Source organism: Tiliqua scincoides, chromosome 1 (genome assembly GCF_035046505.1).
Source record: "Tiliqua scincoides isolate rTilSci1 chromosome 1, rTilSci1.hap2, whole genome shotgun sequence".
Taxonomy (NCBI): Eukaryota; Metazoa; Chordata; class Lepidosauria; order Squamata; family Scincidae; genus Tiliqua; species Tiliqua scincoides.
The window spans coordinates 282,819,733-282,963,911 of record NC_089821.1 but is presented as its reverse complement, the minus strand read 5'-3'; the positions used below and the strand labels follow the sequence as shown (position 1 = coordinate 282,963,911).

Genomic DNA, 144,179 nt, shown 5'->3' with positions numbered 1-144,179 from the left:
ATTCTGAGGTAACCCACTTCTAAAATCAGGAAGATGCACATACACATTATTGCTTGTAACCCATGATGGACTTTTCCTCCAGAAATGTGTCCAATCCCCTCTTAAAGGCATCTAGGCCAGATGCAATCACCACTTCCTACAGTATTAACTACACCACCACAGACTAACTACACACTGAGTAAAGAAATATTTTCTTTGCTCTGTCATAACTCTCCCAACACTCAATTTTAGCAGATGTCTCCTGGTTCTGGTGTTATGTGAGAGGGGAAAGAGCATCTCTCTATCCATCCCCTGCATAATTTTGTATGTCTCAATCATGTTGCCCCTCAGGCACCTTTTTTCTAGACTGAAGAGCCCCAAATGCTGTAGCCTTTCCTCATAAGGAAGGTGCCCCAGCCCAGTCATCATTTCAGGGTGCAATCCTAGGTCACCCTTGGGCTAGCGCAAGTCCCTTGTGTTGGCCCAGGAGGGTCGCCAACATGCCATAAAGTATGTTTGCACCTCGTCTAGATTCAGCTGGGCTGGCGCAGAGACTCATGCTGGCCTGCAGAGGCTGAATCCAGCCTCCATGTAAGGGTCTGGGGAGGGCGGGGAGAAGGGTGTTCCAGGGCCGGGGAGAGGGCTGGGACCCAGCAGATATGCCAGATCCTAGCCCTCATTCCTAAGCAGTGCAGAGCAGCTGCAAGTCGCTCCGCTCTCCTTGGACTTATGCCACCTCCAGAGGTGATGCAAGTCCGAGGAGATCCATTGGGGCTGCAGTGGCTTACTCAGGGTAAGGAGAAGAGTTTCTCCTTGCCTTCAGCTGAACCACTTTGGGCTCCTATTTTGTGCTGGATACAGTACAGGCCTCCTGGCCTGCCTGTTCCAATGCAAGATAGGATTGCACTGTTGCTTTTTTTTTGCACCTTTTCCATTTCCACAGTATCCTTTTTGAGATGTGACAACCAGAACTGGATGCAATACTCCAGCTGTGGCCTTACCATTGATTTGTACAATGGCATTACAATACAATATGCCATTGTGATCCAGGTCTACAGAGCTTGCGTCCTGAGTCCACTTCTGTACTGCAGCGAGTCATGGACTCTTCACTCACAACAGGAGAGGAAACTGAACGCTTTCCACATGCGCTGCCTCCAACGCATTCTCGGCATCACCTGGCAGGACAAAGTTCCAAACAACACAGTCTTGGAACAAGCTGTAATCCCTAGCATGTATGCACTGCTGAGACGCCTGCGTTGGCTCAGTCATGTCGTGAGAATGGATGATGGCGGGATCCCAAAGGATCTCCTCTATGGAGAACTCGTGCAAGGAAAGCGCCCTACAGGTAGACCACAACTGTGATACAAGGACATCTGCAAGAGGGATCTGAAGGCCTTAGGAGTGGACCTCAACAAGTGGGAAACCCTGGCCTCTGAGTGGCCCACTTGGAGGCAGGCTGTGCAGCATGGCCTTTCCCACTTTGAAGAGACACTTTGCCAACAGTCTGAGGCAAAGAGGCAAAGAAGGAAGGCCCATAGCCAGGGAAACAGACCAAGGACAGACTGCACTTGCTCCCAGTGTGGAAGGGATTGTCACTCCCGAATTGGCCTTTTCAGCCACACTAGACGCTGTTCCAGAACCACCATTCAAAGCGCGATACCATAGTCTTTCGAGACTGAAGGTTGCCTACTACTGTGGTGTCCAAAGTGTGGTTGATAGAAAATAGATATTGGGAAGTCAAGGCAGTGACCACAGCAACAGTTCTGATAGGAACTGAGCCCATCATAAGAACATAAGAACAGCCCCACTGGATCAGGCCATAGGCCTATCTAGTCCAGCTTCCTGTATCTCACAGCGGCCCACCAAATGCCCCAGGGAGCACACCAGTTAACAAGAGACCTCATTCTGGTGCCCTCCCTTGCATCTGGCATTCTGACATAACCCATTTCTAAAATCAGGAGGTTGCACATGTACATCATGGCTTGTAACCCGTAATGGATTTTTCCTCCAGAAACTTGTCCAATCCCCTTTTAAAGGTGTCCAGGCCAGACGCCATCACCACATCCTGTGGCAAGGAGTTCCACAGACTGACCACACGCTGAGTAAAGAAATATTTTCTTTTGTCTCTCCCAACACTCAATTTTAGTGGATGTCCCCTGGTTCTGGTGTTACGTGAGAGTGTAAAGAGCATCTCTCTATCCACTCTGTCCATCCCCTGCATAATTTTGTATGTCTCAATCATGTCCCCCCTCAGGCATCTCTTTTCTAGGCTGAAGAGGCCCAAACACCGTAGCCTTTCCTCATAAGGAAGGTGCCCCAGCCCAGTAATCATCTTAGTCGCTCTCTTTTGCACTTTTTCCATTTCCACTATGTCTTTTTTGAGATGCGGCGACCAGAACTGGACACAATACTCCAGGTGTGGCCTTATCATCAGAACCCACCCACTTGCTCACAAAGCCAAACATCCTTTGATTCCATCCTCTGTGTCTCTTGAGGCAGCCTGCCAGTTCCCATCTCCCAACTAAAGTAGGGCAGGATGAACCAGTGCCTCTGAGAGGAATTTTATCAGGGGGTACTAAGTTTGTTTTGGGCCCCTTCCCTTCTCCATCGGATCATAATTTCATATGATCATTTCTACAAATTAAGATATATAAAATGTGAATGTCAGTCTTCACACAATATACATAAACATTTTCTGAGGTCCCAGGAAATTTCTTACTCCCCTCCTTTCGCTCCAGGGCCCCCTTTTTAACCCTAGGCCCAAATCCCCCCTCCCCCCACACCCTCCTCTCATGGGCCCTGGGATGCACTGAGAGGGCCCTGTCCTGCACAGTCCTGAAGAGCAGAGACATGCAATTCTGAGCTGATGACGGCTGGGCTAAGAAAAGGGAATACCGCTGCACCTTTTGAGTAGCATACTACAAAGTCCCAGATGATGGAACCGGACCACATTGTAACAGGCAGTGTCTGGATAAAAATACTTTTGACTGGAGCCCTCAGGCAACCTACAGGCATCAATCAGTCTTGGCTCAAATCATTAGCATGCCTGGGTCCAAGCTTGGTGACAATGTCTGCTGGGACTGTCTAGAACTATTGAACATAATCTGCTGTCTTTACCGATGCGCTTGTTTAGCTCGGTATCGAGAGAAAGAGTGTCGGAGATCGTTGAGCCAAGGTACACAAAGTCATGGACAACCTCCAGTTCATGCTCAGAGATTGTAATGCAGGGAGGTGAGTCCACATCCTGAACCATGACCAGAACGTTTTCCAGACTTACAAAGAGAGTCTGGTCCAACAAGAAGCTGACGGAACATACCAAGATCCAGGTCTACAGAGCTTGCGTCCTGAGTACACTTCTGTACTGCAGCGAGTCATCAATCAATCAATCAACAGTATTTATATACCGCTTTTCAACTAAAAGTTCACAAAGCGGTTTACAGAGAAAAATCAAATAACTAAATGGCTCCCTGTCCCAAAAGGGCTCACAATCTAAAAAGATGCAAATGAATACCAGCAGACAGCCACTAGAACAGACAGTGCTGGGGGTGAGGTGGGCCAGACTCTTCGCTCACAACAGGAGAGGAAACTGAGCGCTTTCCACATGCGCTGCCTCCGACGCATCCTCGGCATCACCTGGCAGGACAAAGTTCCAAACAACACAGTCCTGGAACGTGCTGGAATCCCTAGCATGTATTCACTGCTGAAACAGAGACGCCTGCGTTGGCTTGGTCATGTCGTGAGAATGGATGATGGCCGGATCCCAAAGGATCTCCTCTATGGAGAACTCGTGCAAGGAAAGCGCCCTACAGGTAGACCACAGCTGCGATACAAGGACATCTGCAAGAGGGATCTGAAGGCCTTAGGGATGGACCTTTGTGGGAAGTGGGACAACCCTGGCCTCAACAAGTGGGAAACCCTGGCCTCTGAGTGGCCCGCTTGGAGGCAGGCTGTGCAGCATGGCCTTTCCCAGTTTGAAGAGACACTTTGCCAACAGTCTGAGGCTAAGAGGCAAAGAAGGAAGGCCCATAGCCAGGGAGACATACCAGGGACAGACTGCACTTGCTCCCGGTGTGGAAGGGATTGTCACTCCCGGATTGGCCTTTTCAGCCACACTAGACGCTGTGCCAGAACCACCTTTCAGAGCACGATACCATAGTCTTTCGAGACTGAAGGTTGCCAATACTAATCTGCTGTCACAATCTGTGGTGGTATATTCTCCCTAAAGAGAGAGCAATAGATAGGTGCATGGAAATAAATGAACCCAGTATTTGTTCCTGCTCGAGCACCTGCCTAGCCAGGGAAGCTGCCTGCACATTTTACTGTAGGTAATGTCCACTATTAGAAAGAGTTGACTCTTATTCCAGAAAAGCGGGGTCCCATACAATATCATGGCTGCAATGTAATTCCACAGAGCATAACTCTGGTTTTAAACAGCAGAGCTCCAACCCGCCTGGCATTTTTGAAATGTTAAGCTGACAGTCTGACCAGAAGCAGACTACTATATAGACGGACTCAGTGACAGGATACTTCCTCACTCCCCACACAGTGAGAAGGTGTCCTTACACCAGTGATTTTCAATCTTTTTCAACTCACAGCACACTGACGAGGTGCTAAAATGGTCAAGGCACTCCATCAGTTTTGGAACAATTGACAAGGCACACCATTCTGTTGGTGGGGAAGCTCACATCCCCCAATGGCCCTGCTAATAAATGACCCTCATTCAAACTCTCATGGCACACCTGCAGACCATTCGCGGCACAGTGGTTGAAAATGGCTGCCTTATACCTTTATTCTGACAACAGCAGCAAACACCATGATGGCAGCAGACCCATGTGTTGGTAGATGGGCCACCACTACAGTTGCAGAAAGAAAGGCAAGGCAAGTACTGTATAGGAAGTTGCCTTATACAGATTCAGATCATTGGTCCATCTGTCTAGGCCAATACTGTCAATAGACTCACAGCAGGTCTTCAGTGACTCAGACAGGAATATTTCTCTGCCATAAGTAGAGGTTTATTTATTTTCATATGCCTTTCTCAATGAACTCAAGGCAGTTTACATAGGTAGGCTGAACATAAACTCATTTTAAATGAGATTCTGACAAAGATTATTCCATGACCCATTTCTCTGGATGTTTCCCTTCATGGTGCAATTGTCATCCTGGCTGCTGACTCTTGCACTTTCCAGGCTCTAGCAGGCAGTTGCAACTAAACTTCAGACCAGCTTCTCAAGGTTGTGATGCTTTTTTGGCAGCTGACTCCTCTGCACCACACAGACATGCTAGCGTCCTCAGTCTCCCATCCAAGCAATGGATCCTGCTTAGCTTTTTCAGGCAAGGCAATAGGTCAGTCTCCAGCCCACACATCCTGCCTATGACCTTCTAGATGTTATGACCTTCTACATGCAAAGCACATGCTTTACCACTGAGCCGCAGCTCTTCCCCTCAATTTAAACTGGAGGGACAGTGGGCAGAGGAATTGCTGAATACTTCCAGTTTTTATTCAACAAGCCATTATTCTCCTGGAAGAAAGCCCTGCCAGGAGAAAAGAGCAGTGGTTTTGAGAGATGAATATTCAGCCCTCCCTCACATTCAGTCAAACCACCAGAAGTTTGGTATGATCTGCGGTCAAACACATGGATCATAACACCATCACATGCAATTAGCCACTCAGTGTGAAATTAGGCTATCAAACGGCACTGTGTTTTTAGCTTCTTCTGGCTGACAGCACAAACATAAAAGGTTGATCGTTTCTATAGAAATAAAACTTAGGCCAGCAGAAATACCACCAACTTGGACATGCAGGCCAAGACCTTCTATTACAATGTGCCAAGAGATTATGTAGTGGTGATGGGGACATAATGCTCCTAGCCAAGATTGGTGTCAGGATGTCACAGAAAGCTTAAGCAGCAGCATAAAAAATTTTGGGAACAGCAACACCATATCCAGACTGGTGAAGGAAGGGAGTAAGTAAGTGAACTTGGATGGGCTTGGAGAAAGGTGAGGTGGGAAGGAGCATTTAGGAAGGATGGGCACAGGAAGTTGCAAAAACATAGGAAACAAGGGAGAAGTTGCACCAAGGGAAACAGAGCACCCAGGAAATTATAGAGGAAGAATCAGTGGTGCACACAGAAATAAGAGACAGAGGAGAAGGAGGTGTGAAGGGGACCAGTCAACTAGTATCATGGTCTGCAGTAAAGTATTAATGAATGGTTAAATAAATAATAGGGTAATGGAACAAAGCTTCCCCCAATTCCTCTCGGCCTCCCCCCACTTTGATCAGTGTTCACCATTTTGTTTTTATGTACTTTGGAAAGGTAATAAAGCTTTGTTGTTTGCAGTGTCTGCAAGCAGAGAGTGTCAGTCCAATTTGCATTTAGTCAAATGTCCTTCCAGTGGGAGTTATTTTTGATCAAGCAGACTTGCATCGGCAGCCTTCTCTTTGCAATCTTTACAACAATCCTGAAAGATAAGTATTATTCTTATATTGCAAACTGAGGGCTTGAAAGGGAATGGCTTGACTAAGGCCAAGTTAGTTCATGGCAGAGTCAAGATTCAAATAAGAAACCTCCCACTTCATAGCTCAGTCTCTTTAGCCACTTTACCACACCTGCTAATAAGTCCACACAGAACTCAAGAGCCTCTTTGCTTATCTCAGCTCCTGAGAAGATTGCTATCTGCCTCCTAGTGGGGGCAAGAAGCCAACTTGTACTGCTTTATGTTAAACCAATCTTTATGTTAAGCAATGAGAGTTGGCTCCAGAAGCTGACTAGCAGATCATCACAGAACAAAGAACAGTCACAGAATGAAGAGAAGTGGCCTGCTTTCAACTACTAGGTGGAGTCAAAATGGTATCAGAGCCACAGAGGACACATGTTCAGTCCACCTGTGACATCACCCTTTTTACAGTGGTGCTGGTGACAGAAAGTGTAAGGGCAGAAGCAGTTGCCTTAGGCTGCAATTCTAAACACACTTACTGGGAATAAGCCGTATTGGATAGATTGAATCTTACTAAACATGCTTAGGGCTGCACTGTTGTGTGAAATAGTAGTACCTTCCTATTTGAACTTTGACCTGGCACTTCCCCCACTGTACACAAGAATCATCTAAAGAAGAAAATGGGAATGGACCAAAGCTAGCAAGCCCTCTGAGAGACTGGACAGTGTGGGGCTCACTGGTAGTGCCAGGAAATTAATTCTCATGTGAGGACATTTTGGAACTAAACCACTCCTTTGCAGTAAGCTATGTAGCCAGAGGTCTTCCCCCTCCAAGCGTCACTACAACACTTCCTGCACTAAACCTTTTCCTTCCATATTAGAAAAGCCACAGAAACATAGAAAATAGTAGCAGGCACCACAGAGCGAGTTTCATTTTGCTGACTCAACTCTGGGCAGCTTTCACATCTCACCTTGGCCCCAGTTTTAATGGTGGCCCTGGACAAAGTTCCTCTTCTGTAAAATCTGAAATAATGCTGCCTTGCCTCAGAAGGCTAGAAAACATTTCAGTATTGACTGTCAATAATGTGGCAAATTCAGAACAGTCTTTTAAACACAAATTAATAATGCCCAGAGGGCCCAGGGCATGATTTGAAGCAGGGCTGGCACATCCATGAGGCCAACTGAAGCCACTGCTTCAGGCAGCAGATTGGTGCGGACGCCCATCTGGATCTGTCTACTTGCCTCCACTGCTCCTCATTTTCTAATCCAGGGAATGGAAGAAGGAGGGGGATAGAGAGGAAGAGGAAAGTAGAAGAGAGTGCTGAACAAGAACATTGGCTAGGGAAAGGAGAGAGGCTGGCACATTACTGAGTAATGGTGGCAGCATTTGGCATGACACTTCAGGCATCAGAAGGTCTTGGTCCAGCCCCAATTTGAAGGCACAGGATGCAAGAATGCTATGGAGATCTAGTAGGTCCGATACTGGTCAGTGGCTGATGGGAGAATGCCCAGGCCCCAACACATGCCATCTAGAATTCTAGGATGAAGCAAACAACATATTTCCAAAGCAAACAACATATTTCCAACTTTTCTGAGTGGTGAAGACCAGAAGTGATTGTGAGGAGCTCCAGAAGGATCTCTCCAAACTGGCAGAAAGGGCAGCAAAATGGCAGATGCATTTCAATTTAAGTAAGTGTAAAGTCATGCACATTGGGGCAAAAAATCAAAACTTCACATATAGGCTGATGGGTTCTGAGCTGTCTGTGACAGATCAGGAGAGAGATCTTGGGGTGGTGGTGTACAGGTCGATGAAAGTGTCGACCCAATGCGCGGCGGCAGTGAAGAAGACCAATTCTATGCTTGGGATCATTAGAAAAAGCATTGAGAACAAAACAGCTAATATTATAATGCCGTTGTACAAATTGATGATAAGGCCACACCTAGAGTATTGTGTCCAGTTCTGGTCGCCACATCTCAAAAAAGACATAGTGGAAATGGAAAAGGTGCAAAAGAGAGCTACTAAGATGATTACTGGGCTGGGGCATCTTTCTTATGAGGAAAGGCTACGGTGTTTGGGCCTCTTCAGCCTAGAAGAGAGATGCCTGAGGGGGGACATTATTGAGACATACAAAATTATGCAGGGGATTGACAGAGTGGATAGAGAGATGCTCTTTACACTCTCACATGATATCCACACAGGTGACATCCACTACAATTGAGTGTTGGGAGAGTTAGAACAGACAAAAGAAAATATTTCCTTACTCCGTGTGTGGTTGGTCTGTGGAACTCCTTGCCACAGGATATGGTGATGGCATCTGTCCTGGACACCTTTAAAAGGGAATTGGACAAGTTTCTGGAGGAAAAATCCATTACGGGTTACAAGCCATGATGTGTATGTGCAACCTCCTGATTTTAGAAATGGGGTATGTCAGAATGCCAGATTCAAGGGAGGGCACCAGGATGCAGGTCTCTTGTTATCTGGTGTGCTCCCTGGGGCATTTGATGGGCTGCTGTGAGATACAGGAAGCTGGACTAGATGGGCCTACGGCCTGATCCAGTGGGGCTGTTCTTATATTAAGGAGTAAGAGAAAAGGACAGGCAAGAATGATAAGCAATTTGAAACATTGTGCAGGACAGAATATACAATAAATCTTCCAATAGTTGGTCATGTAATATCTGCTGAATGAAGCAGATTTTTATAAAAAAGGACACACAGTCTTGTTCCCAGTCAAGGTAGTTTATAATTATCCCCCATGGGATTTCTTGCAACTTCCTCTGAATATCAGATCACTGTAAGTGGAGGCTATGGAACAAGGTGGCACGTGTGACATCTTTGCATCTCTAGTGTGCAGTATAAATAGCTGAGCCCCATAGGAGCCTAAAGACTAATCCCCGTAATCCTTTTTGTATGCCAAGGTATGAGTCACTAGATGGCATGGCAAAGGTGACCTTCATGGCAAATGGTGAGGTTCAATGGCTTCTTCATGTGCTTAGGTGACAGCTCACTTTCCCACCACAACGCATGTGAAAGTGGGTTGCACAAGAGTGTATTGAGCCAAACACTGAAGTATAGATGATCACACTACCCCAAGCTTTTCTCATTTTCACAACAGAGTGGCTTGGTCATATGTACCATTCAGCCAAGGGTACCTATGCTTACATTTTCAGCTTACATCAGATGCAGAAGTATGGTAAAATGTGTAGGAAATTGGTAATCTATATTCACCCCAGACGTGTGGTGAAGCAATCAGATTATCATTTCACCATAAATGCATAAGTGCCAGTCATACCTGCAGACAAGTTGGTATAGTGCAATGATGAGAATATTGACTAGGACCAGGGAAACCCAAATTCAGATCCCCGTTCAGAAAGGAAGTTAATTGGGGAAATTCGACTATTTGGCTGCCCAAGATAGCACATAGCTCCACCACCACTTACCTGGCACCTTCTTCTGCACAGACTCCTAAATCAAAGCAGGAAACATGAAGCATGCCAGAATCACTCCCAGCACCCTTATATTTCCTCCATTGTTTTAAGAGCCTACACAGAGAAAAGAACGATCTTGCTCCTTCCCCCACTAAACTTTTAAAACACCTGGTGGAGAAAGGTGAGGGAGGTCAGATCACTGCGTTCCAAGGAACTGAACTCAGCAACCTCACTCCTTCCTCTACCTGCACTCTTACACAATGCATTGCCTGCTTTATGTAAAGAGCCACACGGAGGAAGGGGCTGGTAAGGAAGCCGTCTCCCATCACCATGGTGGAAGGAGGCTTAGATGACCACCCATTCTTCACCACCCCATTCTTAGGCCCCAATCGACATCATGCCTGGGCCAGTCCTGGACTTTCTTGTAGCCTAACATATGTCACAAAGCTGTTGTGAGGGTAAAGGAAAGAACTGGGTATGCTGCCAGAGTCTTTAGAGGTAATAAACTCAGGGCAAATTTTTATGAACACCATACTAAGGCTACATTTTTATGGATCCTCTTTTAAGTGCAAGTCCCATTGAATACACTGAAACTTACTTTTGAGTAAAGGCACAGGACTGCACTGCAGAGTCTCCATACATTAGAGGAGAAACAGACAAGCATCCTTGAACAACCAGGGACCTGCCCCAATTTACAACATACATCAAAGACCAGTGTGCCAAACATTTTTTGTTCACACAGTAGTACAGTCAGTTCTCATTATCCACTAGCGTTCCTGGAAAACTTAGTGGATACTGAATTAGCAGATATTGAATCATTGAGCCTATGGGGAAAATGGGGTTAGGTTCCAGGGAACTCTCTTCAACACTCTATTAACTTTATAAACCTGAATCTTAACTTGAAAACTAGGGGTTGGGTGATAGAGAGGACTCATCAACATCTCCAACCTCTGATAATTCCTCCTCCACACTGGTATCCTTCAATGCATTGAAGGTTACTGACCCAACAACAGAGCCTCAGAGTTCAGCAGTGGGGAGGGGGTTGCTTCACCCATCCTCCTCCTCCACTTGTCTCCTGGCTCCATCCCTGGGCTTGCCCCAGCTTCAGAACAACCCTCAGGTAGCCTTCCAGAGACTTCTCATCACTGGCCTCTGATCACTGTCAGGATTGCAAAGGTTCAGCTGGAGTGCCCAAGATGGTGGGGCAAGTCTGGAAGCAGACACAAATGTGTCTGACGATTCTCTGTGGGCCAATACCAATGCCCATTTGATGCTGCACAGGCACAGTATTTTTACTTATTTATTTTTTTCAAAAAATATAAACAAATACACATAACACAACACACTTCACTACACAAAAAACACAAAGGGTGCAGGAAATCATATCATTATCATATATCACTAAAACAAATCATTACATGTCTTGATCAATTTCTCTTCTAAATTTACCTCTTAATATTCTTTTTTCATTCATCATACATGTATCATATCAAAGATAATATATGTGTAATACAATCATCTAAATGCCCTATCATATATTTCTAAAACTCCATTTTCAACCAAGCAGGGTTTTTTCTCTTGTTCAATTTCTGTCGGTTTTTGTTGTTAATCCAAAACTTCTAAAAGTCTGTCCGTTTCAGTCACATTCATTATTTTCTCTATCAATTCATTTTTCATTAATATTTTAGAATCCTTCCAATATCTAACATATAAGATCTTCACTACAGTTAAAATCATAATAACTAGGTATACATCATTTTCTTTTTCTATAATGTCTAAAATAATACAAAATTTATTGCTCGAATAAGTTGTTGTTTTTTTTTAATTATACTTCCAGATCTATTCCCATTGATCTATTGTGATATCATGGCCTATATTTTATGCCCAATTTTATCTTGCATTGTTTTACTGTTTCTTCTTACATCTCAAAGTCCAATAGTCCATCTTATAATGCATATATTAATTTGATCTCAATCTTTCTTTAACATAAATGGCAACATCTTTTTTTTTTTTTATCTGAAACCACAAAAACTCCTAATTTTTTATTCCCCAACAATGCCCTATTCATTAGTCATCACGTTTCTTTTTACTGGTCTTCCTCTCTTTTAGTCTTTTTCTTGCTGCTATTGGCGAGCGCCTCTTACTTCTAAGCTCTTCCCTCTCTGATTCATCTGTTGTTCCTAAATCATCTGATTTCTTTTCATCCAACTCCGTTTCTGGTCTATATTCTTCTAATTATTTTCTTCTTGATTTTTCTTCCTCCTTATCTTTCATCACTTTACTCAAGAAGTTTTCTGCTTTCATTGTTGAATTTATATTATATCTCTGTGTCTGATACTTAAAAAACATACCTTCCGGAGAAAGCTATCTGTATGGTATTTGCCTTTCTCTTAAAAATTTTGTCAGGTTTTCATATTCGTTTCTCTTCTTCCTTACTCTCCATGGAACATCTCTCAAAATGTTGACTTTGTTATCATCCACTGTCCATTCCTTTTCCTGTGAGGATTTCAGTAATTTATCTCTGTAAAAGGTTCTGATAAATTTCACATGGATTTCTCTTGGTAATTCTTGTTTTCTCAGATAAGAAGTACTCACTCTTCTCACTGAGTCCAATTTTTTAGATTTCTCCTCCACTGGTGTATCAATCCATTCTGATATTAATCTGACAATTCGTCGCGATGTATCTTCTCCTTTCTCCTCTGGTATATTTTGTATCCTCACCACTCCAGCTGCACTATCCATCTGAATTTCCATGAACATTGTCTCTGCATCGTGCTGATTTTCTTCTATCTCCAATATTTTAGCTTGATCTTTTCTTATCTTTTGTCCCAATCACTCAATCTTTTGTTTATTTTCTTCTGATGTAATTTTCACCTCCATCAGTTGTCCAGTAAGATCATCTAGTCGTTTTGTTAAAGCATCCACACTAGCTTGAGTTTGTACAGATTGGTGTTAGTTACTGTACCATCACCAACAGTTTTTCTATGTTGTCTTGCACAGTCTGTTTCCAGTCTTTCCCTTTTGGTTCCTCTTGTAATAATTTTCCAAGTCCTATCTCCAACACTGGTGAGCCTCGAACTTTCACTGTTTTGCCCGCCATCTTTGTTCTTTCTTCCTTCTGCTCGCAATGTTCTTTAAGGCCACTAGAACTCCTCAGTGTATTATCTTCCTTGCTTCAATTATAAACACAAATCCAGTTCTTCCAATGTCTTTTAAAATCCACTAGATGTCACTAGATGTCACTGGTGCACTGTTGTTTTATTTGTATTTCTCTTATCTTGTTTAGACTTGTAACGTTGGCAACGCAGGAATGTCCAACCATAGGAATGTCAAAACATCCAGCTGCTCCTTCAGGCACTCCCAAACGATAGTAACAAACCAAGGCAATAAATGCTCCAATACACAAACTTTTCAAGAACAATTAATTTGTAATCCACCGAAATTTAAAGTTGTAAAGTTATAATTATATTTTCATATATCTATAGCAAGCTTGGTAAATCTCCTGTACAATTTCTCCTCACACTGATAAACAGCTGGGGGGGGAACCTTCCCCCTCCTCCTCTTCTCAGGGCAAAAAAACAAATCAGGCAATCAAATTACTCAGTCCACACCAGGCATACACAAATGGAATAACACTTACTTAAGTCTTTCAGTGTCTTTCCCTGCAGGGGCCTTCAGCTTAATTCAAAATGAATTCTTCACCATTGCTGCCAAGACATGTGGAATCTCCTGGGAAAGCCCCCTGGTCAGGCTTTATCTCCTCATGAATCATGCCATCACATGGAGGAGTTTGTCTCTCCTGACAAACTCCGAGGAGATCCGCAGTTTTTGGGAAAAAACAGAGTGCCTTTCAAGAGCCTGAGAGGCAAGTCTGTTCGGCTGCTGGCTAGCCCCTCCCCCCCACAGGCACAGTATTAATGGATAAAGAGAACAGAGTCACAGATAATGAAAGCATAACAATTCTGCCCCTTGCAGATAAGCAAAGTCATGGATAGCAAATTTGCATTTAAAGAAAACCGACTATTTCCTTTAGTAAGTGAAGTAGCCTCAGCAAATGCAATTGCAATGTTAAGTATGGGGGTCACCTGAAAAGGGCTGCTTCTGAGTTACTTTTTCAAGGCAATGAACGCCTACACCCATTTTAAAATGCATGTCACGCATCTGCTTCCTGGAGAAGACACAAAAACACCGCAAGATTGTCTGGAAAAGGCACGTTTGCCTTGGGAACACACATTCATGTACTGCCACTCCAAGATTACATCTGCATGCACCTGTGTTTGCACAAAGCAACCTTGGGAGCGCAACTCAAAAGAATGTGGCTTGGGGCTCTCATTGAGGGGGTCAGTGGGGAAGTTCCTGGTTACTCACTCTCTTATCTTTCTCTTTCGCAGTCCAACTGAAATAAAATACAGAAATAGACTCAGCCCACGTGGGAGCCCAGATGTCAATTTTATAGCAGCTGTTCTGCTGCTACGACAAACAGATGAACTTAGAGAGCCTCCGGCACAGAGTTTATAGACATGGATAATCGTTCTAGACTAATTACCAGTTTGCTCCCCCAGAGGAATTCACCTGTAAGAAGTCACAAGGAGCTAATTACTCCAATGGCTCCCTTGACACATGCAGGCTTGGAAAGCTGAACAAGCAGTGCTCTGGGTAATAGCTTGGGTCAGCCTGGCTCGTGGCACTGCCAGACACTTCTTCCTTCTGAATTCAGACCTCTGCCCACCTACTGAGTACTATAGCCTTCTGCCCCATCTCACTCCAACATAGCCCCAAGCTAAGGGGCATTCACTGTCATGTAGCCATTGGTCCAAGGTTTCCGTTCTGCTCCTGCTCTCCTCTCTGCACTAAGGAGGGGACAAGCTATGCTGTGCATACCTGAGCTAAGCTCGGTTAGTTAACTGAACTCTACAGAAAAACCTATTCTTTACCTGGAGGTACAGAAAAAAACTGCAAACAGATATTGCAGCGTTGAAAGGAAAAGAAGCATAAAGCAAAGAGCAGAGAGAATTAAATAAAGCAAAGAGGCACACTAAACTTTAACGAGACCCTCTTGCATTTAACAAGGGGAGAACAAGCAACTCTATTAATCTCAGCAAAGTGTCCCTTCTACTGGTGGCTGCTGGTGGCTCCTTTTGTGTTTCTTTCTAGATTGCAAGACGCTTTGGGAAAGGGAAAAATTTTCTAATTCCTTTTGCCACATAAATTGCTTTGAGATGTTTGTTGTTGAAAAGTGGTTTATAAAATATTCTCAATAACTAAATGCCAGTGCTAGATTGCCAAGGAAAAACAAAGTACTCCTGTAGAATCTGGAAAGGAAAAGTAGAACGCAAACTGAAATGAAAGTAACACAACATCTATTTCTGTTCTTCCCCAGATCCCAATTTTCATAGGTTTTTTTGAATCTCCGAGGTTTTGTTCAGAGCAGTAAGGAGCCCCATTTAACCCCCTTACTCAAGGTTATAAGCATGGGACACCCCTAACTTCAGGAAATCCTACCTGGATCTTGAGAATAGTTTTCTTATTAAGTTTTTAGCCCTTATCACTGTATAAATTTGAAAACATGGAAATGGTAGACTGAGCTTCATAGTCCCGTTCTCCACACTTCAGTCTAGTTTGGGGTCACATGTCCAGTATATGACACCACCATTTGTGGAAACTTTGAAGTTTGTGGAAACTTCATCCTCCTTTGTGAGCCCATCTGAACAAAAGGCATTCTAAAAAACCCACAGAGTGATGTACAGGTGGAGCCTATTTATCCACGTTAGTTCCGTTCCGTGACTGGTGCGATTAACAAGAAAGTGTTGTGCTAAATTCCATAGAGTCACGCAAATACACTGCAGCCTGACACTTCCAGATGGAAGGAAACTAAGGCAGCTGTTATCAATCCCCTCCCCTCCGCACTCTGCCCTCCCCATTGCCAGCTGCCCGGCTTCTTTCATATGGGATGCTGATCTTTTAAGAGTCCAGCCCTATGTGTTTCTACTCAGAAGTAAGCCCCATTGTAGTCAATGGGGCTTACTCCCAGGAAAGTGTGGAGAGGATTGTAGGCTAAATCTTGGTGGGAGGATTGTAGGCTTTGCTTGGTGGGAAGGCTTGCTTGTGTCGGTGATTGCCTGCACCATGGGGGGGGTTGCTTGTGTTGGTGATTGCCTGCACCATCTCAGTGGGTGGGGGAGAAATGTGTCAAACACTCCCTGGGTTTTTTAAAGCAATCCCCTCTGTTACTACCACACCTGCCGTGTGTGTGTGTGTGTGTGTGTGTGTGTGTGTGTGTGTGTGTGTGTGTGTGTGTGTGTGAGCGAGAGCGAGAGCGAGAGCGAGAGAGCGAGAGAGCGAGAGCGAGAGCGCGAGCGCGAGAGCGCGAGAGCGAGAGCGAGAGCGAGAGCGAGAGAGCACTCCACCTTGCTGCACGTGTTCTGACTACAGAGATTTCCCCCCCCTTCCCCTCTTCACTGGCTCGGGGCTCCAGGAGTGTTACTGTTCCTTTGCAAGAGGAACCTCTTCCAGGGCTACTTCCCTGCCTGGACGAGGCAGAGCCTTTTTGCAGTGTTTTGGGTTGTCCGGAAATGGAGTGAGACACCAGTGCAGGGCACAGGAGGCAAAGGTGTATGCAACTTTCGGTTCCCCCACCCCATTTGAGACAAATCCATAGATTAAAAAAATCTGTGGAAAAATAGGCTGCACCTGTATTTGAGTTTTATAAAAATTAATGTTTCAAAGGAAATGCTATGACTAAAGATACTCTCATTCAAACATTTACATCAATAAAATGATTTAAAATATCTCATCACACAAATTCTTAAGGTCCAGCTGTACAGTATTATCCCAAATAAACTCAATGTCAGTGAGGGGGAAATTATTGCTTTTCCAGTTTGGTGAATCTAACAAACATGCCAGCCACAGGCATACTGTGCATTTGGCCAGTCCAACCAAACTTTCTTTTTCCATGTTGCAAAGTTCTATTCTTTGACCAAGAAATTATAGTTCTCCGCAGGAGGTCCTATTTCAAACAAATTTAGTTCCCCTCCCTGCTTCCAGGCAGGAGGCCATTCAATTCATTGTTGCTCAACCAAGACAACTGGTTGGAATCAGGGAAGAAAGCCCAAGTGCTAGACAGAACATGGCATTGTGATCAATGGACAGGCAACCAGCTCACCATTCACGCTCAGTGAAGGCCAAGCACCTGCACCTCTGCCTCCCTCCCCACACTTCTAGTTTTGAGGACCATAATAAGAAAGTTTTCAGCAGGGAACATGGGCAAGGGGAGAGTGGAACAAAAACTACTTTTGACATGCAGCTAGTTTCTATCTTGTTTGGGGGGAGAACAAGATCCAGGGCTCCCCGCAGCACATTCAGTCTCCATGTTCACATCGTGGGTCTGTGTGCCAGCATGGATGGCAGATTGTCCTACTGAGGGCAGCACATTTCCTGATCCAGTGACTAGCCTGGCAAGCTGCACAGCGCTGATAAATCCGCATGCTTTCTACTCAGCCTTCCCATGATGGAAAGTTTGCAAGGACATCAATGATGGAATGCTGGCAGACTTTTTGCACTGCATTATGCTGTCTAATAACAAAATGCTTGTGCTTGTTTGGAGCAGTTCATATCAATTCTGGCTGCTGCAGTCACTGTGATGGAGGGCAACAGCTAGAAGAGTATTATCTGCCCCATCCTACCGCAACTCACACAACCTTGCCACACAACAGTTCATGGACACCTACAGTGTTCATGAGCTGAAGGTAACAGGGGTAATGAGGGCAATTGCCACAGAGGCAGAAAGCTGTTCATTGCTGATGAACTCCTGCCTAAGAACGGTTTGGTGCAAAACCGAGTTGCCTGAGGGCTGGGACAATGGCAACAATTGCCATTGGGACAACAACAATGGCAGCTGGGACAACAATCAGTGGACAGACTACTACCACCATGTCTCAAACTACCTTCATGGGAATTTTGAACAAGGTAAGGGCACAACTTACCTGGGAGTCCATCAGATGCATGAGTCAATCACCCCTGAGAAATGAATTACCATGACAATTTTTAGACTAGCGTAAGATGCTAATTACAGGAAACTGTCACCATGGTACATGGTTGGCATTTCTGCAGCTGCTGCTGCCTTTGCAGAGATGTACAAGGTGATCACAGAGACTGCACTGGGGTTTGTGATGCTCAGTCATTGAGGGGTTTTGCTTGAAGATTACAAACTGTGTCAGTGCTCTGGACTGAAGCCACATCTCCAGCCTGTGTCCAAGCGATGAGGTTGATTGTTACCTGAACAGCAAGAGCTATCACTCAATCATGCTTCAGGCAGTGCTGGTCTCTAGGGCAATATTCCTGGGTGTACTTACAGGGTCTCCCCTGGGGGCTGGGGATTAGAATAGGCCCTCAGTTTGGCTGTACTTGTCCTAAGAGGCAACTAAACACCGGGTAGATGGGACTCCTTAGCCTGGGAAGGCAGCTCATCTGAGAGAAGGAAACTCTGACCTCAAATCTCCACTGCCTTGTGGCCACATCCAGTTATGGAAAAGGCTTCAGGAGTCAACCTCGAGGCAAAATCCGGAGCCGAAGTCCCTGAGGCAGTTCATGGCTAAACACAGTCACGTTCTGGCAACTCCTGCGACGCCGCTGGAACCAACCGTATTGGCTTCTGCCTTTCCATTGGACCATTTCAGCGACGTGGAGAGGGGGGGATTTGCTGCATGGGAAACAGTCTGTCCTCCATATCTACTTTACCCAGGCTTTGCGCACTGGAGAGGACACTCTGATCCAGAAACACCATTCAGAAATGACAGCACATTCAGCTCCCCACCCAGAGTCCCTGTTAGAGACAGAGCACATGATGAGGCCATCAGAAAAGATCAGAGACACTCTTTGCAGCTTCTTCAGCAGTGAGGGGCTGGATTAGTTAGTAGCATAAATAAAGAGATTAATTTTTAAAAATCATACCCTCATCTGTTTCAAAACAGTTTACCTGCTTACCTGTCACAGTTTACCTGCCATGTTACCTGTTAGGCATAATTAATAAGTTCTTAATTATTAAGAACAGGAGGGCAGGAGGTCTGGTCTAGAGGGTAGAGCCTCCGTCTGCCTGAAGATAACATCCACAAGGTCGCCAGTTCGAGGCCACCGGCACCGTGCGACCTTGAAGCAGCTGACAAGCTGAAGCCGAGCTATTCCATCTGCTCTGAGCGTGGGAGGATGGAGGACAGAATGTGAAGCCAGATCGGAATGAAACACCTGAATGTAGTGGTTCTTGAAAGAAAGAACCTTCTTTCAAAATTGTAAAAATCCCTATTTAATATGGGATTTAAATAAAGCCTGCCTATGTAAACCGCCTTGAATAAAGTCTTGAATAAAGACCAAGAAAGGAGGTATATAAATACCTGTTATTATTAATTATTATTATTATTATTCTTAAATGGTGTGGTTACTGCATTCCAGTGCAACAACAGGCAATTATAAATGCACACAAAACAAACGCTAGCAAATATGTTGGTTGATATCTAGCAAGGTGTGCAGGGGGGGTCATGCAACCCCTCAATGAGGTAACCTCCTAGTACTTCTTCCCTCTCCCAAGCTTGTGGAGGCTCAGGCCTGGACAGGTACATCTCTATTAAATCTGCATTTCCTGTCTCTCCATGAAGCCACTCGTGTGCTGAGTGCTCTCAACAGCCCCAACCAGCATCCCAACGTCCTGCAACCTGATGCCTTTAAGAGGGGATTGGACAAATTTCTGGAGGAAAAGTTCATTACGGGTTACAAGTCATAGTAGGTATGTGCAAGCTCTTGGTTTTAGAGGCAGGCTGCCTCTGATTGCCAGATGCAGGGGAGGCCACCGGGACACAGGTTGTGTCTATTTTCTGTGTGCTCCCTGGGGCATTTGGTGGGCCACTGTGAGATACAGGAAGTTGGACTAGATGGGCCTTTGGCCTGATCCAGCAGGGCTCTTCTTATGATCTTAACCTCCACTCCACCAAGGCCTCAAGGCTGCTGGTCATATTGTCCAATGCTTACTCATTGCTGGCCACTTCCCTCACCATGCACGCAGCCCACACTGCAAGGTATTTGTCCTGGGGGCAGTTGAGGGTGTCGACAAGTTTGCTACTAATTTTCCTGTTTGCCCTTGATGGCTGCCTGGAAAACCTGTGATGTTGCTGTTTCTGCCTGCTCATCAGATGTTGCATTCTCTCTCCCCAGTCATCTTCGGTCTCCACTGATCAACTTCTACAAAGGAGATCTCAGTTTTTAAAAAGTACAGTACTTGTCCAATCCTTACTGTGGGTACTGCCAAAGGCAGGAAAGACATCAACCCCCTCTAGCTCTCTCTGCTCCTACAGGGACTGGGGAGTGCATCCCAATCCCTGTAGCCCCCTTATTATTATTATTATTATTATTAACAGTATTTATATACCGCTTTTCAACTAAAAGTTCACAAAGCAGTTTACAGAGAAAAATCAAACAACTAAATGGCTCCCTGTCCCAAAAGGGCTCATAATCTAAAAAAAAAATGCAAATGAATACCAGCAGACAGCCACTAGAACAGACACTGCAGGGGTGAGGAGGGCCAGTTACTCTCCCCTTGCTAAAAAAAAGGAGCACCCACTTGAAAAAGTGCCTCTTACCCAATTAGCAGGGATTGCATCGCTACCTCCCCCCTGCCCTTTTCCCTTAAGGGGAAACTGGCCAGCACTATCTGGCTGGAGCTTATTGATGCCCCAGTTTGAAAAGCCCTGCTGTAACCTGTTGCTACTCCCTTGGCATCTGGCATTCAGAGATAGGCTACCTCTAAAACCTGGATGTTGCATATAGTCATCATGGATTGTAGTCTGTGATGAACATTTCCTCCATAAACCTGTCCAATTTCCTTTGAAAGGCATCTAAGGCAAGTGCCATCACAACAGTTACTTAGATTTTGGTAATTCTGGTGAGAGCCATTTGGGCCACCTCTTCAAAGGTGTATGATGCTCTCAACTCCTCCTTGCCCCACAAAGGATTTCTTGGATACCAAGGAAGCCCTTTGCTGTGGTCAAGAATAGCTGGAACAGTATAAATACTGTTTTTTTCCATCATTAGCGGACAGAAAAATCTTGAAAATCAGCCAAAATTCAAGCTAGGTTCACTTTCACTCCTTTATCTCCTATTTGCCACAAGCAAGGGGCAGAGACAGCTGCTCTTTAAAGCCAAGAACAAGGAGAGGACAAGTTCAAGCCAAGGAGGGTTCCACTGGGAGCCAGTGTAGAATGTTATCTCACTTCCTCCAAAGTCTCAAAACTCAGAGATATCAACAACCACATGAATTTCTCATCCATATGTTCAAAACTCATGTGGAAGATTTGGAACTCGTGGATTAAAAAGTGAAAAAACAAGTTCTTGACTTATTCCATTGGGGGGGGGGGGCTCATGCATAAGGAAACCCACATGGGGCTTACATCCAAACATGTAGTTGGAACATGTATGGGACATGCGGATTTCCAAGTTGATTTCTGCACATTTGATCTGGGCCCAACTGGTAGTAGCTCTCCAAGGTTTCAGATGGGGCTTTCCAACTCCTACCTGGAGGTGCCAGGGATTGAACCTGGGACATGCAAAGCATGTCCCAAGCAGTCCCCCAGGGAGGGGGGAAGGGCATGCAGGCAGTAGCTTCTTGTGTTCTCACATTAACATTACATTAACATACAATTGTGAGAATATACTGGGGCCAGGGGAGGGGAAGAGGAGGTTCTTTTTCATAAAGGGCAATGCCTCCGTTTACTGCGAAAAGCTAACGGAAGTGGATTCTCCGTCCCGGTCCCATGTATTATCTCTCCCCTGTTGCATATGTGAAAGTAGTTGGGATCAGGAAGGCTGATGCATCCTGTAGGTCTGGATTGTAGGAGTGCAAAGACAGCATACCTAGTTTCAACAACTGTAGCCATCTGCAAGTGCCTAGAGACATCTGAGATGCAAAGCATCCCTTTTTTATAGTAATCTATTATCTAAGAAAGGAGACAGGCAGGAGGGAACAGCTGGAGATAAGAGAATTCTGCACTTAAGAGTCATTTGCATGGATTTCTCAATCCCACATCACAATAGCACCACCTGCTGGGTCCAAACAGTTCTACTTGTAGAAACCATACCTTTTTGCTATCTGCAATGAAGAATCACATATATTCTCTCAGGTTTACAACATTGTGACTGGCTGTGATGAAAACTCTTTCCAACTCCCCCTTCCTTGGCAGATAAGCACTTATTAATTACGAGTACCTTATATGTCTCATGACTATCTGAGCACTCTTTAGGCTTGTCAATCAGTTTTCCCTGTCCTGCTCAGGCATTCAGCACAGCAGAACACTGATCGTAGCACAGCTTACAGGGACATGCATGTATGCTTGCACACACGCAGTAATTTACAGTGCAATCCTATGCGTGTCTACTCACAAGCAAGTCCCATTATTTTCAATGGGGCTTACTCCCAGAAAAGTGTGTATAGGATTGCAGCCTTAAAATAGGAACCAGGGCCTAGGAGAGGGGGGTAAAGGGGGTAATTTGTACTCGGGCCCAGGGTCCAAAAGGGGGCCCAGGAGCCAAAGGAGGGACCAGAAATGTCCTGGAATCTGAGGTTTTCCCATCTACTCAGACTTGTTGCCCACACAGGATGCTGCAGACACAACCACAAGCATGTGGCTGCAGCTCCTGGCAAGTCATATCTGCTAGGCCCAGGAATGCAGCCATAACCCTCTTGGACACAGTGTCACATCTGGGAGGAAGTTAGTCTGCTACAGTAGCTCTTTGGCTTGTGGATCTGCTGACCAGGAAGTAGTGTCAAGGAGCCCAGGGACACAGGGAAGGTGTGGCTCACCTACCTCTCTATACTGCACCACCCTATCAAGGCTGCATACACCTACCTACCTTTTTCTCCAAAGTCAAGCTGGTCATGGCTGCCACTGCCTCCTTCTGGTTCAACCTGGCTCAGAAAGCAAGCAAAGAGAAAAAATGTCCCAACCCAAGTCTGGCTCCTCTGTGAACTGCACTGCCTTATATCAAATCACCAGAAAACCTTCACACATGCTTTCTGAAGGGGAAAATAAAGAAGATTTATCGTTTTCCACACACAGCCCCAAAAAGAGACATTGACTCCAAAAAGGAGCCCCGCTCTCCAAGACAAAACCCTTGGAAGGTTAAGACATCCTCTTTTATAATACACCGGGGGAGTTTTGATTTCCATTATTGAGGTTTTAATGAAGTTCTCTTACTTGCATCATACAGAAGAGATTCTGTAGCTGTACATAGGGAAAACATAACATGCATGATGCTGACCTGAAGTGAAACCAACAGTCTAGTTTGTGAACAACTGGCACCTAAATTCCAGTCACAGCCTTAAAGACTGAGGGATAAAATCAAGTTTTGAAAAAGGAGGGGGGGGAAAAAGTACACAAGCCCTTTAGAAACTTAAAACCCTCAAGACCCCTTTCCCTGCCACCACTGATAACCTTCTGACCTATCACTAAGAAAATGGGAAACTTCTGTTTTGGTATGGGCATCTTGGCAGCCCAGCACAAACTCCACACAAAAAGTCCCACCTCATCTCCAGTATCCTTCTCACTTTTATTCACACCTCCAGCAAATGTGACTTTGCAGAGTTGTGTCCAAGTCTGGAAACCAAGGAAACAAATCCAACCAAACAAAAGATGAAAATAACTTCTTGGAGAGATCTATGTTCTGCCAAGGGGGTGACAATAGCAGCTTGATCCGGGCTTTCGAATAACCTCAGGCATCCACCAGGGTCAGGCCATCATGCAGGGCACGTTTCCACATGTAGTAGGTGGAGCGTGCCGTGAGGGGAAAGCGGGCTCTGAACTCCTTGTATGTTGGGAAGGTTTTCGATTCAAAGCGTTGCTGGAGAAACAGCTTGGCCTGGGCTTTGAACTGGGCAGTAGCAATCACATCCATCACAAACATGCTGTTGTCAACTTTTTCTGACATTTGGTAACCAGATATCACAGCGTTGTAGGGCTTCGGCATTTGCTTGCCCAAAGACACGGGCACAATCTCCCTTGGCTGCAGTGAATGGACTCCAAGCTCTGCTTTCTCACTAGTCTCAGAGGTAGCTTGTTGCAACTTTTTGGAAATCCTTTTGGAGGAAAGGCGGCGCTTTTTGGCCTGGTGGCAGCTGCTTCTACTCCAAAACCAATAGGCTGTCGAAGAGACGCCTGGATAGCGCAGGCGGAACTTGCAGAATGGCATTCGCCACTGACAGACCCGCTTCTTGGCTAAGTGACGAAGTTGCTTTCGCCAGTTGTACAGGGATGGCTTGATACGCAAGAGAAAGCGGCTTCCTGGTCGGTGCCCATTGAGCATCTTCCTGCTTGGCAGGCTTCCTGGTTTGAATGGCGGATATGACTTCTTATCCACAAGAGGCTTCTGACTGACAGAAAGAGGCTGGGCAGGTTTGAAATGGGGGTTCCCCTTGATGGCCTTTCTCCGCCAGTTGTAATAGGTGGACCTGGAGATGCCAGGAAAGCTACGCTTGAAGCTTCTGTAGGGCACCAGAGTATTCATGGAAATGCATTTCTCTAGGTAAGACTTGGCACCTTGCAGGGAGATTCCATTCTGGTTGGAATTCAAGAGAGGACTTTTGGACTCCAGGCCTCCCTCGGCCTTGGCTGCACCATCTGGACCAGCATAAAGTTTTTCTGAGTTGTACGCATGGGGCTCCTTTGACAACACAACTCCAGCAAGGGAAGAAGCCTCACCATTCAACATGCTTTGCATCTCGTGCTTCCAGGCATAGTAAGTGGAGCGAGAGATTTCTGGGAACATTTGCCGGAAGTGCTGAAGAGGGACAATCTTGCCCTCTTGGAAGCAGGACTGCATGAAGTGTTTGGCCGCAAACCTGGTTGCTGCTTTCTGCCTGTGTTCCCGGGACTGGCGCTTCCAGCGATAGAAGGTGCTTTTGGTAATGCTGAATTTCTCACGGAGGTTAGAGTAAGTCACCTGGGGATCCTTGTTCAGCAGCTCCAGGGTCTTCACTGGCAACACCTGAGGCTCTGGAGAAGGCTCTGGGGAAGGGTTTGCAGGCTCCAGCTCTTCCAAGCCTACAACAGCCACAAAGGACTGAGCTTTGAAAACCTGGGAAGAGAGTTGCTGCCCCGACCACATGATGTGGAGCGTGGAAACTTGCAAGCCACACTTTCTGGGTCGAATCAAGCGGTTGAAGTATGGCCTGATCTTGAGGTTGCTCATTGGGTAGATGGAATAGATGTTGCACTCCAATACTGATGCCAAGGCATACAGATGCCACATGTTGGCATAGGTACCAGGGAAGCAAGTGGCTTTGATGTCGGCATCAAAAATGGCCTCGAGAATGGCGAGGGGTAGGTTAGTCATCTCGGGGGATTCCTCAGTGCAAAGTGCATAGCGAGCAGCCTGCAGCATCACTTTGGAGTCAATCATGCCGTGCAAATAGTACTGCTTGTGAACCAACATCTCCACAGCTGTGCGTACTTGCAGCTCAAGACTTAGGCCAGTATTTCCCCACAGCAACACACTGGCGGCCTCAAACAGGTGGTTACCTTCACCTTTGCAAGCCAAAGGCAGCATATTGCGGGGAGCATCTTCTGGGTATAGACTCTTTGCTACCTGGTCAACTTCCAGCTCTTCTTGGAACTGTCTCCCACAGTAGCCAGGCAATGAGAAAGAAGCTAAAGTCTTTTCAGCCTCCAGGGCTGCACTGGTCAGTCCCTCCAGTCCAAAACATTCAGTGGCCTCTTGGAGCTCCTGAAGCACCGACTGCACCAACTGGTGTCGCTGGATCATCCTGAAACACAGAAGAGTTCCAACAATGGCATTTCATAAATTTGGCACAGACAAAACACAGCTGCCCAGCCCAACGATCAGCACAGGAAAGGCCACTTTCTCTCACTGCCTGCATTCAAAAAGCAATTCTCATAATCATCTTCCATGGATCATTCATGAGCTGAAATGTTTCAAGGAAACCTAGTTGAGGGGAGGATTTCATGAAACTACCACTTCACGTTGTCTGCCCAACAACCCAAACTTATGAGTTGTTTAGTCAAAAGCAAATTCTGACTAAACTTCTGAACTGATTTGAACTTCCTCCCCAATAACCATGCAAAGGACTGCAGCTTCTCATTAACCACCAACAGATTTCAGTACATTTCATTGGGTACAAGGAACAGCTGTAAACCATGTCAAATATTATCACATAAAAATCTAATTGCAGGTATCACATGATTATATTACCCATCTCTTTGTTGCCAGTTTATACCGAGTTGACATTTAATACCGAATCATACCGAACAATTGCAACTGTTTGATTAAAAACAGCAGATCTAACAATTATGCTTTGAAATTCTCACAGGTATAGTAATTGGGAAATAGATTTGTGAGATGTGCTGAAATATACCAAGATGTCTTGTGGGTAAATACAAGAGTGAGGTTACTGAATAAGAAAATGTCTTTTAAAGTTAACTGCCTTATAAAAGGGCAAGCATTAGATTTAGGGATCACTTGCTTACACTACCCTATTACACCCCCCCCCCCCCCGGAAGATGCTATTTTACACCCAGCTGAAACTATTATACCTATACCTCCTTTATCATAAAAAGAAAAATCTTTCAAGTTTCTTATAGAGGGCTATACTCTAACAGGTTTCATGGTATATATTGGTTATCTCCATCCTTCCCCCTACCCACCCATCCTCTCTAAAGCAAACTACTGATGCTGCTATGACTTTCAGAGTTGTTTTATAAAACCCTTTAAACTTGCTGAATGCTTTACTTTGTCCTCACAACAATCCTGTAAAGTTGGTCATTAGTATTAGTCAGTCATTAGTACTCCTATTTTATATAACAGGTACTGAACCAAAAGATATTGACTGGCTCATTCATGCAATAAGTCACATATGGCTGCTGTGAGGCTTCAGCTCTCTGTCACCTAACTGGCTTTCAACTGGATCAAGAGACCTACTTAATACATTATACCCTGCTTCCTCCCTCTTCCCACTGTCAGCACTCACAGCAGCTAACAAATATATAATCTCATCAGAAAAACAATTAAAAAAAATTTAAAACAGCCCATCATAACAACCTCCAGAACAAACAGCAACATAAGAAAAGCCCCGCTGGATCAGGCCAAAGACCCATCTAGTCCAGCTTCCTGTATCTCACAGTGGCCACCAAATGCTTCAGGGAGTGCACAAGACAACAAGACAACCTGCATCCTATTGCCCTCCCCTGCATCTGGCAATCAGAGGCACCCTACCTCTAAAACCAGGAACTTGTGCATACCTACCATGGCTTACAACCCGCCAGAAATATGTCCAATCCCCTCTTTAAGACATCTAGGCAAGATGCCATCACTACTTCCTGTGGCAAGGAGTTCCACAACAATACAGATGCCAGATGGAAGTCTAATTCAGAGATACACATCAAGAAGGGAGCTCAATCCAAGAAACTTGTAAGATCACAGGACATGTTGCAGCTTGGGACTTTGGACAAGTTCCCATAATAACACATTGGCAGCCTCACACAGGTGGTTGCCAAAAGCAGCATATTGCTGGGAACATTTTCTGGGTACAGACTTTTTGCTACTTGGTCAACTTCCAACTCTTCTTGTAACTGTCTCACACATTAGCCAGGCAAGGAAGAATGAATGAATAAAATGTGCATGCTCATGGCACATGCATGTCCTGGAAACTCCCCTTGCGCCCAAGCTACTTTCCTTAATCATGGAGTGTGTTCACTTGGGTGGGGGAATGTTCAAACCACTTCTCTATATGCTCCTCTAACCCTACTTTTAAAATAAAAGTAGAGAGATGGTTTGAATGAACCACGGCCCACACAATTAAAGAGACTGGCCTGGGAGCAAGGGGGGGCAGGATGCACAGGTTCCATGAGCATGCAGCACACCTTAAACACATGGGGCTAGCTAGCTGATGGACATACCATCTGAACCAGCCTATGGAGTATTTACTGTAGATCCTAACCCTTTCCTTAAGTTCTTGCTGTGTTGATTTCAAAGACATATAAATCCTCCAAATCCTAAATAAACTTTATTTAGTAGAGGGATATCCAATATTATACTGATAGACACTAGACTCTTCACAAGACTATCTTGTTTATGAGGCCCAAACTAGACCTGACACACTGATTGCAACTAGGCCTGTTGTACTGAAGCCCTTTTCAGACATTGCCAGTGTGGACACTGTATCCAGGGACAGTGTTCACAGCAGCATGCTGGAAAAAACCCTGGTCTCAAGCCTAGTCTCTTTCTTCAAATATATTGTTTGCATTTGTCTGACAGTAGAGGTACTTATAGAAGAAATCCCCCCTGAAATGGGATACAGTGTTTTTACAAGAACTCTTGTGGTTTTATTGCCCTTCAGGGCCAAACCAAATGTTGCCTTGGAGTTCTGCACTTGAAATCCCAGTCCAATTTTCCATTTGTAGAAGTAGCTGCAAGGGGCCTCCAATTGGGATCAGGGTCCCAACATAGTGTAAGAAGAGCCTAACTCTTTTCCTATGCTGTGAGGGGCCCTAATCCAACTGCTCACCCCAAACCTGCTTATCAGCCACAAAGGGGAAGATTTACCATCACAAATTGTGGGGGCAATGCAAGTTGGAGGACTGGTGTGCAGAGAAGAGGTCCAACCCTCAGGCCACAGCCCCAATTTGAATCAGATTCCCCTGTGGTTGCCCTGGCTCCAATCATGAACTGCCAACATGTAAACAACCCACAGGGATGTCTAATAAAATAATTTGAGCAAACTGCAGAGAAATACAACAAAATTCAGCATCACAGGACAGATGTAGGTGCACCTGCAAAAGCCAAGGAAGAACTGGAGACACCTGTTCCCATGAAGGAGGGTGAAAACCTGTCACTTGGGATCTGTTCTTAAGTGGGGGGGGGGTGGTTTTATTAATGATAGACTGAAGTTGTTTCATGAAAAGGTGTAAGTTCTATTCCCTAAATATAGCAGCAATTGTTTTTAGGAGTAGTTTGGCATTACGTTATTAGAAAATGAACTGAGATTTGAAGTCCAGATAAATGCAGCTGCACAAAAGACCTGTATACATTGTGCTGCTCTAAAACACATGTATTGGTAAGTGTGTGGGGAAAGCCAGGGAAAGAATCAGATGATGGAGTGGCAGGATCATTTGTGTTAAAGATAGGTGACTAACAGAAAAACACTTCTGAATAAATGTAATAGGATGAGAAATCATGCAGATGTAATAGAAGCTAGAAGTGAAAAGCTGGATCACATATATGATGTGTAGAACCTAAACATGGCATATACATGTGGTTCGCTGGAGGCCTTCTATGGGCTGTGTCTCACGCATACTCAATTCTAGCTAGATCTACAACCAAACAACCTTTTTTTTTAAGCAATGGTTGATTATGAGAGAGCTTGTAGTTCCTTGTTCAACCCCCATAGAAGGCTGTGCCTTTCTATTAAGTCAGTTCATGCCAATACACTTTTACTCACATTTCTGTTTCTCCCACCTTCAGGATCCCACACTTTACAAAGTTTGAAATCCTTTTTTCATATTCTGCTATTTCATCCCTCCTATCCTTAAGCCCTGCCACCAGAATAGCTAAATTCTTCTGAATTTTGTAACAGCTCCTATTTCCTTTGGTTGAAGATAACAGAAAGGGACAAGTGTAATGCATAAACATCTATATGTTGATCAGGAGAAAAGCTTGGGGAAACTAATGCCTGCCCAGACAGTGCCAGAACAGGTTTTCAAGAGTCTGCTGGAAGAAATATTTCAGCAGAGTTTGGTTCTAGGGCAAGAGTCTTGTCAAGCAGGGACAAACTCTGGGATGCAAGACAACACACACACACACACACACACACACACACACACACACTCATGAAGCCCATAATTCATTGCCACAATACTGAATAATATACTGTTTTCAGGATATCTGCTCAAGGTCCCATTTGTCCTAGACACTAAATAAGAACATTAATTCCTCTAGTTGTCCAGTTCAGCCCTGAATCTTTACAAGTCTTAATTTCTAATTCCACCAAGAATAGGCAGCTATGTTTCCCTCATAAACACAACTGAGGGGTCAGCTTACCCTTCACCAGGATATTCATTAGAATAGTGGTTCTCACACATTTAGCACCAGGACCCACTTTTTAGAATGAGAATCTGTTTGGACCCACTGGAAGTGATGTCATGACTGGAAATATCATATCATCAAGCAGGAAAATTGTTAACAACTCTAGACTGCAACTCTACCCACACTTACCTAGGAGTAAGCCCCATTTACTACCATTGTTCAAAGAATATACATAATAGCTTGTTAAAAGTATACTGTAACATTTCCCCAAATGCAGTCACATGCCATGGTAGCATCAAGTCTAACATATTAAAAATAAAATATTGAAATGAATGGAGACCCACCTGAAATGGACTCACAACCCACCTAGTGGGTCCCAACCCACAGTTTGAGAAACACTGCATTAGAATAATGCAGTAGGCTGTGGCTACTGTAACATCCAACACTGTTCTCAATGAAGGACTTAAGAATGGAGCACTTTGTTTATGTGACTTCCTTCCTCATAAATGACACCTCCAGTCCCAATGGCAGTGAACTAAAAACCTCTTTTTCAGAAAAAGGGGGGAATAGAGTATATTGTGCATGGGTTAGCTCTGGAAACCCAGCCAGGAGAATTATTTAGGGTGGGATACATTATCTTACACACACCTGTGATTACTCATCAAAAGCAGGGATCTCTCAGACCAACTCAATACTTCTAGACACCAAATTACTACCATTACCAAGTAGAAGAACCCATTATATAGTGGATGTCATTAGAAAGAAAGTTGATGTTATGTTAATAATACTGCTGCAGTTATTAGGAAGTATTAAAAAGAACATACAAACAAAAATGCTGCTAAATACACTGCTGTTCTGCAATTGAATATACCAAGAGTGGGCCTTTAAACTTCAGCTGTGGCTCTCACTACCCAGCACCAGAGAAGTCTTTTTGATCCCTTTCTCAAATCTGGAATGATTATCAACCAATATTGAAGAAATTATATCCAGCCAATACAGGAGAACAAGGTAGGCCTCTTCCTACTTTTATTCTAAGATCTTCCGAAGTCCCAGTGCCTTCCCAATGAACAGTATTGCTGGTTCTGTGATCTGGTCACAGTATATTCTGAAAGAATAGCTGTGTTGAAACTGCACAAGAGACCTGCAACATCTTGAAAGGCTATCATCAAATGCATGAAATAAACCGAGAAAGTGCTACATGGATATAGTAAGCTGATTTTATTTCCATCCCTCCCCACAATTTCCCCTTTTCAGTTCACTGCACACATCTGACAAAGCAGACTTGTGCTATGAAAGCTAATGACACAATAAGTGTGGAGTTTCTTTCAGAATTTTTTTCCAAAAAATAGCAGTTCAGCTTATTAGGTCCATTCATTTCAGCAAGACTTAGGGCCCAATCCTATCCAACTTTCCAGCACTGATGCAGCTATGCCAATAGGGCATGCACTGCATCCTGGGGGAGGGGAGCATCATGGAGACCTCCTCAAGGTAAGGGAACATTGGATTTCTTACCTTGGGATGGCAGTGTGGCTGCATGAGTGCTGGAGAATTGGATAGGATTGGGCCCTTACTTGGCATAAATGCCAAGTCCCTTGCTGCAGAAGCAGCAGCAACTTTGAAGCTTTAGTAACTCATGCCCAGACATCAGAAGATTTGAGAAGGGCCTTAACATTTTATCATATATGAAATTTCATGTATTAACTAGACATTAAAGCCAAATTGATACACACTTCTCCTATGACCAGGACTGCAAAAGTCCTGATCCCCACTCTCCTGCAAGGTCCCCACTCTCTGAGTCTCAGGCAGCCTGGGTTGGAACTAGAGCCTCAAGCAGAGTCAAGAATTCTGCCTGGCCTCAAGCACTTTTGGGCCAACAAAAGCTGGTCTGCAGACAGAACCTTAAAAAGAGACTGCTCCATGTCCCTTTTCAGTCCAGGGGCACAACTCTAGAACTTCAAGTAGTGCGCCCTCTACTGGTCACTTTCGCCCTACAAGTAACACGGAGAAGCCAAAAGGGTAAGATTTGCAAAGATGGAGTGGGCAGGCTGGAAATAAACTTGGAAATGAGGTTGATCAACGGTGGTATCCAATTCGGTTTTAAGCCTTGAATTGGCCAGGTGTTTAGGCTGAAGGCAGCAGAAAGTGGGAACTGAACAGGTTGATTTCCCTGTACATAAAAGAAGCGTCTTTTCTAGATTTGAACCATTTGCACAGGAGAAGACAACACACAGAGAGATCCAGAGACAGGGTAGAAGTTTCGATCCCACAAGAGGGCAGCCAGAGGCTCCTCTTCTCCAGGGGATCCTCTTGAGACAAAAGACTGCACATGGAGGAAGACCCTTGAAAGAGAAGGAAAAACACACACACTTGCACCAGGGAGCCAAATGCATGGAGCGAAAGGGGTCTGGAGTAGGGAGTTGCCTCCCAACTGCACGCAGGGGGCTTCCCTGCAGCCCCTGCTTGTTCAAAGGTAACGTGCAATACAGTCCTCTGCATGTTTGCTGCGTAGGAAACCCTACTGAGTTCAATGGGGCTTACTCCCAGATCAGTGGCTGCCCTAACGACTTGGCTCCTCTGCTCAGCTCTGCCTTGAGTCTAAGTTTCCCTGGCCTACATGTCCCTTTTCTGCCATTCACCTCGGTTTTGCTGGAGATTTAAGATTTAGCAATCAACATTCCCTCCAGACACCGAATTGTAGACATCGGAAGTGCTCTCAAACTCACCTTAGTGCTGGGCAAAGCCCTGGTGCAAACCCCAACCAGCTTTAAGCTGCTCTTCCTTGCCTTGGTCTCCCTGCAAAGCAGTTTCCTGGACATTTAAATCCTGGGGCAGGAAGCACAGAGAACTGCCCCTTGCTCAGCTGTGTGCCACATTCAGACTGGAACTGGTTTCAGATCTGGAGTGACTGAGTGGAGTGTGAAAAGGCCTGGCTCCTCCCCTCCCCCAACCAGGAAACAGTCCATCCCCAAGTGCTCTTGTATCCGAGATGAAAGGAGTGCAGATTCTGGGGTCACTTCCAAAGCTAGAGTGATCATGGGCTATTGTCTAAGACACTAAGTTCAGCAGGACTTCTTAAAGAGACAAGCACCTTCTCTGCTAATTACCAACATCAACAAAAGGGGGACAAAACATACACCCAATTCATTAAGGAGAAAATTGGGGAAGAAAACCAAAATACAAAGGTAGAAAAAGCCTTTGGTATATGTTTACCTGTAGGAGGAAATTAGTTTGGATGAACCACGTTGATAGCTGACTCATCCACTCCTGTTGTTTTTTTTTTCTACAATTACCTAGGAAAGGGGTCGGCAAGAAGGAAATGACCAGAACCTTCATATGTGTCTTGCCAAACAGGCATATAAGCATGGGTTTCTTGTCTGTCTCTCCATACTGCTCCATTAGTTCTAGAAAGAAAATGGTTGTTAGAAGAGGGAGAAAACTGGTATGTTGAAATTCTTCATGTGGAATGTGTTTATTTCAATACCACTTTTCCTATGCTCAAAGTGGTGTACAAGAAGAATAAATACAAGATAAAATACAGCATTTTATTAAAACCATTAAAACAGACATTGAGACTGAGAAATGAATGGAAGGGTCAAACCTGAAGTGGGGGGAAAAGTCAACAAGGCAGTTTTGATGAAAGCCCTGCAATTTTGGAAAATTGTATAAGGATAAAAACTACCTTTTTAGCCAATGCACAAAATCTCATTTCAAATACAAACCCAACAAATGACAATATAGCCCTAGTTCTACTAGCTTCAATTAGTGGAAGCATCACAGTGCAAGAGGTTAGAAGCAGGCTTTTTAACCTTTTCAGATTTCTCCTTTTTCTTTTGCTGAGTCCCTGGCCCAAAGTATGATGCTGCATCATCTCATAATCCAACAGCTCAAGTTCATGCAGTCAGTTCACAACTGTGTAAGAATCTGAATGCAGTCTCTCCCGTGGGTAAATAAAGGCCTTCTTATTTGGATATTGGTACTGCATAGCTATATTCTAGACAATTTCTCTATTTTTCTAGTAGGTCTCTAGAGCACTGGTTCCCAACCTGTGGTCTGTGAACCGCAGGTGGTCTACAAGACCCTGAGAAGTGGTCCACGAGGTCTCAGGGGAAAAAAAATCACCTTTCCAGGTGATCACTTCCAGTGTCTCACCAAGCAAACAATCTCCCACAGATCACCAAAGTTGGAGGAGAATGGACTGCCCACAGCCACTGAAGTGTCTGGTCCACTCTCCATTCTCTCTGATCATCCATGGGAACCACTGCTCTAGAGACTTGGTTTCCAGAATCTATGCGGAGAATGGACTGCCTGCTGCAGTCACTTGTAAACATTTTTAAACCTATGACAAATTCTAAAGTTGGTCCACTGTTTCTGCCGTTCCCTTCACCTTTCCAATTATTACATATAGCCATTACCCATGCTCCTCTTGAAAATGACAATGATATGTAAGAATACAAGGGTGCTGGAAGGGCATATGAGGAGAAGTTGACGGGCAGCCCAATCCTATGCATGTCTACTCAGAAGTAAGTCCCAGTAGTATCAATGGGGCTTACTCCTAGGAAAGTGTGGATAGGATTGGGTTGTTAATTGCCAGAGAGATTGAGAGCCCAATCCTATCAATGTCTACTCAGAAGTAAGTTCCTTTAGAGTCAGTGGGACTTACTCCCAGGAAAGTGTGGATCGGATTGGGCTGTGACTGTTAAATTTCCCAGCTATAGGATTGTGTTATATGCTTGATTAATGAGATCCAGTGTCGTGCAGTTAATATAATGGTGGACTTGGACCTGTGTTCAAATCCTAGCTCCACCATGGTCTCACAAGATGACCTTAACCATATCGGTATAACTACTAGCTATGTAAAATATTTATTATCAAATTCATTATGAGGATGGACAAGATTTGGGGACCTATCCTATTCTCCCCCCCCCCGCTGGTACAGTTGCGTCAAAAAGGAACATGCTGTATACAGAGCGGGGGGGGGGAATTGGGAGGCTTTGGAGGGGAATGGAGATTTAAATCCCCTCACCTTTTCTTAAGTCTCCTGCTCAGCTATGGTCTCCTCAGACCTGCACCAGGGTTGCAGTTGGTGCAAGTTCGAGGAGAGTGAGAGGCTGCAAAATGAGAAGATAGGATCCACCAGATCCACCCCTCCCAGCCCCCATTCCTCCCTTTTCCCTGCTCAGTTTCCCTGCCCCTCCTCATCCTCCTGCCACTGCTTTACCTACTTCAGTGGGCACATCAAGGCCCAGCAACATCTGGGCAATGCTGCGGCCTCTTGCGGCAGCACTCCCAAAATGGCAGCCGACGGACTGCTCTGTATTCTGTCAGCAGCCATTTTGTGACAGCAAAACTCTGTTCCAAAGTGTTGCAAAGTGCTGCAGGCAGCAGCTCAGTCCGGCATAAAACTGGGTTGTCTGACTATAAAGTACTTTGAAATGGAATCGGAGTGGAAGCCCTTTGAAATCACACATGCAGCATTTTAAAAACCATGGAGAAAGGCCCTTCTGGGTCAAGTCCCAAAGGCCTGGGCAGATTGGTCAACCAAATGATGAAAAGGAGATTTGCCTGCAAATCATTTTCATTATTATTAATAAGAGTTTATTGTCGCAATGCCAGTAAATAGCCCCAGTGCAGTGCAGGGCACAAACAGAAGCAACTGCAAAGCTCTGTTTGAAGGTAAAGCTACAGCCTCCTGCTTCCTTCCAGCTGCCCTATCCTCTTCTCATGTCCTTCAAGAGCACAAAACAGGAGGAGAGGGAGGACTTCCTTCCTTCATCTCTGCCCCAGCTTCATGTAAAGTGGAGATAATGCTGGGGGCAGGAAGGTTCCACTCCAAGGATTTTCCCCACCCAGGATTCTCTGTCCAAACTGCGGAGATGAAGCTAGAACAGGAAGATGAAGATGGCAAAGTGCATGCTGATGGCGGAGGGAGTGGTAGTGAACATGCTAGTGAGAATAGGGGTGGATGGCAGAATTTGGGGGGAGGGCTGAGAAATGGAATTTGGGGGTGAGTCCAAACAGCAGATTGGCTTGGACTGTCCAGGCTTGGAGTATGATCCTTCAGCTGAGTTTGATCTTCTATGCTGGTTTCTTACAGGTACACTCTGACATCTGGTCTTTTGATAAGAATGAAATATCCCAGGTGACCATATTTCTCTATACGTGCTTATTTTGTCTAATTTGTTCTATTTTGGATTGTTGGAGTTTAGAAACGGCAATAGGCTTTGCCAGAATACTGCTGTGAGAATTCCTGAGCACTGGAAATCCTTTTGTATGAGGATACCTCAAACAGAGCCTGCATATTCATAAGGGCTAGATGCTTGCTTTTTAAAAAAAAATGCAAACTGAGGTTTTCATAATTCTGAATTCTGCTCCTGTGCCAATTTCCCTGCTTTTTCTGCAGTTCTGCAGAATTGCTCTCCTGATTATATACAATATATACAGCACTGATTTTATGGATGGAGTAACAAAAGAGCAGACAAAAAGCTGTGTGAGGCATTGATACTCAAGCTCCAGCCCAGACATTGGGAATCCTGCTTTGTCTTCTGGTATGGTATGAGTTGGGAGCAGAAGTTCTGACCTGCTTTCCAATTGCTTCTGCAGAGGTGAAAGGGAGAGAAGGGAGGGAGTCAGGAAGATGAGAAGATTTCTTTTTCATCTTGTGTCTTTATAGTGCTGGAAACTGAGAACCGGGTGGCCAAAGAATGAATTACATATGTTTTGAGATAAAAGTAAACAATTTTTAGCTGTGTTTTAGTAGAATGTGCTATCTGAAAAGGGCAAAAAGGAAGGGGGCATTAATTCATTTCTCATTTCAAAATAGTTAATAATTGCTTCCTCTCAGTGGAACTCACCAGACCGTCAAAGAATCACATACCAGGTACTCTCCAAAATTAACTGTACTAATTGTGACTGCATTGTATGAAAATTATAATTTTACATGAACACAATTTGACTACTTATTATTACTATTAGATAAAGATTTGGCAGAGGTAGCTGGAATATTTATTGGGAGTCCAGGTTACCCCAATAGAGCAAAATACTGTACTGCGCTTGTCTCAGATTACTATACTGAGGCTTCGGTCTTTTGCATACTTACCTGGAGGTAAGGTCTGCTGACTTACAGTGGGATTTACTTCTGAGTAAATGCATTAAGTTGAGTTGTAATTTAAAACCACCACTGTTATGTATCTTACATTAAGATCAAGCTGCAATCTGAAGCACATTTACCAGAGATTGACAGGCCAATCCTGAGCTGCCTGGCGTGCAGGGTTGCAGCAGCGCCGAAAATGGCTGCCGCTACATCCAGTACACTCCAAGCAGCTGCCAGTGGCTCCTCGGAAGACGGGGACTTTCATCCCCTTTCCCCAAGTAAAGCGAGCAGCCCTGCAATGGGGCTACTCACTTTGATGGCGACCCAAAGGTCACCGTAGAATCAGAAGCCTCTACGTCAAGTGGTGAGCCCAACAGAGATGCTTTGGATCCAGTGAAGCAAAGCTCCACTTGTCCTGCCTCTTTCCTGCCCCGCTTCTTCCCTCCCTGGAACTCCTCCTTCCCACCTCCCCCCATGCTTCCACCTAACTCTCCACTGCTCCAGCCGAGCTAGCACTGGTGGACCACTGGCACTAGGGCCCACAAACATGCCTTATGGCACATTTGCAGCAGTGAGCCAGCATGCCAAGCTCAGGATTGGGCTCTAAGGCTGCAATCCTATGCATAGTTTCCTGGGAGTAAACCCCTTGGAACACATTGGGACTTACTTCTGACCTACATGCTTAGAACATAAGAACATAAGAACATAAGAACAGCCCCACTGGATCAGGCCATAGGCCCATCTAGTCCAGCTTCCTGTATCTCACAGCGGCCCACCAAATGCCCAGGGAGCACACCTGATAACAAGAGACCTCATCCTGGTGCACTCCCTTGCATCTGGCATTCTGACTTAACCCATTCCTAAAATCAGGAGGTTGCGCATACACATCATGGCTTGTACCCCATAATGAATTTTTCCTCCAGAAACTTGTCCAATCCCCTTTTAAAGGCGTCTAGGCTAGACGCCAGCACCACATCCTGTGGCAAGGAGTTCCACAGACCGACCACGCGCTGAGTAAAGAAATATTTTCTTTTGTCTGTCCTAACCCGCCCAACACTCAATTTTAGTGGATGTCCCCTGGTTCTGGTATTATGTGAGAGTGTAAAGAGCATCTCCCTATCCACTCTGTCCATCCCCTGCATAATTTTGTATGTCTCAATCATGTCCCCCCTCAAGCGTCTCTTTTCTAGGCTGAAGAGGCCCAAACGCCGTAGCCTTTCCTCATAAGGAAGGTGCCCCAGCCCCGTAATCAGCTTAGTCGCTCTCTTTTGCACCTTTTCCATTTCCACTATGTCTTTTTTGAGATGCGGCGACCAGAACTGGACACAATACTCCAGGTGTGGCCTTACCATCGATTTGTACAACGGCATTATAATATTAGCCGTTTTGTTCTCAATACCCTTCCTAATGATCCCAAGCATAGAATTGGCCTTCTTCACTGCCGCCGCACATTGGGTCGACACTTTCATCGACCTGTCCACCACCACCCCAAGATCTCTCTCCTGATCTGTCACAGACAGCTCAGAACCCATCAGCCTATATGTGAAGTTTTGATTTTTTGCCCCAATGTGCATGACTTTACACTTACTGACATTGAAGCGCATCTGCCATTTTGCTGCCCATTCTGCCAGTCTGGAGAGATCCTTCTGGAGCTCCTCACAATCACTTCTGGTCTTTACCACTCGGAAAAGTTTGGTGTCGTCTGCAAACTTAGCCACTTCACTGCTCAACCCTGTCTCCAGGTCATTTATGAAGAGGTTGAAAAGCACCGGTCCCAGGACAGATCCTTGGGGCACACCGCTTTTCACCTCTCTCCATTGTGAAAATTGCCCATTGACACCCACTCTCTGCTTCCTGGCCTCCAACCAGTTCTCAATCCACGAGAGGACCTGTCCTCTAATTCCCTGACTGTGGAGTTTTTTCAGTAGCCTTTGGTGAGGGACCGTGTCAAACGCCTTCTGAAAGTCCAGATATATAATGTCCACGGGTTCTCCCGCATCCACATGCCTGTTGACCTTTTCAAAGAATTCTATAAGGTTTGTGAGGCAAGACTTACCCTTACAGAAGCCATGCTGACTCTCCCTCAGCAAGGCCTGTTCGTCTATGTGTTTTGAGATCCTATCTTTGATGAGGCATTCCACCATCTTACCCGGTATGGATGTTAGGCTGACCGGCCTATAGTTTCCCGGGTCCCCCCTCTTTCCCTTTTTAAAAATAGGCGTGACATTTGCTATCCTCCAATCTTCTGGTACCGTGGCTGTTTTGAGGGACAAGTTGCATACCTTAGTCAAGAGATCTGCAACTTCATTCTTCAATTCCTTAATAACCCTTGGGTGTATGCCATCAGGGCCCGGTGACTTATTGATCTTTAATTTATCAATGAGGTCTGAAACATCTTCTCTTTTAACCTCTATCTGACTTAACTCCTCGGTTAGGCGGGGCCGTTCGGGCAGCGGTATCTGCCCGAGGTCTTCTGCCGTGAAGACAGATGCAAAGAACTCATTTAATTTCTCTGCCATCTCTAAGTCTCCTTTTATCTCCCCTTTCCCTCCCTCACCATCCAGAGGGCCAACCGCTTCTCTGGCGGGTTTCCTGCTTCTAACATATTTGAAGAAGCTTTTATTATTCCCCTTAATGTTGCTGGCCATGCGTTCCTCATAGTCTCGCTTGGCCTCCCCTATCACCTTCTTACATTTCTTTTGCCACAGTTTATGTTCCTTTTTATTCTCTTCATTAGGGCAAGACTTCCATTTACGGAAGGAAGCTTCCTTGCCCTTCACAGCCTCTCTAACTTGGCTGGTTAGCCATGCGGGCACTCTCCTGGATTTAGTGGAACCCTTCTTTCTTTGCGGTATACACCTCTGCTGGGCCTCTATTACTGTTGTTTTAAGCAGCCTCCATGCACTCTGGAGAGATTGGACTCTTTTTACCCTCCCTTTCAACCTCCTTCTAACCAGCCTCCTCATTTGAGGGAAGTCCGCCCGTCGGAAGTCAAGGGTTTTTGTTAGAGATTTGCCTGGTATTCTTCCCCCAACGTGCACGTCAAAACGGATCGCAGCATGATCACTGTTCCCCAATGGCTCAGTAACGTTTACATCTCTAACCAGGTCCTGCGTACCGCACAAAATTAAATCCAGAGTCACCTGTCCTCTGGTGGGATTGTGCTATAACATGTTTCCTTATAAGTAAACTCACAAGTAAACTATGACTCACTGTGGCAAGAGAGACATACTCTCAGATGAATGTGTTTAGGATTGCAGCCTAAATCCTGATAAATTCAGAGGGACTCACTTCTTAGGAAACATACTTTGGAATGCACTGCACACCTACAGCCCTACGTACAGGTACATGGGAGTAAGCCCCATTCAGTTTTAGCCCTGTTCAGAAGATGGGCAGTGTCCACAGTTGAGGGCTCATGTGCATAAGGCAACAAGCCCCCACCCCAACACTGGTACTTGCCTCTTCAGACAAACCCTATTCCTGGGAAGAGCAGAGGGGAAGAGCTATGGACCAAGGCTGTGGATCATTGTGGGTAGAGCTTGCTGATTCGCTTATTTCCATAGTTATAGTAACTTCTGACAGGGTTTTAGTGGGACTTAGTTCTGACTTAGCATGCATGGTATTAGGTTGTCAATTGTGCTAGTGCCTTCAGCTTTAACATGCCTTTCCTCTGACTGCATAACCAAATCTGTCATTTGTTTACTTCAGCAGAATTGTTCAGTGCACAACAGAGATCAAGTATTTGTTTGGAGACTAGAAGATTGCATGCAGGAATATTGCACCATCTTCTCTGGTCAAGGCAGAAGGTTGCAGCTTGATAAATGGTAGAAGGAGTGAGCAGATGGAAGACTGGGATCTACTGATAGATCCCTGAGTGTGTTGCAGTAGATTGCCAAGGGTTTTTGGATCCTAATCGTAGCAAGTAAAATTGCATGCTTTAAAAAAAGCAGCTGTTATCTTCCATGGCTGACCTTGTGCTAATCACTTATCTTTCACTCCCAGTGTTTGTCACCTGTAAAATAGATTCATTATCCAGTCACCTTCGACTGGATCTTTGTGCAGCTCTGCAGGCTAGTTTTAGAGTTTTGTGTTGGAGTCTCTGATATGCAGAAAATCAGATGTCAGTGTGTTCTCTGGTATACAAAATAAGCCCAGTGTTGGGTTCATGGGCTGCATTAGTAATTGACTCTCTGTCTAGTCCACCATTTTGCATGTGTTTCTGCATATCACCACTCTTTTTGCCCCTGACAGTGGTTTGTGGAGCGGGGATTCCGGGTCAGCCCTGGAGTGTTGACAACCCTATCTGTGGACCTTGGAATCTTAGGGAAAAGCAAAGCAGTTCTTGCAAGGCCCTCCCACCCTTGCTGTTAAGCCATGTTTCTCAAATGTCTTGACCTTGCACTTCTCTTCTAAACTTACTGTAGTTTCTGCTCCTGCTAGAGCCCAACATCATCCATCTGTTCCACAGCACATTGTGTGTGCATAGATCCTTATATGCATTATGTACTGCACATGCAGCCTCCTGTTATGTCTCTCAGTATGTCTCATTAGGTGAATCTAGGCACTCATTCAATAAAAAGGGAACAGAAGAAGTACAGCCAATGTGGTACAGTGTTGTTTAGCTTATGACTTGGAATTGGGAAACTTGAGTTCAAATCCTCACTCAGCAATGAATCTCATGTTGAGTGACCTTGGGCAAGTCACTATCTCTTAATCTTCCCTACGGGACTGTTGTAAGAAAAAATGGGCAAGGGGAGACCCATGTACACCATCCTCTGTTCCTTGGAGGAAGGGTAGGATAAAAATGGAATGAATGAATGAATGAATAGCAACTCTAGCTTCTGCATATTTATTCATGTCCCATTGCATTAAGTAGGACTTGCATCACAATCCTATGCATGTCTACTCAGAAGTCCCACTTAATTCAATGGGGCTTATTCCCATGTAAGTGTGTTTAGGATTGCGGCTTTAGGGTCCAATCCTATCCAACTTTCCAGTGCTGATGGAGCCATGCCAATGGAGTGTGTGCTGCATTGTGTGGTGGTGGATCAGTCACTTAGGCCTCCTCAAGGTAAGGGGACATTTGTTCCTTAACCTTATGGCTGCAATGGCACTGGAAAGTTGGTTAGGGTTGGGCCCTTAGTCTCTAATAGTATAGGATTGTTAGTCTAAAGCAGGAGTGTGAAACAGAAGGCCCACAGGCCAGATACAGCCCATTGGAGCTCTTCATTCAGCCCATGTGATAACTGAGCCCTCCTAGCACCACTCTTTCAGCAGCACCAGTTCTGTCAAGGCTCTGGGAAGTACAGATGGAAGGAGGTCTCGGAAGGTAAGGATTGCTATAGGGAAGGGGCACACTAAGAGGGGTGTGTGTGAGAGAGAGAGACTTCCAAGGTGCTGGGAGGGAGAGCCCTATTATTAAATGGGCCACCCTTTCAGCAGCACTGCTTTTGCCAAGGTGTCATTTCTTAGAACACATCTCAGCTGTTGAGCTTTAAAGCTTCCTTCAAGGAGCTCAGGGTGGTGTACACCATTCCTCCCCTCTCTTTGTCCTCACACAACCCTGTGAGGTAGGTGAGGTTGAGAAATTGTGTCTGATCCAAGGGCATCTCCAGGAAACTTCTGAATGAGCAGGGACTTGAACCTGGATCTTCCAAGTCTATCCAACTCCCAAGTGGTATACATTTTTTATTTATAAATAATCCTCAGCACCTAGTAGGAGTGAGCATACAATATATTAGTGGAGACAGAAAATTCTTTTTTACTGGAAGCAGAAGAATTATTTTGCTAAGTTTCTTCCCTGAAAATGAGTATATACATAGTGGAGATATGACTGCTAGAGTGGTGACATTTTGCTACACATTAATTTGCAGATTGTCTTGATAGGCAACAACGTGTCAATGCAATGTCAAAATGATTCAAGAAAGGCAAGGAAGCTTCCATGAACAGAAACCTCTCTGAAAATTGTGCTTAGTTCCATCCCATTGTTACCTATTGACAAATCAGCGATCTCAAAGTCTGGACGCAACTGCTTCAGAGCCCAATCCTGAGGTCCGTGGCACGGCTCTGCACTGCGCTCCTGAGGTCCATGCTTACCACCGGGATCCCACTGGAGCTAGCCCAGCTCCAGCCGGCGCTGGGCTAGCGCGTGGCAGTCACCCGGGTTCCGCAGCTGCACAGTCTCCCCGACTGCCAGGCTGCGGAACGGGAGGCAGGGGTGTGGCCGTGGGCATGGGGGATGCATTCCGGGGAGGGAGGAGGCCTGCGGGAGGCATGGCCAGGGGCGGGCGGGAGGCGTGTCAGGGGAGGGAGAGAGGCAAATTCGTGGAGCCAAGCTCCACAGGATTGAAGGCGCTCGGGCAGGGCTGCTTGCCCTACATGAGCGCCTTTACTTTAGTGGTGACCTTTTGGTCACCGCTAAAGTGAGTAGCCCCATTGCGGGGCTGCTTCCCTTACTCGGGGGAAGGGGACAAACATCACCTTCTCCCGAGGAGCCTCCCGCAGTAGCACAGGAGGCGCAGGATCTGGCGGCGGCCCTCCATGGAGCCACTGGACCTGGGCACTACGGGCAGCTCAGGATTGGGCTGCCCAACTGTGCTGAAACAGGTGGTTTATGGCAAAAGATTAAACTGGTTATTCAACTTATCTATGTTTAAATGATGCCTGCAAGGGAAGGCAGAATTCTGGAAGGTATTAAACTAAAAAGAAGGGGAATTTATTAGGAGGAAACAGCGTGCACTTCATAACATACTGTACTAATGTAGATATGTACGGCTGTTATTTGTGGATTATAGTTCTGCTTTTAACACCATTCTACCTAGCAGGCTGTTCTTTAAAAATGACTAGTTTGGGCATACAGCAAGACATTTGTCTGTGCATAAAGGACTTTTTGACAAATAGGCCACAGTCAGTTAGGATGGGCTCTTATCATTCTTCCACTCTGATATTAAATACAGGAGTTCCCCAAGGCTGTGTGCTGAGCCCCTTCCTCTATTCCCTGTATACACATGATTGTACCCCATCACATGACACCAATGAAATTATAAAATTTGCAGACAATACTACAGTGGTAGGGCTTGTTAGTGGGAATGATGAGTCTGCTTATAGGAAGGCGGTATAGGAGTTGTTATTGTGGTGCAAAGAAAATAATCTCTCACTTAACATCAAAAAAACTAAAGAACTTATAATTAACTTTCAGAAAAAGAGGGATGTACACACACCATTATACATAAATGGTGAGGAGGCGGAGAGGGTTGCTAGTTTCAAATTCCTAGGTATTTACATCACAGAGGACCTCTCATGGACTATTAACACCAACATGTTGTTAAAAAAGGCACAAAAGTGGTTATATTTCTGAGGAAGCTTGGGAGGCTAAATTTGTCACAGCAGCTGCTTGTGTCTTGCTATCGTTGCACCATTGATAGTGTCCTAACCTATGATATCTTGGTGTGGTATGGAAATTGCTCTGCAGGAGACAAAAACGCTTTGCAGAGAATTATTAAGATCGCACAGCACATCATCAACCTTCATCTACCAGCTTTGGAGATCATCTATACATCTTGCTATCTGCAGAAGTCACATAGTATTCTGAGAGACCCTTTCCATCCAGTTCATAAGTGCTTTGAACTGTTGCCTTTGGGTAGACGATACAGAACTATTAGAGCACACACCACACAATTCCTAAACAGTTTTTATCCCATAGCTATAATTACGTTGAATTAGGTGATATAGTTGTTACCATGCTCCTGGGCATTATGGTCTGTTATACTGTTTTTATATTATGATAAATGTCATATAGAATGTGTGGGTGAGTGTGTAGAGTGTGATTGTTGGAATTGTAGTATATATTTATGCTTGTATCTCAAAGGTGCAAAAATTTCGTTGTGCTGTAGCACAATGACAGTAAAGTTACTACTACTACTACTAAAGAAATGAAAAACACTGACTGACAGCCCAATCCTAAACTGCACTGGCACAGCTGGGTCACATGGCCTGCACTGTATCCAGCTGGAGGTCTACACTGGGTAAGGGAGCAGTCATCCCCTCATGCCATGTGAAGCCCCAGCCTGCCAAATGGGGCTTCTCAGATCTGCACCATCTATATCACTAGCGCAAATCTGGGAAGCACCAAGTAATCCCAGCAAGCCCTGCAAGGGGGTTAGGATACAGCAGAGGCCTCCTCCACCAATCCCGCCCCCTCCTGGGTCTGTCCCACCTCAATTCACCCTCTTCCTGCCCCGAAACACCCCCTCCATGCTTCTGGAATGCCCTCCCACCACCCTCTCCCAGCCCCTTCGCCATTCAGAGCTTTACTCACCTCTGCGGGCAGCCAGGGGCTCCGTTTCAGCAACAGCAGGCCAGTGCAGGCCTTCCCAGCAGTGCTGCTGACTCATGAGTAGTTACAAACATGTTTTACGACTGGTGCTTTGGATTGTGCTGTGAAGTTCACAAAACCTTTCTTGACAGCAAAGACAGCTTGAGTTGGGAAATCAGTTATCTCAAAGGAAATTGACAAGGAAAGAGAACTCCACTGTATTTAAACGAGCAGCACAATCCTAACTTGCGCTGGAAGATGCAGGCCAGTGAGCCTGCACTGTATCCAGCACAAGTTTCAGGCAGCTAGAGGATCAACCAGGGCAAGGGGAAACTTTCCCCCTCAACCCAGGGAGAGGCACTGCAGTCCCAATGGGGCTACTTGGATCTGCACCACCTCAGGAGGTGGCACAAATCTGCCCACTCCCCACCCACTCACCCCTGAGAATGCCTGCCACGCACCCTCTGCCAACCCAAAACACCCTCTCCTGCCTCCTCCACACCCTCCTCATGCCTCACCAGAGCCCTGCACCAGCCAAGCTTGGGCAATGCAAACTCACAATACCCAGAGATTGCATTGGCGCAGGGATGGCCTCTCTTCCCCCAGAGTGGAGCAAAAGTGCTTGAAGGCACTTTTGCAACACTCTGAGGCTGGTGCAGGGGACTTGCATTGGCCTAGGGTGCAGTTTGGATTGCGCTCTAAGTTGTACAGCATACCACAAAAAAGAGGGATACTGTATTTGTTTTTCCACACACACTCACACACACACAAACGTTTTCTTATTTCCCCTAGGGTTCATATTTGAGTTCTGAAAATCCTGTCATTTATTTTAAAAATTCTTGTCCTCATGTTTGAAATGAGAACAGTTTGAAAATAGAATGATGAATATTGCTAAAAGGTTCAAGCAAGCACAAATTAATTGTTTTTCAAGCATCCAGATTTTATACGAGAATCCTTGTATCAAAATTTCCTAAGAGCTAACTACAAAATGAAAGCTTGAGGGGGACTATTTATGAAAAACGAATATAACTATATTTTAAAAATGCAAATAAAATACAAATAAAAATATTGAGAATCCAACACAGTCCAACAGCTATTGTTTGGTGTCTGTCATATAAATAAAAATCGGATGTAAATTGTATTTATTAGTTGCATATATAAATTAACCCCAGGCCTCTGGCTTACAATATATTTCCAATCTCTCTTTCACTGATGAAAAAGTTGCTCATGCTTGTATGGGCAAGGAAAGTCAACCATCAAGAAACAAAATGAAAATGTTACATTGCTTTAGCAGGAACATACATTACACACAACACAGGACTGCCAGCAAAAAAAAAGTTCCTGTGTCAAGTTCTCCTGCTTCCCATAACATGAAAGACCTCACTTGTATTGTGAGATCATTGCATTGTACATTTTCCATCTCCTCTCCATATCATTGGCAGCCACTGCTAGGATTTGGAAGACATGCAACTTGATGATATAACTTACATGATGAGGTAAGTCAAATGGCCCAATGTTTTACAGGAAAGACCAGGAGAACATCAGTGCAATGTAGTGGTTATCATGTTGGACTAGGAGTGGGGAGACTGTGGAGCCATAGGTGGTGGCATAGGTGGAGTGAGTTCTGGCTAACTGACATGTCCAAACTCCTGGAGATAGACATCCTGGAACCAGCCATGGTCGGGGTGGCTAGCCAGGGAAGCAGATTGGAAGGGGGTGGATTAGGAAGGGGGTGGGAGTATTAAAGGCAGCAGGAAATCAGGGAGTTGGGCAGTGTCAGAAGAGAAGGTGAGGAATGAGCAAAGGGAAAGAAATGTGGCAGATCCCAGTGAAGTGGAGGGCCAAAAGGGTTAAGAAGCCAGGCAAGCAGTGTGGCTGTATGCATTACTTAAATCAGCATAAGAAAACCCCATCTCCCTGCAGCATTCAACCATGTGGTTCCTTTCTTAGGGCCAAATGGAGTCCAATATACTGGTCCCTGCTCTCTACAACATGGAGCTGCCACCTTGGGAAGAGATAGATGGAGGCATGGTGAGGACAGAGACCCAAGGCCAAATTCTGCTCTGCCTTGCAGCTCATCGGATGACCATGGGACAGTCACTCTCTCAGCTTAATGTGCCTCACAGGGTTGTGATGATAAAATAGAGGAGATGCACCTTTTATGCTGCCCTGAATTCCTTTCAGGAATGGTGCTATAAAACCACAAGATATAAATAAATGCTGTGGCTTCCTGAGCCAGTTGTATATTTGTTTTGCCTGAGATTCTGCTTCTCCTGTTTTCTATGTGACCTTGGCTTCCCAAATTGATTTTATCTTGCAGATTTTTGCCCTTCAAGTACTGACCATTCTTTGTTCTAGGTGATTTGTTCTAATATAAACCACTTGACATTTCCAGCTAATAGTGTATCCTGTTGTGATTTGCACTCTACTCCCCAGGCTTATTTTAAACTCCAAAAATTGTGACCTCATTAAATAGATACCAATTTGCCATAATGTCCCTGAGCACTAATGATGGTTTCTGGACAAACATTTTGCATGCCCTTCTGTCCTGGCCCTTGGCCTGCATTTCCTCCTTCCTCACCTTTAGCAGGATGCCTTATCTTCTCTTGAAAAAGTTTTGAAATCTAGAAACACTGGAAGCTGCTTCCTATCAAATCAGACCATTGGTCCTTCTCACTTGTATTGTCTAAAATGATTATTGTCTCTGGCATTTCAGACACGGATATTTCCCAGCCCTGTTTGGAGATGCAGGGACTGAATCTGGCACCTTCCTCATGCAAACCATTCCTTCATCGACTAAGTTGCAATCCCTTCCCCATTCTCTAATTGCTTCTACTCTAACACAGGGGTATCCAAAGTTTTTGGCAGGAGGGCCACATCAGCTCTCTGACAATGTGTTGGGGGCCGGGGGGGGGAAGAATTGATTTACATTTAAAATTTGAACAAATGTACATAAGTTTACATAAATGAATATATTAAAGATGAACTTATATGAATGAAAGAATGTCTTGCGATAGCTCAAGGCCTATAAAAGACCTTGCACAAAGCAAGGCTGGCCTTTCCTTTGCTGCCGCTACTGCATCACAGACATGAAACAGCAAGCAGTAGAGGTAGCCCTCATCTCACAGCTCATGCGAGAGGTCAAACAGTTGCCCTCATGCTGAGATCAGTTGCATTGGGCCAGAGCGGGCTCCTACAAATCTCCGGCGGCCAGAGGCTAATTGAAGACTGGGGGCTCTCTGAGGGCCACATTGAGAGGCCTTGAGGGCCACAGGTGACCCCAGGGCCAGGGTTTGGGCACCCCTGCCCTAACATATTCAGCATTTGTGCAGAGGCTTAATTGGACAGATCTTGTTTATTTTGCACACAAATATAACATACAGAGTTGTCCTTTCACCACTTCCTCTCCTTTTTTCAGATTTTACAGACACCTGAAAATTTAGTAGTGTAAAAAAGGCATACGTTTAGCTTGGCTCACATATGGAATTGTGTTGTTTCGTTTGTTTGTCTGTTAAACACTAAGCTGCCCCCAATGGAAAAATATTATGGAGGAGGAAACTTGTATGTCTTTAACAAAAGTGTAACTCCTGTGAAGCTGCAAAGGGAAAAGAAAGGAAAAGGAATTGTAAAAGGAAACTTTAAGCCACTTCTGCCCAACATTGCATATACATAACAGGGACCCAATGTGGGCTGGGCAAAAATGGGTTAAAAGCAGGCATTGCAATGCACACACTGATTCAAAATGGAGAGGTTACACCCAGTGGCACAGTTTCAATTGTGAAATGCAGGAGCTCATCAGGACACCACCCCATAGCCACACCCCACTAAAACTATACAACAATCAACTTTAAATGTCTTCATCAGATTTCCCCCCCCCCTCCAGTCACTTATTTCTACTCTGATTCTTATTTATCTTCAATAATCTAGCTTATTTCTTATGAAACTCTTGGCAACAGTTTCAAATGTGTAAAAAAAATGGAATTAGAAAATATTACAGTTAAATATAAATATATAAGGCTGCAGTCCTAACAAGACCCACTGACTATAGTAAGACTTATTTTCAAGTAAACCTCTGAATTGCATTGTTAGAATGCTAAGCTCAATATGTTTACTCAAAAGTAAGTCTTACTATGTTCAGAAGGACTTACATCCAGGTAACCTTGTATAGGAGTGTTGCCTTATGCCCCAATCCTATCCCCTCCTGGTGAAACTGGTGTTGCGCTGGTGGAGCCTCCTCCAATGAGTGCAGCAGGCCTGCTGGTGGGGAGACTGGTGTGGACTCCCATGTGCTGCTCGACCCACAGAGACCTGCCTGAGCAGGTAAGCCCACAAGGGGTTGGAGAGAGGTGGGGAGGGAGCTAAACTTAGCTGGTTCCAACCCATTTTCTGATGCCCATTCCAGGTAAATCACAGTCCCTGTTCGGTCCATATCTTTTAGGGAACTTTGGGGAGATCTTCAATAGGAACCTTTGCAAAATGCATGAGATTTGCAACTGTTCTGTAAGAACCAACACAGTACCCAATCCTATCCAATTTTCCAATGTGGGTGCAGCTGTGCCAGTGGGGCACGTACTGCATTCTGTGGTAATGGGGCAGTCACAGAAGCCTCCTCAAGGTATGGAAACATTTGTTCCCTTTCCTCCAAGCTGCACTGAGGCTGCACCAGTGCTGGAAAGTTGAATAGGATTGGGCCCACAGTCATTGCAAGGTTAATCATTCTTACATTTTCAAACAAAGTAAATTGTGACATGTTGGCATCCTTCAGTCTCGGAGGACTATGGTATCGCGCTCTGAATGGTGGTTCTGGAACAGAGTGTCCTCTCCAGTGCATGAAGCCTGGGTAAAGTAGGTATGGAGGATAGGCTGTTACCCATGCAGCAAATCCCCCCTCTCCACGTCGCTGAAATGGTCCAATGGAAAGGCAGAGGCCAATATGGTTGGTTCCAGCGGCGTCGCAGGAGTTGCCAGAACGTGACTGTGTTCAGCCATGAACTGCCTCAGGGACTCCGGCTCCAGATTTTGCCTCGAGGTTGACTCCTGAGGCCTTTTCCATAACTGGATGTAGCCACAAGGCAGTGGAGGTTTGGGATCAGAGTTTTCCTTCTCTCAGATGAGCTGTCTTCCCAGGCTGATGAATCCCATCTACCCGGTGGCTGTTTAGTCGCCTCTTACAGTCAAACAAGTACAGCCAAACTGAGGGCCTATTCTTATCCCCCAGCCCCCAGGAAAATTGTGACAGTCACCTTACAAACACTTTATTTCAGAATCCAGTACAGGGCAATCTACTACAGAGCACATGAATCTCTCGGACAATGCACAAAGAAGTGACTTTAAAACAGTGAGTAATAATGGTGAGAGGGTGGTCCTAAGGCATTGTGGTGAGAATATGGAAAATTTAAGTGGCTATGGCTGCAATCCTAACCACACTTTCCTGAGAGTAAGCCCCATTGAACAAAACAGAACTTACTTCTGAATAGACAAGGTTAGGCTTCTGCCCTGTGATGCACAGGTTCAGTTCCCCAGAACAAAAGCTTGTGCAAGGAACAACACCACAAGAATACACAAAAGCTCTCAGGAACAAGAGCCCTGGAGAGTATTTCAGTGCAGCAAGAATATACATTATTCACATGGCCTGCTTTGAGTTCCTGTTTTGGAAGAAAAGCAGAATATACATTATAAAAGCTTTCTGGGAATAGTAAAGCAGAAAGATGTGAGTTCCTTGCCCAAGTGGACTCTTCTCCTATCTCTTTTCTTTGACTGTGAGGAAAATCCAAGGAGCATGTGAGAGGCAAGAACTATTGCTGGGAATTGTCAAAGATTCAAAGTCAAGATCAAAGTGCTTCCCTTCTGAATTCCTCACACTGTTTTGCCCTCCCATAGGCCCATAAAAGCTTACAGCACTCAGCAGGCTTCCAGCTTTGGGAGGAGCTGGACACATCTTTCCCCTTCACCCCCACTGCCTTTGCCTTTCCTGTGCTATCCAAAGATGCGGCGGAAACCTGGGAACATTCTTCCTTCACATCTCCCACTATCCAAAGTGGTGGACCCCCTTTTCTCAGATAGTTCCAAAATAATTCAGTGGTATCAATGAAGCCTTTGAGGAAAAAGGCATTTGCCTAAACAAAACACATGCTGAAATAACAGACTTTTAAAAGCTGTACAAGAATTCTCCACAATACCAAGAGAGATATCTTGAGAAAAAGGACTGGTAGGTGAAAGTTGGCAAGACTTGTGTGCACTGCAAAAACAGAGGAACCAAGTAACAATGACTTCCTTCTGCCCCCTACCCTATAGACACTTTCCTGAAATTATTTATTTTTCACATTGTTATACAAGCTCAGGGTGGTGTACAAAGCTGCTCCTCTCCATTTGTCTTCACAACAACCCTGTGAGGTAGGTGAGGCTGAGAGAAAGTGACTGGTCCAATGTCACCCAGAAAGCTTCATGGCTGAAGGGGAATTTGAACCTGGATCTTCCAGGTCTAAGTCCACCTCCCAAACCATTACACCACCCTAGCTCTCAAAATTCTCCTGTGCTCATTTGTAAAAGGGGTTTCAAGATAGTTCTTGTGTTCTACAGAAGCGCTTTGGGCCCCACTGATTAGTCGAACAACAAGAAGGCGCATTCCCTTATGTGTCCCTTGAACAAGCAGAAGGGATAATCATTTTGCCAGATCTAATGGTTAGCAAACATAATTCCCTGGCACATACACATGCTGTTTGTCAGTTTTTATTTTTAATTCTTTAATGCGCTTGGCAAACGAGCACTTTCTCAGAGAGCTGCTATGCACTTCTCTGCATGAAAGCACCACACAGAGAGGGAAAATGGCAGCTATGATGTGTGAAAGACACATGTGATGCCACTCTAAGGCCTAGTTTATGTTACCATGTTGTGCTAGTTACAGTGAAGTCAGCAAGAATTTACTTTTTGATATGTTATTTTGGCATGTGCTGTACTTGGCTAACCTCCTGAATCTTTCAGCATGTTGTCCAGATTTCACTTCACCATGTTTTATCATTGTTGGGAAATATTTGTTTACAACCTGGTGAGTCACAGCCTAGCTCCATAAGACTGGCTCAACGTGCCAAAACTAAACAAGGAATTGAACTCCTGTTAACTATTGTGTAGAAAACAATTAACCTGATTACTAGATAGGATCTTATTCTGTACTATCAGGATGGAGTCAACTACCTGGAACTTGATCTAATTCTGTGGGTAGACCTGAGCTCCAAAGATTTTTCTAGCTGTCTCCACCCTCCTCCCATCCTGTTTTGCCCCTACCTGTCCCAATTCTGCTTACCCATCACCATCCTCCCCCACTCTGTTTCACCCTTCCCCTTTGCAAAGGGGCCCAAAAGAAACTTTATACCCCTTGATAAAACTCCTCTCAGAGGCCCTGCTCCAAGCTCCTTGGAGAAAGGAATGAATACTAATATAATAAATCCAAACAGGGATAGAATCATAATACCTTCATTATTTAAAAAGAGCAAGACAATAATCTTAAGCTAGCTTTTCAGCTGAACAGAACTCTTAGCATGATGTTAAAAGGAAAAAAAGGGATAGGATGAATAAAAAGATGTTGGCACAGAGCATAATAGAAATTTCAAATCCAATGTGTTACATTCTTAAGGTGAGAATTTTACAGACTATTTACATTAGATTTGCAGACTATTTACATTAGATTGTACTGAACATGAAAGATCTCCAGTCACACTAATGCATAGTGGAACAAAAGAAGCAATGGCCATTCTATTACTGAAATCTAAAGCCTTCTCTTACACTAAACAACTCATGGGTCTTGTGAAAGGTTCTGATATTTATTGTAGAATAATAATTTTAAAATGACATTTTATACTTGTATGTTCAATGTAATCATTACTGAATAGTATGCATATCTCTGTGGGATGGCCTGTGGCCAAAGCAACAGTCACAAGGCTTTACAAGCAGAAAGGCAGCATTGCAAGCTTTGCCTAATGGTATGTCCTGCGACAGACAGTCCCTTTGCTGATAAAGAAGTGTGAGAAGGTGGAGGGAGGGTGCTGTGTTGTAAAATATGTTAATGTTTCAGTACTGTGCTTGGCTCCAACAGTCTAGGACAGCAGCTCTTGGGGGGAAGGGGAAAAGCTGATAGAGAGGCCCAGAAACGGCTCTCCTTCCTTTGTTCTTAGATTTGGATGTGTCAGGAGGGGCCATGGAAATTTTTGGAACTTATACACTAAATGGAGCTCACAGCAGGTGCTGTATCTGGCATGGGGAGGACAAAAGGGCTGGTGGGGAAGTGTTTGGAATGGACAATTGCAACTCAGCATGTCCGAGTGTGTCAAATCCCTCAGCTTCCAAGGAGTTGATGCTTTTTCCAAAACAAAGTCCAGTTTTTTCACAGCCAGGTTGTGCATATCAAAGGAACTTGATCTGCTAAAGAGATGGAGAATTTAAAAGAGTTTTGGTTAAACTGGGAAGCTCAAATGGGGGTCAGTACAACTGCAGGTGCTAATGACAAGGCAGGGGGCACAGATGCTCAAAGGGTCCTTTCAAAAATGCCACAACTGTCACCAGATTGCCATGCAAAGCACTATTACAAAAGCATGAATAAATGTACACTGTGCATCGATACATAGTAAATATGTTTGAAGAAGCTATGTGAGCTGTGTCAAGGAAAATCTTGACACATGTGTGTATGTGTGTAAATCATACACAATTACATGTGTGTAAATCATACACAAAGTGTATGAGAGTCAAGGAAATCTCTTCAGATGTTTAATCAGCCCTACCTGATTGTCACCATAATGGATGCACATTTTGCCACATGGTTTTTGAATAATAAACACGTATGCAATTGTTTCTGAAGTGGGTCCATAATAGGCTGGCAGCTGAGGAACAATTTTCTGCTTGTGCACAAACCCCAGCATTATGCTTTGGCAGCCCTGGACCCATGTTTTATGCAACAGCATTTACTCAGACTATCTAATATTTGTCATTAATACCACTTTCACATGTATTAGCTTACCGATCCTCGTAACAACTGTAAGATAGTTTAGTATTACAGATGAGTGGAGGTGAGATAAAATGGTGATAATGTAATAACAAAAAGATTACAGTGCTTTCTGCACTTCTCATTTTTGTAAAAAAGAAACAAAAAATGAAATCTGCAAAGAAAATAAAACCTTTATTTGGTTTTTATTTATTATTTAATGGGGGTAATGTGTAGGTGCATGGGTCATGTGACTGCATCTGCTAACATTATACCACCTATGCCACCTACCTAGTACACTTTTAAAGGGATTATAATTTTAATGTAAATTTTGAATAAAAACACACAATTCTGCACTTTTGGAAAATACCAAAATCCATGAAAAAAATTAAACCATTTTCTCCCACCTCTACAGATGAGGGACTGAGACAGCCAGTTGGCCAAAGTTACCTAGATTATAATCCTGCATGCTTTTCTAATGCTCTTGTTGAACTTAAAATACATAAGATTGTGCTGATAAACAGCAGAGGTAAGATTTGAACTGGTTCATAGCTCAGGTGTTTAACTACTATGCTACCTACAGCCCAATCCTATGCTTCCCAGCACCCAGAGGAACAGCAGAGCCAAAATGGCTACCTCTGTATTGTTGGTGTGGGGAAGCCACCAGAGGTCTCCAGAGGTCACCAGGAAAGCCCCAGGCCCCACAATGGGGCTTCTCAAGTCTGCATCAGCTATTTTGCCAGTGCAGACTTGAGAAGCTCTGTGTCGGGCTTTTCAGCCTTACACAGAGGACAGGATCTGGCAAAAGATGCCTCTGCCAGTCCAGGCTTCTGCCAGTTCCATCCCCATCCCACTCTGTCCCTCCCCCCACCCGTTCTGTCATTCCCCCATCCCAAACAGCTGCACCACCAGCTGGCAGTGTCATTAACCACTGGCCAGCTTCCTTCCAATGCTGAGCAGGCACAGTGCTGCCTCCTCCTCCTAGCGCCAGTGCTAAAACCCAATAGGATTGGGTTCTTAATAATCTTTTCTATTAGGAGAGCCAGCATAGTATAATGATTGGAGTTGGTCTGTGGAGACCTAGATTCAATCTCTGTTCAGCAGTAAAGCTCACTGGTTGATCTTGGGCCAGTCAATATCCTTTTGTCTTACAAGGTTATGTGAGGATAAAGGGCGCTAATACTATCTCAGTTCCTGGAAGAAAGGGTGGGAGATATATGTAAGATGTTATCAAAATCTAATCCTTGATAGGCTCAGATGATCACATAGACGAGTGATGCTCTTTAGAGCTTAACGTTTGAAGCACTGGGAGTGAGAGTTTTGCTGTAATTATCAGGAAACAGAGCAGGAACAACTGGAACCAAGTGAAAGTAACATGGGGAGAGTGATATTGTCAAGATGCAAAAAGTGTATTTATAGGAGCTTCTGGTTAGAGAGGCCTGTAGATGATCAGGTGCAAAGATAAAGAGGCCTTTTTCATGGACACAAATACAAACCTTCCCACAAGATGATTTGAGACACCAGAATTAATTGCCTCAGCACTTCCACAATTGAAATTCATAATATTGGAAATAACCCAAAGTTATGGTGGGTGTTTGTTTTTTAAATGACAAGACACAGAGCAACAATATACGGAGGAAGCAAAAATCGAAAGGAGCAATGTGAGATGAGAAATTTGATGAAGAAGGGAAACTGCTTAGTGTGTGAGAAAAGCACATCAGCTGCAGGCACAAGCTGGGGGTGGAGGGTAAAGAAGCAAGAAAAGTGTCAAGACAAAGTGTGAAGAGGGAATCAGAACTCTATGTCCAATGAGCACTCAGTATCCAAGCATCATTTTTTTAAACCTCCTACAAACTTGTAATATGACCTGCTTTTCTTCCTACCCCTTTCGTGAAAGGCTTTATCTGTTCTGAAAAACTGGAGGATGGATCAATCATTTAGCTTCACTTGATCCTTTTATCTAAGCTCCTGGCAGGACCTGTTCTATATTTATAGCCAAACATGACCATAGAGGGGCAGCACCAAAATGATGGCCATCAGAGGTCTCCTCAGGGGAAGGGAAATTTCATCCCCTTCCCCAGAGTAAGGGCACAGGCCCCGCAGTGGGGCTACTTAAGTCTGCACCAACTTTTTGCCAGCATAGACAGGAGAACCTCAGTGTCAGGCTTTGCAGCCCAACATGGTGGATAGGATCTGATGGAGCAGAACTCTGCCAGTTCCACCCCCCCCAAGCCTGTCACCCCATCCTCCCCTGCTCCAAAAACCCACACCGTGACTTACCATTGGGCACTCCCATAGCGTCCTCCATCTGGTGCTGCTTAAGCGCCAGTGATCCCTATTCAGAGGGAGCTGTAAATGTGCTTTATGGTACATTTATGACACCTAGTGCTGGAGCTCAGTGCCAGCACTAGGGCCAGATAGGATTGGGCCTAAATGTCCCTCAGATCACTTGAGGCACTGGCTTCTGTGCTGCCCAGGGCTAGGATTGCAGAATGCTGCCACCCGCTTACTGCACCTTACCTTAGTGTCTGAAGTTCACATAATATTCCCTGTCCCTGGGACTGGCATCAATTCTTTCATTTATTTTTTTTTTAAGCAAACTGAGGCCTGAATAATGTTCTCACACATATTGTGGGGTTGATAAATATGAGGTGGTTGCCACAGGTGGTGGATTGGTGGAGGTGCTGCCGCACCTCAGGCTGCCTCCAACTTCACCCCAACTTCTCCTCCTTCTGCACTTGCTGAAAAGAGGGGAACAAAGTAGAAGAGGATGTGTGGAGGAGATTGATGGGTTATAGTGTCTTTTTAATTCCAGGAAGGATGAGAGTAGGAGGAGATGCACATGGCAGTAGGAATAGCTTTTTCACTGTTGTGCACAGCATGTAAAGAGATGGAGACACTCGCATGGCAAGGCACTGTGCACTGCGGGGTAAGTGGATCCAGTAGCATTTGCTGCCCCAGCTCAGGCAGAGGCCAACCTTAATCCAGGCCTGCCTGTAAAGCATATTAGCAGCACTGCTTCCCACTGTATACAATGTCCTTAATTATTAATGTGTTTGTGCCTTCCTCCTCCTGCTGGTTGGATGCTACGTCCTATTTCTCCTACTTGTCCATTGGAAATGCCAGCAAGAATTAAGGATCTTTCTAATTATTAAGAGAGCATAACAAATATGGTAGCACATTCCTCTTTGGCTTTCATACAAGAAGTCCTAGAGCAGGGGTGTCAAACTCATTTCATACGGAGGACCACATAACATTCATGATGCCTGCTGAGGGCCGGAAGTGATGTCATTAGGCAAGAAGTGATGTCATTAAACAGGTCATAACCAAAAATAAACATTTTTTTCTCACTTAGGAACTCATTAGCTGCAAATAACAAAAGAGAAAATATACGAATCTTTATCATATTTCAAAATATGGGAGAGCCTAATTTTCATGTGAGCTGCCCTTTCAGCAATAACACCTCAACACTGCTCAGCAGCTGAAAGCCTGAGGGCTGTATAAAAAGCTTCTGTGGGCCGCATCCGGGCCCCAGGCCTTATGTTTGACACTCCTGTCCTAGAGTTTCCTATATACTTTGACTCTCTCTTGCTCTCTTCTAGTGGAGATAGAGAACTGACAAGTCATTCCTGGAGATTCCCCTCTCTTCCCCATGTTATACAATGTTGGAAATTCCTGGGCACTATGTTAAAGTCTCAAGGTCCATAATGTTATTTGTTCTGTTCTAACTCTGCTTCTGATCAGCTCCTGCAAACCTCATCAGATTTTGTAACTTAGGGACGCCCTGCCAAAATACAGGGAAACAAGCTTGCCTAAACATCCTCAGGCATGAGCTACAATTTCTGTAAGTTCTGCAATGGACCTCTAGCACACTGATCTACAAGTTCTGCAATGGACCTCTAGCACACTGTTGATGAAGTGAGCAGTCACTATGAAAGCAATAACAGGACTTAACAGAATCCTTTCTTAGGCTGGTTGCTTCTCTTGGGATTACCAATGCATTCCCTTGCAAATTTTTAGACGTTATGTTACGTATGTTGCATAGCAGGGATATCTGCTATACTGTAACTATTTGGAAGCATCACTGCATGGAAAGTGTGCAAATTCTGTTCCCTCCTTTAAAATTTCCCATAGCTCAAAGCATGGTGACTGCTGCCTTTCACTCCGGAACTATATAAGGGGAGAGCTATACATGACCATGTTCTCACATTAAGATACTGAAAATTCTGTAACAGGTTCTTGCTCTATGGGAGAGACCTGCTCTTATTGTCCGATTACAATGAACTACTTTCCCACTTGATGGAAACGTGTATCAATTTTAATCTGTCAAACTTTGACAAGTATGAGATTGAATTTTGATTCTTGAAACACTCGCTATAAAGTATTATGTTAACACTCAAGGAGGCTTCATAGCAGTGGCATAGCTAGCGGGGGCAGGAGGCAGTCTACCCTGAGGGCCACTCTCAGGGGGTGACACCACTAGTGACTAAAATAGCGAAAATCATGATTTTTAGGAATAATACCATCATGTAATATACCAATTGATGCCTAATTTACAGCACAATACAATGAAACAAACCGGAGTGAAAAGCTCAAAAAGCTATATCAAAAAGCTATCAAAAGTTACAGCCAAATAACCAGAAAAGGAAAACACAACTACCTTATGTCATAAAAAGTGGATTTTCTTAAGTCAAAACTGACCAATGAGCCTGAGTGTTCTGAGAGCTAATGAGGTGTTGTTATGACACGGCATGGAACCAATAAGATGTTGTTATGAGTCAGCTCCATTTTCCATGTATCAGAGCTAACTCCTATTCAGTTGTGTTTCATCAAGCTGGCCACTGGTTTTTTTTGTTGGTTACTGATTAGTTGGGTAACCTGTACTGTTCCATAGTTAAATGAATGAATGAATGAATGAATGAATGAATGAATGGGGGTAACACCATGAGATACCAGACTGGGTGACACAAACCCTAGCGATGCCACTGGAAGGTTGGGTGCTTTTGGTCACTGGCTTAGATGACTTTTAAAGTGGATTCTAAACATTCATCATGGACTATAGTATCAGTGGTTATTAACCACTGAACCTCCAGATGCAAAGGCAGTACTGAGTACTATGTGCACGAAAGCAATTGCAGGGGAGAGCACTGACGATCATCCATTGCTTGCGGGGAAATAGTCACTGCATTTATTTTTTTGTCTTGTTTTTGTCTTTATGTTTCAAGGTTTAATGTTAAATTAATGTTTTTAATGCTTCCTGTTATGATACTTTGTACTTTATTATGGAGTTGAAGGCTGCCTTGGGCATTTGCTTTTGCATAGGAGAGGCAAAATTGAGAATATAAATTTCTCAAATAAATAAATAGGATTGCACTTGTAATGTACTAATGTAATGTACCCCTGCTAATTGGCTAAGAGGCACTTTTTCAAGTGGGTGCTCCTTTTTTAGCGGGGGGGGGGGAGAGTAACTGGCCCACCTCACCCCAGCACTGTCTGTTCTAGTGGCTGTCTGCTGGTATTCATTTGCATCTTTTTAGATTGTGAGCCCTTTTGGGACAGGGAGCCATTTAGTTATTTGATTTTTCTCTGTAAACCGCTTTGTGAACTTTTAGTTGAAAAGCGGTATATAAATACTGTTAATAATAATAATAATAATAATAATAATAATAATAATAATAATAATAATAATACTACAATGGCAAAAATCAGTCATCTCCAATGTTAATCTTCCCTTGAATTCTCCAATAGTAATTGTCTGATAATTCTGAGTATTTTAAACATTAGAAACTGGGATATGTTCTGCACACCTCTTTAAAAACCATTTTTGCAACACAAACACAAAAAAGGTGCAGCCTAGTTTAAACTCAGTATTTTTCTTTGAAAAAATGTTAATTATCACATATATTGTTTTAACTATTAAGGAACCAACCCCTGTAATTGCAAGACATGCAATACAGTACTATTAAATCTATCTACTAACTAAAGGTATGTTCAGCTGTTCTTTTAACTACTATTTCTTTTCACATGAGTTAATGGAGTTCATACTGTATCTATAACACAGGCCTACAAAACTGAGGGTCAGAAAATTTTTCCCCAAACTTTATGGTGATTTGATATGAATTTGGGGTGCCGATTCCAAAAATGGCATCTGTTTTGCCCTATCACATCTAGTTTTGGAGATATAGTATAGCCTCATTAGTGAATGGTTCAAGCAGCTTCCTCATGAGGAAGTCATGGTGTACACCTCATGAGGAAGCTGCTTGAACCATTCACTAATGAGGCTATACTATATCTCCAAAACTAGATGTGATAGGGCAAAACAGATGCCATTTTTGGAATCAGCACCCCAAATATACCCAGGAATTGGTGTAATGTTTAAGGAAGCAAAATGTGTGTTGGCCTGTGTAATTTGTCCTCTTTTGAGTTGGTATGTCTGAAAAGCTTTTGTGTCATTGAAGAGAAACAAATATCCTGACACTTGAACTGGGCAGAAGTACAGTAACCTTTTTTTCTGGACCTTATTCCACCTCCTTTCTTTCTTCCATGTTTTTGCTGAACTTGCAGTATTGAATCTCTTTGTATTAACCATTTTCAGCCATTCACTTTCTTTTTAATTGAAGCGAAGGGCCCAATCCTATCCAACTTTCCAGTTCTGATGCAGCTGCTATGCAGCCCCAAGGTAAGGAAACAAATGTTCCCTTACCATGAGGAGTCCTCCATGACTGCCCCACCCCCACACAACTGCAGGATGTAGTGCACACCCCATTGGCATGGCTGCATTGGCACTGTAAAGATGGATAGGATTCAGACAACTTATTGAGTTGGCATCCTTCAGTCTCGGAAGACTATGGTGTCACGCTCTGAATGGTGGTTCTGGAACAGAGTGTCCTCTCCAGTGCACAAAGCCTGGGTAAAGTAGGTATGGAGGATAGGCTGTTACCCATGCAGCAAATCCCCCCTCTCCACGTCGCTGAAATGGTCCAATGGAAAGGCAGAGGCCAATACGGTTGGTTCCAGCGGCGTCGCAGGAGTTGCCAGAACGTGACTGTGTTCAGCCATGAACTGCCTCAGGGACTCCGGCTCCGGATTTTGCCTCAAGGTTGACTCCTGAAGCCTTTTCCATAACTGGATGTAGCCACAAGGCAGTGGAGGTTTGGGATCAGAGTTTTCCTTCTCTCAGATGAGCTGCCTTCTCAGGCTGATGAGTCCCATCTACCCGGTGGCTGTTTAGTCGCCTCTTATGACAAGTACAGCCAAACTGAGGGCCTATTCTTATCCCCAGCCCCCAGGGGAAAGACAACTTCACCACTCTACTATACCATCTCAAGAGCATTCTGCCCTTGCCCCAGTGTAAACAACAAACTTTGCAGGGAATGAATGCAAAATCTTTTGAAAGATGTACAAAGTGCAGTCCTTACAGGAACTCACCCTTATGTAAGAAAAAGTTTAAGAAGTAATCTTGCATTTCTAGAAGGGAAAACGTCTTATGGCTGAACATATTTCTGAAAGTACATAAAGATTTATGGGACAGCAACTGAGAGATGAAATCAAATGTAACAAGAGGGCCAAGTGTTGATGTTCCTTTAGACTGGAGCTTTCATTGGCATATCTATGTAAAAATAAAGGGGGAAGAGGGAGGGCTATGTAATTGCTGTAGTGAATCAGCCAAGAAAAATGCCAGAAGCAACAAACTTAACTCACTGCATATTGCTAGGACTTCATTATCAGCTGAGCACCATTATTGGGTGCTTAACAGTGTACAAAGGGCTAAGAATGCATTTGTAACACAATTCACAGAGAATATGAAAGAAGTTACTGTGCAGAGTTTGTATGCTATATCATCAAATTTGACAAAAATGCTATTAAGTGGGAGCTTGGCTCAATCTGGATAATTTATTTCTAGATGCTTGAATCCAGAGCAAGGAGAGGGTGAACCTCCAAAGTAAAGTCAGCATGTAACTTGTAAGCAGTGGGTTGAGTCCAATATTCTCTCCTAAATATTTTACATGCCGCCTACTGAGTGAAGTCAGGAGTGAAACATTTTTCTTCAAAGGCAGGGCTCCTGGTAAAACATACTGTATCTAAAGAGTTCAAGCGCACAGTACTTTAGGTTGTGTTATCAAGCATAAATCCCGAATTCTCCTTAGAAGAGAAAGAACAAAATCTTCCATTGGTAACCTAAACCCCACAGCTGGATTATGTACTGTTGTAAGGAGTGTATTAAATTAAAGTTTAAAACACAGTCATCTTATGTTTGTGCACAGAAACCTGAGGCACTTGAGAACCTGCAAGACAATATATTTTACTTTTATTGTTGGCTTTGGGGCTTCACTGAAGTCAGAGTTCCCTAGCATGTTTGGAATTTTAGGGCTCTACCTGTGAATATGTGAAGCTATAACACTGTGCATGTGCAAAGTGCCTTACCCTTTGTGTGCAAAGTACCCTTTTTCCGTGGTTCCTCTTTGAGAGAACAGAGAGGTATTGCCCTTGCTGCATGTCATCTCATCTGAGATGTATTCTCCCTGGCAGGGGCTTTATACTAGAGTTGATATGCTATGATTTGCTGTCAAACATAGTGTGCATCTTATGCTCCATTGTAGGAAAGTGGGTGAGGTGTGGGGGTGTCAGGATGTGAAATTTGCTTTTTTCCCCTTCCCCATTGTTACTCATGGGGTTACTACTTCTGCCTACACCAACTCTGACATTGGGGTAGCATTCTTCTGGTGTCAGGGGGCAGGTCCATTGTTCAAAGGGGGATTAGGATATGGTGAACATTGAGGACTCCTCATCTGTCTTTCTTCTCCCATACCACAACCTAGTTTTGGCCTCTCTCAGTGAGTTGTGCTGGTGTCAGAGCGACATCTGAGATATGTCAGCATGGCATTTTTCTGATGTTGTGCCAGCATCCATGGTGCATATGATGGTGGGCAGGCTTCTACCCTGGCAGGGCTGTCATTGTGCTGCCATTGTCATATGCAGGGAGATACACTGGCATATCTCAAGGACATGAGATATGGCTTACTCCCAGGAAAGTTGGACCTTAAGAAAAGAGGACTCATTCCATCAGCCCCAGTAGCATTTCTATACAGGTAGAGCCTATTTATCTGTATTAGTTCCATTCTGTGACTTGGCGCAATTAACAAAAAACGTATTGTGCAAAATCCATAGAGTTACACAAAGAGGCTGCAGCCTGACACTTCTGGATGGAAGGAAACTAAGGCAGCTGTTATCAATCCCCTCCCCCCTCCCCCTTTCACAGGTGGGATCCTGAGCTCGCTTGAGAAGCCTCATCCTCTGTGTCCCAGGCAGCCTCCGGACAGCACTGCAGGTTCTCCTCCTCTTAGCTGCTGCTGCTCCTGTAGCCCTCCCTGGCTGCCACCATCATGGATGCTCCTCTGCCCCAGAGCATTCTGGGACTTGTAGTCCAGCTCTCTGCTCACCCTCACCTGTCTCTCCAAGGCTTCCTGAGGCTTGCTTGGAAAAGCTTGCTGGAGCAGGAGAGTCTGCATCATGGGGGGGGGGGAATTTGGCAAACACTCCCTGGTTTTTTTAAAGCAATCCCCTATCCTCCCCCTCCATACTCAGCCCTCCCCATTGCCAGCTGTCCTGCTTCACAGGTGGGATGTTGAGCTTTTGAGAGTCCAGCCCTATGCCTTTCTACTCAGAAGTAAGCCCCATTCTAGTCAATGGGGCTTACTCCCAGGAAAGTGTGGAGAGAATTGTAGGCTAAATCTCATGCTTTGCTTGCTAGAAAGGCTTGCTTGTGTAGGTGATAGCCTGCACCATGGGGGGGGGGGGGAATTCAGCAAACACTCCCTGGGTTTTTTAAAGCAATCCCCTCTGTTGCTACTGCACCTGTGTGTGTGTGTGTGTGTGTGTGTGAGAGAGAGAGAGAGAGAGAGAGAGAGAGTCTGTCTGTCTGTTTGTTTGTTGTGAGCGAGCGCTACACCTTGCTGTATGTGTACTGGCTACAGAGGTTTTTGGTCCCCCCTTCCCCTCTTCAGCCTCAGCTGGCTCAGGGGGTCCAGGAATGTTACTGTTCTTTTGCAAGGGGAACCTCTTCCAGGGCTATTTCCCTGCCTGGGTGAGGTGGAGCCCTTTTGCAGTGTTTTGGGCTGCCTGGAAACAGAGGGAGATGCCAACAACAAAGGAGGCAAAGTTCCCCTACTCCTCAAATCCACAGATAAAATCCTCAAATCCAGACAAATCCACAGATAAAAAAATCCGTGGATAAATAGGCTGCACCTGTATATATATAGTAAAGGAGGAAGGATGGAGTGGACTGCATTTATCAAGGCAACAGAAAAGTGGGACAAAGTTCTCCTGTTTGTCTGGAATTGAGGATCAGACAACAATATGGCCAGTTACTGAAGGAAAAGAGCCCTAGGTATCAGAGTCATTTTTCTCCTTGTAGCCAGCAATCACTTTGTATCTATCTTTTGTTCATGTGAAATCCAAGGCTGGAAAATGAAGCTGGAGGACTTCCAAGTTTATGGAGGACAAGTCTGTCAATGGCTTTTAATCACAATGGCTGTATTCTGCCTCCAGGCTCAGAATCAGTGTTTCTCTGAATACCCATTGCAGGGGAGCAACAGTGGCATATGCCTTCATTACCTGCTTGTGGGCTTCCCAAAGGCATTCAGTGGCCATTGTGAGAAACAGGATGCTGGAATGGGTCTTGGGGCTGTTGCAGCAGGGCTTTTGTTGTGTTAAAGCCCATTTCTACCCAGCCCACAGGTGTACACATTTGATTCCTGTTGCGAATATGCAAAGTTGGACAGAAATGGCTTAAGCAGTAAGTAAGCCAATATCATGAGAGTTGCCTGATTGTGGCACCTAGGGCAGGATATTTGCAGAGTTTTATTTGTAGAGTTTTGTTTATGTTTTATTTATTTTATTTATGTTCTTAAGTTCTTAGTTCATTCCTTTCTCCCTCTCTCTTTGTGAGAAGCCCTAAGAGCACACACATGCTGAAGAGCAAGATATTTTTTTTTAATAAACAACAAAAAATGTAGGTTAGCAGCATAGCAATTCAAAGTCAGCATGGAAAAATAAAAAGGGGGTTCATCTGGTAACAGGAAGATGTCAAATTGTACCAGTCAAATCTCACTGGGGAGAGAATTCCAAAGCTGTCACTCCACCACTGAGAAGTATCTTTTGTCACCACTTACCATTCCTCTGACAGAGGTGCAAAGAGTGGGACCATTAGCTGGACCTGGCAAAGGGACTTTGCAGAAGATTTAAGACACAGGCAGGGTCATCTGCAAGAAGATGGTTCTTCATTAAGGTACTTGGCTCTGTGCTGTTTAAGACTTTTTTGCTTGGAATCAGACCATGAGTCTGTCTCCTTGTACTTTTTTCTACCTTTTGTCCCATTTTGTTTAATTTCTTTGGGGGGGGGGATTTTTAATAAACTAGTTACCTTTTGACACTTCACTTGCTTCATCCATGTTCACAAGTATGCCAGTGAGTTGTCACAGCTGATTGTTCTGTAGACATTACTGTGGTTTGCACAAATATGAATGGCAAGATAGTTTAACACTTGTCTCCTCAGAATTCTTGCTGCAGAAATTCTGCCCCAGGAGGGTTCCAAAGACATACACAATTGGAACCTCCACTTCACTACCCCAAGAGGGGAAGCAAGCACAATGCACCCACACAGATAAATAAAGTGGGGGGGAGGGAATTCCATATTAATTCTGCGTTTCTGTCTCATGTCTCTAACCCAGCCATTTTCAACCACTGTGCCCTGGCACACTGGTGTGCCACGAGGGGTCCACAGGTGTGCCACAGGAATTTGGGGGAAGGTCATTTATTAATGGGGCCAAAGGGAGATGTGAGCCCCCACTGGCAGTATGGTGTACCTTGTCAATTGACAAAATTCTGGTGGTGTGCCTTGATCATTTTAGTGCCATCAGTGTACCATGAGATAATAATAATAATAACAGGTATTTATATACCGCCTTTCTTGGTCTTTATTCAAGACTTTATTCAAGGCGGTTTACATAGGCAGGCTTTATTTAAATCCCTTATTAAATAGGGATTTTTACAATTTGAAAGAAGGTTCTTTCTTTCAAGAACCACTACATTCAGGTGTTTCATTCTGATCTGGCTTCACATTCTGGCCTCCATCCTCCCACACTCAGAGCAGATGGAATAGCTCAGCTTCAGCTTGTCAGCTGCTTCAAGGTCGCACGGTGCCAGTGGCCTCGAACTGGCGACCTTATGGATGTTATCTTCAGGCAGACGGAGGCTCTACCCTCTAGACCAGACCTCCTGCCCTAAGATGAAAAAGGTTGAAAATCACTGTTCTAACCACTACCTCCTGGACCCTCAGGATTATCACATATCTCTGCTATTAACTGTGTTGCTGCCCTTTTCCAAGAGCAGATGGTGTCTGGCAAATGCCAGGGGTTCCAACAATTGCAACTAGTGGCCAAACACTCATTGGAATTTCTTCCATTTTTCAGGACTGCATCATTGCCTCAGGGGGGTTGAACAGGGATCCTCTTGTTATCTAGTGTGCTCCCTGGGGCATTTGGTGGGCCGCTGTGAGATACAGGAAGCTGGACTAGATGGGCCTATGGCCTGATCCAGTGGGGCTGTTCTTATGTTCTTATGTTCTCTGCAGAATTCCACCTCAACTCTCCCCAAGTCCTGCTCTCTTACCCTCCCCCCCCAAAGTATTTCTTGATTGAAGAACCATGCTCCATACTGACTTTTAGAAGGAACAGAACTTTGCATTATTTTTATAGTTGGGCTGTTGGTGATTGTGGGAAAACAAGAATGCATGGAAGGCAAAGTTATAAGCAAGTTAAAAATTAAGGGTACAGTATTATTTTGGTTTTTTTAAATATATAAATATGTTTTTGCTGTCAGTTTGCAATGATATCCTGTGCACTTCCACATATTATGCACATGTAGGATTTTTACAGACTGCAATTAGAAACTGCACATTTATTAAGCCTGAAGTTCTATAGACGCTTACATGGGAGTAAACTTTACTGAACACAACAGGGATTACTTCTGAGTAGTCATGCACAGGACTGCACTGCATAAGACTACTTGAAGAACATTCAAGAGTCCAGGACTCTCCCAACCATGGCCTGCAGGCCGGATCTGGGGCTTGGAAAAAGCTCTTCCCCTTAGAGGTGCTTACCATTCTGAATCCCTGTGCCCAGAGCAGTTTGAAAGAAATGCTGTGCTGTGGCAGAACAGTAAACACCACTCCTCATAAGGAGGGCTTTTTCACGACACAGTGCTTTCCAGTTCAGAGACCGTACTTTAAGACGAATAAGGTTGCAAATCCTACGCACATTTACATGGCAGTAAGCCCCAATGCGCACCAGACTTACTTCTGAGTAAACATGCATAGGCTGCTGCTATAAAACTCTTACATTTTTAGGGTTTTGTTAAGATTCTTACAGCACAGTCTTAACATGCCTTTACTGCCAAGTCCCATTGTGTTCCATGGAGCTTCTTCAGAGGAAAGCTTGCATTAAGATTGCAGCAGCCTGTTTTTGCTGCAACAGATTAAGGCTGCATGCTTTCCTGGGAGTAAGCTGCACTGAACTAACGGGACTTACTTCTGAGTAGACACACATAGGATTGGGCTGTTTGGCAGCCACCTCTGTGGAAATTCAAAGCAATTTAGACTACAGCCCTTATCAGAAGCAGGGGCTCCTTCTAGTACTGGAATCCTATGCAGATTTGCCTTGGAGTGAGTCCCATTGAACTGAATGGGTCCCACTGAACTTAGGGGCAGACATGGAGTGAACCCCATTGAACTGAAGGGGCCCCACTGAAAGCAGGGGCAGGCATGGAGTGAGCCCCACTGAACTGAAGGGGCCCCACTGAACTCAGGGGCAGGCATGGAGTGAGCCCCATTGAACTGAAGGGGCCCCACTGAAAGCAGGGGCAGGCATGGAGTGAGCCCCACTGAACTGAAGGGGCCCCACTGAACTCAGGGGCAGGCATGGAGTGAGCCCCATTGAACTGAAGGGGCCCCACTGAACTTAGGGGCAGGCATGCAGTGAGCCCCATTGAACTGAAGGGGCCCCACTGAACTCAGGGGCAGGCATGGAGTGAGCCCCATTGAACTGAAGGGCCCCCACTGAATGCAGGGGCAGGCATGGAGTGAGCCCCATTGAACTGAATGGGTTGCACTGAATGTATAAAACCTCTCTCCCCTTTCGGCTTCTAGCACAGCAGCCAGTCCCCCTGACCATGCTGCAAACGCTGCCATGGAAACAGGAGAAACCAAATCCTAGGGCCTCCACCAACATGATCTTCAGGGGCTCCCGTGAGGCGGGACTGTGTTGATCGCCCCGCCCCCACTGAAGGCTGCAGCCAATCGCCGCCTTCCTTCTCGAAACCGCTCTATCCGCAATTTGCGGGCTCTATGGTGCCTGCCAGTGGCCGCTCTAGCTCAGGCTTTGAGGGAACAGTCAGTGGTTAGTACCGGGGGAGCCCGCGCGCCCTATGAATAAGCAAGAAGGGTAATGAGTATTCATGAGCTGGCTGGCTGGCTGGGGGCGGGGCGAGAGGGACCCGGACTCTGCCCTCAGCAGGGGAGTGCGGCTCGGGAAGAGCTGGTGTGGGGCTGGGGTCTGGTTCCCCTCGCTCATGGCTCCTGGGAGAGCAGCCCGGTGAGCGCGGGGGATGGACGGGGCGCTGGGCTCCGGCAGGGAGGCGAGAAGCCTGGAGTGGGGAGGGCAGGGAGAGGACGGGGGCGCTGACTCGGCGGCAGTGGGGAAGGACGAGGACCATAGGAAGTTGCTAGGGACTGAGGTCAAGCCTAGGTGTGTCTACTCAGAAGTAAGTCCCATCGTGTCCAGTGAGGCTTACTCCCGCGAAAGTGTGGATAGGTTGTAGCCTGAGAGCACAAGCCTCTGTGTGTACTCAGAAGTAAGTCCCATTGTGTCCAATGAGGCTTACTTCCAGCAAAGTGGATATGATTGCAGCCTGAGTCTAGGCTAGTCATATAGGCTAATGGGTTCTGAGCTGTCTGTGACAGATCAGGAGAGGGATCTTGGGGTGGTGGTGGACAAGTCCATGGAAGTGTCAACCCAATGTGTGGGGGCAGTAAAGAAGGCTAATTCTATGCTTGGGATCATTAGAAAAGGTATTGAGAACAAAACAGCTAATATTATAATTCTGTTGTACAAATCGATGGTAACCTGGAGTATTGTGTCCAGTTCTGATTGCCTCATCTCAGAAAGGGTATAGTGGAAATGGAAAAGGTGCAAAAGAGGGCAGCTTAAGATGATTACTGGGCTGGGGCATCTTCCTTATGAGGAAAGGCTATGGCGGTGTTTGGGCCTCTTCAGCCTAGAAAAGAGACACCTGAGGGGGGACATGATTGAGACATACAAAATTATGCATGGGAAGGATAGAGAGATGCTCTTTACACTCTCACATAACACCAGAACCAGGGGACATCCACTAAAATTGAGTGTTGGGAGAGTTAGAACAGACAAAAGAAAATATTTCTTTACTCAGCATGCGGTTGGTCTGTGGAACTCCTTGCCACAGGATGTGGTGATGGCATCTGGCCTGGATGCCTTTAAAAGGGGATTGGACAAGTTTCTGGAGGTAAAATCCATTACGGGTTACAAGCCATGATGTGTATGTGCAACCTCCTGATTTTAGAAATGGGCTATGTCAGATGCAAGGGAGGGCACCAGCATGCAGGTCTCTTTTTATCAGGTGTGCTCCCTGGGGCATTTGGTGGGCCCCTGTGAGATACAGGAAGCTGGACTAGATCGGCCTATGGCCTGATCCAGTGGGGCAGTGGTGCATCTAATGTATGGTCAACACAGTAGCCTCTCCTGATTTTCAGACAGGAACTTTTCTCTGCTCCCTTCCTCTACCCTAACATCTTGGACATGCAAAGCATGCGCTCTGCCATTGAGCCACAGCCCAAGGGATAGTTGAAGGGGAGGAGACCCATCCCCAGAGATTCTTATCATTCATTCATTTAAGAAATGTATACCCTGCTTTTCTACCCTGCTTAAGGGCCCTCAAGGGCAGCTTACAAAATATTTAAATACAATGGATAAAACAATGCTAAAACATTAAAGTAAAAACAATTAAAACCATAAAAACAAAACACAATAAGCTCCATTGGATCACAGTTAAAATGATTTTTCAAAAAAAGTGCCAATCCCCTGAAAGCTTTTGAAAGCTTCCCTAAATAATCTGGAAGATAGCTCACTCAGGGCCCAGTCCTATCCAACTTTCCTGCACCAGTGCAGCCACAATTCAGCCCCAAGGTAAGGGAACAAATGTTCCCATAACTTGAGAAGGCCTCTGTGACTGCCTCCCCGCTAAAGAATGCAGCGCACGCCCCACTGGTACAGTTGCACTGGCATTGGAAAATTGGATAGGATTAGGCCCTCAGTTCTCTATCCTATCCAATTTAGAGGCACTTGATGGAGCTATGCCAATAGGGCATGCTTGGTATCCTGCAATGGAGGAACAGTCACAGAGGCCTCCTTAAGGACAGAGAACTTTTGTTCCCTTACCTCAGGGCTGTATTGCAGCTGCATCAGCACTGGAAAGTTGGATAAGACTGGGTCCTCACTCCCCTCTGTATTTCTGCCCTTTCAGGCTGCAGTCCTATCCACACTTATCTCAAGAGTAAGCTGCATTGACTGTATTGAAACTTACTCCTGAGTAGACATACATAGGATTGGGCACTCAGTCACTACAGTGGATTAAGAAGGGGGGGGGGAAACTAATACTGTAGTAATACTTGCAACAACTTTGCTGGATCAGACCAATGATGCCTCTGGTCCACCAAGTCCTGCATCCTGTTTCCCACAATGGCCAACCAGATGTCTCTGGGAAGCCTACAAGCAAGGCATCAGCCAGCCCCAGAAACCATCATTTAGTGGTGTGCTGCCAATTGCAACTAATAGCCATTGAGGGCAGTATCTATCCATGAATCCCCTATCCCTTTTACCATCTTTGAACATTAAATAGTATAATGATTGCATCTTGTGGCAGTAAAACCCTTCACATGTACAGGCTGAGCCTCATTATTCACATGGGTTCCATTCCAAGCACTCATGGTAAAAAACTCACTATAGCAAATCAATTTTAAAAACAAAGTTTCTGATTTAAAAACAGCCTTGATGACCTTTGCTATGTAAGATAAGAGTCATTAAGAAGACAATCCATCAATCAGTCATCCTCCAAGCTAGCCCCTCCCTTCACCAATGTAAAGTGATCACCTTTCTTTCACATGCTCAGGGGGAAGGGAGGGGTCTGCTGGAGAGAGAAGGATTGATGGATTGTCAGCCAGCTGCCCTCTCATTAAGGAGGCTATTGTTAAAGGACTGTTCAGTTTTTTAAACTGATTATAAAGGGATGCATTTTTCCCCTTCTCCAGGGATCAGCACATTCCTTCTCATTTGCAGGGGCCATTCCTGTTGAGTCAAATCCCTGTATAAGTAGGCTGGACCTGTATTTAGAACGTTGAAGCACTTTACATACACTAATCTTTTTGCGATCCTTACCATAGTCCAGTAAGGTAGCTCACTTTTTTTTTTTAGTGCAGGTTCTAAAAAGGAATTCCTCATTATTGCTCAGCTGTAACCCTACGCTACAGCTAACCCTACACTACACTCACTACACCATCAGCATGCAATGAAAAGATGTGTAAAGGTCCACTGTTATACCAACCTGATTAGGATTGCAAAAGGGTTTTGTAAGACTGTTGAAGGGTAAATAATATGCGTTGTTGGCATCCTTCAGTCTCGGAAGACTAGTACCACGCTGTGAATGGTGGTTCTGGAACAGTGTCCTCTCCAGTGCACAAAGCCTGGGTAAAGTAGATATGGAGGATAGACTGTTTCCCATGAAGCAAATCCCCCCCTCTCCACGTCGCTGAAATGGTCCAATGGAAAGGCAGAAGCCAATACGGATGGTTCCAGCGGCATCGCAGGAGTTGCCAGAATGTGACTGTGTTCAGCCATGAACTGCCTCAGGGACTCCAGCTCCGGATTTTGCCTCGAGGTTGACTCCTGAAGCCTTTTCCATAACTGGATGTAGCCACAAGGCAGTGGAGGTTTGGGATCAGAGTTTTCCTTCTATCAGATGAGCTGCCTCTCCAGGCTAAGGAGTCCCATCTACCCAGTGGCTGTTTACTTGCCTCTTACCAGGAGTACAGCCAAACTGAGGGCCTATTCTTATCCCCAGCCCCCAGGGGAATCTGCATTAAATGTTTAGAATAGATACATTAGCATCTAGGTGAGAGACAGTGAGTCTCCAGGAGGCTTGAATTGTATGTTTGTGGACATGCTCTTGACTCTAGTCAAGAGCATTTAATGTGCTTCTTAACCTCTATATAAAACTTATAGGCAAGAACATCTGGAGGTTGGGGCTGAAGTGTTATCATATTGTTGATGCACACCTCTACTTCATTTCCAACTTAGAAAGGCAATGGAAACCCTGAAGTAGTGTTTGGAGGCTGTTGTGGGATTTGAGTGAAGAAGCTGAAAATTAATCTGAACAAGATGGAGGTTTTGTTGGTTGGGGAGTCTACTGGTCTGGTTGATTGTGTTCAGTCAATGTGGAGTAGTCTTCATGCTTCTGGATCTGCAGAAGAACAAGTAGTGGTTACATTTGCCCAGCTTCTACTGTTGTGCCAACTTCAGCTCTACTGTGATACAGTGGATCTGGCCCCTGTAAACTATGATTCATCACACTCAGGCCAGACTACTGAAATTCCCTCTGCCCACATAGATGAGCTGGACGCTTCAGTGTGACAGCCAGAATGTTGGTGAAGGCTAGGTATTCAGCCCATATTATTCCTATTCTCTACCAGCTGTATTGGCTGCCTGTCTGCCTTCTGGTCCAGTCCAAAGTGCTGGCTTTGACCCTTAAAGCCGTAAATGGTCTGAGATCGGATTACATCAGGAACTGTTCTATTTCCAAATGACCCTGCCTCAGTCATCTGAATTGTGTAGGGATGGATATTTGTGTGGCACGATGCTTGCTTACTTTTCTTACCCTTTTTTCTTCTAGGCCCCGGCTGGACCGGCAGTTTGTCTGGCGGTTCCTAAATATCCAAGCAGTTTTATTTTCTAAGTCCTCTTCCCAGAATGCTCTGATGTTTCTAACTTTGCTCATAATTGCCCTGTTGGGTAAGTAAGTGGTCAGCCAAGGAAGATAATGCTGAACATTTTCACTGGTCATGATTCTACTCTTTTCACACTGGTTTGCCCTTATAATTCATCTTGTTTTCTTCTGCCTGCAGAGCAATTGGTCATTTATCAGGTGGGAGTGATTCCCAGCCAATATTATGGGGTCCTGGGGAACAAAGATCTGTCTGGATTTCAGAAAGTGACCACAGTTGCTTTGATGCTCATTGTATTGAACTCTGTGGTAAGAGAAACCTTTACTTTTATTACATTGGATACCCCTTTTTGTTGGGGAAGAGATCACACATGACACCTCCCACACACATAGACATGTGCACCCTTATTCTCTCAAGTAAGCACAGAGACAGACAAATGCATGTGATCTCTCTCTCTCTCCCTCCCTCCCTCCCTGTCTGTCTGTCATGTGCATGCAGATATGTGTATGTTCTTTCACAGAAAAGCCCCTTTTCTATCAGCTAGGTTAGGATCTTGTCAGTGTCACTGCAAGAAAATAAAGGCCTCAGGAGGGGGGGGGGGACTTTGCACCTTTGCTCATTTAGATTTTCCAAACATGGGAAACAGTTTTCTTTATTCATTATGGAGGATATGCTTCTGAAAACACATCAGCACCACTTGAAGCAAAGAAACTCTCTACAAATATAATTTTATGGGCATGACTTTCCCAAAGATCATTATTTAACACACATTTCTGCACAATTTTATGGATACTTCATTTTAGTATGTTGACAAAGGAAAGGTCCTTCACTGTAAAATCATGGAACAATAAGACAGCAGTAACAAAACCATAAAAACAACCAAATCACAAAAGCTGTGCGGTATTAAATGGAAAGGTCTTTTCCCAAATTCCCAACTTCTGCACTTCAGAGGCCGGAGGGACACAGGGCACAACCTCCTCCTGTTGGCTGCAGTGCACAAGCAGGTTCATATGTGGGGTTGTATATTCCAGTTAATCACATCTGAGCAGTTTAGTGTGCATATCATGCAAGTCTTCCGCAAGGCATTCAGCCCATATTATTTGTATTTTTTATAAGGTTTCTCCTTTACCTTTTGCCACAAAATTGCGTCAAGGCAGTTTACAATAATAGTGTCAGCAGTCCATTTGTAACATTTTGCACCGACTGAAGTGTCTGAACACTTTTCAAAGGCATCTCTATGATTGGTGTGCAAGTAGGGTCTCAGTATGTCAAGATCACCTTCTCCAGCCTCCTCCTTTTAGCCTGTAGTTTACTGATAGAGAGCTGATCTGGAACTCCTTCAGCAAATGCAGAGTGTCGGCCATAGAATAAGCCCCCAAATATCTTCTGTCATTCGTTTCTGTCATATTATCACTCTCACTCCAATTTTAAGTTTCACTTCTCTCTCTTCTCTTTCTCAGTTGAAGAGCTTTGACCAGTTCATCTGCAACCTGATGTATGTGAACTGGAGGAAGACTCTCACAGAATACCTCCATGGCTACTACTTCCACGGCCAAGTGTATTATACCTTGAATGTGCTGCACGAGGAAATCGATAATCCGTAGGTGGCTGAGCATCATCTGAGCTTTTCTTCTCTTTTTTTTCTTCTCAAACTTGTCTGTTTACCCTTCTGCCTTGATGGGAACTGGCTCTATGTATGTGGATAGGTGTGTTTTTTTTTGGGGGGGGGGGGGAATGCAGATTATGATAGGTCCAGTTTTTATAGCAAACACTTGCCCTTTTTCAAAGTAGTCAGCTGGAACTGTAAAATTTCAGCTTCTGGTTTCACTTACTGAAAATACCCAAGAATTTGTGTCATTCAGCTGCTGGTTAAACCCATTTTTGCCCAGCCCACAGTTGTACACATTTTGTCTCTGTTGCGTATATGCGAAGTTGGGCAGAAATGGCTTAACTTCAGCACTGACTACAGAAAACTGGAAATAAAAAGTGCTGAGAGCAGTGAAATGAGTGCTCTGGGATCCAAGAAACTTATCTTGTCTCCTCTGCACTCTTATAAGTTCTTGACTCAGCATGACGTATTCAACAGCACACAAATACAGAAGAATTGTTTTCATTTAGTTGTGTGGCAGACCTTAGTAGGAAGGACTCTTCTCTCATGGAGCCCTGACTTCAGCACTGACTACAGAAAACTGGAAATAAAAAGTGCTGAGAGCAGTGAAAGGAGTGCTCTGGGATCCAGGAAACTTACCTTGTCTCCTTTGCACTCTTATAAGTTCATGACTCAGCATGACATATTCAACAGCACACAAATACAGAATTGTTTTCATTTAGTTGTGTGGCAGACCTTAGTAGGAAGGACTCTTCTCTCATGGAGCCCTGCCTTGGACTCTCTGAGCTGTGTAAGGTAGAGTGTGTTGCTTTTAGAAGACATGTCCATACAGTAGCAAGTCTGAGTTTCTACTAGGAAGATGAGATTGTGTGCTGTTGGGAAGGAGAGCAGAGTTTCTTACTAAGTGCTGGTGGCCAAGTTGAGATCTTGTCATGAGCTGATAGGAAGCATTATTACTAGTTCAGGAGCTAAGGGTTGGGGAGAAAAATTAGCCCTACAGAACTGACTAACTCTGACCCCTAGTGAGTGAACTACTGTATGTTGTTCCTAAAACATTGGCTTTGTCTTCCACTTGGCTGTTGCTGCCATAATTGCGTATTCCAATTAGGTTCTCCCTCTATTGAGCAGAGACCAGCGAATCAGTCAGGATGTGGAGAGGTTCTGCAAACAGCTGAGCTCCATGGCCAGTAAGCTAGTCATCTCTCCCTTCACACTTGCTTACTATACCTATCAGTGCTTTCACAGGTAAGAACGGTCTATTTCTGATTCATATGTCTTTCAGGGTGGCACTTTCATGCCATTCAGCAGATAGAAGTTTGTATTAATAGCATGGAGTAAGGTAGATATTGAATCTGGTTACTAAGGATAGTGTCTCTGTAACTAGAATGATATATTGTTTATTAGAATTATAGGCATATGTGGTTCCACATCCTTTGATAACTGTGGGTGGCTCAACATTTCCTGATGTCAGTAATGAACTACATGAGGACAAAGAAGCTTAAACAAAATCATGAGAAGACTGCAGTCCTGTTAGTAAGGAAACCAGTGACTTAGGATATGTGTGTGTGTATTTAGTCACAGACACATTGACAGCCCAATCCTATGCACGTCTACTCAGAAGTAAGTTTCATTAAGTCAAATGGGAGTTACTCCCAGTTAAGTGTGTATAGGATGGCAGCCTGAGTGTGTGTTGTTAAACCCTAACTCCTTCTTTCTTTAACACCAAATACAAGTCCAATAAGATGGTCTTATCCTGAAGGGTGTTCAGAGATCTGCTTTAGCAGGTTCATAAGGGAAGACATCTCCATAGCTGAGAATCAGCCACCAGGAAAGCCTCTTGGCATACATACAATATTGGAAGTTGTCACATGGATGATGATGATAAGAGGGTGTGCTTGGACAGCTTCTATGTAAAAGTGTGTGTTATCAGGAAAGGAGGGTAGGGAAGATGGATAGAAGGAGGGGCTTCTTTTGTGCAATTACTCTGCAGTGGAAAGCATTGTGTGGATGGTAAATATAGACATGTTTTTAAAAAATTTATTTAACACTATAAGAGAGGTGATTTGGCGGATAGATTTGAGAAAGAGGCATTGTAAACAAGGACTTTTGAATGTGCAAGAGAGAGATGGTGTGGGAAAGCATTGAAAAGAATAAGGCCACTTTCTCCCAGTGGCATTTCTAGGGGATGCGGGCTGCACCGGGTGACGCGCGCGGGGGGGGGGGGGTGACACCACTAATGGCCAAAATTTTTAAAATCTTGGTGTTCTTGAATCATAACATAATGTTATATATCATTTGATGAGAGAGAAATATCTCTATTCTATCAAAAATTATAGCCAAAAAACCAACAGGGGTGGGGCAAGGGTGTATCACCACACCCACCACCCAGAGTGTTGCCCTGCCCACTGCTTGGGAGGAGGTCCATCAAGGGGGTGACACTCTGGCTTCCCGCACTGGGTGATGCAAACCCTAGAGCCGCAACTTCTTTCTCCAATAGCATTTAGTGAATTCATGAGGCGTTCCTCCAGTTCACACAGTACTAGCAATTGTTCTATATGCACTACTGTGGTAGTAAAAGATGTGAATACAAAGATGTGTTGTCGCGGTGAGTATATTGATAACTTGCCCCCTTACACTGATGAGCCTCTTCTTGATTTATATGTGGCCTTTCATTGACTGGTTTGCTAACCTCTCTCCATTTCCCCCCTTTTAGCACTGGCTGGTTGGGCCCAGTGAGCATCTTTGGGTATTTTATCATTGGAACAATTGTTAACAAGATCCTAATGAGCCCCATTATTTCAAAACTGGTGCAGCAGGAGAAGTTGGAGGGTAACTTCAGGTGAGTGAATTCAGCAGATTCCATATTCTGTTATATCCTCGAAATAACTACAGTATCATCTGAAATTGTTGTCTAACTAATTGCATTTTGTTTCAATTCATACTGAGAAAATGTTTGAATAAAGTCCTTGAGAGATGGACTATTGGCCCAGGTCGCTTAAACATGGAAGACACAGAGCTTTTCACGCCTGTTTCTGTTCCCCATTCTATATCTTAATGACATTTATGCTGTGGCAGAAGTAAGAATGTAGTCTGCAGGAGTGCAGTTACGTAACTCGTGTACAAGAAATGGTAATCCATTGATACATAATTTATTTTATTTGTTTCAACAGATTTAAGCATATGCAGTTACGGGTGAATGCTGAATCCGCTGCTTTCTACAGGTAAAAGAGGCATTTGTGGGCTCTTGGTGTTAATTATTCTGAAATGGTCATCTAGACTAGCAACTCAATCCTATCCATAATTCCCCCCCCCCCCATGTAGCCATGCTGAAAAGGGGCAGATCTGGAAGTTTAAGAAGGGGATTTAAATTCCCTTACCCCTCTGTAAGCTTCCTGCTCCACAGTGGGTCTTCTTGAACCTGTGGCAGCCATTTTGCTGGTGCAAGTCCAAGGAGAGAAGGGATGGGGAGGCTGCTGCAGGAGAGGATAGGATCTGACATGTTCCATTGCCACATTGTCCAGCAACCTTCCCACCTCTCACTGGTTTATCTGCTTCTGCAGGTGGTCAACAAACTAGTGATGTGCATGCTGCCAGAATGTGCTTTACAGATGCTTTGCAGCAGTCAGCGCTCGTGGAATACACATTCTGCTAGTAGGGCAGCCCAATAGGATTGGGTTGTAGGTCTGCCATGTTTAGGCTTCTATGAGTGCAGCTCAGTTGACATGATAGTAAAAAATAGTTATTAAGCCCTACTGTAACACTTCTCTCAATCCAGCATTGCTAAAGATGCTCAGTTGAAATATGTCTGTGCTAGTTGGTTTTCACATGGTTTGCATTACATAATTTGCGCTGCTTCCTATGTTCGGTCCTACTTAAGCTCCACTTTAAAGTTACACAATTTTTCTTTTTTAAATTGGAACATACAGTAGTGCCTTTTTAACCTTCATACAGTGTTCCTTATTTGTTTGGACAGATACATTTATCTGACCAGACCTTCTGTCCTGTGATTCCACCCCCTGCCCCCACAACTTTATTTAAAACTGTTCTGAACATTCACCAATTTGCTCATCACTTTACTTATTTTAGGTTCGCATTTTTTTTTCTGATACTCCACAGTCCATTTACTTTTGAACTCCACAAGAATGTTGATTCTGTGTGTGTGTCCCCACTCACTCCCCTTCATGCACTTGTTTTTGCTGAACTCCAGTGACTTGGGGGGGGGGATCAGGGTTTGCCTAACTGATTAGCCTTGTTGCTTACATTCAGCATTTGTTGTATTATACTCAGTTCAAAGAACAGTCCACAATCCTGAAAGGAGGAAGTGTGTTTTTGAAAGGAAATACTGTAGGGAATACACTAGAAAATACACCCTAGGGTATACTCTAGAAAATACACTAGGGAAATGATGGGTGAGGAAAGAATTTACCAGCAAACTGAACTAGAAGGACATCATGTTTGCTTTTCCACTTCTCACCACATGAGGTCACCAATGTCATTGGGAACCTCACTAGAAACAACCAATATAATGTTGGTAACACTGGGTTTTCTTAGTTTAGCCTAAGTGTCCTGAAGCAAAAGAGTAAACAAGGCTCCCTTTCCATTTTCTTTTAGTCTGTATTGTTTGTGATTGTTTATTGCAGAACATAGTGGAACAATCTCTCAGCAGATGTCACTTTTCCTCGCTGGACAGTGGGCAAGTGCCTTCCCCCTCTCTCACAAGATTAATGGAGAGGTCAGAGAGACCTCTGTACATTAACTTCTGCCTTTTGTTTCTGCCTTATTTGGGTCAACTGTCTCATCATCTTTGCATATCCAGAATAAGGCAAGCCTTTGCTCTGCCCCCTGCCCTGTTGTCTTCCAGGCAGAATTTAAGTTGTCTGTTGAGACTAAAATGCTCTTAGCAGCTTATTTTGGCCTAAATCATCTATCTTCTCTTGCCCTGTGTCCCATTACTAAGTTTTGACATTCTGGACACACAGAGAATTGTGTTTGATGGCTGTGTCGTAACTTTGGAACTGGCTCCTCAGGGCCAACTCTTGGGCATCTTTAGGAAGTTCTGTGGATGCTTCTAAGTTGTAGGAATTTTCTTGTTGCTAATTGAACTGAGAGTTATGAAGGGATCCGTTTCCCCAGGGAAAGTGTGTCATTCAACACCCTCTTCCCCCCTTTGTGTAGTCATGCACCCACACCTAGCCACACGTACACACACAACTACTGGACTGTTGGTTGGCCTGGCTGCTTAGCAAATGGGTGAATGATCACTTTGTAGACTGATAGCTCACTGCTGTGCTGTTTTACAGAGCTGGGCAAGTGGAGCACATGCGAACTAACCGCAGGCTACAAAGTCTCCTGCAGACACAGAGGGAGCTGATAGGCAAGGAGCTCTGGCTGTATAGTAAGTGCAACCATTTTTTCTCAACTTACAAGGTTATTAAAGTAACTTCACCAGGGAAAAACATTGGATTTGAGTCTTGTAGAAAGACTCAAGGCAATGTTTCCCACAAAGAGAAGAGCATGAAAGAACTGGAAAAGAATGAGCAAGTGAACCCCAGGCTAAATTTGAGATGAGTTCCAGGGGAATCCAGACATAAACAGGGACACTCTGGGCCTGTAAGAGGAGCAGCAAGAAGGCCTTGAAGATTAGAATCTGAGGAGGGCTTATATTTGAAGGAGATGAGCACTTTTTGGGTTATGCTACGTCAGACCCTATTGAAAGCAATGTTTGCATTATTTATTTACTGGATAATAAATGTTGAATTTGATTGTCATAGGACATTTATTGTTCCAAACACCTGAAGTCATGTTTCCATTCAGATTATGTGCTTCTGCTAAAATTTTAACTCAATACAACTGTGTGAGAATAGTTTAGGATTTCTGGTATTTCTGCTATCACTGGCACATGTAGTCCGAGCTTGTGGTTATGTTGCTCCTTTTTTCTTATTGTCTTTCATCTGTTACTTTTCATACAAATAGTGATCCAGTTCCATCTGTTTCACATTCTTAATTTTGTATTGTCCCTTGAAAAACTGTGCAAAATTGCTGCATGATTCGACAGAAATGCCAAATATCGCAATGTGATTTAGAAGAGGCATTTGTGTGTGTTTGTAGAATGTGCATAGAGAGTAGCAAACAATCCGAATCCCCACCAAAAAGTTGGATGAAGAGAACTACACTGTCAAAGCAGTGTTAGTTAGCCCAAGAAAATCTACTGCCACATGACTGCAGAATTTGCTTTCAGTATTAGACAATCAGATAACTGCCTGCTTTGCTTTAAAGTGGTGATTCTTACAACCCTTTCAACAAGTTCTGCTGGAAAGCAGGTTTTATATTGAAAGATTCTGGCTCAGTTCAAATGTAATGATAAACCATAAGTTATTCATTATGAGAACAAGCTTACATGAGCCTCAGATTTACACACTTCCTCCAAGAATTACACGCTTTCACATAAGAGGCATATAGCTTTTGCTTTTAAACTAACCATTACATCTGGATTTAGAGAACTGTGGCTTGTTAAAACTAGAGTTAGATAAGAAAAGAATCCAGAATCACATTGTGTTTTGATATCCTGGATTTACTAGACATAGTTTGAACAAACCATAGTTCCCCTTATTAGGATGTAGCAGGAACTGTGCTTAGTTCAAAAGCAGATGCTTCTATCTCCTTCAGAGTCGAAAAGCCATGTAAGCCCATGATTCATGTAGGCTTGTTTACAGCAATCTTTGCAATCATCTGAACCGTGGTTTAGATCATCATCTGAAGCAAGCCTCTGTCTTTTGCACTTGGTTTTAAGAATGTATTCTGAGGACAACTTGACCCTATTATTTGATCATTCTTTGATCTGGGTCATGTTGATGTGTTTCTGTTCAGTTGGGATCAACACTTTTGACTATGTGGGCAGCATCCTGAGTTATGTGGTGATTGCCATTCCTATCTTCAGTGGAGTCTATGGTGATCTGAATCCAGCAGAACTAAGCTCCTTGGTCAGCAAGGTAAGTTTTGGCAATTCCTCTGACTAGGAACCTGGTAATTTTGAGTATTACATCTGTCCAGCCTTCTGGGATACCTGTAGCACTTATCTGATGAAGTACACCAAAACCTCCACAGGTTTCAGATACATGCTATACCATGCAAAATTCCATCAGAGATTTGTCTGATAAAGAGTAAAGACACCATTTACTTAAAAAAGAGTAAAGACACTTCTGATAGGAGATGAAAATATTGGCAAGAGTGAGCATAAGTTATACCATTAATGGCCCAATCCTATCGCCTACTAGTTTATGCCAGGCAACCATGCTGCCGGGTGGGGGGCAACCAGACGACCCAGGAAAGGTAAGTAAAATTATTTTTATCTACCTCTCTGTAGGATATTTAACTGGCGTAGGTCCAAGGAGAATGAGGGAGCAGGGCCAGTCTGGGAAGGGGAATAGGATCTTGGCGTATGCTGACACTGCTGAGATCCTTCTCCAGGTTCAGCCCTCTCCCTGCCCCGATCCACCCCTGAACCGTCACCACTGCCACATTAACTGCTCTGCTGGTATGCGTGCATCTCTGGCCATTGCAATCAGCTTCCCACTTCTTTTGACAACATGTTTTGTGATACCATAAGAGGACTTACCGCTGCCACTCACCAGTCTTTGATGGTTCAACATCAGACCCCTTTGACATCCAAAGCAGAGTGAAGCAGGGCTGTGTTCTCGCGCTGACCTTGTTTGGGATTTTCTTCGCTGTCCTGCTGTAGTAGGCCTTTGGAACTGCAACAGAAGGCATCCATCGCCGGACCAGATCAAACGGAAAGCTCTTCAACCTCTCCAGACTGAGAGCAAAGTCCAGCTGAAATGTCTGCATGACTTCCTCTTTGCCGACGATGCAGCTGTCACCGCCCACTCTGCCAAAGATCTCCAGCAGCTCATGAACTGTTTTAGCAAGGCCTGCCAAGACTTTGGACTGACAATCAGCCTGAAGAAAACACAGGTCATGGTTCAGGATGTGGACTCACCTCCCTGCATTACAATCTCTGAGCATGAACTGGAGGTTGTCCATGACTTTGTGTACCTTGGCTCAACGATCTCCGACACTCTTTCTCTCGATACCGAGCTAAACAAGCGCATCAGTAAAGCAGCTACCACGTTTTCCAGACTCGCAAAGAGAGTCTGGTCCAACAAGAAGCTGACGGAACATACCAAGATCCGGGTCTACAGAGCTTGCATCCTGAGTACACTTCTGTACTGCAGCGAGTCATGGACTCTTCGCTCACAACAGGAGAGGAAACTGAGCGCTTTCCACATGCGCTGCCTCTGACGCATCCTCGGCATCACCTGGCAGGACAAAGTTCCAAACAACACAGTCCTGGAACATGCTGGAATCCCTAGCATGTATTCACTGCTGAAACAGAGACGCCTGCGTTGGCTTGGTCATGTCGTGAGAATGGATGATAGCCGGATCCCAAAGAATCTCCTCTATGGAGAACTCGTGCAAGGAAAGCGCCCTACAGGTAGACCACACCTGCGATACAAGGACATCTGCAAGAGGGATCTGAAGGCCTTAGGGATGGACCTCAACAAGTGGGAAACCCTGGCCTCTGAGCGGCCCGCTTGGAGGCAGGCTGTGCAGCATGGCCTTTCCCAGTTTGAAGAGACACTTGGCCAACAGACTGAGGCAAAGAGGCAAAGAAGGAAGGCCCATAACCAGGGAGACAGACCAGGGACACCCTACACTTGCTCCCAGTGTGGAAGGGATTGTCACTCCCGAATCGGCCTTTTCAGCCACACTAGATGCTGTGCCAGAACCACCATTCAGAGCGCAATACCGTAGTCTTTCGAGACTGAAGGTTGCCAACACTTACCACTGCCATAGTCCCTCCATAGGATTGGGCCTTAATATTTCTTTAAATATGTGTCATCCTGATCCCTGAAAACCTTTCCACTGACACTTCTGAGATTTCACCAGCCATTGCTCCCACATTTCAAGTCTAACTTATATTTATTTTTTTTAATTAAAAACTTTAAATATTGATGGGGAGAGGAAAGGATAGGATTGGGCTGCAAGTCTAAGCAGTTGATGACCAATATGTATTTATTACAGCATAATAAAAATATGTGTCTCATAGCAAAACATCATAAGTTGTCAGGCATAAAATAACACAATAAAAATTGAGCCTGGAGGCTTCCCTTTGGCTTTGTCACAGTTCTGCTGCCCCATCCTCTGCTTACAGCCTGCCTGAGCAATTTAGCCCACAACACGCCACAAGCAGAGGGTGAATAGACTGCAGAAATATGACACATCAAATGCTACTTCTGGTCATTGCATAGGAATTTCAAGGGCAAATGTGGCACTGCTTAGCAAGGATGTGCAGTTTCATGACTGAGAGGAAGCCAACAAGAGGGCAAAGTCTGCAATGGGTCAGGTGTGTTGCTTCCACATACTACTAAGCAACTGCAAGTGCCATTAGGCTGGCCTGTCACACAGCTCGTCAAGAGAGTAAATTTATTGCTTCACCTGCCATGATATGAGCTCCCCCCCTTTTCAAAGGAGGGGTCGCCTCTCAGACATGGGTTACTACAGCTTAATTCCCAGCTTCTCAAAACTATCTGAAACTGATCACATAAAACTAAAAATAGTCCAGCTTGACATTCCTCACTGGGTAGTGAGAGGCTTCTTTTCAGCAGGGTGAGGCAGCCTCCCGACCTGATCAAGGCTGGTTGCCTGACCCCATGGAATGGGCATTGATCCCAGTACTGCTGGGTATTGCTGTGAAGCTTGGCAGGATGTAGAGGCTAGGCGGAGAACAGCTGTAGGCTGCTATTTTTGCAATTCCTCGTTCTTCCAGCATAATGTTTTCTCCCCCCCCCCCCCCAGTCTCCTACTCAAATATTGCTTGGTACCTGGCTGGGTATTTCCAGGCATGGGGTCACAGGGCTTCATGTTACAGAGTTGCTTTCCACTAAGCAGAGATTCCTGTAAGCCCTTTTTTGCTACGTCCTGTGTCATGTCTCATGCCAGTAAGCAGAGCTACATGTGCCAGTTCATCAGGGGAACAGACACTGTCCTAAAGCAGCCCCAGTAGGCAAATGCTGCGGTGGCCTCAGAACAAGACATGAATGGAGAGTGTGTTGATCCACACCCAGCTTTGGGGCTCCTCAGTTTTCTCTGACTAGTTATGTATCTCCTTGGTCAATTCTCTGTCACCAATCCAGTCCAATGTTCTCTTCTTTCTTCATGGCCCAGCCAGCCAGCCAGCCCTTTATAGCTGAGCTTATGCAGGCTCAGAGACGCACCTCTGCAGCTTTCTACAGCTGCCAGCCCCACTCACTCACTGAAGCAGCTTGATGGCTTGATCATTTCCATGATACTGCTTTGGGAACTCTCTGGGCTATGGCTGATGGCTTCTTTACTGGCCAAGTTCCTGATCCTTTTGATGCTTAGATGCTCCAGGGACATCTTTCTTCCTATTAGTGTAATAATTTGAGCATATTGTAGTTCCAATAATGAAAACAGTTTGGATGAGAGGTGCGTGCATAAAGGTGACAATGTCTAAAGATGAATGAATGGGTTCCTTTGGAAGGATTCGGCCAACAGCGGAGTCCGCTGTTGGACTCCTATTAGGAGATCCTTGAATAGTACCCATTTTCTCCATGATACAGCATGAGATTGATCCTTCTTGCCTACCCTGCAAAAACTGCTGTCTAATAATCAAGGTTAGTTATATTCTACATGCATAAGATGTGGCCCAGAATCTAGACTGGAGTGCATAATGGAACATTCTGAGACTCTCGGCTTTTTATTTTGACCTTTAAAGAAAGCAAGTTTCTAGTCTCCTTGATTGTGAAGTAAAAGATTGAAAATATATGGGCAGTGTTTGCTGAAGGTTTAGAAACCAACGGAATTTTTTTGTAGATGTTTTCACACAGATCTCTTCCTAGCCCTGTTTTTTACTACTAGTTTGGTTCTTGCTAAAATGCTGCAAACACCAAACATGGCAGTACAAATAAAATATACTATGTTTATCCAAAATATCTGAGCAGTTGAGGAGATAGAGGCTATTCCTACAAATAATCACTTAGTGGCAAGATGAAAGCGCTTTGGTTGCTCTTATCCTTTATATCATTTCCCTGTCTTTGTTAACTCTGTGTTGCATGATATTTGCCTTGCAGAATGCCTTTGTCTCCATTTACCTGATTGGCTGCTTTACCCAGCTGATTGACCTCTCCACCACCATATCTGATGTAGCTGGCTATACACACAGGTACGTTTCTTGTCTGTGAGCCACTTGAGAAGCAATCTTGTCATAAAGTGGGAGTCTTTCTAGGATGTTTATATCTAGAACACCTGCAGAAGAAAGGAAGCTTCCATATTTTATGGAGCCAATTGGAAGTCTGTCTTGAGAAGTGGATAAAGGTCTGCCTGTTGTCTGTCCCATCTAGTGCAGAGAGACTGTCTGAATATGGTTTCATACTCTGAGGCTGCAGCAGAAGGGAACTTTTCATATACAGCCGCATATACGTGGGGCTCGACGCTATGCAAAACCTCAAAAGGCGAGGGGAAGCTCTGTTCCCCTTGCCTTTCGAGGCTTTTCTGAGCCTTCCAGAGGTAGCATACGTCTCCTTGCTGCCTCTGCGAGGTTCAGAATGCCGGAATCGTGCAAGAGATGTGACTTCTGGTTTCTTCTGGGAAAATGGAAATCATGTCTCTCATGCAATTGGGGCATTCTGAGCTTCACAGAGGCAGCATGTGGATATGTGCTGCCTCTGAGAGGCCCAAAAAAGCCTCCGTAGGTGAGGGGAGCAGAGCTTTCCTCAGCTTCATTGGCTTGGGGGATGCAGTCTGGCCAGTGGTGGTTTATACGACCCGCCCCTGGCCAGAAGGTCGTTGGGGCACACATCTGTAATAAACACAGCTAGCTGGTGCCTAGGTCTGCATGTCATTTCCCTCCATTGTTGTTTTGCTTTCTGCCCAGGGCATTAAAAAACTGTCTGGACTGGACATCAGCATCATCCCAGCCAGAAAGTTCCATGCTAAGGCTGGTGGAATTCAAAGCCAGCACCAGTTGTTAATGTCTTTTAATTTTACCCTGCTTTGGATATCTGACATTTTTACCTTGCAAATGAAGGTAAAAAATAACCTAAATTTTAAAAAATGTTGGACTGTACATTTCAGGTGTCCATTATGACTCCTCAAACAATATTCACAACTTAAAAGTTCATAGAGATGCATGAATAATCCCTACCCTTTTTTGCTTTGTAGACCAGGCTTCTCCGCAAGCATGTTCTGTTCTGGATCCTGCTATTCAGGGTGGGAGCTGCAGTAAGCAAAACTATCTCTCATCTCAACTATTGACTATCTTGTATTTTTGTAGAATTGGAGAATTGCAGGAAATATTGCTGAAACTTTCCAGGAATCAAGATGACTCTGAACTGCCAGCCAAGTGGGACCTCAACAAGTGAGTAACTAACTAGTATCAGGCATTGGATGGCAACTCCCTGACTGTGCTGCTTTGTTCCTTGGTTTAGAGTGGGGCAGGGATGGCGGAGATAAAAACTCAAATGGAGGCAGAATACATTGTCCTCTCTGGGATGATAATATCATCCTTGGGGAAAACCTTGCAGCCCAGACTCTTCCTCCATTTTGGTTGTCATCCTTCATGGTCTACAGGGATGCATCCTTTTCAGGCACTTGTACCAAACCTGGAAAGTTCTATGGTGAAATAGAAAACAAGAGTGTCATTTGGCTCCCCATGAAGATTCAGTGTAAGAAAAAAACTTGTGGGAATAGCTTTGGGGGGAGAGTTGTAGGGGCAACTATCTGGGAGGATGACACACTTACATCCATTCCCCAGTCCCACAACATGGAGCTAAAAGGGCAGGAAGTGGGGGGATGTGGGCAAGACACCAGGGCTGTGTTCTGAAAGTACATGATGCAGCTGCTTTTGCTGAAGCTCAGCAAACATGAATTTGTACAGTGCTTTAGTGGGAGGCTACTTGGGAGCCTGAAGGTCTGTCATGGAAGAAAGACTGGAAATAAATTAGGCACAACCTGAGATGACATGTGGAATCTGAGAGCATCAGCAGTTGATTGTGGATGAGAAGCCTAGAGGCTTGACAGAGAACTTCTTTAAAGGAGGTGGTGGGTCCTGTTGCTGACCTCTTTAAACTATTAAAGTTTAAAGAGGAGTTTAAAGAGAAGTTTAAAGTTTAAAGAGAAGTTTAAAGAGCTTGCACAGGACCCCTGGAGGGAATGTCATGCATCTCACTGGGCAGTTCTATGGATCTCTGTAAGATCTCCCAGGCTATTTTGCGGGGTGGGGGCCTGCATATTTCAGTAAGGGTAGCGCAGGCTCAGAGTGGCTGGCTGTTGAGGGTGTTTGGGCAACAAACAATGTCACACACATCATGTTTTTACATGAGTTTCAACTTAACATTTTTCAGTGATGGGATCTTTGATCAGTGCTCTATTTCATAAGTGAATTATTCCCTTGAAACAATTTGGAATGGTTTTGGATGTGGTGTTAACCTTTGCTGATACGATATAAAGTCATTGTATTCTAGTGTTTGCTTTTAGTGTGTTAGGACTTTTTAAAAGCACAGTTTTATTTGGCTATTAAGTAATTGTTAGCAGTTTGAGGGTCTGATTAGGGATATAAACACAACAAAAAATAAAAATTGTCACGCTGCCTCTCTAAATACAGCATATTGTACTCTGCTTGTCAGATTTCCCTTTATTTGTCTCAGTGACTTTAGTGTTTCTGAAGAGCAGATGTGCTCAAGTGACACAGCCTTCCTCCTGGAGCAAGTCTCTCTTTCTGCTCCTTCTTCTGAGAAACTGCTCATCAAGGACCTAAACCTGAAAGTCACACGGGGAAATAGTCTACTGATTACTGGAAACACAGGCACAGGGAAGACATCCTTGCTGCGTGTGCTTGGCAGCCTCTGGGAGAGCAAACAGGGTGAGTACATCAACTTCCCTGAAATGTTGCTTTAATCAATAGAGGCATTTTCAGGAAGTTTGTGGGTGGAACATTGATCTCTCCTAAAGGTTAGACTGCTTGGGCAAAGGTTGGACTTAGACTGCTTGGGCAACCAGTTCCTCCTGCTATTGCTGGTTAATCTGTTCAGGTATCCAGACTATCATTGATCCATTTACACTTGGGGTAACCACACTTGCCACATGATCACAGTCTATAACCATCCCACATGATGGCTCTCGCCATGTGGAAAGCCACGTCTCTCTAGGCTCCAACCATATAGTGAACCAAGCTTTATTATGTGCTGCACAGTCCCATGGTTGCAGGAGCCTGGGGCAAAACATGTATCCTTGCATGACTGGTATCTGCAAATGTCTGGTTCCCCATGCATTTGGAAGTGTTCTGGGGCATATGTAAGCAGCATGGCGGTTTGTTTTTACCCATGGACAAAGGCAGCAGTTCTCACACTTTACCAAAGGAAGCATTTCTCCAAGTGTGCTCCTAGGAGCCCTGGGGCTCCCTGAGACCCCTTCAGGGCTGCATGTGTGTAAGTGGCCGCCCTCTGCCCTGTGCTACGCCCACTCCACATGTGTGCTGGTGGTCTGGGGCTCCTGAAACTTTACAGATGTGCCAGTGGAGCACCCTGAGGCCCCTTTTTGGCATACAGAGGGCTCTGGACCCTGAAAAGTTTGAGAACTGCTGGACTAAGGCATCGTGTGGGATTGCAAAGCTAGGTTGATGAGCATAGATTCTGCTGTGTTTTTTTTTAATTGTCTGGATTCTCTGGCCATTGCCTTCTGAAGAGCTAATGTTGCGCAGTGACTGAGAGCATGGTCTGAGAAGCTTGGTTCAAATCTTGTGTTAGCCATGAACCCAAACCTCTGCCATCCAGCCTCAGGGTCTCTCTCATCCTCATCTGCAGTCAGCAATATGGAGGGAAGATACTGAACAATCTTGCAGCATCCTTGCAGGCACTACTGAGATATCAAGTTAATATTTTGCCTTTTGTCCATGGAGCGCAAAGCAATGTTCATAGGGTTCCCAGGCAGTCTCACACTCCAGGCACCAACTTTAGCTTCTACAGAGCTATGCTTTAAAGAGGTCAAGCATTAGTCATTTGTACATACATACATAAGACCTTTATTGGCATAGATAATGGAAATACGAAACAACAACCAAACATTAAACATTCAGAACACACACACAATAAAATAAAGCACTCGTAATCATCCAATACCCCCTCCCCCCATTCACCATAATATAGCAGAAGACCCAGAATTCCGTCCTGCCAGAATCCCAGAAACAAAGTTGGCAACCTTGTCAAGAGAGTCAGTTTCCTCTATGGAAAGAAGAGTTTGTAATTTAAATGAATCCTCCCAGCCCTGCATTTTGTTCAGCAGTGGAGCCAGATAGATCTTACGAAGGGTATCATGGAGTGGGCAGTAAAAAAATATATGATGTAATGTCTCCACACAATTCCTGTCACAGGTACATCTTCTTTCTGAGTAGTCATTTGTATTGTTGTTATTGTTAGTGGTAGTCAGTAGTGATATCATTATATAGACAGTACTAACAAAAGCAAACTCGGCTGGAGCACCCATCAGTTTGCAAGGAAAATGAGGCCACCCCAAATTAAAGTTGTTTTTGCAAACTCAGCTTAGATACACAGAAGTACTTATATTGTGAAAAGAAAAAAATTAAGGTACGCAGAAATGCTTACATTTGTAAAAAGAAAAATAAAGGTACAGTCACTCCCAAAACAATCTGTTGCGGACAGATCTTGCTCTGCGGCCCCAACATGCCACAGAATGTTAAGGTGGTGGTTAAAAAAAAAAAAGTAGAACACAGGGTGGGGGGAGCAGGGAAGAAGGAATCTGTTTGAGGTTTTGATGCTCAGAGGTGGGCATAAGTGTTGAGCCATTAATTTATGTTTGTGATTCTTTCTGTTGGATCTGTGCAGGGAATGTTCATATGCTGACTTGCTTTGGCCCCCATGGGGTTGTAATCTTGCCACAGCGGCCTTTCTTCACAGACGGAACCCTTCGGGAACAGGTGAGCCACACTAGGGCCAAACCTCCAGGGATGATGAGTCTTTCTACTGCCATAGGCTAGTTAGTGATTCTGAAGAAAGTACCATGTAAGGGCGCAATCCTAAAGGCGCCCTATGCCGGCCCAAGTCCCTTGGGCCGGCACAGGAGGGTTGCAAACGTACCATAAAGCACGTTTGCGCCTCTGTGGGTGGGAGCATTTAGATGTGCTGACGCGCGCAGGCAGCAGCGGCTCTTGCACCATCACTTGTGTCAGTGTGCTTGCGCCAAAGCAAGCAGCAAAGGTAGGTGTGGGGGAGGGAGGGGCCATTTCTGGGCAGGGGGAGGGCAAGCAATGGTCAACCCCGGGGGCAGGCATGTGGGGAGCTGGGGTCGGGGCTGGGACCCGGTGGTTATGCCAGATCCCAACCCCCGTCCCCAGAGAGAATGGAGTAGCTTCTAGCCACTCCGCTCTCCTCGGACTTGTGCCACCTCCAGAGGTGGCGCGGGTCCATGGAGACCCATTGGGGTGCGCCACCCTTACCCAGGGGTAAGGGGAAGAGCTTTCCCTTGCCCCTGGCTGAGCCACTGCAGCCAGTGAACCTGCGTTGGATGCAGCGCAAGCCTCCTGGCTTGCCTGCTCCAGCGCAGGTTTGGATTGCGCCCTAAGTTGCTGAAATCTGCTGTGGTTGCTACCTGCCGAGTGGCAGGAAAACAGCTAGTCTTCATTTGTGCTGCATCCCTTTGCTCACTGTGGGTTACGGATATGCCTCTAAGAGTAGGGTATTGTGGCTGCCCATTCTCTTCAACTGCTGTAAGATTTTGGGGTTTCTCATTTGGTGTTTATCTGATGTATTTTATTAGGTAATATACCCTCTGAAGGAGATCTATCCAGTTTCAGGTGAGTAGAAATCCATTGAAACATTTGTCCCCAAATGTACTATAAAGTGCTTCTGCTAACACAGTGTGACCCGCCTCTGCATTGGCATGAGTTCATATTGAATATGCCTGATTTTTCATTTGGTAGTTTTATCTTTTCTGCTGCAAAACTGCAGCAGAGGCATTACATTAATGGGTGGAAAGCTGTAGAACATCATTTCATTTACATACCTGGCTGCTGGAAGCCAAAGGAATACTTTGCTGGGTTATATGTACATTGTGACCAGAGAATGTGTGTTTCTCACTTGAACAAAATAAACATATACCAGTATTCTTAATTTGCACAATACTTTCTGCGCAAAAAAATTTCTCTTCTAGGGATTTAACTTTTTTGGATAATGAACATATCCAGCCCTGATAATGGCCTTAATATTAGGTGCTGAAAGCCACTAACAGTGTGTGACCACTTAAGCCACACACTTGAAGTTGCACCATTCAACAAATAAGCACAAATAAGTGTGACTGTGTCCTCTCTAGTCATTGGCATTGACCACTCCCTCCTTGATCATGCACAGTTTAACCATATGCTGTATACACCTTGGTGGTACTTATATACAGTACAAGTTGAGTATATCTCTTCTCGTTCAGATTTGGTATCATCTAATTCTGATCTGTTCCCTTCTTGTTATGATAAAGTAGCTGTGAGAACAGTATCCAAATGATGAAAAATTTTGAGAGCTAATTGCTGACTGTCATTGGCATATTTGCCATAGATTGTTTCTCCTTTTGTTACCTCAGAATGCCAGATGCAAGAGAGGGCACCAGGATGCAGGTCTCCTGTTGTCTTGTGTGCTCCCTGAGGCATCTGGGGGACCACTGTGGGATACAGGAGGCTGGACTCGATGGGCTTTTGACCTGATCCAGCCGGCCTTTCTTTTGTTCTTATATTGTTTTAATATCTTTTATCAAATGCATCTGATGCTGTTATGGAAGTTGACTTTCAAAAATCTTAAGATATAGTTTCCTTATCCTTATATTCCTTATAAAGAAACTCAAATATCTTTATGTAGGGTAACTATATTGTGAAAAAGTTAATTGAAAGGTTGCAAGGCTATTCTGAGAGTTGATTCACACGTGCATGTAATCATGTTAATTCTCCATACTTATTAACTGGTAACTAAATATGGAAACTGACTCCCCTGAAAAGCCTTGTTCTGGTAACATAAGGTGATAGGAAAGTGTGGTTTTACATTGGCAGCGGCTCATTGACACATGCAAGTCACCACTTAACGTTGCAAAGTCAAGCGATGAACTTGCATGTGTGACCCAGCACTGAGAGTGATCTAATGGTGCCCCTTTTAAGGAGAAAGTTGACTTCCTCTAGGCTGCCAACACACTGTACTGTTTCAGATTTGTCAGTGTAAATGGTTAAAGCTAATTGGAGCAGGCGATGGAGGCTTCAGTGACGTGTCATCTAAATAAAACTATGCTTGATGAATTGGTAGCTGTGTTTTGCCTCCACAAAGTCTGTAAGATCTTCTTAATGTAACCCTAATTCATGTATGGTGAATATAACCAGAGCAGGGAAACCAGCAAGTTGTCAGACCTTCTGTGTTGCTTCTCTTCCAAGGCCTGTCAGCATACGTGTCTATATTAAGCTGTTCCTCCGGTACAGGCATGTTGTTTCCTTTTGGTTGCTTATATGACTCCTGTTCTCCCATTGCCTGTGTTTTCATACTTCAGATTCCCAACTTAAAGGGCTACCGTAACTGTAACACTACCAGATGCTTAACCAGAGTTTGAAGATGTTTTCAGATCATGGCTTAAGGAGAAACCTTGTTTAGCCCTAACTGTAGTTAACATTGCTGCTAGCATAGCACTTACCTGCAATGAAGTCTGTGACATGAATTAACATGCCAGAAGGGGTGGGGAGAAGGAGCTTGTGATTCTGTGGCTTGCTGCTAATTGGCAGTATCAGTTCAGATATTTTATTTAGCATACTTAGATTACTTAAAAGACAAAGTGCTGTACAGGCAATACTGTATTGATCTTTCTTCCCCCCCCCCTCTGGTGCAAAGGCCAGGAGGCTGTGCACTGGCAGCAGTGCCACGCAGACGAGCTATTAGGTTGTGGAGGCAGCTTGGGGCGGGGATCAGGATAGGACAGAGGCGGATCTAAGCGGTGACAACTTTCACCAGATCTGATGCTCTCATTCCAGGCCCAACACGCCCCTTTGCCCTAGCAGACCTACATCAGCAAAAGAGCAGAAGCCATACTCTCGTATGTTTATCTGCAATGTATAGCTGTTAACTGACTCACCATAATTTTACATATACATTGCATGGTAATACAGGTCCAGCCTATTTGTACACAGATTTTTTATACATGGATTTGACTCAACAGGAATGGCCCCTGCAAATGAGAAGGAATGTGCTGATCCCTGGAGAAGGGGGAAAATGCATCCCTTTAAAATCAGTTTAAAAAACTGAACAGTCTTTTAACAATAGCCTCCTTAATGAGAATGAGAGAGAACGAGAGAGAGGGAGGGGGGGTAGCTGGCTGACAATCCATTAATCCTTCTCTCTCCGGGCAACACCCCCTTCCCCCTGAGCATGTGAAAGAAAGGTGATCATTTTGCATTGGTGAAGGGAGGGGCTGAGTGTAAGCTGTCAGCTCTTTGTAAGCTCTTGGAGGAGGACTGATTGATGGATTGTCGTCTTAATGACTCTATCTTAACATCGCAAAGGTCAGCAAGGCAGTTTTTAAATCACTGGAGCAAAGAAACATTGTTTTTTAAATTGATTTGCTATAGTGTGCAACCTGTACATCCTATCATAAACAGTAGAATGAATTTCCATGCAATGCATTTAAACTTTTCAGATTTCTTAAAAGTTATTTAAGCAGAGAAGACTGCATATGAAAGCAGAGAGGTCCCTTTCCCCCACTAGGCTGTCTTCAGAGCTGTGATTCCCTGCACAGTGCTACCTCCACTCTTCCTTTGTCATCAGTGTAATTCCTTTCACAATAGGGTCTGCCGATGATGAAAGGATACTGAAATTCTTGGAGATGGCTGGGCTGGTAAGTTATTGAGGGAATAATTAACACAGTTGGTTGATTCTCTCTTGTATCAATTTTGGGAAGAAAGTCACTACACGCTTTCAGTAAGGTGTGCCGTAGACATCTGCAAATACTTCCTAAAAAGAAAGGCAGTGAGACTTCAGGCTGCCTAGAAACTTTGCTATCTGAGCCAGGAACTCCTTCCCCTCTTTTCCAAGTATGTAGAGTGACATGTAGTTATTCCATGAACTTGAAAGCTTCATAGAAATACACTCTATCTCACATTCCAAAATCAAGATGCTGCTATTTAAAACTGGTGCCAAGGTTGAACCTGGCTCATAGTAAGCCTTCATTAACATACGTCATATAAGCGAAACCATCTAACCTCTGATGTTGATTATTATAGTAGTGAAAACCTGGTGCTAGAGTGTTTTAGAAGTTGATCACAAGACGGGGTGACACTGGCTCCTGGGTGGAAAGGGTGGGGGCAGGATTATGGCAGCAAGGCAAAAGGTGTCTTGATGGCTGTATCCATCTTAACAGGCCGTTGACTGAGGCTGGGATAAATTCTGATTTTCATTTGTTTTCGGTGTCTGATGCAGTCAGATTTGCTAACAAGGACAGGAGGTTTGGACCAGCCAGTGGACTGGAACTGGTAAGGTTGTTTCCTTTGGCTGTTTGATGTGGGCATATCCTGAGCTGCAACCAACCTGCAAGATAGTTCTAATCACTGATTATTCTGCTACTTGCTCTTGTTGCAGGTATGATATTCTGTCTCCAGGGGAGATGCAGAGGCTATCCTTTGCCCGACTCTTCTATCTCCAGCCACAGTATGCAGGTGAAGAAGGAAATTTAGTCTGGGGAAGAATAGAGCTGATTGGCTCAGCTGCCTACTGGTCTTAGAGAACAGGGGCAGCTAGAAGGGCCTTTAGTTGTTGTTGACTCAATTGCTCTGATCCTAAAGGTCACTAAGCTTGATTGAGATGCTCTCCTTAAGAGCGCCTGCCTTTGGTGCAGTGCAGTGCTTCAAATCATCTGATGTGGTGTACTGGCAATTTTTTCCCCATGTGCCAGGGACTAGTACCATATTTATGATGTACTATTAAGTATGTACTTATGTACTGTAGCATTCTGTATGTACTTATGTACTAGCATTCTGAAATCGAGCAGTGAACAGCTAAAAGAGTTTCTTTCCCACAAGAGTGTCCAGCCATTATGGTGCACGCCCTCCTTTCCAAAAGCTACATTTGTGTGCTCTAGTTCTGGAGAACAGTACCCATCATCTCTAGTTTTTCTTAAAAAGATCATACAGGATTATCCCCCTGCAGCAAGACTCTCAATCCCAAGTGTAGAAAATGTCAGTTGCATGAGGACAAGAATATTGTCCTATTAACCAAGTCTGGATTGTGAGGCCATCTCATTTTGCTCTGCCTTTTCCCTCCATCTGAGGGATCTAGTACAACAACTCGAATCCTTGTCTTCCTTTCTGCTTGCTACGTTGCCTTGCCTCTTCACCAGCCAATAACATAAGAACAGCCCCACTGGATCAGGCCATAGGCCCATCTAGTCCAGCTTCCTGTATCTTACAGTGGCCCACCAAATGCCCCAGGGAGCACACCAGATAACAAGAGACCTGCATCCTGGTGCCTTCCCTTGCATTGGCATTCTGACATAGCCCATTTCTAAAATCAGGAGGTTGCACATACACATCATGGCTTGTAACCCATAATGGATTTTTCCTCCAGAAACTTGTCCAATCCCCTTTTAAAGGCGTCCAGGCCAGATGCCGTCACCACATCCTGCGGCAAGGAGTTCCACAGACTGACCACACGCTGATTAAAGAACTATTTTCTTTTGTCTTTCCTAACCCTCCCAACACTCAATTTTAGTGGATGTCCCCTGGTTCTGGTGATATGTGAGAGTGTAAAGAGTATCTCTCTATCCACTCTATCCTTCCCGTGCATAATTTTGTATGTCTCAATCATGTCCCCCCTCAGGTGTCTCTTTTCTAGGCTGAAGAGGCCCAAACACCGCCATAGCCTTTCCTCATAAGGAAGATGCCCCAGCCCAGTAATCATCTTAAGTTGCCCTCTTTTGCACCTTTTCCATTTCCACTATACCCTTTTTGAGATGAGGCGATCAGAACTGGACACAATACTCCAGGTTACCATCAATTTGTACAACAGCATTATAATATTAGCTTTTTGGTCACAATACCTTTTCTAATGATCCCAAGCATAGAATTGGCCTTCTTTACTGCCGCTGCACATTGGGTCGACACTTTCATCGACCTGTCCACCACCCCCCCAAGATCTCTCTCCTGATCTGTCACAGACCAACCACACACTGAGTAAAGAAATGGCAGATGCACTTTGTCCATCCCCTGCATAATTTTGTATGTCTCAATCATGTTCCCCCTCAGGCGCCTCTTTTCTAGGCTGAAGAGGCCCAAACACTGTAACCTTTCCTCATAAGGAAGGTGCCCCAGCCCAGTAATCAGCCCAGTAATCAGCCCAGTAAGCCTTCTTTACTGCTGCCGCACATTGGGTTGACACTTTCATCAACCTGTCCACCACCACCCCAAAATCTCTCTCCTGATCTGTCACAGACAGCTCAGAACCCATCAGCCTATATGTAAAGTCTTGATTTTTTGCCCCAATGTGCATGACCTTACACTTACTGACATTGAAGTGCATCTGCCATTTTGCTGCCCATTCTGCCAGTCTGGAGAGATCCCGCTGGAGCTCCTCACAATCACTTCTGGTCTTCACCACTCAGAAATTTTGGTGTCATCTGCAAACTTTGCCATCTCACTGCTCACGCCTGTCTCCAGGTCATTTATGAAGAGGTTGAAAAGCACCTTTCCCAGGACAGATCCTTGGGACACACCGCTTTTCACTTCTTTCCATTGTGAAAATTGCCCATTGACACCCACTCTCTGTTTCCTGGTCTTCAATCAGTTATCAATCCATGAGAGGACCTGTCCTCTAATTCCCTGACTGTGGAGTTTTTTTAGTAGCCTTTGGTGAGGGACCATGTCAAACGCTTTCTGAAAGTCCAGATATATAATGTCTACGGGTTCTCCCCCATCCACATGCCTGTTGACCTTTTCAAATAATTATATAAGTTTCGTGAGGCAAGACTTACCCTTACAGAAGCCATGCTGGTTCTCCCTCAGCAAGGCCTGTTCGTCTATGTGTTTTGAGATTCCATCTTTGATGAGGCATTCCGTCATCTTACCTGGTATAGATGTTAGGCTGACCGGCCTATAGTTTCCTGGGTCCCCCCTCTTTCCCTTTTTAAAGATTGGTATGACATTTGCTATCCTCCAGTCCTCTGGCACTGTGGCCGTTTTGAGGGACAAGTTGCATATTTTAGTCAAGAGATCAGCAACTTCATTCTTTAAGTCCTTAATAACTCTTGGGTGGATGCCATCCAGGCCCGGTGACTTATTGATCTTTAATTTATGAACGAGGTCTGAAACATCTTCTCTTTCAACCTCTATCTGACTTAATTCCTTGGTCAGGAGGGGCCATTCAGGCAGCGGTATTTGCCCGAGGTCTTCTGCCGTGAAGACAGATGCAAAGAACTCATTTAATTTCTCTGTCATCTCTTAAGTCTCCTTTTATCTCCCCTTTCCCTCCCTCACCATCCAGAAGGCCAACCACTTCTCTGGCAGGTTTCCTGCTTCTAACATATTTGAAGCTTTTATTATTCCCCTTAATGTTGCTGGCCATGCGTTCCTCATAATCTGGCTTGGCCTCCCTTATCACCTTCTTACATTTCTTTTGCCACAGTTTGTTTTCCTTTTTATTCTCTTCATTAGGGCAAGACTTCCATTTACGGAAGGAAGCTTCCTTGCCCTTTACAGGCTCTCTAACTTGGCTGGTTAGCCATGCGGGCACCTTCCTGGACTTAGTGGAGCCCTTCTTCCTTTGCGGTATACACTTCCGCTGGGCCTCTATTACTGTTGTTTTAAGCAGCCTCCATGCACTCTGGAGAGATTGGACTCTTTTTACCTTCCCTTTCAACCTCCTTCTTACCAGTCTCCTCATTTGAGGGAAGTCCGCTCGTCGGAAATCAAGGGTTTTTGTGAGAGATTTGCCCCATATTCTTCCGGGCAACAACAAATAACAACAGCTGACTGTTCGTATTGATTCCTTTTTGCATCATTCTTGGTGTTCTCCATGGCATCATTGTGAAAGAATTAAGAGTTACCCAATACAAATGATGGGATTGTTTTAATGTCAACCATTACATAATTTGCTTTGCTGCAAAGGAATGGCTGCCTTGGAGGTAACCCCTAAAATGACAGCAAATGGAAGGCAGGGATCCTGGACAGTTGTCCAGTTCTGATTTATGATTGTTCAGGCAATGAACGCACAATCCATTTTCCCATCATAAGAACATAAGAACAGCCCCACTGGATCAGGCCATAGGCCCATCTAGTCCAGCTTCCTGTATCTCACAGCGGCCCACCAAATGCCCCAGGGAGCACACCAGATAACAAGAGACCTCGTCCTGGTGCTCTCCCCTACATCTGGCATTCTGACTTAACCCATTCCTAAAATCAGGAGGTTGCGCATACACATCATGGCTTGTACCCCATAATGGATTTTCAAACACCTTTTTCTCAGGCTTTGCTTATGAGGAGGTGGTGAAGGAGATTGGATGGTGTCATACTGAGGGGATTCCTGTGTTTGTTTACAGTGCTGGATGAAGCAACCAGTGCACTGACAGAGGATGCAGAGAATGAGCTGTACAGGATCTGTGCACAGTTGGGGATGACTCTGGTCAGTGTGGGACATCGTAGCAGTCTGGAAAAGGTAGGATGGAAGAAGGCATTCTTGTCTGTTGAGGCAGCATTGCAGGCTCTTCCATAAGAAATGGGGGGTTCAGACAAAGAGGTTGTCTGGTACCAGAGTTATCCTTCATAAAGGGGGGGGGGAGTGAAAGTTAATCTCCCTCTTAAAACCTTGGCTTTCTGTGTGTACTTACTATTGAATTTCAGTTTCACAGCTGGATTTTGAAACTCTGTGGGGCAGGAAAATGGGAGCTAATGAGAATCAAGAAAGACTGAGTGTATCATAGACAACAACGTATCATAGACAACAACAAAATGCAACTAACATCTTCGATGGAACAGTACCAAAGTACCTTCAATCAATGTGCCTTAAAAGAAGCATCAGGTTAAAGACGTGGAACTTGAACTTGAACAAGAACAACAAGGCATCTGTGACCAAAAGACCTCAGCTTGGGGGGGGGGGGGAAGCAGAGGGTGAATAAGTGTCAACTTCTTGTCTTTATATAAACTGCCCCAGGCCATTGTTTTGACTTCTTCTGTGTTTCACTGAAGATTTCACTCACATCTCCTCTGGTCCCATTTCCTTTTAAGTGAGAAGAACTTAGAATGGCTCTGCTGCAGAGGACTGGCTTGTCCCAAAATGCCAGTGAATGGGGAATAAGCCCTTTTGATGTGAGCCTGATAAAACTGTTCTTGTTTCATACTCAAGAATTGCACCCTCTTTGCCCTGGCAGAAAGCTCCGTCAGGCAAGGCCGATGCTTCTGCCATGGTTGGACTTCTGCCTGTTCTTGGTTGTCCACAAATGCATAAATGACCTCTCTACTATAGATGTATATTCATGTTGCTTAGGAAATTCACCAAAGAAAAGTGTGGCAAGGATACTTTTCACAAAGGCTGTTAACTGAGGAATCTGTTATAACAGCAGTTCTCAAACTGTGGGTCGGGACCCGCTGGGTGGGTCACGAGCCAATTTCAGGATGGTTGCGTAGCACATAGCTCAGCCGCCATTGAAAATACAAAGCTGAAAATACAGGGTGCAGAACTGCTTGGCAGGGTGGGCTCCCAGTGGGAGAAAGGCATGTTGTTTTGCCCTAAATAGGTGGGAAGATGGGACACTGGAAAGGGGGGACGGCTGTGTGGTTGGAGAAGGATCCAAGTCTGCATTCTGCTTTGACTTTCAAGCTGGAATGTTTGGATTCTGAGCTATACAAAATAACAGCACAAGTGTGCTGTGTAATGGGACCTTTGGCTGATTGTGGCTTAGATTTGAAGCCTAAATTGATGATGTCACTTCTGGCCATGATTTCTGGTGGGTCCCAACAGATTGTCATTCTAAAAAGTGGGTCCTGGTGCTAAACTATTTGAGAACCGCTGTGTTATAGATTATGTTCTGAGTTTATCAACAAATCTGAAAATACTGGATCTCTGCCAACCTTTATATCATGGCAGCTTGCCTACATTATATGTTTAATTTACATAGAATTGCAACTGACAGAGCTATACACAAGCACCCTCTCCTGCAAGGGAGGTGTGCATGCATATGTGTGTGTGTAGAAGAAGGCTTCCATATGTGTGTGTGTGTGTGTAGAAGAAGGCTTCCATATGTGCTGCTAATATAAATGCTTGTCCAGAGCCTGTTGGACACATCTTTCTGAGAGAAATAAAGATGTGTTTTCCTATTGAAAGTTACTAAGTGCACATGACTAAAGTAGCTTTGGGGCTATGGAGAATTGTTGCCTAGGAAGAGCACCTGCGGATTTATTCAGAGTGCCAAGATAGTCCTTGGGTGATTTGTGGCTTTTTGCCCTTTTAAAAAGGAGTAGGTGTTTCTAGTCCTCTTTGGGCTGGAATTAAAAGGGAAGAGTGAGCTGAAAAGCGAAACTTGATAATAGATTCCTGTATTAGTTACAAGTCCAGGATTCAGAAGGAATGACTGTAAGGCCTCCGGTAGTCAAAATGCAGTATTTCTGCACAGTAGCCTGTTCTTTTTATTCTCCATGCATACATCTGAATTGCCTCTCCCCTTCTCCTTTTACCCACTTGTACCTAAAAGCTCCAACTACAAAAATCTGTTATTTTTCAGAATTTGCCATAAACAAGTTTCTGCAGGTCTGTTTAAATGTGAAGACTCTTTAATGCAGTTTGGTGTTTTCTCTTTGCAGACTTTGGATACAAAAATGTAGATCCCAAACCTTCTGGTACCCAGCTGCAAATACTTCTGGAAGAAATGAACCCTGGTGTTAGGCATTAATCAGCCTTCTCTGCCTACTTTTCTCACCGGTTGCATATTTGCTCCCCCTCTCCCTTGGAAAATATATCTTCAGTGACTTCATTGAAGGTTTTTAATTCACTGAATAAATCAGCTTCCCCTTCTTCAGAAGATTTTAAGAGTAGAAGTCTGTCCTTGCAGATTACTTTGTGGTGCAGGATGCTTAGGCCTGTTGAACTTGCTTTTTCTGTAGAAGTTGCTTGTGTCCTTCAATAATCTCCTTCACTGCCTCATGATCATCCAGGGTTGTCAGATCCCCCAGCTCATCTGCTTTGTTTTCTATGATCTTCTTCAGCACCCGTCGCATAATCTTCCCTGAGCGAGTCTTAGGCAGCCTGCGAGCTACCTGAACCAGAAAATAAAAGGAAGGATTAGAATAGGCTGTGGAAAAAAACCCTGTTGTGCTAACACTAGCTTGGGAAGTCAAGCTATACTCAAAATCATGAGTGATCCCAGTTCATACTCACAGAGGTATTTTCTTTCTCATGCAAACACATTTTCTTCTTTCCACATCCCCAGTGAAGCTACCTTTTACTGAGGCATGCCATTGGTCTGTCTAGCTCAGTATTGTCTGCATGAACCGACAATCCCAACCCCATCCCCTTTTTGTCCTCCTGCCACCCCTCCCATCTCTTCCGCTGACTTACCTTCACCAGCGAGTGACAGGGAAAGCTCCAATGCATGGGGGGAGGCACAGGCCTTCCTACCAGTGCTCCTGGCAGCATGCTGTATAACTGCTTTATGGCAGTTAGCACCAGAACAAGACCCAACCCAATGATGGCCAGTAAACTTAGTTTGAACTCCTAATGTTGTACTAAAACAATCATTGACATTTGCCTATATTTGTTGGCATCCTTCAGTCTCAGAAGACTATGGTATTGCGCTCTGAATGGTGGTTCTGGAACAGAGTGTCCTCTCCAGTGCGCGAAGTCTGGGTAAAGTAGATATGGAGGATAGACTGTTTCCCATGCAGCAAATCCCCCCTCTCCATGTCGCTGAAATGGTCCAATGGAAAGGCAGAAGCCAATACGGTTGGTTCCAGCGGCATCGCAGGAGTTGCCAGAACGTGACTGTGGTCAGCCATGAACTGCCTCAGGGACTCCGGCTCTGGATTTTGCCTCGAGGTTGACTCCTGAAGCCTTTTCCCTAACTGGATGTAGCCACAAGGCAGTGGAGGTTTGGGATCAGAGTTTTCCTTCTCTCAAATGAGCTGCCTTCCCAGGCTAAGGAGTTCCATCTACCCAGTGGCTGTTTAGTTGCCTCTTACGACAAGTACAGCCAAACTGAGGGCCTATTCTTACCCCCAGCCCCCAGGGAAATTTTTGTATTTGTGGATATTTGGAAGCCTTTCCTAGATACATACATATAGCATCTGAAATGGACAATAGTATTGATTGCTTATATATCCTTATATTCCCCACCACTTTTTTTTCTTTGTAAACTGATACATCTTAATTTCTCTTTGAAATGGTCTTGAAAACAGGTATATCTCAATTTCTGTTTGCAATTGCTTTTGTTTGTATTGGTATTGTGTTCTTAAATGTATTTTTTCTCTCACAAAAAATAAATAAATATTATTTTTTTAAGCAGCCCATATCTTTAACAGGCTTATGCATGTAATCCAATACAGTATCTTCAAACTGTCCTAGATGCAGGGCAGGATGCTCTCATGGCTGCTGATTTGGACCAGAGTGTCCTGAGCAAGTCGGCAGTGAAAATGAAAGGATCTAACGACTGTTACTATTTTTTTAAGTCTTTGTACATAACATTCCACTGCTTACGCAAACAGTGCAAAATCATTTTATCTTTTATTCTGCCCCCATCCAATAGTGTGCAAGACAAAGTGATGAAATTGTACAGAGGGGACAAATAGCCCACAGGTTGTTACCTGGATATATTCTGGGGCTGCATACTTTGCAATTTCATTTGAGACTAGCCCTTGAAGCTCAGAGGTCAGGCTTTCTTGGGAGAGATTAGAGCACTTCTTCAGCACAATGAACACGTAGGCACCTGTGGACAGAGAAGACAGAGGCAGTATGCAGGAGGGGCAAGTGCAAAGATACTGCTTGTCAAAACAGACCATGTGGCTACTTGCTCCTGGCTGTAACCCCCTATCAGCTGGTGGTGGTTCAGTAAAATGGAAGCTCTTGAGGTTATCTTTCAGTGCAGAGTGTGCTTGCAGTGAAGATAGCAGAAGCCCTGTGCTGTAGCTCCCACTAATCCTGGCCCAGTTCCTAGGATGGCATATGCTGGAGCTGCCTGAGGCTTCTGATATGGCACAGGAAGAAATGTGCTGCTGCAGCTCCCATGCTGTTAAGGGGGCCTCTAGGTTATAACCCTATATGAGCTTTACTAGGAAAAAGGTCTGACATAGCTAATTAGGAATTACTTTGTGTTACAGAAATGTTTCAAGTCATCCTGAAAGATCAACTGACCAGCCTTGTGTGTTTTTGGGAAAAAGGTCCCTGCTGACCTGCAAGGGGGAGTCAGACTGCTTAATTACATGCTCCCTCCTACCCTTGTCTACTCTGTGTCTAAAAAACAATTTGGTCTTCCTTCCAGCCTCAGCTTGGGTAGACATAACCAGGCATATGTCACCCAGCTGCTGGACTGAATGCTGTGAGTGTGATCCTGTGCTTTACCCCTAACCAAGCATACAGTAGACATGGAATTTGCCAGCAAATCAAAGTGATCTGAGTTGTTGCAGAACATGGTCTTACGACACAAGCTGCAGCAACCTTGGCGAAGCTAAGCAGATCTGAGTCTGATCAGTGCCTGGACAGGAGACTGCCAGGAACCCCCACTGAACTCCTACCTGAATTCCCTAAAAGAGTGGGTGTAACTAATAGTTAAAATTCAAATAGAGAATGCCACTTATTGCAGGTCTCAACAGATAAGGATCACACTAGAGGGATTGCAGCTAGGAGTGACTAGCTTGAATCACTCACCTTCTCCTTTGATCTCATGAGGACATCCAATCACAGCTGATTCTGCCACTGCCCCATGCTTATTCTGGAAGACAAACAGCTTGGTGTCTTACCTCAAGGATTCAACAAGATGGCAAGAACGTGCAGCTCACTTTCAGCCCAATCACATGGAGAGCTCTGTCTGCAACTATTTTAGGAGCGCTGCTACACAAGATCTGTGGCTGGTCCCTGCTGCAGCTGCTGGAGCAGGTAAGGTGGGGGTGGGCGGGGAGGGGGCAAAACTGGGCAGGGGAGGAATGAGGGTCAGGGAGGCTGTGGGAGGGCGGATCTGGCAGTGATGGTGCATGTCCTATCCAATCCCCATTTTAACGATTTCCCTGCACCTTCCTTCTCATAGGACTTGTGCCAGCTACAGAAAATTATAGACTAACAAACTAGAAAGCCAAAGTTGTATAGTGGTTAAGAGTGCAGGTGTAGACCAAGAAGAGCTACATTCAGATCCCTGCTCAGCTTGCTGGGTGACCTCGGTCCAGTCACATCTCTCAGCCTAACCTATGTCACAGGATAAAAGGTTGTTGTAGAGATAAAATCAAGGAGAGGAACTACATACACTGCCCTGAGCTCCTTGGAGAAAGGGCAATATATACATGTATATGAATAGAGGGAGCACTGATAGAGCAAAGGCATTTGTAACCATAAATAAGAACACGCAGCTCCTAGGAGCTGCCAGGACATAACATTGGCTACTGCCTAGAGCCTGAAGTTCCCATTATAACAACTGCTGAATCTGTGATGCCTACTCTGTGGATTTACCCCAGTCTCTTACCACAACTTCTTCAATCTCAGCAGTGCCCAGCCTGTGCCCACTGATATTGATGACATCATCCAGACGGCCTGTCAACTGGTAATATCCTTTGCTTGTCCTATATGCTCCATCCCCAGTGAAGAAGTGTCCTAAAATGATCAAAGCAAGACAAGAAAAGTTCAGTTGATCTCAAACTGTCTACTGGGGAAGCATAGATTCCTCAGAAGCTTATCAAAAATTCCTCAGTGATGGGTGGGGGAGATAAGTTTCACTGCAAGATAGTTTCCTTGCATTATAGATCTTCCCTTGCAATGTGCAGACTCAGGGCATTACTAGATGTGTTATGTATTCTCAGTTTTCAAACAGGTAGTGAGAAACTTCTGAGAGTCCCATGTGTACTGAGGTCTAGTTCTCACAATCTGCACATGAGGTGGTATGTTAATTTTCCCAGCCCACAGGTGTACACATTTGATCCCTGTTGTGCATATGCAACCTTGGGCAGAAATGGCTTAACCTTTGTCTTGGTTTGTTTTTGCTGCCAAGACTGACTCAAGATCTCCAGGGGCCTGAGGTGGCATGCCAAATACTGTCTCACCTTGCCTGGTGATGTGCCAACCTCTGCGCCTGCTTCCTGAATTAAAAGAAGAGAGGACAGTGCAAAAGAGCAAACATTGAGGAGAGAAGAGAGATGGACTAGAGATTCAGAGACACGCTTCCTCTTCTGCCCCACTTCCTTTACCAACCCAGGGACTGGGTGGATAGAGCAGGGCAGTGCCAACCTGCTGCCTAAGGCAACTTCCTTAAGGGGCAGTCCTTTTTCTGCTGGCAATTAATTGTGTTGTATCATTTTAAAAGTTTAATGGTGGAAGCTGAGCTGCTTCAGCTTCCAAGAAGGTGCAGGATAGAAATCTTAAATAAACCAATAAGCCTGTGTCTTGTCTTCAGCTCTTCGAGGCAGGCAGGTGTTCACATGAAAAACATACTTCTAGAAAATAGCATGTCATGGAGAAGTTGAGGCTAGAATTCTCCTCCCTGGCAGTGCAGGGAACTTTTCTTTTGCAGGATAATTCAGTCAAGTGACCACCTCATCTTCTGCCTCTTTGTGAGAACCAGGCCTGAGTGTTTGCCCTGAAACATTCCAAAAAGACTCTGCAATTTGCAGGGCTCATCTACAAACAAGCCACTGTAGTAAACATCCCTAGAGGTAGACAGTTTTAAAAGCACTGTATTAATGAAATAGTATAGGCACACTTATAACCCTGCTTCTCTTTGCTAATGTTCCTTGTGTTGAAAAAAAAAATTGCCCTGAGTGACAACCCATCACTACCCCATATATAGGTAAGTCTTGGTTCCTTCCTTGTCCCCTCTCAGAGTGACAAGATGTCAATGTATTTGCACTTTTCAGCATGTCCCTTTGTGCCTGCTTGCTGGCCTCCAGCTGTTTGATTGCTTAATGCAGGGGTGTCCAAACATTTTGGCAGGAGGGCCACATCATAGCTCTGACACTTTTTCAGGGGCTGGGGGAAAAAATGAATTTACATTTCAAATTTGAATAAATTTACATAAATGAATATATTAGAGATGGAACTTACATGAATGAATGAAGGTCTTGCAATAGCTCAAGGTCTATAAAAGGCCTTGCACAAAGCAAGGTCGGCTTTTCTTTCACTGCCGTTGCTGTATAACAGACGTGAAACAGCAAGCAATGAAGGGAGCCCTCTTCCCACAGTTCATGCATGAGGTTGAGCAGTCACCCACACGCTAAGAGCAGTTGCGTTGGACCAGTACAGGCTCCAGCAAGTCTCTGGAGGGCCAGAGGCTCATTAAAGATTGGGGGTCCCTGAGGGCTGCAAGTGGCGCCTGGGCTGGGATTTGGGTACCCCTGGCTTAATGCAATGGAGGATAAGGAGGGAGGTTACTTAAAAGAATTATTATGGGCCAAATATGCTGCCCTAGCCAAAGTCTAATCATTTCTCTGTGTATGCAGATGTACCTCTCTATTATGCAGGCACACAATGAGGGCACTAAATGGTACGATCCTGGAAGATCTTCAGGGAGGCTTTCATGCAGGTTCTGCTACCATCAGAAGTTAAGTAAACATCAACCTGTGACAGGACCTTCTCACTTATGACCACCAGCATGATGAAGTGCTGCATGTCTAGAGGTGCAACTGGACCCTCTCTGTAGGTCTTTTTCTCACCAGCTGAAAACTTGGGTTTGTTGTTGTTTTGTTTTGGTTTTGCTAGGCCTTCATAGATTTGTTATAATGTTCCCCCTTAGAAAAGGACAGTACTCTCTTGATTGGATTGTTTCACATTGAATACTTTGGGTTTTTTTGTAAATTGTATTTTGTAAATTAGTTTAGTCCCCCCCCCCCCCAGATTTCCTGAATCATCATTGAGAAGGGCAGGATATACATTTTTAAAATAACTATTAAAATAATAAAGCACTTTGTGTGCTTGCCTTTTTTGTACCCATGTGGAATAACAGAGGTCAGACACTGACTGCAAGGAGTTGAATCCCAGGCCTTTATCTTGTTCTGCAAACCCATATTCCTGTTAATCCATATTCCTAACTATGCATACCTCCCAGTCCTCCCTGTTCAAATTCGTACCTGGATAAGGTGTTAGGTAGGTCTCCAGGAACCTCTGGTGATCATTGTAAATAGTCCTTGCCATACCTGGCCAGATCTGAGAGATGCAGAGAGCTCCTGAGACATCATTCTGTGTTAAGACAGCTCCCTGGTAGAAAAATAGTTATTTTACAATGAATGAAAGTGGGATAAAATAAAACTTTGTTTTATTTTTGTTTCTTATTTCAAAGATTTTTATACCGCTTTTCCTATGCTCAAGACATAGACATGTACATATTCATGTACATATTCATGTACGTGTACACAAGACATGTACATATTCTTCCTATGTACAAGAATAAAAAAGTACTATAAATAAAAACACTTGAAGAAAACCACTAAAAACAATACAGGAGCAGAGAAAAAAAATCTGCAACATAAAAGCAATAATATAAAAACAGCATCACTAGGGAGGGGCGGGCCACACCGGATGATGCACACAGGCAGTAACAGACCGGCCCCTCAACGTGCCCTGGGGCAAAGGTCCACGATGCCGCCCCCTGCACCACATCGCCCCCCCTGCTTACCTAGCACAATGGAGCCTCACGCGGCATTAAGGACAACTTAGAAAGCATTCTGAGGCTTCCTCACAATCTTAAACAGTACTTCTGGGAAACTGGAAGTACTACTTAAGACCGCATCAGAAGGCTTCCCCCGTGGTCCACAGCACTGCGCGGATGTGGTGCACGGGGCCTTTGTCTCCCTGCCTCCCCTCCAGGCCCACCATTGACATGGGGGGGTGACACCACTACTGGACAAAATTTTTAAAATCTTGGTATTTTCAAATAATATAATTATGTTATATATCAATCAATGTGTAATTTCATGCAGAATGTAATGAAACAAACTGCATTGAATTATCTCTATTCTATCAAAAGTTATAGCCAAAAAAGCCAGCAGGTGCAGGGCAATAGTGCATCATCATGCCCACCGCTCGGGACACTGACATACCCACTTCATGGGAGGAAGTTCATCGAGGATGATGCACTGGCCTCCCACACTGGGTGACACAGACCCTAATGATACCACTAAAAATCAGCAACAGAAGATAACAAGGGTCCTATGGAGGTTTCTTCCTCCTCAAATGCCAAGCAAAATAAACTTATGTTTAAACCCCGCCAGAAACCATATAAGGAGAGGGCTGTCCTCAGATGTTCTGGAAGTTGGTTCTTGCAGTCCAATCCTATTTATGCAAAGGTCCAGTGAGATGTTCTCCTAAGTGACAGTACAGAGGATTGCAGCCTACTGTATTTATTTTCTTCTCCATATCAAACCACATGCATCCTTTTTTGCTTCTTTTTGTTAATTCATTTCTTATTTACATTCTCCGTCTAACTTTGCACTTTTTGGTCTTCTATCATTTCCTTCAGGTATGACACTTTGGTGCAGAATGAATAACTGTATTTGAATTCTGAGCATCTAAGCTTTCATTAAAGAATAACAACAGCAACATTGTCCTTGTGTTTGGATTGCTTTTGCATATGCCTGAACTGCATCCCTGAACACCTATCCTTGATTATATGTGTCTGTGCGCCTGTCTACTTCTGTTCCCTTGACTTTTTGGCCCTATGCTCGCTCCTCATTTCCCTGCTGAACTACAAACAAATCATGTCTTTTTCAGATTGTTGAAGGTGGTTCAAAACAGGAACATGCTGTGACATTCTGTGCCAGTGAGGCACAGAACATAACATGATCCAGAAGTGTCATAACATTCCGGGTCACTAGGCCTCCAAACACAACCTGAACTTTGTTCTGGTCATGACCTGAGCTTTTCTGAGGCCTTGCAGAGGCTGCACATGGCCCCTGTGGGCTTCAGAAAGCTCTCCAGAGGTTTTTGGCAAAAACCAGAAGTGCTTTTTAAATCCTTCTGTGGAGCTTTTTAAAGAGCTTCTGTGGGCCTCAGAAAGGCTCCTGGATATGACTGGAGAACATCTCCGGTTGTGTCTAGGAACTCAGGTCTGGGGGATCTGGGAGCTCAGGTGAGGCTCAGCCTCACCTGCCTCAAATGGCCCTGGTTCAAAAGCACAGGCAGCGTGACTTGAGATACTGCCCAGTACCACCACTTTTGCAACAGCACTCTGGAGGGGAAAAAGGCCCTTTGTCTCACACAGGCATACTCCTCACACAGTTTTATCAAAACTGGAAGTGCAGGACTTCTGGTTTTATTTAAAGGGATGACTTTTTCAAACCATATTCAATTCTCTTAAAAATGACTACTTCACCAGGCCTCCTGGAAGGGCTGCACTTGCACTTGGGTAGATATGTACTGTATTGTATTGGCAACCTTCAGTCTCGAAAGACTATGGTATCGCGCTCTGAAAGGTGGTTCTGGCACAGCGTCTAGTGTGGCTGAAAAGGCCAATCCGGGAGTGACAATCCCTTCCACACCAGGAGCAAGTGCAGTCTGTCCCTGGTCTGTCTCCCTGGCTATGGGCCTTCCTTCTTTGCCTCTTAGCCTCAGACTGTTGGCAAAGTGTCTCTTCAAACTGGGAAAGGCCATGCTGCACAGCCTGCCTCCACGCGGGCCGCTAAGAGGCCAGGGTTTCCCACTTGTTGAGTTCCATCCCTAAGGCCTTCAGATCCCTCTTGCAGATGTCCTTGTATCGCAGCTGTGGTCTACCTGTAGGGCGCTTTCCTTGCACGAGTTCTCCACAGAGGAGATCCTTTGGGATCCGGCCATCATCCATTCTCACGACATGACCGAGCCAACGCAGGCGTCTCTGTTTCAGCAGTGAATACATGCTAGGGATTCCAGCACGTTCCAGGACTGTGTTGTTTGGAACTTTGTCCTGCCAGGTGATGCCGAGGATGCGTCGGAGGCAGTGCATGTGGAAAGCGCTCAGTTTCCTCTCCTGTTGTGAGCGAAGAGTCCATGACTCGCTGCAGTACAGAAGTGTACTCAGGACGCAAGCTCTGTAGACCTGGATCTTGGTATGTTCCGTCAGCTTCTTGTTGGACCAGACTCTCTTTGTGAGTAGATATGTATGTAGATATGTATGGAACTAACAAAAACAGTACATTCAGCTCTCAGGTTCTTTCTGACACCATCAAAACATCCTGTCCTAGATATCTGACCTGCTAGCTCTTACTCATGCCTATTTTTAGTGTTTAAACTTGTTTGCCACGTAGAAAACTCACATGAATAGAAAAGTGGATTTTAAAATGAATCAATCAATAACATTTACTTTGCCATCCAGAAGGGAAGGGCGGATCCCAAAGAATGGTCTCATGGCCATGGATGGAAGGATCTCCTCTCCAGGATTGGAAGGGCGAGGAGCAATACAGATGCCTCCTGTTTCTAGGAAAACAAAAACAAAACAGAATTGGTAACATCCCAGATTAGGTAAAAAGACTAACACAAAAACATTTCCTCTTTAAATGATACTGGGAGGGGCATCTTGAAACCTGATCCAATACAAACCTGTGCCTGAAATTGCACCAAAAGTCCTCCTCCCGCTTTTCCCCTTATTTTTTTTCCTGTGGGTGCATCAACATACACATGCTCCCTGCCTCCCTCCAGCATTCTTTTTTAGAAGAAGACAAACAAGAAGTGAACTGCATGAATCAGACTGAAGGACAAGGTTGGCCCCTATTGCCAGCATTTGAAGTGGCCACATGTGTAGGCTGGCCCAGGGCATCATTCCCTTTTCCGTACAGAGAGTTTAAGCTACCTCTCCAATGTCCAGGTTGCTAAAAGCCTCTGATGCTCATAAATAAAGCACAAAGCCCTTTTCTGAGGACTGAAGGACTAAGGATGGAGGACTAAATGAATGTGTATGGGGGGGACAGTGTTTCAGTGGTAAGCTCCACTCCTTCCTTACACATGTTCGTTAAAATGGGTATAAAGCAGTGGTTCCTAAACTGTGAGCCATGGTTCCCTGTGGAGCCATGAAATCCTTGGGGAAAACCTGCTGCCCTATACATTGTGTAGGATTGTAACTCCAATGGGAAGCTGTAGCCAATGGCCCAGTAAGTCAAGACAGCCACCAGACTAAAAAATTGTGAGGATCCGTTATACAAGTGGTTCCCAAAGTACAGTATGTAGGGGGGCTCCCTCCACAAGTCCTAATGATTGTGTATGTCAGAGGGGGCATCTCTATGCTATTACATACTGCTTTGTTAGACTTTTATTTTTTTGCTTTCAAAGTGTTCTTATATTTTGTGTTATTCTATTGTGTATCATACACAGCCTTGAATGCCTGGTTCACAGGGGAGAGGCAGGATGTAAATCTTTAAAAAAAAATAATCTGCCCCCACAATGCCACCCTCCCACATGCATCATTCCATGCGCGCGTTTAGTCATGCCAGCCACATGACCACGGAAACTGTCTATGGACAACGCCGGCTCTTTGACTTAGAAACAGAGATAAGCACCACCCCTAGAGTTGGAAACAACTAGGCTTAACTCGGGGGGGGGGGGACCTTTACCTTTTTTTTAGTGTAAGGAAACAGAACTCAGAATGATATTCAGTTCTAAAGAATTCTCACATATTTTTACATCTGAGCATATTTTAGATTGCATAGACTGCCTCTTTGGACACGGTTTGTAAGTCACTATGCAAGCTGATCTGTAGACATATAAGTTATCCCTACCTAAAGCATCATAAGTGAAAGTGCTTCCCTAAAGACAGTGAAATGACTTCTTGTCTTCCTACCAGTTTGCCACCATGTATCAATTACTGGGCACCGTCCATCACCGACCACATTGAAATACCATTCCCAGGCTTCTGTGTTGATCGGTTCTCCCACTGCAAGAAGAGGAAACAATGACAAGGAGCTCATAAGCCAACCATCCAAGGAAGTCTCAAATCTTAGATCCCACCCTTCTCACCAGGCTATGTCAATCCTTTGCCTGCCTGACCTTTTCCAATTCTCTATACAGTATATTCTTTGTGAAGCTTTTACATGTTAATAATAAAAATAATAAATAATACAGGTATTTCTATACCGCCTTTCTTGGTCCTCAGATTTCTCTCCTTAGACTTTATTCAAGGCGGTTTACACAGGCAGGCAATTTAAATCCCCGTAGGGATTTTTACAATTTGAAAGAAGGTTTCTGTCTTTCAAGAAACCACAACATTCAGATGTTTCTTTCTTGATCTGGTCGCACATTCTGGCCTCCATCCTCCCACGCTCAGAGCAGATGGAATAGCTTGGCTCAGTTTGTCAGCTGCTTCAAGGTCACACGGTGCCAGTGGCCTCAAACCGGCGATCTTTGGATGTTATCTTCAGGCAAATGGAGGCTCAACACTCTAGACCAGACCTCCTGCCCTAATATCTCTACCTATCACTCCACTCCATGATTCCAAAAAGTCATTGCCATGAATACCGAAGTGAAAATCCAGTTGACTGGTGGCTTAGTACTCACCTGATCCAAGGACCTTGAGGGAAGACCGGTCATATTTCTTTACCCAGTCATCCCCATATCTCAGAAGTAGGCGAATAGCTGTAGGGGCTGCATACAGCTGGTTTATCTTTAATCTCTCCACAGTTTCCCAATAACGTCCTGGAATAAGAAACCTTTGCAGTTATATCAGGAAGCGGACCTCCCCACCATGGTACTCAAACTGATCATGCTCTATTCTATTTCATGTTTCAGTGTCCAGTATTTTTCAACCATGCCAAACCAACCCAATGTAAAGCTGAATAATTCTCAGCAAGCCACTTGACAAACTCTCACCCTTTGCGGAAAGGATAACCCATAGCATCCTGAGACAAGGGAAAGATGGTGATTCTTGCATTGCAAACTGGAAGGTAAATGCTGCTTCGATGGAAGAGGAATGTTGCTTTCCTCTTACTCCTCCAATCTTGCCTGTGTCCACTGATTGCTGTGCCTACTCATTTGAGGGGAATCCACAATTGGGCTATCAGCCGGAGTGTGTTGCAACATTGGAAGACACTTCTGCAGTCACAAAATGGCTGTCACCAGCACACAAAGTGCTCCATTGGCAGCCATTTTGGGAGCGCTCTGAAGTTGTCACTGGTTCCTGCTGCACCCGCCAGAGCAGGTAATGCAGCAGTGGGTGTGGGAAGGGGGCAAAACTGGATAGGAAGAGGGGAAAAACGGGGTAGGGGAGACAGCAGGAGGGGATGAATTCAGTGGTGATGACACATCCCGGATGCTGTCTCCTCTTTTAGCAGCCTCCTCACCCCTTTCTTCTGTTTGGATGTGCACCAGCTACAGAACTGGTATAGATTCAAGGAGATCCACACCAGAGCAGGAGGCTTATGGAGAGGTAAGGGGAGATAATTCTCTATGCCCCTCTGAAGCCTCCTGATCTGTCCACCCTGCTAGGGACTTGTTTTTGGTGTGGTTGAATTGGTTGGGGGCGAGATAGGACTGGGCCCTGAGACATTCAGTACCAAGCTCAGTATGGATGTTGCTGCTACTATATGGTGGTGAGTATCCTACTGTCTGAATTGGTCCTTCCAATAAAAACAAAATCAATGTTATCTCCCTGCTTGTCAGTTGCTCTACAACAGGAGTGTCCAAACATTTTTGGCAGGAGGGCCACATCATCTCTCTGACACTGTTGGGGGCCAGGGATAAAAAGAATTTACATTTAAAATTTGAATAAATTTACATAAATGCATTTATTAGAGGTCTTGCAGTAGCTCAAGAATGAAGGTCTTGCAGTAGCTCAAGGATTATAAAAGGCCTTGCCCAAAGCAAGGCCAGCCTTTCCTTCTCTGCCACTGCTGCATCACAGATGTGAAACAGCAAGTAGTGGAGGGAGCTCTTGTCCCACAGCTCAGGTGAGAGGTCGAACAGTCATCCTCATGCTGAGAGCAGTTGCATCAGGCCAGCATGGGCTCCAGTAAGTCTCTGGAGGGCCAGAGTCTCATTGGAAACTGGGGGTTCCCCAAGGGCCTGATTGGGAGCCCCTGAGAGCTGCAAGTGGCCCCTGGGCCAGGGTTTGGGCACCCCTGCTCTACAATAAGCAAGAACCATTGTTGATGATGAGGAGGAGGAGGAGGAGGAGAATGTCATCAGTGGATACAAGACCTAGATAGTAGGGGAAAACAAAAGAGAGGGCTGGGATATAAAAAAGCAAGTAAAGATCACAAAAGCAAGGAGAGGAGAAAGGGAGAAGCAAGAGTACATAGATGAATGTGGCAAATGCAGCTTCTCAGAAGTTAGACTTACCGCAGACACCCACCCATAAGTTGATCCCACGGATAAGTCGAGGGCAGGTTTTGAGGGGAAAATCTTGGAATTTTCTATAACCCTCGGATAAGTCGGGGATTAAACTTAGGGGGGTATCTGACTATAGTTTTGTTTGATTTTACCTGAGGCCAGATCCTGAAAAATAACCTACCATTAACTGTTACCTAAGAACTGTAGTCTCCAATTTATTAAAAACATAGTAAAAGATCATAAGATACATTTTTATTCTTTTTCAGTTCTGGTCTTCACCACCTTTTTGTAAACACTGTCAGAGTAAGTGCACTGTAAACAATATACCAGTAGAACAGTGGTTCCCAACCTGGGATTCATGTACTCCTAGGGGCACTCAACAGGACCTTTAGGGGTACTTGAAAAAGAATGCCATAATGGCAGAAAAAGGCAGGTCGTACTCGAGAATGCTTTGTAGGGCCAGCAAGGAAGGAAGGAAGGTAGCTAGTTGGCTGTGAAAGCCCCACCAATCGCTAGTTTTTGGTCATCAATTCATCTATGAACCAGTGATTGAAAACCAGCACAGTGAAAAAGCTGAAACATAATATGGAAAGTGATCAATCACTCAGAATTTCTCAGCACACTTCTGGTGCAAAACAGTGCAAAGGCAGGGTCTTCTGTTCTTCAAACAGATGAAAAGAGAAAATATATGATGAATACATGAAGTCTGGGTTTTCATAGAGAGGAGATGAGGGCTTGCATTATTACAAACATTTTGTTAATATGAAGGGTACAATTTATGGAAATGGGCTGCCAAGGGATATGCAAGTGAAAAATGCTGGGAACCACTGCAGGAGAATCAGGAATCAAATCCACCGTTAAGGTGTCTGGTGTGTTAAGCCAGAAGCTCTACATACAACATACAACCCATAACACATAACTGGGAGTGTGCAATTCCATTCACAGCAGAGAGATGGAGTTGCATATATTTGCAACCCTTTTTATTCAGAAGTAGACCCACTGCTTTCCATAGGAGTTATTCTTCAATAATGGTGCACTGAATTGTAGCCTGAAACTTTGTTTCTAACGGAAAGGAGGATTCCATCCTGGTGTTGAGAAAAAAAAGACTTCTGCCAAATGCCTGCATTTGCAAAAAGGAACCAGGCTGCAGCAGCATTTGCAAAAGGGAAAGGAAGAGAATAAAAGGTTAACTTTGGCTGGAATTTCCCAGGAAAGTTACTACAGAAACAAATTGCTTCTAATGAGTGGTGGCTGCCTGGTACTTGAGAAAGAAACAAAACTTTTCAGAGTTGAAAGTCTCTGCCCTCTGATTGACCTGGAGATAAGGCGAAGTGATAATTGGAGCTTGGCAAGAATTACTTCAAAATGTTTAATGGGTTTTGAAGAAAATTCCTCCAGATACCATACCTGAAAGATCCACTGCAAAAGTGGATTCACCAGGATCCTTTCCTTTTCTGGAACACACATGAGGTAGCACAATACAATGTCCTTTATATGAAGCATACATGGTGGATCAATACTTATGTCCAGCAGCAAAACGGTGAGCCAAATTTTACTATGCCTTTATTAAAATTTGATAGGGAGACTGGTGGGGTTGGTCAAAGTTGATCCAAGTGCTAGATCTGGCCCATGGGCCACCAGTGGGTTATCCTTGCCATACACCATTACTCTTATCTTGCTTAGAGCAGTTTCTTATGCCTGCAACCTAGTGCTAAATTATTACTTACCTGGATTAGGGTATACAGGAGTGCTCTCAAAAAGGATGGTAGTTCCTCCATTGCACAAAGGTCCATATACTACATAACTATGTCCTGTGATCCAGCCAATGTCTGCAACGCAGCCAAAGACATCTCCATCATGGTAGTCAAACACATACTGCAGGGCAGAGGAGAATAAAAGGATAATAACATGCTTCCTCCCTGCCAAATGACCTTACATGATAACTGCTGGGTAAATGTTATCTCTAGCTAAGGTATCCTCCTGTTTTCATATGAAAAACTCACTAATAGGCACACTAGAACTTCTCCATCACTTGGCCAGGTATGCTTCAGGTAAACAGGAGGTAAGAAACCATTGCTATATTTGGAGGGATAGTGTGAGGTTTTTCCCAGTCCTCCATGAGTTGTTGTGTTTTTGTTATATATAGCAGTCATTGACATTACTCTACTTCATGGGTGGGCTGACCCTGGTCTGAAGGCATCTGATACAGCACTTTTGCTGCAGCTCTGGGTCTGAACAGTGCCTGGTGGGACAGTCAGATAATCTTCTATGTGTTCCCTGAAGTTCCATTGTGGAAGAAAAGTAGCGTATAAGTATATGCATGCATTGTCTCTAATAATAACCAAGAGACAGCATTTTTGTTTCCTCTGCTTTGGTTGCTGCCTGAGTCTTGTCATGACAGTCATGGACAGCTGGTTTTGAATCCTCATAGACTCAGGACTGGCCTTGCCATGAAGTGACTTGAAACGGTTCCCAGGAGAGGCACCCTTGGAAGGATAGCAAATGGGCAAGCCCCCAGCCCATCTACCTGCTGCCATCTCCAGCCTGCTGCTCCACTGGGTGCTCCAATCCTCTTCCAAGTTGCTAAGAACAGTGGCAACCTCCATCTCCCTTAAGCAGGAAGCAGTAGGGGGGATAAAGTTACCATGATTCCAAATCTCTTCTCCCCACCTACTTGCTGCTCACAGCCTCCCTACTCCACATTGCTTCTGTTTGCCATGAACAAGAGCAAGGGATGCATCCCCTGCTCCTGTTCAACGCAAAGAGAATTGGCATTCAGCAGGAAGGTTGCACGCTGTGCTCTTCTTAAGTACAGGGAAGGGGGGACAGGGTGCAACCACTTGTTTTTCTGCTCATCATCCTCCCCCCAACCATGGGGGATGTACATGCACAGAGGTGTCATTTGGGGTAGAATTCAGGCAGTGCAGGGGCAGGGGCCACTCCTGCATAGACTGCACAATAGAAAAATTTTTCAGAGTGTCTTCTCTTACTGTAAAACTTATTCTTGGCTGTTTCAGAGCAGGAAGAGTCATGCTGAACAACTGGCAAGCATATCTGATGTTATTGGCCAAAAATCTGTTCTTCATATGCCCATCTATTTTTATTCCTTTCCTGCCAGAGCACACTCAAATGTACTAGCACTGCCATCTTGGCTGGAGCTGTAATTCAAAACAATACTTCTAAATTCTTCTCCCTACCCTCCAAGTCCATTACTGGCAATGCCATCCTCCTGATGACAGATGAGGAGTCCAGAGAAAGAGATTGGGAGAGTGTGTGTGTGTGTTTGCAGTGGAAACTTGTCATTCTCTGGATTGTTTGTTTCAGAGAAGGCACCATCAAGTGGGCTGTTTCCAACTGGGGGAAAGAGCAGGAATTCATTCCTGTCCTGTCTCCTGATTTTGAAAAGCAGCTGGAACAAACACCCAAACAATATTTGATACAAAAAAAATGGCCCATAAAATAAAGGCTGAGCATTCCTTCCAGTAGCTCAGCTGCTACAGCAATGGGTTGTAGTGGTTAGGATATTGGACAAGGACTGACAAGAACTGGATTCAAAATCTCTACTCGCTTGTGAAGCCCAACCTACCTCACTGGTTTGCTGCAAGGATAAAAAGGGGAGGAGATCATATATGCCACCCTGAGCCTCTTGAAAGAACACTGAAGGATAAAAATGCAGTAAATAAAGCGCATAGCCAACTGATGGTACATTTCCTTAAAAAAAGAACAGATGCCACAAAATCATTCATTGATCTCCTGACATCATAAGTTGTTTGGCATTGTGTGCTATGTGTTGTAAGTATGTTACCTTGATAGCTCTCTGAATTCCTGAAAAGGGGTCATGTTCCCTTCTGTATGCTCTTGATCTCTCAGAATCAGGCTTCTGCAACCCCACCAGCAATACATATTGTGCAATGTGAGCTGTGAGGAAACATCTGCCATGGCATAAGATCACATGCCTCCCAATAGCGTCTCCTCACCCATCCAGCAAAGAGAGGCAATTTCAAACCTGCATCTTCCCTTCTCCACCCTTTCCCTTATTTACCAGGAGCGCAGTGCACAACCTCCCTGCTCTGCACCACTTTTATTTCCACTAAATAAGGCTGCAATCCTAACCACACTTTCCTGAGAGTAAGCCCCATTGAGCAAAATAGGACTTACTTCTGAGTTGACCTGGTTAGGATTGTGCCCCAAGAGTGATTCACTGGAAATCCCAGCATGCACTGCTTCTGTTCATTTGAAACATAAGTGGTACAGTGGAGGGAGGTTTCACACTGCAGTCTTGGTAAGTAAAAAGTAGGAGGCAGGGGCACACCCACTCACTCACTTGCTGTCTGCTCACTCACTTGCCCTCCCATCTCATCTATGGAGGGCAAGCAGGCATGTGCAGGGGTGGCATTTTGTAATGGGATTCAGAGAGCATGGTGGCACAGGCTGCCACCAAACCTGTGAATAGCCAGGTTCCTTTAAACAGGGAATGGATAGCAGGCAGCGCATAGTCTCTCTCTTCTCAAAGCAGAAGTATAGGGGGAAATATCACATCACGACAGGTTAACAGAAGTGTATTTTTGTTTTGTTTTTGTCCTCTGTGGAGTTACCAGGTGCCTTTGGTGAGTATATGTGTGTATCTTTACCTTGTGTGTCAAGGCAGCATACAACAAATAGCCTGCCTGGGAGTGGACCAGTCCTTTGGGCTTTCCAGTACTGCCTGAAGTGTAGAGGAGGAACAGGAAATCTTCACTCTCCATGGCAACAGGCTCACAGGCCACATCCTCTTTCATCATCTCCTGTCACAGGAAGCCGAGAGATTTGCTCAGTAGGCTCTCATCACAGACCCCAGGACTCTTTTGCTTCCCCCTGTACCAAGGGCCAAATTAATAATGAAGCTTAGGGCACAATCCTACCCTGCGCTGGAACAGGCAAGCCAGGAGGCTTGCGCTGTATCCAGTGCAGGATTGTGGCCAGAAGCTGCTCAGCCAGAAGTAAGGGGAAACTTTTCCCCTTATCCCTGGGTAAGGGCTGCTGGCCACAAAGGGTCTCCTCGGACCTGCGCCACCTCTGGAGGTGGCACAAGTCTGAAGAGAGCGGAGCGGCTTGAAGCTGCTCCGTTCTCCCTGGGAACGGGGTTGGGATCCGGCAGTTATCCGGGAGCCCCACCTCCCACTCCCCGCCCACCTGCCCCCAGGGCCGCCCATCACCCGCCCTCCTCCTGCCCAGGAACACCTCCCTCCCTCCTTCTCCATGCTCCCCCTACCTTTTTCGCTTGTGTCAGCGCAGGCAGGCCGACGCAAGTGGCTGAGGGGAAGCTGGCATGGAGGATTATGTCAGCCTCCATAGGCCAGTGCTTCTCGGAGCACCAGCCTGGCTTCCCCCTCGAGGAGGCGCAAACATGTTTTACGGCACATTTGCGACCCTACTAGGGCAGGCCAAGGGATTTGGGCCGGCATAGGGTGCAGTTTGAATTGCACCCTTAGTGGGGCAGTGCCCACCATTTTATTCCCTACCCCCAGGATTTCAACTGGTAAATTTCTGCTTGCCAAACTTGCACAGGAGCAAGTATAGTTTAAGAAAGGGGGGTGTTGGTAGGCCTGTTAGGCCAGCAGCTTCCCATTAGGACTTCCCAAAAGTGAAAACAAATTTGAGGGGAGTACCATATAATTATGATACAATTTTAGTTATATCTCTTCTTGCCTCAGTTTATACTGAGCTGTCCAAAAGCACTTCCCAGTATGCAGCAGAGGACCTTTGTATGGAGAGGTCAAAGGGCAATAGCAGGTGCTCATTGCTCTTGCATTGCAACAGACTTGGATACATACATGTAGGTGGGATAGACTTGGGTGACACAGTAGTGGACAACATGGAGGCTTAAGGAGATTCCGCAACTAGCATATTGGACCTCTCTCTCCAGGATGAGGACATAGCTCTCACCTCCTCGAGTGGTATATCCAGGTCCGACAGGGGAACTTTCTCATCTGTCCTCTTTGAAACAAAAACCCGCTTCACCGTTGGACACAGTTTCACAGCCTGGTCCACAGTCTCCTTCAAGGGAACAACCTTGCCCCCTCGTAAGCCCTGGTTCACTGTGATTACTGTTTCAGATTGAGCTAGAGAAGATGGAAGAAAAGAAATAAACGAAAAAGATTGTACCCTTTTCATTCAGCCTCTCTATTCCAACCTGCATAAGGAGAGCTCTACTGGACCAGTCCAGAGGCTGACCTAGTCCAGCAACCTGCTTTTCACAGTGGCCCAGCAGGTACTTCCAAAAAACCCAAAAGTGGGATCCAAAGGCAATAGCCGTCTCCTGCTCTTGCTTATAGTTGTCAGCAGGCTGCCTCTGTCTGAAGATAGTGTTGCCATATTGTCATTATGGCTAATAGCCATTTATGGTCCTATCCATTAATAGCCTATATTTATGGTCCTATAAGTGAATTTGTCCAATTCCCTTTTAAAGCCACATCAACAGCACATTACCACATCCTGTGGCAGCAAATTTCATCAATTAATTAAGCATTGTATCTGAAGAACTTCCCTGCGTTTATGGCAAATCTGCTGCTAATCAATTTCATTGGATGATCCAGAGTTCTATTATGAGAATAATTTCTTTCTATCCTCTTTGTCCACAGCAAGCTTCTCACTCTGAAGGGCCAAACTCAGCCCAATCCTATGTGTGTCTACTGAGAAGTAAGTCCCATTATAGTGAATGGGGCTTATTCCCAGGTGAGTATGGATAGGATTGCAGCTTAGATATTCCTTTAAACCTGCTTTCCTTTAAATCCATTGTTTAAACTCATTTTTAACAGTTTTAAAGCTGGAAGTGAGCTGGAAGTGGTTCTTTGAAGCTCCCAAATGGCTGCAGGGAACACAGCTTACCATGAGGAAGGCTTAACACATTTTCCTCCACTGTTTTTGAAAGAACCTCCTCAGTAGTTAATTTACCCCCAAAATCACAATTTGTGGAAACAAAGATATGGCCAGGGGAGATGTGAGGGCTTGACAGCACAGCGTTTTGGAGGGAGAATGCACGTATAGATCAAGGGATGGTCCATCTTATCTGGGTGTCCTTAAGTCCTTCAGCAGCCCAGTCAGAAGACCACTTAGGCTAAAAGGAATTCTCAGTGGCTACACACTTTTTTCTTTCTACCACACTGGAAGAGAGTGCCTCAGTGTATATATAAGGAGTTTACTTAAGATACACTTGGTAACAGAAAGGCTTACATAAGAATTGTTCTGCTGGATCAGGCCAAAGTCCAGCTTCCTGTATCTCACAGTGGCCCACCACATGCAAGACAACAAGATACCTGTATCCTGTTGCCACTCCCTTGCATCTGGCATTCAGAGACAGGTTACCTCTAATACCCAGAGGTTGTATGACTTGCAGCCTGTGATGAACTTTTCCTCCATAAATCTGAATAATTCCTTTTTAAAGGCATCTAGACCAGGTGCCATCACAACACCTTGTGGCAAGGAATTCCAAAGATTAATTACACAATGGGTAAAGAAATATTTCCTTTTGCACATTCTAACACTTCCGCCAGTCAATTTTAGTGAATGTCCCCTAGCTCTGGTGTTGCATGGGAGGGAAAAGAACCCCCCTCTATTCACTCTACCCATCCCATGCATAATTTTATATGTCTCAATCATGCTCCCCCTCAGGTACCTTCTTTCTATACCAAAGAGCTCCAAATGCTGTAGCCTTTCCTCATAAGGGAGGTGCCCCAGCCCAGTAATGAATTTTGGTTGCTCTCTTCTGCACACTTTCCAGTTCCACTCTATCCTTTTTAAGATGCCGCAACCAGAACTGGACACAATATGCCAGGTGTGGCTTCACTGCTGATTTGTACAATGACATAATAATATTGACCGTTTTATTCTCAGTTCCTTATTTAATGCTCCTGAGCATGGTGTTGGCCTTCATCACAGCTGCTGCACACTGGGTTGACACTTTCATCAGGGGCTAGTGTATAATCAAAACTGAGAATGAACTTTTTCAATCACTGAAGCCAAACTGCAGGCTACCAATGCCCCTAAAAGGTGAGCTGGAGAACTAGGCATGTGCACCTTTTGAACAGGAGGACACATCTACAATGGAGGTAGCTCTTACCATCTTGGATCCTGTCAGCCAATGCAGCAGAGCTGAATCCAGCAAATACTACTGTGTGTATGGCTCCAATTCGTGCACAGGCCAACATGCTTGCCACAGCCATTGGACATGACGGCATATAGATGGTAACCCTGTCACCCTTTTTCACTCCCTGTCGTCTCATGGTGTTCCCAAGGCGGCAGGTCATCTCCAGCAATTCTCTGTCAAAAGGAAAGAACTGATAGTTTTGATCCTCTCTTTAATTTTTCTACTAGCCTTCTCTGAATTTTGTTAAACGAGAGAAATAGCTTTGGGGTACAAACTTCTGAGCTGCCAGCTCCAATCCCTGGTATCTCCCATTAAGAGGAATAGGAAAGACCTCTGCCTGGCACTTGGAATCTGTGACGGGTGAGGTCCAAGGATGGGGAGTCACAGTGCAGAGAGCTCCGGGGTGATGTCATACCACAAGGCATTCTGGGGGCTACCCAGAAGCCCCAACATCTGCACAATCACAGCAGAGGCTGAGCTGCCACAGCTTTACGGCACAATCCTAACCCACTTTCCAGCACTGACATAAGAGCAATGCAGCTCTGAGATAAGGGAACAAGCATTCCCTTACTTTGAGGAGGCCTCCATGAGTGCCACTCAACTGCAGGATGCAATACACATCCCATTGGCACCGCTATGCCAATGCTGGAAAGTTGGTTAGGATTTGGGCCTAAGTCTCTCTGAGAGTCTTGGACAGTCTTGGAGAGTCTCCAGGTGACTGTCTCTCCAAGATAGAGCTTGCAGCAGCGGCAGTTCAGCCTTCCTTCTGATCACACAACCACTCAGACTGGGTGGAATGCATGCACAATCACAGGGGAGATTGAGCTGACAGGACAGGGGAGTCTCTGCCTCCCCCTGACTGTATGTCTCCACTTGGGAAGTCACTGCTGGTCAGAGTTGATAATACTGATCTAGATGGGTAATGGGTCATTTATCTGAATTAGTATAAAGTAACACTTTATATCCTGACATTTCAACTCAGGTACCTTTCCCTGATAGGTAGATAGAGGACAAGAATGTGACGGAGGTCATGCTTCATGAAACAAGCTTCTTGGCATACCATAAGAACTATAAACATCCTGAAAGTTTCAGGAATTTAAGAAAACCAACAAAGGAACCATAGCTCTGTAATAGAGCACCTGTTTTGCATTACAGAGGGTCCCCAAAAAGACCCCCTGCCTGAAATTCTGGAGAGCCATTACCAGATAATAGACTCTTTAAGCTGCATCCATAAGATGGAAGATATTCAACAATTTCACATAACTGGAAAAAATATTGGACAGCTCTCCCACCCCCTGCTAGCATGCAGAAAGGTAAGTAATGACCTGTATGTAATTCGGTCCTCTTGCCCAGGCTCATCTTTCTCCCACACTAGGGCCACTTTCTCTGGAGCTTTGTGGACATGTCGATCTAAACAGTTGACTGAAAGAAAAGATGCTTATCGTTGCAGTCTGTCATCTGTAGCAATTTTGCTGGTCTGTTTAACCATCACAAAACCATTATTGACAGCCTAGTCTTAAAGAGGAATGACTACACTTCAAATGTACCCTGATCCATTATTGTGAAGAAATTGGCCAGATGCTTATCCAGTATTCCATTTTAGTGTTTCTCTTGACCATGGTACAGCCATGATGACTCTATCCCAGATTATAGGTGGACACAAATATACAAAGGTGAAAGCTTCATCCTGACAACCCTTGCAGTTTTCTTTATATGCATTGCACAAAATCCCATATTCAGTTTTGCTATGAAGCCAGACACTAATCAGCCCTTCCTTAAAAAAAAGTGTTAATGGGCAGCCCAACTCTAACAAAAGTCTTGTGCTGTGATGTAGGAGCACTGGTGCAGCCTCCACTGCATCCAGCAAGGGAATTGCTACTACTGGAGGTCTCCTTGGGTAGGGGACATTTGTCCCCTTACCCTGAGTAAAGCCACAGCAATGGGGCTACTTGGACGTACACCAGCGATATAGCTGGTGCAAATCTGAGCCACCCTGTGTTGGGCTTCCAAGCTCAGGAAGGTGTGTAGGATACAGCAGTAGACATGACTGCTGTTTCCGCCCCCTTCCTCAGACTGATCCACCCTCCCCTGCCCCCGCCCTTGTTCCACCCTCTCCCCCACCAGCCAGTGAAGGAGTGCCTGTGGCTGTGGGAGGAATGGACCAGGAGGTGATGGTGCGCACCTGATTGTATCCTCCCTTTTTACAGCCTCCCTACCCCCTTTCGCTCCTTGGACTGCACCAGTTACAGAACAGGCACAGATCTGAGGAGACTCATTGTGGAGTGGAAGGCTTACAGATGGGCAAGGGAATTTCAATCCCCTTTCCCCTCCGAAGCTTCCCAATCCAACTCTCTCCCCACTGGAGGCAGCACAGAACTTTCTGGCACAGCTGCATCAGTGGGGACAGAAGGAAAGGATTGGGCTCACACACAGAGTTAATCAAGTCAGTTGAATTCTTAATTAGGGAACCTAATATTACTGCAATTACTAAAATCACCTTTTCTAGCTGAACTTTTCTGTTTCAAATTCACATTGGCACAAATCTACAAAAAGCAGATTGGCTGTTATCTGGTTGCCCAGTTCAGTTGCAAACTTATCTATCAATAAACAAACACTACAAATTGACATCAAAGGGTAGACCTTGCATTGCCCAGGGTCATCTACCACATATTCAACTGCACAGACTGTTATCAATTTGCATAACTCAGAGCTACAGAACCCAGAGTTAATCATTTGCACAGTCCAAAATAAACCAGTTGCACACAGCTTGTAGCAGCACATTGCACTAGACACCGATGCACATCTACTCAGAAGGAAGTTCCATTGGACTCAATAAGACCAGGGTTGAAGTCCTAAACACACCTGGGAGTAGGTTCCATTGAACTAAATAGGACTTACTTCTGAGGAGAAATGCATAGGACTGTGCTGTAAGTTGCTCATGTTTAAATAGTAGAAATTTTGCAGAAATCAAAGTTCAGTCCTGCTAAACCATCACATTTTCAGTTTATTTTCTGTTTATTAGATCCTTAGATGAACCATTTCTTAATTATCAGTCTCCCTGTAGCCAGTAGTAAGACAATGAACACATTTGAATTATTAGCATTTCAGTTCATTGTGAATGCATTTTATATTACAGAACTCAAATTACATTAGTTCCGCTGTAGGTTATCGCTCTTCACTATGTCTGCCATTTTTCAGCACTGAACTTGCCCTGATTGAGCCATCCTAATCTTTTTCTTCTGTAGATTACTCTTATTTATTTCTCCAGTACTGTCTCGAGTATTCTATAAGGGGAAAGGAAAATTGAGTCCCTGGAGAAGGGCTGGCTGACCACAGGGAGTAGCTGGTGGTTAATACACACACACCCCTTCTTGCTCCTCACTTTCCATTTAGTGGACAAGTAACTGAACAGTGGACAAAGTAGCTGAAAAAAACCTTTGTAGTTTGTATCCACTGCCAACAAACATCACAGTCTACAGAGACCAGGCAGAGGAGGACTCTTTGTGGGGGGACGGGGACCCTTCCAGGACAGCACTGAACACCAGCGGTTCTTCTTAAAAATCAAACACACAGTAGCATGGGTAGGATGAAGAGATGAGACAACCCACTGAATTACCCATGAATGTGGACTAAGCAAACAGAGTAAAAATGTAATTGCTTTATTAAAAGTCTAATGACAAGCAAATTGAACAATATAGAAAAAGAAAGGGGATAGTAAAGATACAAGCAGGGGCAATGGGGGGGAGTGAGTGAGTGCAAACTACTGTACTGGGACCCAGTGGTCCAGAAGGGGGCCTGGAGCCAACTATGTTGCTTTAGTTATTGTCTTGTATAAAGATTATTAGCCAGTCCATCCTTGCTGGGGGACCTGGAAAAAAAAATTTCACTGGGGCCTGAGCCAGCTGAGGGAAAGCAAGCCGAGTGCAAAGCAAGCAAGTGTACAAGCAAGCTGAGGGAAAATGCCTGAACTTGGCTAGAGAGCACAAAGTTTCCATCAAATGTCTGCAGTAACCAGTAGTGCTCAGCAGATATAGCTGGGATGCAACTCCTAGTTGCTAACTGACTCCAGCCAGCTTGCAGAATTTTCAGGGATGTGTTGAGAAGGGGGGAGGTTTGTAGGTTCTTTAACCCAACCTGCAGACCTCCTTCCTCTAAGTGCATCCCTGACTGCAAGCTGGCTGAAGTCAGTTAGCAACTAGGAAAATAAAATAAAATAATTCCTTAACACAATCTAGCTAGACAGCTTAAGTGACTTACACTGGTCAGGTGTCCCTGAATGTGGGGTGTAAAGTTTCTTTTGGGCCCCTACCTTCAAATGTGAATTTGCCTCTCAGATCCCATTTTTTAGTACCTGGGCCCAGAGATGATGGGCCCTGCACTCCCTTCTCCAATTTATTGGAGAAGACCCTGGCCTTCAACACCTCATTGTTCCAAACAAACTTGGTTAGCAACCTTCAGTCTTGAAAGACTATGGTATAAGCCTACAGCACCCGGTATTCCCAGGCAGTCTCCCATCCAAGTACTAACCAGGCCTGACCCTGCTTCGCTTCCGAGATCAGACGAGATCAGGCATGTGCAGGGTAACAGTTTTATTTGAATTCTATCCCAAATAAACACCATCCCCTACTACTTATTACAGTACCGTAAACAAAAGGGCACTTTTACATCTAGTTCCTCAAAAAGTTGATGACATATATAGGGAAATGTACAACAGGGAGACTTATAATGGGGACCTCTTGTATCAACACAGGCTCTCTCTGTATTTCTCCCCTTTCTTGCCTTCCACTGCTTTGTCACCTGTTCAAATGGCTTCCTTTTGTATATTCAATCAGATCTGTTTAAAAGGGCTCAGGAACTCAGAATATTCGTTCATATTGTAACCACGTTGTATTTTGCTGTTGGGAAGTGGATGGAGTGAAAATGAGAAGGATCCCATTCCAAATGGCCAGAGGGTGTCTGGAAATGATTCCCACAAGCAGGTAGAGACGCGAAGCAGCTGGCTTCATACTTACCTGCTACATTCAGCTGTCCTCCCAGGAACCAGGACACGTGGCCCTGTTGCAGGTCAGAGTAACTAACTGTATGAAAAGGATTAATCCATGTGAGTCGGCTTCTCCCTAGCACTCCCCAGAATGCATCTGTTTGCTCCACTGACACCTGGTATAGTCCTTGGTGGTCCCTGGATCCTGGAAAGGCTGTGGCTTCTGGCATGTATGCTGTCACGGTCCCCCTGCTCCATGCTCTGGTTTGGCAAGAAGAAAATTTGCCTCTAGGGACCTTCTTTGGGAAGCAGATTCTAGCAAGTAGCCAGGCCATGCTCACGGGATACAGGAGGGACCCCTATCTCCAAGCCAAGGCTATCTTCTTTAATTAAGCATAAATCCAAGCTGAAATCCTGTGCCTTTTTTTCCTGGCACTGTGGATTTATTAGCTCTTGCAATAACAAACTGTAAATCCACATTCAGAGGGACAGCAGTTCAGAGGGACCCGCAAGCACAGACACACGCTCACTCAGCACACACTTCTTCCAGAGAAACATAAGCAAAGAGAATTCAATCCCTTTTGAAGGAGGAGAAGGGGGTGGGCTTTAGACTTGTCCAACTGGAATGACCTTCATGCAAATCTGAATCTGCTCCTGAACTGAAGCCAGATTTGGCTCCTACAGTATGCATTGCCACGCTCTCTCCAAACTTGACTGTGTTGGCTCTCACTCTTGTTATGCATTCCTCTGCACACTGACACAGGCTCTTAAGATCATGGGATCAAACTAATCTTTCCATAACTATGGCATGCATTGAGGCATGGGATATGTACCCTGCAGTGTGCCCATTCATGATCAAAGGAAGAGAAAGTATTCTGTTTCAGTATATCAGGCTCATGTGTTAGCTTTTTTTCAGCATGAGTACATAGTAATTGCCACAGATAAGATTTATCTGACTCAATTGTTTTCAGACTGTTCCATGAAACCCTGCGGTTCCTTGGAAGTTTATCAGGGTTTCCCCAATGACAAGATCAGTAATACCAGGCAAGGTTCCCTGAAACACTGTTTGCCCTTCTAGTTTGTTCTTACGTTCTTAAGTTTGGGTGTCCTGGGACATATTATCTCTGGGACATACAGAGCAAAAACAAGGTTCAACATGCCTAGTAAGCACCTCATCTGAACTGAAAATATTACCTAGGGAATACCTAATCTTTTGCAATCCATGGGTGTTCCCTAGCAGAAGTGCAGGAATTCCATGGCAGACAGGTTTGTATAGAAAGGGATTGCCAGAAAGTAGAAAGTTTTTAAAGAAATCTCACTCTTTGCCCTGCCCTGCCCTGCCACATTCTTCTCCCTTCCAATCTAAACTCCAACCTTCTCCTCAAGTCACACCAGAAATAAGGGCACAGAAGGGGCAGAGTTTATTTTATGGGGGAGGCAAATTTTATCCCACATGTTAGACTTCTGAATGAAAATAATAGTATATTTCACATTAATAACCTCATACTAAAAATAGATGGAAGTGAGATCATAGTGACTGTTTTTTTACATATAGAGATTGATAATAAAGATGATAATAAAGAGAAGCACTCACAGTAAGCAACAACAAAAAAAGCCTTTTCAATTAACCAGGGAGATGAGGTGGAGAAAGTGAATAGGGGAGCTAGCTACTCATCTGAGGAGTGCTTGCCCTCCCTCACTTCCCTTCTAGTATCACCTACACACCCTTTTTACTGTATTTTATTTCTACTCTGGTTTCTCAGTGTTTTGTGTAGGGTTGCCAACCCTCTAGGACTGGCCTAGAGTCACCAGGAATGGACATCAATCTCCACATGACTGCTGGAAACAACCCTGAAGATTTTAACAGGCATTACATCACATTGGGGAAAAAAGAGTTTCCAGGAAAGAGTTGTCAGAGTTGTCAGCCCTAACCCAATGTTGAACTGTCAGTATAAACACCCAAATTAATGTAGTTCTCCAGGATCATTAAAAAAAAAAAAAGCAAGTTCATGTGGTAAGTTGTTTTGAATGAAACTTAACTTGTTTGACCAGCTGTGACAAGAGGGAGAGACACTTGAGGTTCTTAAGGGTGCAATCCAAAGAATCAAAAGAATGCCTGTGCCGGATCCCGAGTGCCAGCTCAGGAGTGCAAGCTCAGGAGGGCCAGATCCAGCCCCTGCACCAGCCGAATGGGATACATTTGCGCCAGGTGGCTCGGGGTGGGAGAGGGTGGCAGGACGGCGTTTCAGGGGTGAAAGGAGGTGTTTGGGGCAAGAGAGGGTGGAACGGGGGAGAGATTGGGCCTGGGAGGGAAGTAGGATCAGCAGTGGCAGTGCTTGTCAGATCCTAACCCCCACTCCTGGGCCTTGCAACCCCCACTCCCTGGATTTGTGCTAGCTAAATAGCTGGTGCAGATCTAGGTAGGCCCATAGGGCAGGCTGGGGCTCAACATGGGGAAAGGGGGAAAATATTCCTTTACCCCAGAGTGTTCTCCAGCCTGCACCTAACCTGCACTGAATACAGTGCAGGCCACTGTGGCCTGGCTGTTCCAGCACAGGTCAGAATTGGACTGCCCAGGAGTGACACACTTTATGGGTGGCCCTGATCCATGGTTTTGCAAACTGTAGATAGAAGTGCAATTTTTTTCTGTTGTTTATTATGTAATCTTCTAACTGTTCAGGATGATAATCTTTTTCCCTCTCAAAATGTCCCAGAATGCATACCTTCAGTTCCTATCAGTCCTTCTATTATCTATTCTAGTCCCTTTTATTGTAATGTGTCAGATGTATTTCTTTTAATTAGATTATAGGATTGAACTACATTTTTGAATAATAGCAGTTCTACAGGTTGTATTGGAATCACAGAAGATCTGTGGAAGAGATAGAATGTGGTGTCTGCAGTGGCCCCTTTAAGAGCTAAGGCCTGGGCTTTCAGCAAAGGGTGTGCTGCACAGCTACAGCCACTAGGGGCAATGAGGTCCCTAGGGAAATAAGGAGCACCTGAGGCAGGAAGTGTTTGTGGAAGGAGCACAGGTTGGATGTAGGTGACTGGGCTTATTGACTCTGGACTGGATACTCTGACTGACTTTGTGGCTAACAAACCTATTGGACTGTTGACTGCCTTGTGGACTGACCTTCTGGCTAATTGATTATCTGGCTCACTGACTAATGGACTACTCTAACAAGCTGTGAGAGCTGGGGAGCTAAGGTGTGCTGCAATATCTGGAAGGATTGCTGCCTTAGGAACTGGGTCCCTGCAGTTTAAACAGGCAAGCTACCTTGGTGGTGTAGTCTAGCAGTACTGCAGTAGAGAACTGGGGCCATTGTTGGGGGAACGAAAGGGGTGCTAATTAGCTTAGAGTGGGCATAAATTCCCTAAGTGAGGCTTGGATTGGGAATCTGGCAGAACACAGGTGAAGGGTGGGGTAAACCTACTGGCTTGAGAATAAGATTTGATGCCCTCTGGTTAGAAACCTGTTGTTCATTCCTGGGTAGCCTTGGACAACTTCTTGTTTTTCACAGCTTCTTTTCTACATGTGTCAAATTGGTTTAACTGGCTTCTGTGTAGCTGTGCCAATCATATGTACCTCGTAAACTACCACATCTACTTGTAGTAGGACAAGGCAAGGACAAATGAATAAACCCCAAAAGATGCTCTGCATCCAACAGATGCAAAAAGCAGTCTTGGGGGGCAGGGTGGGAGGCCTTTCTTTGGATCAATACCATCACAGTTTTCAATCTGATGACGGCTCACCAGAACAATCTGAATTTGGGAAGTTCAAATTCAGAGACATGATCAGAGAAATGAGACAATTTGGTTTTCACATTTCTTGTTCTCTTCTTTTTCATCACACAGCTTATGTGTTGTAGAAAATCTGTGCTTCTGCCCCTATGTTTTTTGTACTTACTTTGTCCTTGGCTCTGGATTTCTGGAGCAGAGGCAGTATAAAACTGGTTCCTACCTGCTGCCCCTCTCTCCTGAACTTATGCTTCAGGAATATTGCTCAGAGCACAAAAGTTTGCATAGTTCTGGGCCTTCCCGCTTTGGTGAAGCCACTCTCACACTCCAGTTGAGATGAAAGGTGGTTCCTGGAATGAAAGGACAGTAGCATTCTGCTCAATTAACTGTGGACCTTTCCTTTTATTTATGCTTGAGGCATATATTGGTAATCATGTGTAACTGAGAGCAGGGATGATGCTGGGGGCATCCGGGTCAAAGGTCCTTGCATATCAGAGGGCACATCCAGTCAGGCCAATCCCTGAACCTGTTCAGTACCAGTGGCAGCACTTGTGTGAATAGACTCAACTCCAATCTATAAATTGAAATGTCCCCCAGAAGTCTCTGTGTCCTTGCAATGCTTTTAGAGGTTACTTCCATTGGCCAGAGCCACTGGCACTGGAAGATTGGATAAGATTGGGCCCTAAGTCCACAATCCAGTCCATAAGGACAGTCCCACTGGATCAGGCCATAGGCCCATCTAGTCCAGCTTCCTGTATCTCACAGCGGCCCATCAATGCCCCAAGGAGCACACCAGTTAACAAGAGACCTCATTCTGGTGCCCTCCCTTGCATCTGGCATTCTGACATAGCCCATTTCTAAAACCGGGAGGTTGCACATGCACATCATGGCTTGTAACCCGTAATGGCTTTTTCCTCCAGAAACTTGTCCAATCCCCTTTTAAAGGCGTCCAGGCCAGATGCCGTCACCACATCCTGTGGCAAGGAGTTCCACAGACCGACCACACGCTGAGTAAAGAAATATTTTCTTTTGTCTGTCCTAACACTCCTAATATTTTCTTTTGTCTGTCCTAACCCGCCCAACACTCAATTTTAGTGGATGTCCCCTGGTTCTGGTATTATGTGAGAGTGTAAAGGGCATCTCCCTATCCACTCTGTCCATCCCCTGCATAATTTTGTATGTCTCAATCATGTCCCCCCTCAGGCGCCTCTTTTCTAGGCTGAAGAGGCCCAAACGCTGTAACCTTTCCTCATAAGAAAGGTGCCCCAGCCCAGTAATCATCTTAGTCACTCTCTTTTGCACCTTTTCCATTTCCACTATGTCTTTTTTAAGATGCGGCAACCAGAACTGGACACAATACTCCAGGTGTGGCCTTACCATCGATTTGTACAATGGCATTATAATATTAGCCGTTTTGTTCACAATACCTTTTCTAATGATCCCAAGCATAGAATTGGTCATCTTTACTGCCGCCGCACATTGGGTTGACACTTTCATTGACCTGTCCACCACCACCCCAAGATCTCTCTCCTGATCTGTCACAGACAGCTCAGAACCCATCAGCCTATATGTAATGTCTTGATTTTTTGCCCCAATGTGCATGACCTTACACTTACTGACATTGAAGCGCATCTGCCATTTTGCTGCCCATTCTGCCAGTCTGGAGCGATCCCCCTGGAGCTCCTCACAATCACTTCTGGTCTTCACGACTCAGAAAAGTTTGGTGTCGTCTGCAAACTTTGGCACCTCACTGCTCACACCTGTCTCCAGGTCATTTATGAAGAAGTTGAAAAGCACCTTCCCCAGGACAGATCCTTGGGGCACACCGCTTTTCACTTCTCTCCATTGTGAAAATTGCCCATTGACACCCACTCTCTATTTCCTGGTCTTCAATCAGTTCTCAATCCATGAGAGGACCTGTCCTCTAATTCCCTGACTGTGGAGTTTTTTTAGTAGCCTTTGGGAGGGACCATGTCAAACGCTTTGTGAAAGTCCAGATATATAATGTCTATGGGTTCTCCCGCATCCACATGCCTGTTGACCTTTTCAAAGAATTCTATAAGGTTTGTGAGGCAAGACTTACGCTTACAGAAGCCATGCTGGTTCTCCCTCAGCAAGGCCTGTTTGTCTATGTGTTTAGAGATTCCATCTTTGATGAGGCATTCCATCATCTTACCCGGTATAGATGTTAGGCTGACCGGCCTATAGTTTCCCGGGTCCCCCTTCTTTCCCTTTTTAAAGATAGGCGTGACATTTGCTATCCTCCAGTCTTCTGGCACTGTGGCCGTTTTGAGGGGCAAGTTGCATATTTTAGTCAAGAGATCAGCAACTTCATTCTTCAATTCCTTAATAACACTTGGGTGGATGCCATCCGGGCCCAGTGATTTATTGATCTTTAATTTATCAATGAAGTCTGAAACATCTTCTCTTTTAACCTCTATGTGACTTAATTCCTTGGTCAGGAGGGGCCGTTTGGGCAGCGGTATCTGCCCAAGGTCTTCTGCCGTGAAGACAGATGCAAAGAACTCATTTAATTTCTCTGCCATCTCCAAGTCTCCTTTTATCTCCCCTTTCCCTCCCTCACCATCCAGAGGGCCAACCGCTTCTCTGGCGGGTTTCCTGCTTCTAACATATTTGAAGAAGCTTTTATTATTCCCCTTAATGTTGCTGGCCATGCGTTCCTCATAGTCTTGCTTGGCCTCCTGTATCACCTTCTTACATTTCTTTTGCCACAGTTTATGTTCCTTTTTATTCTCCCCATTAGGGCAAGACTTCCATATACGGAAGGAAGCTTCCTTGCCCTTTACAGCCTCTCTAACTTGGCTGGTTAGCCATGCCGGCACCCTCCTGGATTTAGTGGAACCCTTTCTTTGTGGTATACACCTCTGCTGGGCCTCTATTACTGTTGTTTTAAGCAGCCTCCATGCACTCTGGAGAGAGTGGACTCTTTTTACCTTCCCTTTCAACCTCCTTCTAACCAGCCCCCTCATATGAGGGAAGTCTGCCCATCGGAAGGCAAGGGTTTTTGTGAGAGATTTGCCTGGTATTCTTCCCCCAACGTGCATGTCGAAACTGATCGCAGCATGATCACTGTTCCCCAATGGCTCCGTAACATTGACATCTCTAATCAGGTCCTGTGTACTGCACAGTATTAAATCCAGTTCCCTGCCAACAATGCCAAAAAAAGTGCACTATGCATGCAGTCAAGATTAGGGGCTCTCAAAAGCAGTAGCAGACATCCTTGGGGAGCTCACCTTCTTTGTAGAATGATGAAAATTTCATAAAAAGGGAACTTAATCCTTCATTGCAGAAACATTCTTCAGCATTTTACTGCAGATGTGATATAAAAGCCCCAAATAATTTTTTAAATATCTCAAATACTGTGATTTTTTTTTCTTTGCCATCCATACCATTTTATTATGGAAAGGAATCGCTGTCTTTCAGCAGTTTAAGAGTAACAAATACTGGTCTGCTAGTGACCCCAGCTGGCTGGTACCTAGCAAGCAATAACAGGCTTCACACAGAACAAAGATTGCACACAAACACATCATCATGCCAGTAGTCCCAGTGCTGGGGGGGGGGGGGTGGACATATTTGTGTACTGTAATCCTAAAAGAGTAGCCCTATGGTGGATGCTTGCTGGGAAGTGTTTACTGACATCTCCAAGGAGGAGCAATGGATACCTGAGGAGACGTGAGACTGTGATTTTTGAGAGCGTCAGAACGGAGAGAAAACGTGAGCCAGGGACTGAGAAAGAGCCATCCAGAGAAGACACTGTAAAGAGGGAGCTCACCTTCATTCTGCCTGCAACCTGTGGCAGCTCCACAGCAAGCCATGTGTGATTCACAGATGGGAGGCCTCCAGCTGCCTCCAGTCAGGGAGAAATCAGTCACACATGAGAGACTCATGGCCAGACAATACAGGAGCTATGTAGCTTGGCTGAACTCCATATATTCTGACGATTAGTCTTATTTTTATCTTGTGCATGTATTGTGTTGATTGTTATTCTTCACCACTGTCCTTTTTGTTAAAATTTATGTACTCCATGTGAAAGAAGTGACACTGGATAGGAGGAGCTGTTCAAATGCCCTGTTAGGAAACATGGTAGCTGGTGTGCTGGAGCCACTGTGTACGGCTTTGGGGGCCCTGGAACTACACTCCTCACCCATCTCTCTTCTATTTTCTACCCAGCTGAGATGTTAAATGTATATTTTAATCCATATAATTTCATTCCTTTTTAAAATATCAGCTGGAGGGAGGCAAATCTGGACTGTGGTTCAGATGCAGTGGAGTTAATCCATTCCCCACCTGCCACAATCCTGATGAAAATTGCATTGCCTCCCCAATCTATTTGCCCTGGGACTGAAAATGTTATTGGTGCCTATGACACAGCCCCTCCAAGGGCCAATCAACTGCTTTGGATGAGGGGATTTTTGCCAGGATCATGATGTAAGGGGAAAGGGTTAAGCCCCTCCATCCATGCAGTGATTCAAATCTTGATTGTCCCCTCCCCATGGCTACTATTTTTTTTTTTAATGAAAGGTGATAGCATGTTTAGCATCATGTCTAGTTTGAATCTTAGGTTCTCCATTCCATTGTTCTTTTCTGCAACAGGGGTAGGTGGAGGAAGTGCAAATATATTTTATTTTGTTGAATTTGTGTATTTGATAAGATATCCCAGCTTGACTGATGAGGTTACAGTTCTAGGTAATATTGTACAGCTTATCATATACCACAGGTTAGCATTCTGGCTAATGATTTTCTTCTGCAAACTGGGAAAGAGTGATTGCAAGGGTTTTTTTTTTTTTTTAATGTTCCAAAAACTTTTCATGACCCACCAAAAATCAGCTCATGACATGTGGGCTCCGACCCACAGTTTGGGAAACACTGGCTTATACTATTATATGAAAGCAGGCGTATGTGTTCAGAACCTTCGGTGCACTTAAATCTTTCTAAACTTCTACTGCACTATTTTTAATGTTTTAATGTCATGTTAACTTTTATTTTTACCAGAATTTTATTGGGACAACAAGTGGGACTTCCAGTCCAAAAAGATGGAGAGCCATTGTCAATGTTGATATTAAAAAGCCATCCAGGAGGGTCAATCTGCTACCAGCTGTTGTGAGATAAGACACTCTATGGTAAGGTAGAGTGAAAACCACTTTTAAAAAATCTGATCTAGCCATGATGCATGGCAGTATGTACCAAAAACAAAATCCCTTTTGTGTTCTGAGAGCCGCAGAACAATCCAGGCACTATTTATTTGATAGTGCCTTCCAAAGGAAGGACCCAGGGCAAAGTCTTATACTACCGTGGACAATAGAAAATTTAACTTTGGCTGTTTGCCTTGGTGGCCCAGCTCAGATCTGACTCAAAACCATGACTTACCATTGCAAGAATGAATTGTAGCAATCATACAGTTCTCATGCAATCAAGCAGTCCTCTCAGGTCATCAGAGAAGGCCTTTTTACAAGTGCCGCCGCCCAAGGAGGTTTGTGGGGCGGCGGCAAGAAATAGGGCCTTCTCAGTAGTGGCACCAACGTTGTGGAACTCCCTTCCCCTTGACTTGAGAATGGCTCCTTCTCTTGAGTTTTTTCGGCAAGGCCTGAAGCCCCTGTTCTTTAAACAAGCCTTCTGATTCCGTGGCCTTCTTAACTTTTTTATACATCTTTTAGTTTCTGTTTACAGGCTGGATTCCTCTATGACTTGCTGTTTTATGCTCTTTTTATTCTGACTTTATTCTGACTACTGTTTTATGGCCTCTGTTAATGTGTTTTTAATATGTTTTTATCTTGTTAAATCATGCTTTTAAAACTGTTTTTATATGTTGTGAGTCGCCCTGGGTCCCTTTTAGGGAGAAGGGCGGGATACAAATAAAGTTTATTATTATTATTTATTAGGCATGCATGTTCCTTTCCTCATTCACACACAAAGGGAGGAGATTAAAATTTGCATCTTTGGTTTAGAATAACCAGTTTCCAGGTACATCTGAAACTGTTACTTTGGGAAACTCTCGTTTATTCCAACTGTGGTTAATTCAAACAAACCAGGATTAAATCTTGGTTTCAGATCTTGGTTTATTAAATAACTTCAATTGAATTAAACCACAGTTTCCCAAGATTTCAATCTCTCGCCCTCATGCACAAGGGGAGGGGAAAGCACACAAGCTTGAAGCTCACTACAGTTCATTCTCATAACACTGAACCATGGTTTTGTGTTATATTTGAACCTGCTAGTCTGACTGTTTGCTCTCTACTTTTTTTAGCTTGCTGTTTGATTAGCTCAGACTCCAGGTGAGAAGGTAAAGTAAAATCAACTTCTGTTGAAAAGCAGAATGTGTATAACATATATACATTGAATCAAAGTGTTGCAGATTTCATTAAACAGTTTAAACTAGCAATGCTAGGATAAATTATTCTCCTCTGAAGCATTACTGCTTGAAAACAGCAGTAATGCACAACAGTAATGCACAACACCTCCCATTATATTTTAGGTGTACTTTGCTGCCTCAGCCCATTTGTCATCAAGTGCACAACAAACAGTAGCCTAGGACAATGTTACTCAATTAAATTGTCAGGTGAATGGTTCCTACCTCCTGAACTAGTGCCAGACACTCTTGAAAAGAGCTCTTCAGAAGCGAGCATAATTCACTCCCACCTGACATTTATTTGTCTTGTAGCTCAGCTAAAAATCCTGTTGGATTTGAAAAATAACCAAAACACTTTTTGATTGATTCTGCACTGCATGGGGTCAGGATGTCACAAGTCCTTAGATTCTAAGGCACAGTTTTTCCCATAAAAAGTCATACCTCTGGGCAGTGCTTTTTTTGTTAAAAAAAAAAAAAAGAGTGCAGGAACTCACAACTTGTTAATCTTTTTATTTATTTATTTATTTTTAAACCATTTTTTATTGGAGAAATAAAATATTTTTTATGTGCTTCCCCCTAAAGATGAACTTACTTCTGAGTAGACATGCATAGGATTGGGCTGTCAATCTTCACATCCCCTTCCCCCTAGCTACTTTTTCTACACAAGGGGAAAAATACTGTACAGGTGCACTTGTAGCATGTAGTATGTAGTGTGGCACTACTTCGAGGAGAGGAAGCAGTGAATGGATTCTGAAAAATGGCTTACATGAGTTCCATGTAGTAAAATTACTCTAAGCAACTGTGGGAGTAAGAACAAAAAAGGAATTCTTACATGAGAGGGGTCCTTAGGTGCACATAGAAACAGCTACGTTTGCAAACAAGCGATTAAATATGGTTCGATTCAGGTATCAGAATACTCTGTGTCTTTGGGAAGGCGCTTGGCATGCAGTTGTATGTTCTCTGCTGCCCTGAGCAGCTGCTGTGCATTGCTGGAGAGGAGCTGCAAACGCTGGCTGGCGGAGGGCATGCTTGTGGGGGAAGGATGAGGAGGATCTCTGGCAAGGCTGGACAGCACATTGTACACACGTAAAATCCCTTTTCACCTGCCCTTAGCATGTGAAAAAGGGTGCAGATATATATCTGTGCCAGGATTAAGAGCCCAGTCCTAGGTATGTCTATTCTGAAGTCTTGTTCTAGTCAATGGAGCTTACTCCCAGGAAAGTGCCTAGGATTGCAGCCTAAGAGCCCAATCCTATGCATGTCTACTCAGAAGTCCACTTTAGTGAATGGGGCTTACTGTGGATAGGATGGCAGCCTTAGAGTCCAATCCTGTGCCTGTCTACTCAGAAGTAAGTTCCATTATAGTGAATGGGGCTTACTGTGGATAGGAAGGCAGCCTCAGGGCCCAATCCTGTGCCTGTCTACTCAGAAGTCAGTCCCATTAGAGTCAATGGGGCTTCCTCCCAGGAAAGTGTGGAGAGGACTGCAGCCTCAGAGCCAAAGCCTATGGCCGTCTTCTCAGTCCCATTACAGGCAGTGGGGCTTCCTCCCAGGAAGGTGTGGAGAGAACTGCAGCCTCAGAGCCCCTCCTCTGCCTGTCTACTCAGAAGTCAGTCCCAGTAGAGGCAGTGCGGCTTCCTCCCAGGAAAGTGTAGAGAGGACTGCAGCCTTAGAGCCCCTCCTCTGCCTGTCTCCTCAGAAGTCAGTCCCAGTAGAGGCAGTGGGGCTCACTCCCAGGAAGGTGTGGAGAGGACTGCAGCCTCAGAGCCTTTCCTCTGCCTGTCTACTCAGGCTGCAATGCTATGACACTTTCCTGAGAGTAAGCCCCATTGAACACAATGGAACTTACTTCTGAGTAGACATGCATAGGCTTGGGCTCTCAGGCTGCAAGGCTATGCACCCTTTCCCAGGAGCAAGCCCCATTGAGCACAATGAGGCTTACTTCTGAGTAGACATGCCTAGGCTCATGCTGCAGATTGGCAAAGGGGGGGGCGCTGCACCAGCCAGCTTCCTTCCTCTTCTCCTCCACCAAGCCAGTACCTGGGCGCCGCAGCCCATCTCCCTGGCTGGCTGGCTGTCTGTCCTCCTCCTTGGCGTAGGCGCGTGTCCCCCGCACCCTCCACCGGCTTGGAAGCTGCGCAGGGAAGCAGAGTGCGGGGGGAGGGGAGGCGGGCTGGGCTCAGGCGAGAGCTTGGAGATGGGGGCAGGAGGGGGTCGTTGTGCGGTCAGGCAGGGGCCAGGCGCCCGCCCACCCTGCACCCCCCAGCACCCACCCAGCGAATGCCTGTTTTGCTCCCCCCCCTCCTGGAATGCCTCCGAATGGGAGGGCCCCCTGCAAAAAGGTGCCAGAACTCCGTCCCCCCGCGTTTCATTAGAAAAAAGCCCTGCCTCTGGGTTTGTTCTCCTTCATTTAAGCACATTTGTTTAGGTCACCCCTCATATCCATGCTATTATAAAATAGCTTTGTTTGCTCTGTGCTTGAAATGGATTTATGACTTCTGTTAATAGTGTCTTCTTCAGCTTTTAAAATTTAAGCTGGGGCTTCCTTTACAATATTGTATTGTATTGGCAACCTTCAGTCTCGAAAGACTATGGTATCGCGCTCTGAAAGGTGGTTCTGACACAGCGTCTAGTGTGGCTGAAAAGGCCAATCCGGGAGTGACAATCCCTTCCACACCGGGAGCAAGTGCAGTCTGTCCCTGGTCTGTCTCCCTGGCTATGGGCCTTCCTTCTTTGCCTCTTTGCCTCAGACTGTTGGCCAAGTGTCTCTTCAAACTGGGAAAGGCCATGCTGCACAGCCTGCCTCCAAGCGGGCCGCTCAGAGGCCAGGGTTTCCCACTTGTTGAGGTCCATCCCTAAGGCCTTCAGATCCCTCTTGCAGATGTCCTTGTATCGCAGGTGTGGTCTACCTGTAGGGCGCTTTCCTTGCACGAGTTCTCCATAGAGGAGATTCTTTGGGATCCGGCTATCATCCATTCTCACGACATGACCAAGCCAACGCAGGCGTCTCTGTTTCAGCAGTGAATACATGCTAGGGATTCCAGCACGTTCCAGGACTGTGTTGTTTGGAACTTTGTCCTGCCAGGTGATGCCGAGGATGCGTCGGAGGCAGCGCATGTGGAAAGCGCTCAGTTTCCTCTCCTGTTGTGAGCGAAGAGTCCATGACTCGCTGCAGTACAGAAGTGTACTCAGGATGCAAGCTCTGTAGACCTGGATCTTGGTATGTTCCATCAGCTTCTTGTTGGACCAGACTCTCTTTGTGAGTCTGGAAAACGTGGTAGCTGCTTTACCGATGCGCTTGTTTAGCTCGGTATCGAGAGAAAGAGTGTCAGAGATCGTTGAGCCAAGGTACACAAAGTCATGGACAACCTCCAGTTCATGCTCAGAGATTGTAATGCAGGGAGGTGAGTCCACATCCTGAACCATGACCTGTGTTTTCTTCAGGCTGATTGTCAGTCCAAAATCTTGGCAGGCTTTGCTAAAACGATCCATGAGCTGCTGGAGATCTTTGGCAGAGTGGGTAGTGACAGCTGCATCGTCGGCAAAGAGGAAGTCACGCAGACATTTCAGCTGGACTTTGGACTTTGCTCTCAACCTGGAGAGGTTGAAGAGCTTTCCGTCTGATCTGGTCCGGAGATAGATGCCTTCTGTTGCAGTTCCAAAGGCCTGCTTCAGCAGGACAGCGAAGAAAATCCCAAACAAGAACACAGCCCTGCTTCACTCCACTTCGGATGTCAAAAGGGTCTGATGTGGAGCCATCGAAGACAACAGTGCCCTTCATGTCCTTGTGGAAAGATCTGATGATGCTGAGGAGCCTGGGTGGACATCCAATCTTGGGGAGAATCTTGAAGAGGCCGTCTCTGCTGACCAGGTCGAAAGCCTTCGTGAGATCTATGAAGGCTATAAAGAGTGGCTGTCGTTGTTCCCTGCATTTCTCCTGCATTTCTCCTTTACAATAAGTGTAAGTTAAAAAATGTTTTTAAAATAATGAAAAATTCTCCTAACCCTCCCAAGCAGTTGCTGATCAGTTCTTAAAAAATCCCAAACATCCCAAAGGCTGCAATCCTATCCACACTTATCCGGGAATAAGTCCCATTGACAAAAGCATATACATAGTAGCCTGTTAAAAGTCCAGAACTGTAACATTTCTCTAAATGTAGTCACATACCATGGTAGCATATAATTGAATGTATTAAAAATAAAATACACATTGAAATGAATGGGGACCACCTGAAATTGGCTCGTGATCCACCTAGGGGGTCCCCAACCCACATATTCAGAAACACTGCACTAGCTGGTATGCTATTTTTTGTGGGTGTCTATTTTCTTGTTTGTCTTACTTCATGGTCTTCTTTGTCTCTGAATAAACCTCTTCACTGTTTAAGAACATTGTCAAGCTTTGCCTTGGGGATTCATACACTGACTTAAGCTTCCATAAACTCTTTTGGTTCTTATGCCACTAGGAAATTATTTATTAGAAGTGTAGGCAGTGGAGTGAGGGGGAAAAAACTGTTTTAAAACATAAAGGCCACATGATGTTGTGGACTAGGACTGGGAAGACCTGGGTTCAAGTCCCCACACAGATATAAAAGCCAAGCCTCTTGGCTTGCCTGTTCCAGAGCAGGGTAGAATTGCGCCCTAAGTCTTACTGAACACAATGGGCGTACTTCTGAGTAAAATAAATAACACCATTTTAAAACTGCTCTACTTATAAGGCAGTTATGAGACTAAAATGGGTGAAACAGTGAAGAACTACCTACATTGCACTGAAGGCTTTGAAGCTAGGGTTGTCCAAAAGGTGGGGAGTAATGATAAATTTGATATTTACTCAGAGCATCCCTATTATATTACCCACCTTAACTAAATATGTTCTAAGATAGTAGTAGTCACCCTTTGTGTGAAAACAGATTTGTCAGTTCCTGTGTCTTAAAAGTCACTTTCGCTTGCTCTGCATGTGAGATGTATAAGTAAGTAATGGGCAGTCCAATCCTAACCTGCTCTGGCACAGCTGGGCCAAGTGGCCTATGTTGTATCCAGTGCAGGTTAGGAGCAGGCTGGCGGTCTCTTTGGGCTAAGAACATAATTTTTCCCTCATCCCATGTCAAGCCCCAGCCTGCTCAATGGGGCTACTTGGACCTGTGCCAGCTATTTAGCTGGCACAAATCTGAAAAGTCCTGTGTTCGAGACCCGGGAGGGAGGGTAGGATATGGCATTCAAACAATGCCTAGAAGATATGATAGTGTAGTTCTAAAAAGACTGAGCTGTGAACCAGGTTGCCTCAGTTCAAATATTGCCTCTTCAATGAACTCACAGTGGCCTTTGGCAAACCCACTCTTGCTAAGCTGCAGTAGTACTGCAGAGGTACCCCTCCACTCTTATCCTTTCCTCTCCAAAAGAAACTAGGGACCAAACTTGATGTAACTTTAAACACAACATTGTTGAGTTTCAATAGTACTTTTATTTTAAAATAGCAGTCATGTGAGGGACTGATC

General features: G+C 44.8%; 3 protein-coding genes across 8 annotated transcripts; 1 reads left to right on the top strand and 2 right to left on the bottom strand.

Annotated features, from left to right (window-relative positions):
• Nucleotides 1-23,588: 23,588 nt before the first annotated feature.
• Nucleotides 23,589-32,875, bottom strand: VRTN (vertebrae development associated). The gene is made up of 2 exons (XM_066612046.1): nt 32,636-32,875; nt 23,589-25,638 (listed from the first exon to the last, which is right to left on the bottom strand). The coding sequence occupies exon 2, from the start codon at nt 25,635-25,637 to the stop codon at nt 23,589-23,591; it is 2,049 nt and encodes a 682-aa protein (XP_066468143.1). The 5' UTR covers nt 25,638; nt 32,636-32,875.
• Nucleotides 32,876-68,731: 35,856 nt separating this feature from the next.
• ABCD4 (ATP binding cassette subfamily D member 4) lies at nt 68,732-101,999 on the top strand. Of its 6 annotated transcripts, none has more exons than XM_066627066.1 (19): nt 68,732-68,785; nt 73,320-73,438; nt 73,552-73,679; nt 74,832-74,971; nt 76,109-76,225; nt 77,694-77,819; nt 78,151-78,201; nt 80,281-80,375; nt 81,848-81,969; nt 86,131-86,222; nt 87,333-87,416; nt 88,684-88,919; nt 90,898-90,989; nt 91,829-91,865; nt 94,872-94,921; nt 95,503-95,555; nt 95,662-95,738; nt 99,611-99,726; nt 99,912-101,999. In XM_066627066.1, the coding sequence occupies exons 1-19, from the start codon at nt 68,769-68,771 to the stop codon at nt 99,978-99,980; spliced, it is 1,821 nt and encodes a 606-aa protein (XP_066483163.1). In that variant the 5' UTR covers nt 68,732-68,768; the 3' UTR covers nt 99,981-101,999. The 6 variants fall into 6 exon arrangements, with proteins under 6 accessions (XP_066483163.1, XP_066483172.1, XP_066483154.1 ...); XM_066627075.1 differs by lacking the exon at nt 68,732-68,785 and adding an exon at nt 68,853-68,935 and having other exon boundaries at nt 88,705-88,919; XM_066627057.1 differs by lacking the exon at nt 68,732-68,785 and adding an exon at nt 68,853-68,935.
• Nucleotides 101,654-129,151, bottom strand: LOC136651009 (acetyl-coenzyme A synthetase 2-like, mitochondrial). Its single transcript, XM_066627046.1, has 14 exons — nt 128,614-129,151; nt 124,927-125,023; nt 123,575-123,774; nt 121,402-121,577; nt 120,108-120,260; nt 117,204-117,351; nt 113,707-113,844; nt 112,994-113,086; nt 111,524-111,636; nt 108,321-108,447; nt 105,728-105,855; nt 104,923-104,986; nt 103,863-103,984; nt 101,654-102,320 (listed from the first exon to the last, which is right to left on the bottom strand). Exons 1-14 carry the CDS (start codon nt 128,915-128,917, stop codon nt 102,138-102,140), a joined length of 2,046 nt encoding a protein of 681 aa, XP_066483143.1. The 5' UTR covers nt 128,918-129,151; the 3' UTR covers nt 101,654-102,137.
• Between the last annotated feature and the right edge of the window lie 15,028 nt (nt 129,152-144,179).

Bases quoted from the DNA above. Each gene is read 5' to 3' on its own strand.
- VRTN (XM_066612046.1), bottom strand. From the start codon at position 25,637: ATGATCCAGCGACACCAGTTGGTGCAGTCGGTGCTTCAGGAGCTCCAA.
- ABCD4 (XM_066627057.1), top strand. From the start codon at position 68,913: ATGGCTCCTGGGAGAGCAGCCCG. The intron at 77,820-78,150 runs GTGAGTGAATTC...TTGTTTCAACAG, and splicing joins AAGTTGGAGGGTAACTTCAG to ATTTAAGCATATGCAGTTAC. The intron at 94,922-95,502 runs GTAAGTTATTGA...TGTCTGATGCAG, and splicing joins TCTTGGAGATGGCTGGGCTG to TCAGATTTGCTAACAAGGAC.
- LOC136651009 (XM_066627046.1), bottom strand. From the start codon at position 128,917: ATGGCCTGGCTACTTGCTAGAATCTGCTTCCCAAAGAAGGTCCCTAGA. The intron at 120,261-121,401 runs GTGAGAGCTATG...TTCCTGTGACAG, and splicing joins TGGATATACCACTCGAGGAG to GAGATGATGAAAGAGGATGT. The intron at 108,448-111,523 runs GTAAATGTTATT...TTTTTCTACCAG, and splicing joins CTTCCCTTCTGGATGGCAAA to GGAGCTGTCTTAACACAGAA.